At 35.3% G+C, this 102,947-nt stretch overlaps 1 protein-coding gene across 7 annotated transcripts; it reads right to left on the bottom strand.

Annotated features, from left to right (window-relative positions):
• Positions 1–2,128: 2,128 nt before the first annotated feature.
• Positions 2,129–78,667, bottom strand: OXR1 (oxidation resistance 1). Of its 7 annotated transcripts, none has more exons than XM_047842141.1 (15): positions 78,246–78,667; positions 64,066–64,148; positions 59,499–59,606; positions 58,249–58,362; positions 51,798–51,950; positions 46,455–46,639; positions 42,723–43,474; positions 38,751–38,919; positions 37,453–37,615; positions 13,337–13,417; positions 11,400–11,525; positions 10,501–10,653; positions 8,174–8,269; positions 5,931–6,004; positions 2,129–4,039 (listed from the first exon to the last, which is right to left on the bottom strand). In XM_047842141.1, the coding sequence occupies exons 1-15, from the start codon at positions 78,442–78,444 to the stop codon at positions 3,904–3,906; spliced, it is 2,592 nt and encodes an 863-aa protein (XP_047698097.1). In that variant the 5' UTR covers positions 78,445–78,667; the 3' UTR covers positions 2,129–3,903. The 7 variants fall into 7 exon arrangements, with proteins under 7 accessions (XP_047698097.1, XP_047698102.1, XP_047698101.1 ...); XM_047842146.1 differs by having other exon boundaries at positions 78,346–78,564; XM_047842145.1 differs by lacking the exon at positions 78,246–78,667 and adding an exon at positions 77,934–78,039.
• Positions 78,668–102,947: the final 24,280 nt, after the last annotated feature.

The following is a 102,947-nucleotide window of genomic DNA, read 5'->3' as shown; positions in this document are numbered from 1 at the left end:
TATATCCAATATTTTCAATGGTATTACAAATGGTAATATTTTAATTTTCATTTTCTAATTGTTGGTTGTATATGAAAAATGAAAGGTTTTTATATTGAACTTAGTAACCTTGCTTAAATCAACTAATGAATTCAAATGGTTTGATCTTTTTGGAATTTTCCATGCCCACAATGATGTCATACACAAATGACATTTAAAGTTCTTCCTTCCCAATCCTCATGCCTCTTCTCTTTGTTGCTTTTTCACTGGTTGAAACTTCCAGAACAATGTTGAATACAAGCGGTGATAGCAGTTATCATTGTCAGGTTTCCTATCTCTGGGAGGAAACTTTTAAAAAATCACCATTACAGATCATGCTTCCTGTACATTTTCCAAAAATAATCTTATCAGATTAAGGAAGAGCCCCTCTTTCCCAGTTCACCAAGTTTTAATCACAGACTGGCACTGAAATTAATCAAAAGCTTCGTTTCTATGGAGATGGTCATGAGACTTTTTTTTCTATAAATGTGGTAAATTGGTGTTTTAAAATGTTAACTGCTCTTGCTTTCCTGGAATAAACTTGATTTGGTTATATTATTCTTTTATATATGGCTGATTTTGATCTGTGGTTATTTTATGTAGGATTTTATATGTGTTCAAATGAGACTGTTTTATAACTATTTTCTTGTAAGGATTGTAAAGTTTTGGTATCAAGGTCACACCGGTCTCAAAAGGCAGTATCAGAAAGTCTCTCTTTTCTCAATACCTTGGGAAGAGTTCATCTAATACTGACACTTTTTTTCCCCCTTAAATACTTACAAGAATTACCCAGTGGAACCATATGGGCATAGGGCATGGTTTTTCTTTTGTGGGTTTTTTTTTTTTTTTTAAATTAACAGATTCAATTTCTGCAATACAAAACCTGTGTTTCTTCTTGGGTCAGGTTTAGCAAACTGTTTTCCAAAATGTTTTTAATCTACACTGTCAAGTTTACTGATACAAAGTTGTCCACAGTATGCTCTCTCTTTGAAGTCTAGAGGCTTTAAATTCTTAACAATGGTACTTTTTTCTCATCTTGCTAGAGGTTTATTAGTCTTATTCTCAGATTTTGTCTTATATACTTGTTTAAATTTTATTGAGTTCTGCTATCTTTAGTTTGTCCTCCCTTCTATTTTCATTAGGTTTAATTTCTTGTTCTTCTAGCTTCTAGAGATGGAAGGAAGCTTTGAGTCTTGTCTTCTGCCTATCCCTTAATATTACTATAGCCCCAAAAATTTATCTCAAGAATTCTCTCCAGTCAGTCTATAATCTCCAAGGGTGTTTTATTCATACATTATGGCTTCAACATACCTGTATGTCGTTGATTTTAAAATCTTTTTATGAGAACCAAATGTTACCACTCCCCATCAGCTCTCTGATTTCTCATAACCAATCTAAGTTCCCTGTCTGCTGCTTCTTTCTCTTCTTTGTACATCACTCCTATCAATGGATGATATGCCCAGTTGCTGTAAGTAAAATACCTGAGAGCTAGCCTTACCTCTTTCTGACATACAATGACAAAATCATGTTAACACTAATTCCTAGATCCACACCTTTTTTTTTTTTCCCATGCATCCTTCTTGATTGCCATTGCTATAATTCTTATTCAGGCCTCATCATTTTTTCTCTGGACTTTGTAACAGGCTTATTGGTCTCCTTGTCTCTAGTTTTTCTCTCTACGAATCTAATTTTCAGAGACCTTTCTAAAGTGTAAACTTGATTGGTGTCATTCCTCCACTCATATTTTCTTAGTTGCTCCTATGAGATAAAAAAACAAAATCTAAATTCTTGGAGTTGCACACAACAGAACTCTTTATGGCATTAGTCTTACCTTGCTATGCACTCCCCACCAAAAGAGAAAACATAATTTAAAAATATCAAATGACTTACACTTCTTCACATGTCAAGTGCCCTCTCACTTCTTCATTTTTTAAACTATGCTGTTCTCTCTACTAAATGCATCCTTCTATCACTATTACCATCACCACTGTCACTACCACCACCCCAAGCTGCTAGAAGCAGGTTTTACACATGAACCACAGCAGTATGTTTAATCAAAGATTCCTTAGATATGAAAGCAACTTGATTATTCAATAAATCCAAACTCGAATTTGTATTTATGTATTTAATTTTATTTGGTATACACCACTATGACCTTATTATAATTGAAATCCAATACAGGATTTTCTTTTTTTAAATGATTAGTCAACTCCACAAAGACAATAATACTGCTGTGGAAGACCAAGGGAGAAAACGATATATTTATTTACAATTCTCTATATTGTAAACATTTAATCTATATACTGTTACTAACTTATGAGAGAGCTTTACATACACAAGGAAATGATGCCAACATTTCTATTCATATTCAGCGATAGCATATTAAATAGATCAGATTTTCTTTCCCATTAGTATTATGCTTTCTTTAGATAATTATCTAAACTTTCAAAAGATCTAAATATATTCAAGTCCTATACAACTAAAACTACTAAAGCCAACATATTTGGCTTATAATTTCCTTTTTAGAATAATTTAAAGTGCTATAAGCAACCTGGCAATCGACACTTTCTATAAGAACAAAACTACCTTTAAACATTAATTTACAAGATAATATACAAGGTTTATCTGGAATAGCTGAAATTTCAGCACAAGGTCACTGTCACATGTATAACAGCAGGATTTTTTTTTTTTTTTTGCATTACATGAAGCTTTGAAATTAACTGATGAATGACTGCCACAATGGCATATTATTGGTTTCCTACAAAAGAGGATAAGAACTACTAGTATATTCTATCTTTTTTTTTTTTTGAGGTCACTTGACAGTAAATTTGCATATTCAACAAGTCTACTGAGTTACAATATTGTCTACTATAATCATTGCCCTTTTATAACAGCAAATGCTAATGGTAGTTAATAACATATACCACTCAAAAAAACACACTTTTTTTTCCATTTGAACAAGAACCTATATTTTGGGAGGTGGTGTGCAACAAGGCTAAAACAATGGAACTATAAAACAGTATATCTGACACAATATGTTGAAGGAATATGCATCTGTTTCATAGTTTTTGTACTTATAATGCCCTGCTAAGCTACAAATATGCAAATAGTATATTTTCTTGCTTGATATATTAAATCCAGTAGAATCATCAAGTTCTCATTCTCCTTTGTATTTTATAACTTTTCATCAGATAATTCAATCATGAAAGCATATGCCCAAACCTGCAGATCATGTGCATTGTGGTCTATCACAACCAGAATTCTCCTCAAATTTCATTTTTATTAAAATGAAATTGAGAATACCTGCAAAATTAATAAAGAGAATGCTGTAGTAGTGTGAATTAAAATTAGAACTCAGTGGTTTATGGAATATGCATAATTTTGGCATGTGTTCTTTTTTCCTTCATAAGGATGACTAAGTTGAGCATGTCCAAAAGTCACCTGTGCCAACGTCACAGATATATCTCACAGCATTATCTAATCTTCATTCTCTCAATGCTCCAATTAGACTCCTCTAGTAAAACAATCAACATAGTTTTAAAAACAATAAACCAAAATAGGTCCAAAAAAAAGCACCATCCTATTAGGAGACTGAGATAACACGGATGGTAGATGAAGTGGTCACTATGATCAAAATGCTGCCAAAATTCTGACAAAACCCAAGCTGTTATACTGTGTGGACCCACATCACGGTCTAAACCTGAAAAACCCTGGGACAGAAACATGATTTTATAAATAAATTCCAAAATTATAGCTGTAATAAATGGTGATACAATTAATTTTAAAGCACGAGTGACATGTTACGTTGTATTGCTTCTTGAACTTTCCAAACAATGCTTGTCCATGTCAGGTTTGGGCCAATATCCTGCTAAGACAGCATTACATTTATTCAAAAGCCCAGATTTCAATGTCTTGAATAAAGAAATCTTCCTTCTTAGAAAGTGTATGATTCCCAAATGTTTTACAAGAATGGCTTCTTCCATGGTAAAGATCTCCATCAAGCCAAAGGGCAAATTCTCCCCTGCAATATATAAAAGAAAATAGTTTTAACAATAATCTCTTAATACTTATGCCCTAAGTTATACAATAATTACCGCAGAGGTTGTAAAATAATAATTTAAATGAGACGTTTCAATATTCAACAACTCTAAGACCATTAATTTCTTAAAACACTTTCATACTCCTTTCCACACTGGTACAAGGCAATTTTGTTTTGTTCACATCCTATTATAAAGTCACTTACTATACAGATCAAGTAATAAAATGAATCCTCTAAAATTAACTTCACATAGAATCAGCTTTTTAAGACACGAGCCTCTCTTTCTTTGCCTGGTACTATGCGTTTCTCTTTGCTATATAGTTTTAATGTATTTGACAGAAGTTAAATATTTAACATGAATACTCCCTATCATCTAACATAAAATGTGTGGTTAATGTTGAGAGTTCAGTCTCCAATTCACAGCTGAGGAAACTTTAGACTTGAGTTTGCTCAAGGTCCCATGGGTAATATATGTTGAAACCAGCATCTAAATCAGGTCAGTCTAACTCCAAAGCCTGCATTTAAGTCCACCATGTCATGATTTAGATTTCTTTGGGGCTCCTGTTTGAAATTCTGGTGTACCAAGTCCCTGTAGCTCCAGGTTTCTGAGCCTGTACTCTCCTTCTCTAAAGAGTGTAAACTTGTCTTAATTTGTTACCAAATGACTCAGTGTTTAGTTTAGCTTGTTGTAATCATGTGGAATAATCAAAATCAGGTTCTAGCAAAAATCTAATGATATTATGTTATTTTCAAAGATTGGAGGCACCCTTAGCAGCTTTAAAATATCAGCTATTTGCTTGTAAGGCCTTCCTGGAGAGCTAACTGAATCACATTAAGACTACCCTTTGGGGTGGGGCTGAATGACTGCCTGCACTCAACCAAAAAAAAAAAAAGGTGCAACTGGAACATATAAACATACGTTGATGCAACAACTAAAAATAACATGGTTTTTAGTTACCTGGTTATGTCCTTCAGAGAAGGCTATGATAACCATGGTTATTTTTTAATCACTGAAATCCTGTCTTCCAAATACCTATCTATAGGGAAGTTGTAAGAGAATTTATTTGAACCACTCAGGATAATGAATATTCTTACAGGCTAACAAGATTCTGCAGCCTGAATAAATTATTATTATATATTCTCAGCTGTGCAAAACAAATAAATAGTACTTTATGTTTGGGAATTAATTAGCATACTTTATGTCTGATCCTGAAGGACAGAGAGAAATACCAAAGGAAGGAGCTGGCGTTTGCCACTAAGCACTATCCTAAAAGTCTAGGCCTGGAGGAAGAGCAAGCTACCTTCAAAAACACTGTAAAGACTGAATGAAGGTGGGATCCCAGAATAAGTAAACAGAAGTTCTCACAGTGCTTGCTACGCAAAAGAATCAAATCAAATAACTGACTGACTCATACTGTTAAAAACAAAACGAGTAAGAAAACAAATCCTGAAAATCTGGGGGAATTTCACAAATCTTTTGTAGGAGAACAAATTTCTACTATTCTCTGACGTATTAATCCAAATAGTCTCCAGGGTAGAAGAAAACATTTGGAACTTTTCTTATACATTGGGAGAAACAACATACCATCATGTTTTTTTTGTTTTCGTTTTTTAATTTGAGAAAGTCTAAGGTATTTCACTTTCAAATACCAAGGAGGGAATCAACTAAACAGCATTTTAAACTGAATAAACAAATATTTTATCAAGAGCTTCAAATACTACTTAAGCACCTTCTTGTAAATATATTTTCTTAGTCATAATATACAGACTATGCTCTAATGCCAAAACGTTCCAAAGATAATGGATTTGATAAATAACATAAATGAATAAAGTTTCTTTAAAAATCTCATGGTAAAATGTTCACAAGACTTACCCTCCACCACCAAAAGCTAGTGAATCCATGTCTCCTTTGATAAAAAACATATTATCTCCTGTCCACTTAAAGACCTACATAAATAAAAAGAAAGATTTAAATATGTGGATGAAAATGGTGACTATACAGAGTTAGTTCTCCTAAACCCCAAATAATTAACAAAGCCTAGACTGACAGTAAGAAGAATAATAACAAGAACAGAAAATTGGGCAGAAGGGCCCGGTGCTTTGGGCTTCAGTGTTCATAGGACTAAATTTAAAAGCACATAATCTTCATTTCTAATTCCTCAAATCATATTATCTCTTTACCCATACTTCTCTTTTCTATGTGTCCATCAAGAATCGGATGGTTATCGAAAAAAGCTGAAGTAGAAAAATCAGTTAAGAAAAACTGATTAAGATGCCATTAACTTGTTTTAAAATTTATTTTGAGAGAGACAGCAAGCAAGCATGGGCAGGGGAGTAGCAAAGAGGAAGAATCCAAAGCAGGCTCTGTGCTATCAGTGCAGAGCCTGACTTGAGGCTCAATCTCATGAATCGAACTATGAGATCACAACCTAAGCCAAAATCAAGCGTTGGGAGACTTAACCGACTGAGTCATCCTAGCGTCCTTAGATGCCATTAACTTTTATTTAAACATTAAAACAAATGTACATTAATTTGATAATACTATGATACAAGGCCAAGGTCTTTTCTTTGGATACAGATTTGCCTACCATCACTCTTATATAAGCCCATTACATATGTTTATGATTTCTAGTTTCAATTTTATTTATTTACTTTGAGAGAGAGCATGTGAGGGAGGGGAAGAGAGAGAGACGGGGAGAGAGAGAATCCCAAGCAGGCTCCAAGCTGTCAGTGTGGAGCCTGACGTGGGGCTCGATTCCATGAACCATGAGATTATGACCTAAGTCAAAATCAAGAGTCAGACGCTTAACAGACTGAGCCTCCCAGTTGCCTCTCTAGTTTCAATTTTTTTTAAGAGCTGTAAGAACATAAAAACACTTAAGAAATCTGAGGGGAAAATTTCCAGATATCGATATTCTTAAATATTTTTTAATAAATAAACTTTCATGTGACTTTTACCTAAACTTAACACAACAGCAATTTCTAGTATGTCACCTTTATCAAGTTTTTCCTAAGTATTTATTACAGTTTTCACTTTAACATTCACTTTTTCATAGTTCTATAACATCTAATTAATTATATTATTATTATCAGGTAGAAACAGCATAAAAAGATTTGAGAACAAGCATAAATGAACCTTAAAAAAATCTGTAACAACTATAAGCTTCCAGGTAGCTGTAGGCATCGGTTGGTATGACGGAATGGAAGCATGAGTTAATCACACCCTTTCTATTTTGTTCATTGTTAAAAATGTTTCTAAAGACCACTTTTTTTTTTTTTTTTTAATCAGCTGTGTTGGTTACCTTTTTCAAGATTATAATTTCATCTGTTAGGAAAGGTTTGACATGAACTTTATTTAATGACCTAAGATACTATTGTATGCAATGTTTTAAGCAGTCAACATATTCACTAAAATTCATGTATATCTTTACATTTTAGACCTTACTGGCATTGGAATGCATTCAATTTAAGTTACTCAAGCCATAATAATGAAAAAGAAGTCATGTAATCACTTTTGATTTAAAATCAAATTATATTTTAAGTTTTTAATACATACACCATGAAACTTAGTCATTTAGAAGTTCCTAAGAATTTCACAACGGAAATTCAGAATAGTAACAATGATGTATATACATAGTCCTTACTGAGACTATGATGTGTGTTGGGCACTATGCCAAGTGTTGTATGTATGACTCTCATTAAATTTTCAAACCATCCTGTTACATTTTATGATCCCCATTCTTTTTTTTTTTTTTTTTTTTTTATTTTTGGGACAGAGAGAGACAGAGCATGAACGGGGGAGGGGCAGAGAGAGAGGGAGACACAGAATCGGAAACAGGCTCCAGGCTCTGAGCCATCAGCCCAGAGCCCGACGCGGGGCTCGAACTCACGGACCGCGAGATCGTGACCTGGCTGAAGTCGGACGCTTAACCGACTGCGCCACCCAGGCGCCCCTATGATCCCCATTCTATCCATAGGAAAGGTGAACCTCAAATGGTCAAAAAGTGCTGTTATATTTATTTAGTAAAAGGCAGAGATGAGAGTCAAATGCAAGTGTGTATGACTCCAAGGTGCATGTTCTTTTTATACACTGAATATTGGAATAATTGTCCTTACCTCAAACTCTGGACAGAATGTAAAAACAAAGGTCTCTCCAGTACCATAAAAGCCATCACTCACTTTAAATGGCTCAGATGCTAATGCACCAAAGACCTAAGGATTAAAAAAAGGCATGTTCAATGACACGATTATTAAATTTGTTTCATTAAGCATGATTTCATTATTTATGTTTAAGTAAAATGCAAAAAAAAAAAACCCAGAAATGTAATATAGTTTTTATCTATTTCTACTTAAAAAGGGAAACATGATCAGCTGTTACAAAATTTGCATTATTGCCAAGTACAAAGCATATCAGCTTCTCAATAGGAAATTTTTCCTAGTTTTGAAATCTTAAAAAGATGCTTATAATAACAATTAAAAAATCTTAAAAAGTGATTATCATATTTCAGGAGAACTTACATGCACAATGCATGTACAATAAGGATAACACAATTCAGTGGTATTACATACAGCACTTAGGAAAGCAAAAACCCTTCAGTACAGGTAAACATTCTGCTACTCACAAGGTATGCTACTTTTGTCTTCATCAGGCCATAAATTCCATGAAGGAAGGCCCTGGGTCTGAATTGCTTGGACCTGTAATGCTATGCTGCTCTTACACAGTACAAGACACATAGTAAAATAACCTAAAAAAAGAATGAGTGAATAGGAAACCTGGACAAGTAATTTCAGTGCTCTGGGTCTAAGTTTCCACATCATAAAATGGGAAGGTAGAGAGTTTTATGGATGATTTCTTTAAAAAAAAAAAATTTATTTTGAGAGAGAGAGAGAGATAGGTAGTACACATGTGCAAGCAGGGGAGGGGCGGAGAGAGAGGGAGAATCCCAAGCAGGATTTGCTCTGTCAGCCCTGAGCCAGACGTGGGGCTTGATCTAACAAACCACAACATAGTGACCTAAGCCGAAATCAAGAGTCGGATGCTTAACCGACTGAGCCACCCAGGCACCCATTTATAGGTGATTTCTATAGTCACTGTCTCCCCTGATAATCTTTTACAGTCTTAATTTTAAAAAAATTTGTTTTTTTACATTAATTTATTTTTAAGAGACAGAGAGAGACAGAGCATAAGTAGGGGAGGGGCAGAGAGAGAAGAACACACAGAATCCGAAGCAGGCTCCAGGATCTGAGCTGACAGCACAGAGCCTGACACGGGGTTTGAACTCACAAACTGTGAGATCATGACCTAAGCCGAAGTCAGATGCTCAACCGACTGAGCCACCTAGGCGCCCCTACAGTCTTAATTTTTAAAACAGACTTTCTTATTGAAAGGTGTACGTTATATAAACACACAGCTCAACATGGAATTGTCACAAAGCAAAGTCCCATTTAACTTCTTTATTTAGACCAAAAAACAGAACATAAGCACTTCACAAGGTGTGTTTGTGCCTCCTGTGCGGTACCACCCCCATTGCCCAAAGGAAGCTACTAGCCTGAATACCACAGATTTGTTTGGTCCATTTATGAACTTTCTTTAAATGGAATAATAAGAACATTACTCTTTAGTGTCTGATTCTTAACTCATTATGTTTGTGATACTCATCTATGCTACGGCAGGTAGTAATCGTTCATTTTCATGCTGCAATTACCTTTCATTGGGTGTATAACTTTGGGGAAGTTGATGAAATTCTTTTAGTCATAGTTAACTTTTCTTTAAAACTGTGATGATACAAGTATCAATCTCCTAGGGCTCTGATGACTAAGCAAGACAATGCATATCAAGTGATTAATCAAGTGTGCATAAAAGCACAATTAAGGGGTCAGTAGTAGTGCCTTGTTTTTTAAATTAATATTGCTATTTCATCCTCTCATTGTTCTCCAATCCTAGTAATTGACCCCTTGCTATTTCAGGAACAAACCAGTATTTCTCTTGCTTATCTATGGTCTTGTTCTTGGTATCATCCTCACACAATTATCTTCAATTTTCAAAAGTTTACCTATGCTTCAAGAAGACTGTGTCAATTTTCACCCTTTCCACAAACTTCATTCTTATCTTGTCCAAATAGATATGAACGACCCTTACTCTACACACTCCTTTTGCTTTCTCTAGGTTCTTACTACACGTGGCATCATATTTTGCTTGTCCAAGGAGACACTGGTATACTTACATGTTCTTTTCTACCAGACTATAATCCCTTTAACTATTCGTGCTCATATCTATCCTCTGTAGCACTCAGCAATGCCTTGTAGATTAGAAGTATTCAATAATTATCAGTTAAACTCAATAAAATGTACTAATAAAAGTTATTTTTATAAAAAAATATTAAAAGTTACTATTATCATAATCTTTTAAAGGGTAAGGTGTCTACGTAGTGACTTTTTCATACCTGCCCATCACTGTCTTTAATCACCATCAGCACTGGGGTGTCTAAACCTGTCATTGTTCGATAAAGGGTCTTCAAGCTTGTGCCATGCTTCCCGGTGCCATAAACAAGGGTCCATGGATAGCCAATTGTTCTTGGTGGAAGATGCTTGGTAAGCTTTGAAAATTAAAACATTAACATTTAACTTGCTAACTAATTGTCAATGTTCAGAATACTAATGCTGGCTGCAATTTCATGGTACTTCATAAAAAGTAGGCTACAAAAATAAACAGTATATTCTCAAAGATTCAGAGATGCTTGAAGTATAACTATGTATTTCTCAGCATGAAATATTAACTGTCGCCAGGAACGGACAAGGATTAGAAGAGAGACAAGAAACAGGGATTACTTATTGTTTGTGCCCTCTGTATTAAAAAAAAAAGTTCTAAATGGACTATTAGCTTAATTATTAATAACCTCTCAAATAACGGGCTCTAGAGACAGACTATTGGAGATAGAAATCAAACTTCAACATTTTATAGCTGTGTGACTCTGGCCAAGTTACTAAATCTCTTTATGCTTACATGTCTTCACGTATAAAATGTACACAGTAAGAGTATCCAACCTGTATAGGTGCTGCAAACAATTATAGGAGATAATCACAGAAAGCAATTAACTAGTGCACAATCTGAAATTAAATTTTGGCTATTACAGTGTCTCATCTAAATTGCTACTGTTTATTTTAATGTCTGCTCCTAATATCTTCTATTACACTAGCTGCTATATTTTGTTTACATTTTCTTCCTGGGAAAGGAAGACTAATAGCAATAACCCTGCTTCTTTAGTTTTGAAAACAACTGAAAAGCGGCTCCTTCACTCTATAGGTATATAACCAGAAATGCACATATGTGGGTACGTCATACCTTTTCAATTTGATCTGGCAGTAAGAGTTCACTGGGATCACTTAGGTTTGGTCGAAAAGATTCAGACTCCAGCTCTGCTTTCACTGGAGCAATCTGCTTTGAACTTATGTCTTCTCTTGTAGTAATCTAAAGAAGTAAACAGCAGCAGCATGTTAATATAAAATTACAACATGCATTAAAAAATTTCTGCCTTTTGAGAAAAATAAAACTTTGCACCTTAAAAATGGGGGCTAAAACTTTAATTTAGGATTTTAGAAGGCAAAGGATGCTCCATGTAATAACAATGGCATACCCAATGTAGAAAAGGATTTTTTTTAACTATAAGCAGATATTTTCTCATCTACCCTATGATGGATAGATAATGATTAACATCCATATTTCTGTGTAAAATGAAAAGTCACATGCACACTTTAATTTTGCTACTGAAGGGCAAAAGGTAATAAGCTAGCTTGCTATTAATCTATGCTACTTAAAATAAGTGGGATTTTTTTTTCCATGGTAAACATAAAGTTTGTCAAAAGTAATTAAGGAAACTTTCTGGGTACCAAAATTTTAAAGAATAGTACAAGAAAAAATATAACTTTTTATCAGTATGTGTGAATGCATGGATTTATTCACTTCATTGACAAAGTTACCATTATTTTTAAAATTGCCTTATTTTTACTTTCTAAACACTGCTTTTTAAATCTAGTTTTACCGCACAATAAATTTACAAGTTTTTTCATAACCGTATTTTAAAATTAGATGAATTTGATGCATTACAAAAGAATATATGCTTTTGCTTGACGGACAAGATCTGATATTCTTAAAATGATAAAAATGTTGATTAACTCAAAGCAAACTGCTCTACAATTTATTCTGTTGACACTTTTTCATATTAATTTTAATATATAAAACACAGTAACATTAGAAAATAAAAGATATAAAACATAATTATTACTGATGAAAATTTTAAATTGAAAACAGAATTCTTTTGGAGCAGATAACTAAAATGCAGCAATGCACAGCGACTGTGATTCCATTAAGAATGAAATCTTGCTAAATTATTTTGTTCCTTTTAGATTTCTTACCAAACCTAAATAGCGTATATTTTCAACCAATACATGTTCTAGCACTGTATTTTTTGATGAGAAGTTAAATTATATTAAATCTTTCACATCATCATGTTTTACCCTTATTTTAATGATGATGTGAAAAGTTTTAAAAAATCCAAAGCAGGATGAGAAGCATTAAAAGAAAAAAAACTCAGTAGTTCTAGCACAGCCATGAAAGTATATTTCATTAAGAAGAAAGCACACAATAATACACAAAACTGAAAAATGAGTTCAATTGTATCACTCTCTTGTTTATAAAAAAAATCACAAAGATTAATTCATGGAACTTTAAAAAATTTATCTAGTTCTGATGCCAAGAGTATACTATTCCAAAGTATTTGTAATACCAACCAGCAGTTCTTCAAGAAAAACAATTTATCTCATTAAAATATTTGATGTGGGGTTGATACAACTGAAATAGACTTGAGGAAGAGAAAATATTTAAGCCTTGCTATTCACTAAAGGTTTTTAAATTTTCCAATAGTACCTCATCTTTCAGATTCTGTTTAGTAAAGATTCAATCTCAAACCCAAAACATTCTTCCAATGTTAAAACTAAATGAACACTCCTCATTGCTCTAAGAAACACACAGTAGTAAGAACAGTTCTACAGTGACAGAAAATTCCTCTGAATGTTTTTAAAGTGAAAAGATGACAGAAAAGATAATCCTAAAGCTCTTCAAGACACAACTATACTCTTTAATACAAAAAGGAATTTTCTGATGGGTTATTTTAGTGCTGCAGTCAAAACAAATCCTTTAAAAATGGGATTTGCCCTGATGAAAGACACTAATAACAGGGAGTGTTCAATCTCCGGAGGGGTTTAAACTACTGAATGGGGCACCTGGAGACGTCTGCAGAGTGTGCGCAGTTCTTCAGTATTTAGAGCATCGATCCTGCGGTGATACTCAGCCACTGACACTACCTGAATATGGAGACAGGAAGACAATAATTCCACTGACAGTTGAGAAAAATAGCCAAAACAAAACAAAACAAAAAAAAATGGAGAAATTTAAATGGAGAAAGAGAATTATAATCAGGGTTTCTTTCCCCACTCCATGCTGAAAATCCAGAAGATTTCTGTATCAAACTACAGCGAAGTACACATGAATGGGTTTAAAACCACTACGTCCAACTGTTTCACAATATAAGAATTACGAACTGCTTCATATAGACAGAATTTGATTGAGTAAATAGAATTATAGTTGCTTATAAAGGAAACACTACAGAAAACAACATGCTTTGCTAACATCGAAGATAACATAAATCATAATGGTGGGTATCTTACAAAGAAAATGGTAACTTCAACTTTCCCCTCCAAATCAGTTTAGCTCAAACATGTATCCTAATGGTATGCTGGAAGAATTTCTTCTAGGCAAAGTAAGAAACATACTTATACTATATGATCTGTATCAGAAAAAAGGGGAGTGAGAATAAGATATGAAGTACGTTTAAAAACCTAAGGCAGTAAGAAAAATAAGATCCAGAAAGTAAAAATTAGATTTTCAAAAGTGTACCTAATCAACAGTATCTTCTCAGTCATGTCTACTTCTGTCCTTCACATGATTGTTTTCAGTTTTTGTCTTTCCTCTATAGTATTTCTTTATGGTTGGTACTGCAGAAGCTATTTGTGACTAAACCTTAATAACATTCCTACAGTCTAAATTTCTAAGAAAATCTCTTTATCTTCTATAATTGCCTAGACCAGTCTCTTGAATAATGAATTAGAAAGCCATATATGACAGATGAACATTATTACAAAAAGTTCACAAAAATGACAAGTTCTCTCTCGTTAACACAACAGATACAGCTTTCTCAGACCATTACATAATTCCCAAAACAGAAACCATAATATAGTGAACTCTGGTGGTGTCATACATATGGGCTAACTCTCCTGAGCTACAACAGATTCCTCTTGTGATCAATGTTGTTTAGCCACTGGCCCATAAAGAGTTTAGACTTCTAACCTAGGTCTTAAAAAGCTCTTATGCTAGCCAACCCAAATAAATTAGCCACCAGTACACATCAAGGTAACTCTGAAGAGTTATGTAAACCTGTGGAAAGCCATGAAAGAGATGAAAATAGTAAAAAGGAAAAGAAGCTGGACTTCTGTTTTGGCACTGTACTGACTTTTATAAAGCAACAATGTGTGCCATAAGAAACCCCAAATGGTTATGATCTCCAGCCCTGGAGGATCAGATGGATCTGGGTTCCGGCCCTTCTTTATCTATTTTTCCATAAAACATGGAAATAATAAGACCACATACAAAATAAGTCTTTTTTAATGAAATAAAAAGATAAAATAAAATGCATATATAAAGGACTGAGTAGATAGAGAACAAACTATTGGTTGATGGAGGGAGGTGGGTGAAAGTTGGGTTACATGGGTACTAAGGACGGCACTTGTCACAATGAGCACTAGGTGTTGTATGTAAGAGATGAGTCACTGAATTCTACTCCTGAAACTGACACTGCACTATATGTTACCTAAAATTTAAATTAAAATAAGAAGGAAAAAATTAAAATGAAAAATGAAAAAAAAAATAAATGCAGTATGGGATCCTGGAATAGAAAGGGGATATTAAGTGAACATCTGGTGAAATTTGAATAAAGCTTATGGTTTAGTTAAAAAAAAAATGGACAGAACTTTTAAAAGGCTCAAATTAATGGAGGGATATACTATGTCTGTGTCTAGAATACTCAATATTGTAAATATGTGATTTTCCCTACAAGTTGGTGTATTGATGTAATGCAACCTCAAGGAAATTTAAGAACATTAAAAAACATAGTAAAGGATTGAGTACAGTGCCCAGCACATAGTAAATGATAGCTATTATTATTAATATTACTTTTACTTAATCATTTTTCACCAAGCACCCTAAGGACTAAAGAATAATGTCTGAAGAGTCTCTTTATGTATGTATGTATGTATGTATGTATTTACTTACTTACTTGAAGTTTATTCTGAGAGAGGGAGAGAGGAAACAAGCAGGGAAGGGGCTGAGAGGGAGAGAGAGAATCCCAAGCAGGCTCCATACTGTCAGCAAAGAGCCTGACTCTGGGTTGGATCTCAAAAAATGTGAGATCATGACATGAGTCAGACCCAGGAGTCTGATGCTTAACCAAATGAACCATCCAGGTGCTCTTCCTTACTTATTTTTGGTTTTTATTTTTGATAGTAAATTATTTCAGTTTTGAGAGCTCAACTATCTTATATACTCTGACTACTCTGAACTTAATTTTAAATTTCAGTATTAGATATATTAAAGACCTTTCAGGGCGCCTGTGTGGCTCAGTTGGTTGTGTCCAACTTTGGCTCAGGTAATGATCTCATGGTTTGTGGGTTTGAGCGCTGCATCGGACTTTGTGTTGACAGCTCAGAGCCTGGAGCCTGCTTCAAATTCTGTCTCCCTCTCTCTCTCTGCCCCAATCCCCACTCATGCTCTCCCTCCCGCTCTGTTTCACTCTCAAAAATAAACATTAAAAATATTAAAAAAAAAAGACCTTTCAATTAAGAACAAAAAAATTTTCAATAAAGATTAAAACAAACTAGGTTCTAAAAAAAAAAAATCACTGCCTTGCTTTTATGTGGCCAGTAAAAAGGCATCTCTACAAAATATTTAATGGCGAATTATATTCTTCTTTTTCCCCCCCACAGCATTCAATCTAATCAAGTCTCCGCGCCAGGAGTTTTCAAGTTATAGGACATACCTACTCCTCTGCATTCCTTCTACTCTTCTAGTTAACACTAATTTTACACTTATTTCTTAAAGCACCTTCTTTTACCATGTCAAATACATTTCTTCAATGGAAGGAAAATTAAATTATGCTCACAAAAGGAATCACTTACAGTCTAACTGTATCAATGTCACTGAGTTAGGGTATCAGTGAGGGAAGCATGACTGCCATTCTAAGTATAAGCTTGTAACGTGGTAAAGTTAGTTTCTTTAATGTCACAAATCTACCTTTTCTGGTTCACACTTCTTTTGCAAAAAATATTTTGGGACTTATAAACTAATCACTTCCTTAATTCTAAGTATTTCCTCATGCTGTGATGAATGAAGATACATAAAACTGTCAAAAGAGTCTGTGAATTAATAAAGAAAAAAGGTTTGAAATCAAGTAAGCACAGAAACATACATCATCTCAAAATACATGAATGTAGAGATACAGATTCCTAGTATATATGATGGAACTGCAATTAGTCTTAAATTAATTTTTATCCCCTTGGTAAACCATACTCCACGTACAGAATTTATTTACCCAAAAGATTAAACCTAAGTAGAAAATGGACACATTTCTACAAAATGTCCTACATACACCCAATTATTAAGGGTGCAGAGTTGAAGAAACCAAGATCTCAATGAAAAGTGTATTCACTGTCTCACTAGAAAGTCATTTCTTGAGGAGTACAGTGGTTTGCACATACTGCTAAAACCCCCTCTATGGAAACTCAGTAGTCTGAGCTGCTCTCTGCACAAGTGCTACTCTCCAGTCTTTTCAGTCTGACAAAGGACTCTCACATAGAGAAAGTGTTTCTCTAAGCATTTATTTTCACAGAATACAAATGCAAAGACAGGATTAAGTCTGTCCATCTCTATTACAGAGGAACTAACAACAACCAGTACAGAACAAACGCTACAGCTAGAGAAAAGGTACAGCTGCTGTCAGTGCCACAAGTTCTTCTCCTAGACAAAAAGATCAATATTATGGTCTAACAGTCCTCCTTCCAGGATGTTCCAGGACTACCCCATGAGATTACCCCACAAACAAACCAAAACCTCCCTTCCTCTAACTGCCTGGCAAGCTAACAAAACCTGGTAGATAACTGTGAATGTGCTGTTTTTATTCCCTACTTTCATTCTTTGGTGAAGGGAGATAGAGTAGAAACAAATATATTACCTAATCAATGCCATTTAGACTTACTTTGGTACCCAGAAATATGTTTAACAAGGAGGAACTGTAAGTTTAGGTTACAGTAGCTAACAAAAAGGGCATACAACAGCGTTCTTGATATCATATAACCTTCTGTTCTACACATATACACAAAGTCTTTATTACAAAGTAAGACCTAGATTATGTTAAAACTTTGCTCCTTTTTGCCTTAAACCACTGCTCTCAAAGTAACATTTTATGGGACTATAATAAATAAGGTATAAAAGATGCAAATAGAGAATCATAAATTAGAAAGCCAAAAAACAGAAGAGGAAAAAAAGATGTAATACAGAATGAATTGAAAATAGAACATATTATCAAAGTTTTGATTTGAATAAATCATCTATATTTAAAGTTACTTCCTCTTACGTATATTTGCAAGTGACTCCTACTAGATTTTTTGGAAGAAGGCAGATATATTCACTGTTCTTTTAATTAAAAAGAAACCTGTTTACTACTCAAAACCATTCAATTACACTGTGTGTATGCTGTTTTAGCGTTTTGGCACAATAAATATAAGAAGTTAATGTCATATAAAAGGGAATAATCTTATTTTCTCCATGGTATATCAGGGGAAAAGAATACTCATCACATTATCTTGAAATATATAAATCCATTATTGGCAGTTGGGAGACTTCAAAACTCCTCTAATCAGTAATTTACAAATCCAGCTGGCAGAAAATCAGTAAGAACATAGTTGAACTGAAAAAAACCCCTCAATTAACTGGATCTAACTGACATATACAGACATATACAGACTACTCATCCAACAACAACAAAACAAAACACCTTCTTCTCAAACTCACATGGAACATTCATTAAGATAGACCACATTCTGGTCCATAAAACATATGTTAACAAACAGAAATCATAAAAAGTATGCTCTCAGACCACCAAAGAATTAAACTAGACATGTGTAACAGAGAAAGAGTGGGAAAATCCACAAATACTTTTAAACCACACATTAATTCATAGTCACAAAAGTCCTGGGAGAAATTTGAGATGTTTGAAGTAGATAGAAAAAAAATTCCAAAAAGTATCAACATTTTGGGATGTAATAAAGGCAGGAATTTAGAGGAAATTTTATAGCATAGAATGTATATATAAGGAAAGGACAGATCTAAAATCAACAATCAGCTTCTATCTTAGGAAACTAGAAAAAGAGCAAATTAAATCTGAAGTAGAAGAAATAAATAGTGAAAAATTAGAGCAGAAATCAATGAAATTAAAAACAGAAAATAAAGAGAGAAAAATCAATGAATCAAAAAGGCAATTCTTTGAAAAGATCAATAAAAATCGATAAACCTCTAGCTAAGCTAACTAAAATAAGTGAGAGAAAAAATATATCAGAAATGTAGAGGGGCCATCACTATTGATCCCATGGACATTAATTAGAAGGATAATAAAGGAATATTATAAATGGACTCAATACCCACAAATTTGATAACCTAGATGAAATGGACCAATTCCTTGAAAGATACCAACCACCAAAACTTACAAAAGAAAAAACAGATCAATGAAGCAGGCCTATATTTATTTCTTCAAGAAATTGGGGCGCCTGGGTGGCGCAGTCGGTTAAGCGTCCGACTTCAGCCAGGTCACGATCTCGTGGTCCGGGAGTTCGAGCCCCGCGTCAGGCTCTGGGCTGATGGCTCAGAGCCTGGAGCCTGTTTCCGATTCTGTGTCTCCCTCTCTCTCTGCCCCTCCCCTGTTCATGCTCTGTCTCTCTCTGTCCCAAAAATAAATAAACGTTGAAAAAAAAAAATTAAAAAAAAAAAAAGAAAAAAAAAAAAGAAACTGAATTAATATTACTAACCCTCCAAAACAGAAAGTATGAGGCCCAGTCCTAGCTAACTAAAATGAATTAGTTACCAGGAAACATCAAGATAACTCTATGAAAAGCTATGTAAACTTGTTGAAAGCTAGGAAAGACATAAGAATTTTAAAAAGGATAAACTGGACAGGGTTCCATTTGTGCCATTATTATTATATTGATTTTTGCAAAGCAACAATACATACACTATGGTAGCTGACTCTGTACTTAAGAAGAAACTCAAAGTAGCTATGATCTCTAGCTCTGGAGCATTTGGAGTGAATCCAGGTGGATTCACTGATAAATTCCATCATATATTTAAGGAAGAGATTACACTAATTATCTACAATTTCTTCCAGAAAATAGAGGCGGATGAAATATTTCCCAACTCATGACCTAAACATTTGAACAGACACCTCACTAAAGAAGATATACTGATGGCAAATAAGAATATGAAAAGATGCTCAATAGCATGTGTCATAAGGGGAATATAAATTAAAATAATGGGATATCACTACATACCTATTTAGAATGGCTAAAATTCAAACCACTGACATCAGATGCTGGTGAGTATGTGGAGCAACAGGAATTGTCATTCACTGTTGGTACAGTGAAAAAAGGTACTGTCACTTTGGAAAACAGTCTGGTACACTGTTACAAAACAAAACATACACTTATCATACAATCCAGCAATCATGCTTCAGGGTATTTGTCCAAATGAGTTGAAAACTTACGTTCACACAAAATCTGCAAATAAAACAGCTTTTTATCACTAGTGTCAAAACCTGGAAGTAACTAAGATGTCTTTCAATAGGTAAAAGGATGAAAACAAACTGGTACATCTAGATAATGGGATATTAAGTCAGCACTAAAAATAAATGAGCTATCAAGCCATGAGAAGGCAGTGAGGAACCTTACATTATCTTACTAACTGAAAAGCCATTCTGAAAAGTCTATATACTGTGTGATGGCAACTATATGATACTCTAGAAAAGGCAAAACGACAGAAACAGGAAAAAGATCAGTGGTTACTAAGTATTCTGGTAAAGAAGGAAAAAGAGAGGCAGTTTAGGGAACTTTTAGGGCAGTAAAACTATACTGAATCATCCTATAATGGCATATGTCATTCCACAGAATGTACAACACAAAGAATAGACCTTAAGGTGAACTGTGGACTTTGGGTGATAACAACGTATATTAGTTCACAGACTAACAAATATGCCATACCAGATGTGAATACAAGATGTGAATAACAAGAGAACTGTGTGTGTGCTGGGGGACGGAGGGGCATATGGGAACTGTCTTTCCATTCAATTATTCTGTAAACCTAAAATTGTTCCAAAAATAAAATCTATGAATTAAAAAAAAGCAAGAGAAGGATAAGCACGAAATTCAGAGAAATGGTTACCAATCTGGGGGAGACATGAGATGAGATGAAAAAAAAGACACATAGGCTGATATAACTGCATTGGTAACGCTCTGGTTCTTAAGTTGGATAGTGGGGTCACAGATACTCATTATTATGCCTCATAACTTGCATATACAATAAATATGCTTTTCAACTACTAAGTCAAATAAACAAAAATATTCTACACTGAATATACACACATATATTTTTTAATTAGGTTGCTGACTAGAACTAGGTCGATTAATAAATTTCTTGTGAAAACGTACTATAGGTGAGCAACAAAGTATAGCACAGAAAGAACACTGGATTTGGATTGAAACCTCTGCTTTAATTTCGGTTCTGCTTTTTACTAGATTTGTAACCTTGAGCAACTGCATTTAATCGCTCCATTTCTAGTCTTTTAAACAGAAATAATAGTTTAAGCACTTCAGGAGGAATAAATGATAGTATATGTAAGGCATATATAAAACAGAGACACTAAATGTACAAAATAAATGTTAATTCCCATTCCCTGATTATGTTGTGAAGATTTTGAGAGACAATACAGCTAAGAATTTAAGGGCACAGGTTAGAGCCAGAATGCCTTGACTCAAACCATAGCTCTAATCCTCACTGGTTGTAGTATGACTGCTATATGCCTCTATTTCTTAAATGGAGATGAGAGTAGCAATATTCACAATGAAGATGAAATAAAATAAATGATGTTAAGTGTTTAGAATAATAGTGTTATTAGAAGTAGAGTATGATAACTATTTTTCTCATAAACATGATTATTATCTTGAGTTAAGGTCACTGGAAGATTTTTACATTTAAAGTAGCTCTTTTTAAAATTCTAGGTATGAACTAATTCTTGCAGAGATGTAAATAATTTATTATAGGATTTTTCTCCTGTGTTTTCATACATGAAAGCATAAGTACAAAAACAATCTGTCTTGTCATATATAAGGTCTTAAATAGAAAAAAAAATGATTAAATTAATGAAGTATTGATAGAGATAAAACCATGTTGCTATATTTAATGATTTGTGACTTCAATCTGATTAAGCCTAAATTCTTGTTAAAAATAGGCTTATAACATTCAGGCAAATAATAATTTATTGACAGACACAAAAAGGCAGGATACAGCATGTGGTTACATCAAATATATAGCTTCAAATAAATGGTTAGAAATCAAAGCATAGGTTGTTTGTCAAAATAAACTCTAAAACAGCCTTAAAAAAAATAAAGACAGTAAGCATGCTTGATCAATATGGTTCTCACTGAAACTAAATGGCAAAGGTTTAACTTCATTCCATGTATCTTACAGCACATTTACCTATTAGTTATTAGTTATGTTTCTGAGCCTGAAATTAACTCATTTGTAAAATGAAAATAACCTACATCTGGTTAACATGCAGAGTTACTGTAAGGTGAAATATGATACTACATAAATGTGCATTTAGAAAATTGTTCTGGTTTACATTCAAATACATCCTGGTGAGATAAGGAATGCGAGAGTCAAGCTGTTTCTGTGTTCTATGACAGTTTAGTTCAGTGACCACTTCATACCTGTTTCCTCATCTTTAAAATGGGGAGTAATGCTGATTCTGCAAGGTTATTGTGAAGGTTAAATGAAATATTATATAAACTAGATGCAAGGGCAGAACTGAAGACCAGTGAGAAGCATGCTCTCATATCTGACAAAACCCCACATTAACTTCCTATAAGGTTAAAAACAGGAAATGGTGAGTGTGCTAATAATAATAAGTATGTGATGCACATTACAATGTCCTGTAAAATTCAAAACATCCACAATTTTGCTTGTATTTATAACAGATTAAACTGTATTAAAGTCTTAGCAAACTAATGATAAACACTTATTTGACCAATCAAAAAATACATGAAGGCTCCACTATTCTTGGTTTAAAGAAAGAAAGAAAAAAAAAAAGCTGTGTTACCTATTCTGATAAATCTGATCACAATTTTAACAAGTTTAATCATTTCAGATGGCTACATCCATCTGTGCTGATGTACTTTAAAAACAAAAATTTGAAATTAATCAACTTAAAAATAAAAAGACATAACAAAGTACTCTCAAACCCAGTAAAAGGTAACACCAGTGAAATAAGTTTGGTATTTTCACGAGCTTTACATTTATGGGTGACAGGTTGCTTTGGAGACATTTTCCAAAGTTATTCTTGGCTGTAAGTATTTATTTAGCTTTATTTAAATTACCCACAATTAAAGTAAAAATAAAATTAATATTCATAAGGCAACTTATAATCCTAAATTACCATAGAAAGAACAACTGGCAACATAAGTTTCTAACAAATAATGCACATGTATTTTTACTGAAAACGACAGGAATCTCTAGTAAGGTTGAGATTTTCTCCGTACTAGAGTATCTTTTAAAGTTTCATATTAGTTTAGCACTACTGGAAACTTTTTGGATAGCTTAAAAAAGTCTTTTCTCAAAATTACTAAAATAATAGTCTTTATACACAATATTATAAATATATGTAGTCTTCGATCCAGTCAATAAAAATTAAAGTAATTTCACTCTGATTTTCTACTCAATTTATTTTTAAGAAAAAATTCTGAATATTTTCCTACAAAGGTCAGCTTAAATTAAAAAATTAAGGCAGCAAATAAAGATTCGATAACTTCCTGTTGATGTAAAATAGGAAAACCAAAAGACTTACAAAACAAAATTACAGTTTTTATTCATTTCCTTTTTTGAAGACATTTAGGATTAGCAGAAATAAAGGCAGTTTTCTGTAATCATACAACTTTGTATTCTATAAATATTCTTAAACTTTTAGAAATAGTATAATTTTTCAGCATGTCACCATAATAAGACTAGTAAATATAGAAATTGAAATCATTGACTAAGATTTACCAGGGTATATTTATGATTAAGTGGTTGATGTCTTCTCCCTTTTTTCCCATACCAGAGACGAGACATTTCCTTTCCAGAGCAAATTAAGTTATGTCAAATCTCATAAGGAGTGTTTTAAAAAGCATTCTTCCTCTGTTAAAGATAAATTTTCAGCACAAGAGCCCTACTACAGTGACAAAAACAGTTTGCCAGAGACAAAGATTTGATTGACAAGACAGAGAGCTAATCACTAAGTAGTATCCATTGCAAAGATAGTTCTGAGTGGAGACTGTAAAGCCAGGGAGGGAAGAGAAGGTTTCCCATGTTTAAGTTTGGTTGCACTGTACCCAAATGTGGAAGAAAAAAAAAGAAAAGACCGAAAAGTTTAAAGACACAGAGCATGTATTTGCAAACACGAGTACACTAAGAAATACACTAAAAATATGTCATAAAAAAGTACTAAGTGCAGTTTCCAGAGCCCCTCCTAACGTGCACAAATGATTTTAACTAACATTTTGTTTTGCTCATACAGTCACACAATTCTATTCTTTATTTACATCTAAACAATCCAATAAAATGTCATCTTTTATGTGAGCATTTTTTTAAGCAATGAGACATCCCTCTGAGAACCATCCAACCCTATAGGCATTTCATAGAATGCCTATATAAAAATGAAGCAAATCCACAAGTAAATCCTATACAAACATTAAAGTGACCAGAAAATTCCTCTACCATTATGCAGTCAAATTTTAAACTGCATTTTCTAATACCTAATTTCTTGAAAAGGTACTTATATTTACTATACCTACATATCAGTGGTACACTCAATCTAACCAAAGAAGTGAACTTTTAAGATTAAATATTATGGTTATAAACTAAAACTACCTAGAGCTCAATTTTAACTAGAATATCAATGCCATAATAGTACACCTGAATATCTCTTCCATTTTAAACCAGGTCCTCTTCCCTTACATCGTGTGTTCACATAAAACTGTGTACACACAATGCCATCCTTCACACATGTACCACATTTCTATAGTACACACAAACACTGAACCACACCTATAGCTCAACATCTTCTTCCTCCACATTCCATGATGTGTGTGCACAGAACATAGCACACCCCACACTAAATATCCTCCTTCCCTCTCACACCAGCTTTTCCCATCTCCCCAACCAGCCCAACTACACTTACCCTAACATCTCTCTCCCACAGTCCCCTAGAGGTACTGTAACTATCTCCACACTCACCATACTACACACAGTCTCATTACACATACAGTGCACCATGGTCCTGCCTCCCCTCATATGGCACACCCCCCATACACACCAACAACATGATCTGGCAGTACTGGGCTGCCATTTTGAAAACCTATCATCACTTACAGACAAATTTTCTGAAATTAAAAACACTATATATGTACTGAAATGTAGTTTAAATACAGAATACACACCCCAAGCATAGGATAGCTTATTTTGCTGGTTATCTTGTCAACATCCACCAGTACAGCTTCTTCCTAATACAGTTTTGATTTTGCTCAAGTATCTTTTTAGTCATGTCTCTGACAAGGTTTGCTCCATATCTGGACAGGATGGATCCTTACAGATCTAAACCAGTGGCTCTCAAATTTTAGCTTGCCTCACAATCATTGATATGAAACATTTGTTAAAATACAGAATGCCAGGTTCCAAAACTAGTTTCTGATTAAGCAAACTAGAGTGGGTTCTGAGAATAGGCTGCTAATGGTCTGGGGACCATACCTTAATGAGAAAAACTAAACCACAATGAAATGTCACCTCACACCTGTTAGAATGGTTATTATCAAGAAGAAATAACAAGTGTTGGTGAGGATGTAGAGAAAAGGGAATCCCTGTGTAATATTGGTAGAAATGTAAACTTGTACAACCATTATGAAAAACAGTATGGAGATTCCTCAAAAAATTAAAAAAGTATCATATGATTCAGAAATCTTACTCCAGAGTATTTTTCCAAAGAAAACAAAAACATGAATTCAAAAATATATATTCACCTCTGTGTTCACTGCATCATTATTTACAATAGCCAAGATATGGAAACAACCTAAGTGTCTAATAATGGATGAATGGATAAAGGTGATGTGGTATATATAATATACAATGGAGTACTATTTGGCTGTAAAAAAAAAAGAATGAATCTTCCCATATACAACAACATGGATGGACCTTGAGAGCATTATGCTAAGTGAATTAAGTCAGACAGAGAAAGACAGATACTGTAGGATCTCATTTATATGTGGAATTTAAAACAACAATAAAAACCAAGTTTACATATTAACAGACAGGTGGTTGCCAGAGGCAAGGAGTTGGATGGAGGCAGGCAAAATGGGTGAAGGGGGTCAAAAGGTGTAAGCTTTCAGTTCTAAAATAAATAAATCATGAGGATGTAACATACATGGTGACTAGTTAGTAATATTGTATTGCATATTTGAAAGTTGCTAAGAAACTATGTCTTGAAGTCCCCATCACAAGAAAAAAAATTTTAACACAATAAGGTGACAAATGCTAATGTTACACTTGTTGTGATGATCATTTTGCATTACATATAAATGTCAAATCATTATGTTGTATACCTGAAACTAATATACTATATGTCAATTATATGTCAATAAAAAAACTGATTTAAGTTATTTGACTGTTTTTCAGTGTCTTGAAACCAAATATTTCCTAATAAAAACATATCTAGCAGACATAAATTGAGCTCAGTAAATCTCTTTCTTGTCCTTTTTTTCAGTGTTTAGAAAACATACGAGGTCACTTAAATACTTCTAGATATCCCAGAGATTGAAGGAGATTTTACTTTACCATTAGTGTAAAATGACAGACTACAAAATGAAGTGCTTTTAAGAATATGACAAGTTTAAACATTGAACATAATTCATAATTCAACCTGTTTTAATTCAGATATTCAACTTAATAATCTTTTTTCCTTGGGGCACCTGGGTGGCTCAGTTGGTTAAGCATCTGACTTCGGCACAGGTCATGATCTCACTGGTGATCTCATTGGGCTCTGTGCTGACAGCTCACAGACTGGAGCCTGCCTTGGATTCTGTGTTTCCCTCTCATTCTGCCCCTCCCCGACTCATGCTCTGTCTTTCTCAAAAATGAAATAAACATTAAAAAAAATTTAAATAATAATCTTTTTTCCTCTACTTTATTGGTGTTGAAATTATATCTTATTTCCTCTGAGTTGGCAGTGGTATACCAGAAACAATTATATGAAATATACTGTACCCAATATTTAAGGTAATATAAGTAATTTTAATATTTAAAATCATAAATTAGTCTCTCATTTATCCATCCTGTCTCTTCTCAACACCCATATTAAATAAAATTTTGCACTTTTAATGGAAATTTTATAACCCATAACTTTTGGTTAGTTACCAAGGGAGAATATTAACAAAGAGCAAAACAGTTCAAACTTTGCTGAGGTAGATAACATCCTAAGCTAACATTTTTATTAGTCAAAACAGACAATATTAGACATGATTGATGAGTGTCAAATGCTACTGTGAGAAAATTTATACAGTCTAGTACTGGAGATCTGCTCTATAGCATAGTGCTTACAGTAATACTGTATTGTATACCTGAAAATCTAAGAGCGTAGATTTTATGTTAAGTGTTCTTATTACAAAATAATAATAATAATAATAATAATAATAATAATAAAGAGGGTAGGAAAAAACTCTTGGAGATGATGGATATATTTATGGTACAGACTGTGGTGCTGGTTTTTATGGATACTTATGGATGTATAAGTCTCCAAACTTATCAAGCTGTACATATTAAACATGCACAGCTTTTTGTAGGTCAATCCTACCTCAATGAAATGGTTTAAAAAAAAAACTTCATGTAGTAATATTATTGAAGAAAATTTATATTAACTCATAAATTCTGTTTTAATCTAGAAAATAATACTTTAAGAACTTAATTGTCTGCAATAGATATCACATTGACAGTCCCCCAAATTCTAATTGCTTTTAATGCTTTTGATTTCTACCTTTTTGTCAGACATTTTAAATTACTTTTGGAGTTATGGTTTGTAATATTATGTGATTTGATCAACATAAAAAGTATATTTTTCTTTAATTGCCTTTATCTAAGACAAGCGACCTCTCTATTTAATGACTTAGACATAGAGAGCACTTTCACTTTGAATAAAATCAGTTCTGTATGGATTTTGCTGGGTAGGCAGAGGAATGGTTAAGAAAGTTTGTTTCATTTTATATATTGCCTCAATTTTAATTTTGGCATTACGTGTGCTTCAATTAAAAAAAATATCTTTCTGTTTAGGACACCTGGGTGGCTCAGTATGTAGGTTAAGTGTTCAACTCTTAATTTCAGCTCAGGTCATGATCTCATGGCTTGTGGAATCGAGTCCTGCACTGGACTCTCTGCTGGCAGCATGGAGACTGCTTGGATCCTCTCTCTCCCTCTTACTCTGTTCCTCCCTGCTTATGCTTTCTCTCTCTTTCAAAGATACATATTAAAAAAAAATCCTTTAAAAAATCCTTCTGCTTAATAAAGTATTGGAATACTCATTATCTGACAACTTAAGAGAGAAAATATTAACCAAACAATTTAAGTCATCTCAGAAATCAAAAAACTGAATGAAATATGTTTTTATCAATACTTTGGCAAGGGTGAGAAATGAGGACTAAACCAAAGCATATTGTTCTAATACTAATCATTACTTAAAATTTTTTTTCTGAATACTTTTTATTTTTTAAATTTACATCCAAATTAGTTAGCATATAGTGCAACAATGATTTCAGGAGTAGATTCCTTAATGCCCCTTACCCATTTAGCCCATCCGCCCTCCCACAACCCCTCCAGTAACCCTCAGTTTGTTCTCCATATTTAAGAGTCTCTTATGTTTTTTCCTCCCCCGTTTTTATATTATTTTTGTTTCCCTTCCCTTATGTTCATCTGTTTTGTCTCTTAAAGTCCTCATATGAGTGAAGTCATATATTTGTCTTTCTCTGACTAATTTCGCTTAGCATAATACCTTCCAGTTCCATCCACATAGTTGCAAATGGCAAGATTTCATTCTTTTTGATTGCCAAGTAATACTCCATTGTGTGTATATGTGTGTGTGTGTGTGTGTGTGTGTGTGTGTGTGTGTGTGTGTGTGTATACACCCCACATCTTCTTTATCCATTCATCCATTGATGGACATTGGGCTCTTTCCATACTTTGGCTATCGTTGATAGTGCTGCTATAAACATTGGGGTACATGTGCCCCTTCAAAACACCTGTATCCCTTGGATAAATACCTAGTAGTGCCAACTGCTGGGTTGTAGGGTAGTTCTATTTTTAATTTTTTGAGAACCCTCCATACTGTTTTCCAGAGTGGCTGCATCAGCTTGCATTCCCACCAACAACGCAAAAGAGAGCCTCTTTCTCTGCATCCTCGCCAACATGTTGTTGCCTGAGTTATCGATGTTAGCCATTCTGATAGGTGTAAGGTGGTATCTCACGGTATTTGTATTTCCCTGATGTTGAGCATTTTTTCATGTGTCGGTTGGCCTCTGGATTTATTTGGAAAAGTGTCTATTCATGTCTTTTGCCCATTTCTGCACTGGATTATTTGTTTTTTGGGTGTTGAGTTTGATAGGTTCTTTATAGATTTTGGATACCAACCCTTTATCTGATATGTTGTTTGCAAATACCTTCTCCCATTCTGTCGGTTGCTTTTTAGTTTTGCTGATTGTTTCCTTTGCTGTGCAGAAGCTTTTTATTTTGATGAGGTCCCAATAGTTCATTTTTGCTTTTGTTTCCCTTGCCTCCAGAGACATGTTGAGTCGGGAGTTGCTGTAACCAAAATCAAAGAGGTTTCTGCCTGCTGTCTCCTCGCGGATTTTGATAGCTTCCTGTCTTACATTGAGGTCTTTCATCCATTTTGAGTTTATTTTTGTGTATGGTGTAAGAAAGTGGTCCAGGTTCATTCTTCTGCATGTCGCTGTCCAGTTTTCCCAGCACCACTTGCTGAAGAGACTGTCTTGATTCCACTGGATATTCTTTCGTGCTTTGTCAAAGATTACTTGGCCAGGGGTGCCTGGGTGGCTCAGTCGGTTAAGCGTCTGACTTCGGCTCAGGTCACGATCTCACAGTCCGTGAGTTCGAGCCCCGCGTCGGGCTCTGGGCTGATGGCTCAGAGCCTGGAGCCTGCTTCGGATTCTGTGTCTCCTTCTCTCTCTGCCCCTCCCCCATTCATGCTCTGTCTCTCTCTGTCTCAAAAATAAATAAAAACGTTAAAAAAATTAAAAAAAAAAAGATTACTTGGCCATACATTTGTGGGTCCATTTCTGGGTTCTCTATCCTGTTCCATTGATCTGAGTGTCTGTTCTTGTGCCAGTACCATACTGCCTTGATGATTACAGCTTTGTAGTATAGCTTGAAGTCTGGGATTGTGATGCCTCCTGCTTTGGTTTTCTTTTCAAGAGTGCTTTGGCTATTCATGGTCTTTTCTGGTTCCATACAAATTTTAGGATTATTTGTTCTAGAGCTCTGTGAAGGATGCTGGTGTTATTTTGATAGGCATTGCATTGAATATGTAGATTACTTTGGGTAGTATCGACATTTTAACAGTATTTGTTCTTCCTATCCAGGAGCATGGAATCTTTTTCCATTTTTTTTGTGTCTTCAATTTCTTTCATAAGCTTTCTATAGTTTTCAGTGTATAGATTTTTCACCTCTTTGGTTAGATTTATTCCTAGGCATTTTATGGGTTTTGGTGCAATTGTAAATGGGATCGATGTAATCATTACTATTTTAAAAATGAAAAACACTATTATGCCATATAATCTTTTGGCACATAATACTAGTGAACTCATATTTTAAAATTTAATCAACAAGTATAAACCTGGGAGGTAAACTTCTAAATAAATCGATTAAAGTTAATATAATAAAGTCAATTACTTAAATGTTTTTATCATTCTAGGGGCAATCGATGTTTTAGTTAGTAGGTCTGGAGTATGAAAGATACTGAAGTAGAAGTGGTATAAAATTAACTTTAGAGATGAAAAACGGAAAAATTTTTGCCAGCTTTTATCCTAAAAAGAGTGAAAGTCAACCCAAAAGAAGTGGGACAAAAAAGCAATGTAGCTTAAAAAGCTCCACTTTTGAGACCTGTGTCATCAAGCAGCAAGACTGGCATACCCAACACGTGACACTTTGAAACCCAAAACTTTCGGAGGATTCTAAATGAGAGTCTCTTGAAGTTGGTACTTGGGGTTGAGGGTAATACCACCTGAAGGGTGCAGTCATGAGCCATGTGGTACTTGGTGACAGAATAAAATTGACTTATATTACTGTAGTATCACTTTCATTTCATGATAAGAAATTTTAAAAATTCCATTTATAATACAACAGATAAATTTAAAAGATGAATGCAAAATTCACATGAGTCTTAAAGACAGGCTTCAAAGATATTTTAAGCTTATCAGGGTAGCCACTGCATTAGACTATACTATTAGATTCTTGGGCACTTGTCAAGTACATCAAACTTCAAAAGGTATTTGATGGACAAGTTCAAGAGGTGGTGATGAATGACTCACAGTCAGGTATGTTTTTTGGTTTCCCTCTCCTTGTAGTGCCTCTGAGTACACAATATGATAAAAATCTTTTGGTGTATAAAGGGAGCTATGCCTGAAGTAATTCTGCCTGTTATTGATAAAACAAACAAACAAAACAAAGAAACAATATGCTTTTAAAAGTCAAGGCATAAAATAATTAAACCATTGCCCATAGTGAACCAAATTTATGTTTTAGGTATGCAGATGCAACAAAGTAAGAGGAATTTTTTGAAAAATATTTTATACAATGGAACTTCCATGACAGGAACATGAAAATTAAATTACAGTATGGTCAATGTAGTGTGAAAGAATGTTCCACAGTCTTAGCATTGCATATGTTTAACACAACATGTGAAGTGATGACATGGGATAGCAGAGTGGTTTTTCCCCTTCTGTTGTACAATGTCATCACCTAAGGAGCTGTACAGAATACGGACTTTGACTTGGTCTGAGGTGACCCTGAGGCAGTAAGTTTTGAAAGCTCCCCCAAATGATTAAAAGTTTCTGCCAAGACTGAGAATTTGGTATGGTGAAAAGGACTATAGGCTCTGAATTACCGATTAACTATTATGATTTGCTACAACGAGGATTTGGGCTAAGTAAGAAACAAGTTTAGAGAAATTATCTGTAAAATAAAGATGACAGTCTATGATTAGATGGGTTGCTCTAGATCTAAGACAGAATAACATTTTGATAACACTGTGGGGAACCTATCAACAAAATCTAGACTGTAGGACATCCTAGAGAAAAAAAAACTGATTTCTTAAAAATGAAAATTACAAGGAAAAAAACAAAGCACAGCAAAGAAATAGACAGAGAATCTACATTTACAGAGACTTAGGAGACATTTTAACTGACTGAAACATTTGGAGCTTAGTTGCATCCTGATTCAAAGAACAAATCATAAAAATACATTCATGTTACATATATTTTAAACATATTTATGACATTTGAAGAAATGTGAACTGGGGAAAAGGAAGGATCATAGAATAAGTCGATAAAGCACAGTGATTGGTATATGCAACTTCATTATACTATTTATCTCTATTTTTGTTTGTTTATCAAATCAAGGCACTATCATCAGTAAATAGTGCCAATAGGCATCTTTCCCCACCTTTACCTTAAGACCTTCCAATACTTTGTTGAAATGTCATTAGAATACTTCCCTTGTCAGTGAAAATCCATAAAAACAATCCCTATCAAAACCAAAAAGTAACATTTTTCACAAAACTGCAATGCACCACATAAACCATTAGCCTCACTACACATGCTCTCTACTTGTCATTGGACACTGGCAGAAACCAAGGGAAAAGAATCTACCATAAGTACCTCCTTCTCAGTTGAAAGGGAAGGTCATTAATCTGCCAATAGCAGAAGGATTCATAATTAAGAAATTTAAGACATTACAGCTGAAAAAAAACAAACTTGAGGTAAGGTGATATATGTTTTTTAATTTTTAATTTATTTATTTATTTATTTATTAGACAGAGAGAGACAGAGCATGAGCAGGGGAGGGGCAGAGAGAGAGGGAGACACAGAATCTGAAGCAGTCTCCAGGCTCTGAGCTATCAGCACAGAGCCTGACGCCGGGCTTGAACTCACAGACTGAGATCATGACCTGAGCTGAAGTCAGACGCTTAACTGACTGAGCCACCCAGGCGCCCCGGTAAGGTGATATTTTTATGCTAACTACATTTGTACTGACTAAAATAGAATAATAAAGAGTAGATGGTAAAGAATATTAATCTTTTACACACCCTGAGTCATATGCATAGATTTCTCAGGTTTTTTTTCTCCCAATAATCAGGAATCTTTGTTCTGATGGGTCATTAGAGGCTCTTACTTCTGACCACTTTAAAATTGGCTAACTCTGCTCACAGTCAATGTAGATTTCTGCTGCTCTCACCTCTCTCTGGAATTTACTATACAAATTTCTAATTCTGTACTCTTTTCTTCCTTTTCTCATCATTTCTAATTCTTAAATTCCAGTATTTTCTAATGATCTTCAATAGGACTTTCAACTTGAGGGGCACCTGGGTGGTTCAGTCAGTTGAGCGTCTGACTTCTGCTGTGCTGATAGCTCAGAGCCTGGAGCTTGCTTCAGATTTTGTGTGTCCCTTTCTCTGCCACTCCCTGGCTCACACACTGTGTCACTTTTTCTCTCTCAAAAATAAACAAACATTAGGGGCGCCTGGGTGGCTCAGTCGGTTAAGCATCCAACTTCAGCTCGGGTCATGATCTCACAGTTTGTGGGTTCGAGCCCTGCATCAGGCTCTGTGCTGACAGCCTGCTCAGAGCCTGCAGCCTGCTCCAGATTCTGTGTCTCCTTCTCTCTCTCTGCCCTTCCCCCCACTCACGTGCACATTCTCTCTCTCTCAAATATACATAAACGTAAATACTAAAATTTTTTTTTTTTTTTTAATTTTTTTTTCAATGTTTATTTATTTTTGGGACAGAGAGAGACAGAGCATGAACGGGGGAGGGGCAGAGAGAGAGGGAGACACAGAATCGGAAACAGGCTCCAGGCTCCGAGCCATCAGCCCAGAGCCTGATGCGGGGATCGAACTCACGGACCGCGAGATCGTGACCTGGCTGAAGTCGGACGCTTAACCGACTGCGCCACCCAGGCACCCCAATACTAAAATTTTTTTAAAAAAGACCTTAATTTAAGAACATTAGAAATTGAAAAAAAATAGGACTTTAAATGTGCATATTTCAGAACTGAATTTATTTCAAATATTATAGAATTTTTCTTGGTATCTTAAGTGCACATTTTAGTAATTTGGGGTGCCATAGTTTGGATTAAATTTTAACACATTTGAGAGTAATGATGAAGGTAATGTTGAATCTATAAAGAGTTAATAAACAGTGGAGACACCAGGGAAAATAATCCTGGAAGATTAAAGAATAAATATTTTCAGATTATCATAGTATATAGAGAACATTTGTTGCTGACGTGCATCAGAAGAACAAAAACAAATGGATTACACTTATAGAGATATGTTTCTTTAAACTCACTATTCAGAAAGAACTTTCTAACAGAGTTCTCCTAAAATGAAAAGTACTGCCCTTTGAGGTGATAAACTCTACCACGGAATTATGTTAAAGCAGAACAAAGAACAGTGTAAAATAGGAGAGGCTGAACTGCCAGTTAATTCTAACTTCCAGCATCCATAAATTTATGACCAATTTACTACAACTGGCATAAGAACTTATTTTAGGATGTAGACTATCATGAAAAATGAGCAAAACTTTTATATCCTATTTTAATCTATGCCCAAATTTATTCCTTAATCCAATAAACAGCAATATAAAAATAATATTGAGAATGAATTATATGCTTGCATTGTTCTTAGCTCTGAGAATACAGTCATGTGTGAAGCTGACAAAATCCTGCCATCACGGCGCTTACAATGGGAGAGGGACAGGACTCACACAGAAGAGAAGTTGGAGCAGAGTAAGTTAATCATATGCAAAAGTTTTCCCAATGTATAAATTTCTGGTTAGCAATATATTTCTGCCTAAATAGCAGTCAGGGATGATAATCTCCTAAGTATCAAGGAAGCAGAGTAAGCAGAGCAGAGTAGCTAGTTTTAATCAAACAGACTGATGTCCATGTTGGCAGCCATAATAAGTTCATCCTATATTCTAAGTCACCTATTCTCCGTTTCTAGGTAGAAAAAAGCCCCCCAACAGCACTTCACAGTTTGAAGTATTTATTTTTACCTAAGTACTCTAAAAAAAATTCCATTTGTATAATGAGAACATTTAAAATACTTATGTCATTATACATTTGTTTACCAACAGTGAACCCTAATGTAAACAATGGGCTTTGGATTAAAAAATACATACTTTTTAGGCACTTAGTAACCATCGGGCACTAGAGGAGCATAAGGTACAAGAGAAATACAATACAAGCAATATGCGATTATAAATTTTCTAGTAAATCCATTAAAAAAAGTTAAAATAACTGTTTTTTACTTAACTCAATATATCTAAAATACTGTCATTTCAACATAATCAATATAAAAATTAATGATATTTAAAATTTTTCTTTTAATTCTAGATCTTTAAAATCCAGTATATAGTTTGTATTTACAGGGAACATGTTAATTCATACTAGCCACATTCCAAAAGTGCTGAATAGCTACATGTGGGCAGTAACTATTGTATCTATAGGAATTCGTATGTTCTGCACTACAGCACCCCTCAAGTCAGACATTAAATTTTCACAGGAAATACCTAATGGTGTTTAGATTTAGATTTACTTAGATTTCATAAAACTTACAGTGGAAAATTCATTTATCCTAGTTGTTCCAAAAGTATTAAAAACTTATCCAATAGCTGAATCAAGTATCCACGTTAAAATTTAACTAAAATTAAGAAAAATTAAAAATTCAATCCCTTAGTTGCATTAGCCAGATTTCAAGTACAAAATAGCCACATAGTAAACATGTGGCTACCAGACTAGACAGTACAGGACTGTTCCTAGACAACACAGCAAAAAGTTTCTAAAATTAATTTTTTTCTCTGCCATTTACTTTTTATTTGAATTAATTCTTGCTGAAAACAAGTGAGGAGACATTTATTTCTTCTTTAGAAATTTCAACTTGCAGAATCTGCCACAAGAACTGAGGCAATTCCTTTGAATCAAAATAGTTAATAATCAAATAATCAACCAGATAGTCTATCACTTCCAAGGTTAAGTGCTCCAACTCCAATGGAGAAAAGTCCATTACCTGATTGAAAATATTGCCACCCACCTTGCCACTCAAGTTAGAAACTTCAATGTTATCTAGATGTCATTAAATACTGTCTTAACACCTAGGTAATAATACCTGCTTTAAAAACTTAATTTCATCACCTTCCACTCTACCTTCAACTGTTGCTACCATAGTATAAGTACCCATCTTTGATCATCTGTTCTATTTTAAAAGCTTCCTAAAACGAATTTTAAATACACAGAGACTATTTATGTATGTCAACACCCATGTAACTAAGCTTCACCCAGAATAAATACAGAATATTTCCAGTACTCTATAAAAGTTCCTTCTTGTCCCTAGTGACTCTCTCAACCCCCAGAAACTGGCAGTTTGATGGACTTTTGATTAGTTCTGCCTTGTTGAACTTCATGTAAATGTAATTATATAGTATATACTCTTTTATGCCTGGCTTGATTTCTTTAATTAAACACATTATCTATGAGATTCATCCATGTTGTTGCCTATGCAAGCGGATCTTTTTTATTGCTATGTTATTTGGAATTTCATGAATTTTCCAAAATTTATTTACACATTCTCCTGATAGGAGGCATTCAGGTTGTTTCCAGTTTGGGGCCTACTGTGAATAAAGCTGGTATGAAGATTAATAATGTTAGTTAAAGTATTAAAGAACCCAAAATAAATGTTCAATATATGTTACTTCTTTCCCTCCATAATATTGGAGTTACAGTACAAACTGATGCTGAACAGACTACACAAAATGAACTTAATTCAAAATCAGGTTCACATTTTAAATGAAAGACTTGCCATGTATACCTTTAATCATTATACATGTTAAGTACACACACCATAAATTCATATCACGTAAACCACAAACATTAACACCAAATGGATAACAAAATTTAATCCCACATAGTATCACATTTTAGCATCTGCTCTATAATTTCTAATGCATCAAGAAGACATTAATCCAAGCAACCACAACAGAAAAAACAGATTTTGCCACCCCATCAATCTGATAAGACAAAGCAGGTAAAACATTATATGTAATATTAAAAGATGTATTTCCAAGAGGTTACAGAAAGTTAATTAGTGTTATTCTGGCCATTTAAACAAGTTCAGTAAATCTGAGCATGTGAAATTTTTACACTTTGTAAAATTAGCCTAAGCTTAATTCCCTAGCGTTAATGTAAATTCATTTCAAAATAGTGCTTGGGAATGAACTTAGAAAGCAGTGCTAATTTGAATGAATGTGTCAAATAACTAGTGTACTTCTTCTGTGCAGGAAATAATATTAAAAGGAATCAGATCAGAAATAAATGTTTTATAAAAATTAGTAAAACAGTAATTAGTATTCTAAAATATACTCAATAAGTCATTTTATTGTTGATAAGTTGCTTCTCTAATATTTTAAATCAAAAGGAAAATAATAAATAGTAGTAAACCAAGGTCACTAATCAGATTCATTCAATAAACATGTATGCAAGGAAAATAAACCTTTAAAAATTATCCTTTTGTGCAAAGATCACTTGACTTTGCCTGTACTACTATAAAGCTATAAATTCACACGAAGTAAAAAAGATCCACAAAAAATCTGCACATGTTTCTCCTTACCTCCCATTCTCTGGCTGCAGCTTCATTCGTAGAATCCTCATTTGTTTCAGATTCTTCAAGCTTTTTTACTACTATAAATCCAGGTTCTCTGGTACATTCACCAGTATCTTCTGCATATATTTCTGGGCTCCACTGAATGAAGAAGGCATACAAGTGGTCTGTCCTGTTAGAACAAGTGACTATTAATAATAGACCTAGCATTTACAAAATGGTATTTGTTAAATATCTTCACAAAACCTGAAGACTTAAAATACAAAATATACTATGCTTTATTTAAGGAGATAACAAAGCCTAATGTCAGGAAGACATTAACTCAAAAAAATTTTACTTGGCTGTATTCTGTCAAATTGTTCTCAGAAAACTAGTAAGATTTTCCTTGGCATGTTTTTGAGTAAGCTCAGATGCTACCCATGATAATGTTTATCTTTAAAGAAACTAGTGATGGGAAGGGAAATTGAACCTGAGATCGTGACCTCATTCACATAATGACCTAATTATCTAAAACAGAAATAAACAATTTATAAATGTGGACATTACACAAAATTTTCCCAAGTCAATAAAAATTTAATGTGCTTAACTTTTAAATCATACTAGGAACACACAATGCATTCTTGGTTCAGAAACAGATGATCTAATCTTTTAAGTCTCTTTCTCCATTTTCAATTTTGTTTACCATAGAAAAACCTGCTGTTACAAAAGATAATTAAATCCCTGATAAACTTATTTGAGGATCAAACACACATTTCAAATATCTATGTTTGTGGCTATCAATTAGCAGGGATAAGAGATTATAGATCATTACCTACCTTGAGGTAAGAACCATACTATTTAATATTTTGATGAAACTTCTTGCTCTATGACATTTTAGCTACCTAAAATTCACTTTTTTTTTTTTTTTTTTGCATTAAACCACAAAGAGGAATAAAATTTAAACTGGGGTAACTTAAGGAGCACCTAGGTGGTTTGGTCTGTTAAGCATCAGACTTCGGCTCAGGTCATGATCTCAGTTCATGAGTCTGAGCTGCACACTGGGCTCCCTGCTGTCAGCACAGAGCAGCAGCACAGAGCCTACTTTGGATCCTTTGTCCCCCCCTCTCTCACTGCCCCTACCCAGCTCATGCTCTCTCAAAAAAATATATATTAAAAAAAAGGGGGGTAAATTAAAAAACACAAGATAGGAGTTAAATTATTTTTAAAAGATTTGATGTCAAGTTTTTAAAAGTACTTTTCTACTGGTGTTAAGTGATATGTAAGATAATTTTAATTCAAGCAGTCTCAATAATGTTTTTGTTTTTTACCTTTCTTGTGGCACAGCAAACCAATATTCGTGTTTCTTATCTCTCTGTGCATACTGTTGCATTGTTGCACTTGCTTGAGAAACAAATGTTTTCCTCATTGGTTTTCCAACTCTGAGACATAAGAACTTATGCAATCGATGCCTTCTCTTTTCTTTTAAAAGTGCAGAACCTAGAAATGAGATACAAACAGAATTCATTCCATTCTCATATACCATGCTTAAAAAATTCAGATAAAGTGATGTTTATCTCCAAACTTCTAACAAATATAGAATAAAATTTTAATTTACTGACACTTACTTAGATGAATTTTCTAAAGGAACTTTTATTTTCTTCCAAAGGTAAAGTGACAGGTACAACCAGACCAATGAACTAGCACCCAAGTAATGAACTGAAATTATGTCTAAGCGCATTAAGAAAAAATGTGAAAGTTTCAGCAACTCTTCTATTAAATTTTTGTGTGGAACAACCATATTAAAGTAATTATATGCACAAACATAATTTTCTGCATGTTCTCTATCAACCTTCTAGAATAATATCTAAAAATATTTGCAGAACTTTAAAAGGTTTACTTTTCATATAGTTGTAATAAACAAAAATTTACTAAAAAAAGTTTCTGAAGCTTTTACATATATATGAAAGTAAGATATAACAGTCAAAAATATGCTGGACTCAGCCATCTGGACAGTTTATTAAGCCTGAATTATCTCTAACTTCCCAAATAGAGATGCTGATGTAAGGTACACTGAGGGTCTGACACTATGAATGAATTCAGGATTTTGGACATAATGTTTCCGAAGTTGGCATACTATGGAAGAATAAGCACTTTACAGTCAGGAGAGCTGGGTACTAGTCATGGCTTTCTTCTGTACAATACTGCAAAAGGTGCATAATCTATATGAGCCCCAATATTTGCATCTGATTAAAAGAGTGAACCTTTACCATTTTCCCCACAAATATATTCCACAACTGTGTACCTATTAAATCATGCTATATTAAAAAGTCACTAAAAATTAGAAACCTGGATTATTTCCCTATGACAGAACTTCTAGCTACTTAACATCATATCCCACACCCAAAAACCCCACTAAAATGAAAGTAATCTACCACATTAGGTTAAACAGAATCCCTCACTTTATCTTTTTCAAAGGTTTCAAAATATAAGAAAACCGTAAGACACAAGGATATCAAATAAAGATATTCACACCAGCATTCTTTACAAATATCAAAGACAGGAAATAACATGAATTGTTAATAACAACTGAATGTGTTAACAATATGGAAGCTGTTAAAATATAGGGCCATTAAAAACCATATTTTCAAAAACTATAATGACTTGGGAAATTATTCATGACACAAAATATTAAGTAAACAAAGGATACAACACTATCATCCTGATTTTATATAAAAAATATCTATGTATAGATACCTACAGATATCAAAATCGTATACATGTGTATTTAAACGTGTGTGTATACACACATACACACTAAAAATCAAAAATAAATGTAACAATTGTTAACAATGAGTATTTCATTGATGAATTTCAGGTAATTTTTATCAATTTTCTAAAAATTTCCTATACTTGTCAAATGTTCTTTAATGAACATTAGTTCTGAATAAGGAAAAAGGTATTACAAAGGAACTATTCATATTCAATCTTTTATAGAATTTTATTTGAACTAATTCTTTAACATCTACTGAATACAATCTTTAGATCATTAGGATATCTAAAAAAGATGGTGCAAAGAAAATTCAGTACGTATTTTAAAAACTGAACCAAACTCTCATGTATTGCTGGCGGAAATATAAAATGTGCAGCCATTGTGAAAACAGTTTGGGCGTTCCTCAAAAAATTAAACAGAGAAATTCCATAGGATCCAGCTAATCTACTGTTGGGTATATATCCAAAAAAATGGAAAAGAGGGATCTGAGCAGATATTTGTACACTAATGTTCAGAGCAGCATTATTCACAATGGCCAAAAGGTGGAAACAACCCAAATGTACATTAACAAATGAATACATAAAAACAATGTGTTATGTATAGTTAGCCCTTGAATGAGACAAGGTTAGGGACACCAACCCCCAACACAGTCAAAAATCTGCATATAAACGTTTGACTCACCCAAAACTTAACTACTAATAGCCTACTGTTGACTGGAAGCTTTACCAATAATATAAACACTTGATTCACACAGGTTTTGTATGTTATATGTATTATATTCTGTATTCTTACAATAAAGTAAGCTGGAGAAAAGAAAATGTTAAGAAAATCCTAACGGGTACATGGGTGCATTAAGCATCTGACTTGATTTCGGCTCAGGTCATGATCTCACAGTTTGAGTTCAAGCCCTGCATCAGCTCCGCGCTGACAGTGGGGAGCTTGCTTGGGATTCATATTCCCTCTCTCTCTCTCTCTCTGTCTCTCTCTCTCTCCCTGCCCCTCCCCTGCTTGTGTGCTCTCTTTCTCAAAATAAACTTTAAAAAAAGAAAATCATGAGGTGGCTGGGTGGCTCAGTTGGTTAAGCGACTGACTTTGGCTCAGGTCATGATCTCATGGTTCCACGAGTTCGAACCCCGCATCAGGCTCTGGGCAGACAGCTCAGAGCCTGGAGCCTGCTTCAGATTCTGTGTCTCCCTCTCTCTCTGCCCCTCCCCGACTCACACACTCTCTCTCAAAAATAAATAAATATTTAAAAAAAAAGAAAAAAGAAAAGAAAATCATAAGAAAAAAATACATTTACAGTATTGTACTGTAATAAAAAAAAAAAATCATGTATAAGGGGACCTGCACAGTTCAAACCCATGTTGTTCAAGGGTCAACTGCATAATAGAGTATTATTCAGCTTTAAAAAGAAGCAAATTTTCATACATGCCACACCAAAGATAAAACTTAAAAGTCATTGTGCTAGGGGTAATAAGCCACATACAGAAGAACAAATATTGTTATGACTCCACTTATATGAGTTGCCTCATATATAGACAGAAGTTCACAGAGACAAAAAGTAGAATGGTGGTTGCCAGGAGGTGAGGGGAGGGGAGGGGAGAATGAAGAGTTACTACTTCACGGGTGCAGGATACCTTTTCTGTTTGGAAAGATGATAAAGTTCTGGAAATGGTAGCGGTGATGACTGTACAACATGAAGGTACTTAATGCCACTAAAATTTACACTTAAAAATGGTTAATACGGTAAACTTTATTTCAGCAATAAATTATTGAATTTAAGTTTTATAATTTCATATATAAATTGGATTGATTAGAATCAATATTCTGCCAGAATATCAGAAATGCTGGCTAGGTTCCCTGAAGTACACCCCATTATGTATTAAGTGGAAGCAGTGCACATTAGAAAACAACATGGTCTACTACTATAATTTTCACTAAGTAAACTACTAAAAACCAAACTGAAAGAGAAATGGCGTTTTAATTTATTATTCTTGGTGCTTTATAAAGGAAAATGTTTAATCAGACAATGATGAACTTCCAGATACTTGGAATAATTTCAGAAATAAACTTGTACGTCTAGTTGCGCTTTTTTAAAAAAGGGTACAATTACAAACTTTGGCAATTACACTATTACAATTACAAACTGCAATTACATTATTTTATGCGCAATGAAAAAGGGCCTTTTAATGAGGTAACATACCAAGAACTAAGAGAAATGGAGAAATCAAAGGTATTCCAGAACTTGTGTGCATTTTCAAGAAATTAATTGTTTAAAGATAGAACACAGTCAGGAGGGTGTACACATGGTGGAAAAGATGCTCATTATGTGTATAATCCGCCATGGGATAAGGAAAGACAAGACTAGGAACTAGACACCATATACTTACCCCTGGAGAAAAGTAGCAGTCAAGGGCCACTAGATTGTCCTTCAGAGTGGCCTATGATACAGCAGCTTTTTAGTCCGTGAGGAAGGAGGAAGATAATATGCAGTAAGATGAATTAACTTTATATATTCCTTAACACTTACCTTCTATATCAGCAGTTGCTATTTTATGCTTAATTTCTTTTTGTGACACCTGTTGAATATTTTCCCTTTGCTGCTTAGTCTGTTGCATAGTATGGGTTTTCCAGAGTTTCCGGAGTTCTTCTACCTCTGCCTCGGAGTCCAGATTTTGTTCCTTTCCTTGTTTTCCTTTGTTGACAGTTTGCTTTTGTTTAAAATCTGCTGCTTCCCCAAAAGATATACTTTCTTTTTCACCCTCTTCCTGATGTAGTGAATTCTCATTAAGAAAATCCTGGTCTGCATTTCCTTTTATACTTGTGCTTTGTTCTTTAGAGCCTGAGATCTCTTGAAAATTATCTGTAGCCTGATCTCCTTCCTTAATGGCCTTTTCAAGATTATTTAAATCTGTTTTAAGAGAAGTCCCAACTGCATTTGTAGAATGTCCAGAATCAGATTTTAAGTGATCAGTAGTAGAAGACTCTGATATGGCTGTTAAACATTCTCCACCACTTTGATTGACAGTTTGCACAGATTCTGATGACGCACCAGATGATTTATCTTGTCGAAGCTCATCTGAAGAGACAAGCTCCTCTCGTATAGGAGAGAGTTCCGATTCTGTGAACACATCTTCAGAAAGAGACTCCTCGGTGCTCCTGGGAGCAGTGCTGGCACTATCATTACCTGCATCACGGGTTCTTGAGTCTATTTCATCAGTATTACTTCTTGTCATTTTCTTTAAATGGCAGAAATCCCTTCCTGATAACTGATCTATCTCTCTGTTAATAAACAAAATTAAAAGTTATTACTTTTTAAGTTGCAGGGTTTTATTTCCCACAAACTTAACACTCAATTAGTACTAAAAAGGTTTCTCTAAAAGGGATATATCACTTAATAGCATATCAAAATTTGATTTATACTGATAGGCCAAATAATTAAGTCAAGCTTTTGCAATAATCTAAGATCTGGGAAACATCAATGTAAGATTTCCAAATTGAATTCATCTACCTGAAAAGAGGTTGAAGATGTAACTTTTGGGTGAAAATATAATTCTACACTAAAAATTATTCATTAATGGAATATGGAAAATTAGCTTAGATAAAATTTTGATTAAAATTTTACATGTCTTGATAAAGAAAAAAATACATTGATATTACCCACATGGATACATGAACACCCAGTACTTATTTATTTACATAGATATTTGTAATCTATTTGAATAGAGATTGCACTAAAATATTAGGCTCAAATGCAAAGCTGAAGACCAACTGGAATAGAACTAAGGCAGTACTTACTGGAATTCTTCAGGCTACCAGAAACCACTCTTAATTCAGAGAAAACTTGTTCATCTAAAGGTTCAGATACTAGATATGTGAATGGTTTATATTCTATTAAGACTTCCATATTTAATGGCATTTGTAGATATGAGCACTAATGTTCAAAGTTAGATAGTTTAAGTTCTAGAAGGAGGTAGTATAAACATCTATATAAAGCATGAAATAAAAGTCAGAAATTTAAAATGATGGTTAAAAGCAGTTTGTGACAAATTGAAATTATAGTAGTTCTGAGTGGAGAAACCACGAACATTTGTTTAAGAATAGAAAAAAAACCAGGAATGTAAGCTGAAACAAAAATAACTGGCTGTCTCTGGATGGTGAAGCTGGATAATACTTTTATTCTTTTTTGATATTTTTCAAATTTCATAGAAGTATGTACAATTTTTATAACTAGAATAGGTAAAATGTATTTTTTAAAAAGGTGTTAGTTGAATTACAATTCATATATCTCTCTCCCTCCCTTTTATCTGATTCACCTTAGGAGACAAAAGCATGTGATTTGTGCTATTAAAAATGTAATAGTGTCATCTACTGGTGATCCATTCAAATTGCATATATAGGGTCTTGGAACTTGGCAAAAGGCAAAATTTTGAGAAACTGTATATGAACATTTACTTAAAAAAAAATTTTTTTAATGTTTATTTATTTTTTAAGACAGAGGCAGAGCATGAACAGGGGAGGGGCAGAGAGAGAGAACAAGACACAGAATTTGAAACAGGCTCCAGGCTCTGAGCTGTCAGCACAGAGCCCGACACAGGGCTCGAACCCACAAACTGTGAGATCATGACCTGAGGTGAAGTCGGATGCTTACTAAGACCCTTAGGTAAGAGACAAAATTAATAAATGTAAGAGAATCTATGTTTGAATAAAGGCTGTAAAACCTTCGCAGTTAATATGCTAAAAGACTAAATATTTATTTCTGTCAATGATGCTGCTTCTGCTTAACACGGTTCCAGAACAATACCTTTGAAATCAACTTCCCAAGCAGAAGATGGAAGAAAATCAATCAAATCTTGTAAGTCAGTTTTGCTACACATGACATTACTCTGCAAAACTACTTGCTTTATTTATCTGATTTGCTGCCAAATAATGTTTTTAATTAATTTATAAGGCAAGAACTGAAAAGACACTTCTTTTTGGAGGAATTTTTTAAATGTTTGGACCAAATGTATCATCTTTCCAGGTGACATTCTAAATTATAAAATAGCGATCTGCAAAAAAGAGGAGCTCTACATCATCCTGGTGGAATACTTACAGATCATTCAGCATAAGAGAATCCCAAAGAATCATAATAAAAATCTCAACCGTGACTGACAATATACGCATTCATATATAATCTTGTTTTTCTTTTAACCGAATCCTTTACTCCTTTATCTTTTTCTCATCCCTCCACCCACTTCAACAATACTTACTTGCTCAAAGTGACTTTGGATGATGATCTACAAAAATAACTAAAGTAGAGGATATTCTAGGAATTATCTGCACCTCTACTGAGGAGTTTACCAAGCCACAATACTATCTATTGAATGGAAAGTATAATGGACACTTCTTGAATAAGGGATTTTATTCTACCACAGGTATCCTAACAACTCATGTACTCTGCCTCAGAAACAAAAATAATTTGCTCCTTTCCTAGCTAAGCAGTTCTGTACCACACGAGTTAATTTTAGAACAATGATCCACATCCCTGTGGGCTAATAAAGGAACATATATCTTTGGCTCAGTTAAAGTGAAGCCATTTTTAAATGGTTGACAAAGTATGTATGGAAGAATAGAGGGTGTTCTTTTGTTACATATCAATTTTCTTCCTTTCTTCTTCTCCTTCCTTTTTTGGTATACTGTCTTCTTCCCCTTTTATTTCTTATTCCTCCTTTTTATCTCTGGTCATTCCTGTGGTCAAGCATGTCACTTTCAAAGGCTGTGCTGAGTTGCAGTCTTATACCTATGTTATTTGAAGCCTACAAATCCCTTGACCGGTATATTCCAAGGTTAACTCTTTCAAGATTAACTGAGGAAGAATGATGCTCATGTGATCTCCCCCATATCCCACACTGGACTCTTCAGGCTCTTGTAAGAAAAATCTGAAAGCTACACTAGTTCACTTGTATTACCTTATATTAGTCACAGAAATAATTTAAAATTCTGTGTCTTTATAAAAAGAGCTGGTAAACACTAAATTAAATGAGGTTTATAGGTTAACTTTAAACATCCAGTTCTCTGACAAAATATACAAATATAAACCTAAAACAATTCCTAATTGTTTAAGGTGTGTTAAGAATAATCTTTTCAATACTACATATACTTTTTCATTATTGACAAAATGAAAAGCAGTTATAATAAAAAAAAATACTAAAGAGTATTCGACAAGGGCCAACTATCTAGATGTAATAAAATCACAAAAGAGAATAAATACCAATCTTACATGGGTAAAGATTCCTTTATTTTGCTATCCAAAATTTCTTTGTACATTGCAGCTGACATCACCTCTTCCATTGGACACATGATGCCATATTCCTCACAGCCATTCTCTTGAACCAAAGGGTCAGTTTTATGTGGATCAAACATTATATTATTTGGTGTAACCAGCAGCACACCACTGACTGTGCCCTAAGATGAAAAAAGACAATAACATTTAATCTTCAAAGCTTAAATTTTCACAAAGTAGTCTAGCTGTTTTTACGAATTTTCTTCTGAAGTTAGCCTTCTGTTATATATAAAAGTAGTACATTCAAGCACTATGACACTCTCATGAAAACATTTTATACGTTTTACACTAATTTACATTCTGCTTCCTGTGTTGTTCCCTCACTAGAGGTACCAAATATAGTTTCATATACACAATGCAGGTTTAATAAATTATGTGTTGATGATTCAATACAATACAAGGGAAAAATAGCATAATCTCTTTAAAATATTCTTTTAAAAAAGTCTCTGTTTCAACTTGCCTCTGTTACTGCCTAGCTATTTGACTTGGGGCATGCAAAGTTTCAGTTTCTTCATCTGTAAGAATAGGCATAGTAATCATTTTAATTTAATCATGAAAAACTATGAAATTTCAAATACATTTAATAAATAGCAATATAAATACGAAGAGTCCAACCTCTCAATTTAAAAATGAGCAAATTAAAATCCATAGGAAGCCGATCCCACTAATATCAGCTAATACTTATTGAAAGCTCTGTATGTATCACGCTTTATATAAATCATTGTCTATTTGATCTTCACAATCATAGCTATGAGATGATTATACTGATGGGAAAATTAAGGTTGTTGAGAGGCTAGACAACTTATCCTAAGTAATAAATAACATGGCTAACTGAAAAGCAAAGGAATCAAGATTAAAAATCCAGGCAGTCTGTGCTTTTTACTAAAATCCTTCCACATTCGAGTATAAACTACAGTCACTCCAAATGTGCTAAATATTCCTTAATCCCATTTTAACTCCTATCTATTACCATATTCCGTAAGTATAAAAGTGTAAAGCCAGACAGAATTCTAAAAATAAACTAAGTAGTTACTTCAAAGTTGTCTTATCTTTTCTTCTGAAGCTATTAAGGAGAAGAAAAACTCAAATCCCGCTTGATTGGTATCATATCATCCTTCGAAGTCCATATTCAGCTCTGGCTTACCTTTTTACCTTTTACCTGGCTTAACTTTAAAAACATAAAACTTAAGTTATGACAGACACTACCATTAAAAATGATCAAGTAAAAGACTAAAAGCAGAAAACTCTACCTAAAATGGTCACCCAACTGTAAGTGGAAAAAAGTTAATGCGGACGGTTCAAGATAATAAAACATACTTATTATTTGTAGTAGCTACATGCAATATTGGAAAGAAGCATATGTGTTTGCAGGCATTTTGGTGGGTTTTGGTGGCAAAAAAAGAATCGATCTAAAACTCTAAACAGCATTTGTTTTAGTTCAGACTAGGGACCACCTAAGTAGGGAGTAACTTTATATAATCCATGGCCTAATTATATTTTGAACGGTATTTTAAATAGATTCATATATATCAGTCTATATTCCTGGATCATACGCCAACAGAAGTCAAAGAGTAATGGTAAAGTATGTTGTAGGGACATTTACATTGCCACAGATAACCTACGCAATAGATAATAAAGAGTATATACAATGTAAAAATCTTAAAGATTTCCGATCTTCTATCTTCCTTACTCTATCTTGCCCTGTATAAACTTGTTATTTGAGAAGTAAAATCAAGATCAGTAAGAATTAAGGAAAGCAAACACCAAGTTTTTGGAAAAACATCAGGTCATCCTTGATTTCATAAATTTCAAGTAAGCATTAGTTTTAAATAATGGCATAATATCAGGTTCACTGGCATAACATTACACACTATCTTTCACTTTTTTTTTTTTGCAAAGACAATGATTATTAGGTATGTGACAGAAAAGGCCCAATATTAATGATTATGCTTTAATTCAGTATACCTATTAATTCTAGAATACTGCTACTCTTAGTAGTATAACTACAGAAATCATGGGTAAAGCCTCTCAAAAACTATGCTTCTACTTCTTGGATTAGAAGAGGCTTAAAGCCCTGCCTCTTAACACTAGACTGATCAACCTGGTAATGTGAATTCCCAGGAATTCACACTTATTTGCTGCTATTGAAGGATGTGCTAACATATTCTTCAAGCCTCTCTTCCTCTGACTCTAGGTGGGACTCTGAGGTATTGTGTCAGATGTTACTCCCCCAAATCAAGAGTTGGCCACGAGAAACACTACTTCAACATAAAATTCACAAAAACCTTTTGAGAAAGTAACTGCTCAAATTCATCTAACCCAAGACCAAGTTTGACATTATATTCAAGCTCATCTAACCCAAGACCAAGTTTGAAATCTTACTGAAATTCATCTAACCCAAGATCAAGTTTGAAATCATAAACTCATAGTTAAGCATTCCCCCTTCATTCTTTTTAATACTATTTCATAAATCTGGATATATTATCAGGAGCAAGAACATGTTACAGTCAGAGGTTTCAAATTAAAATATCTTCTTAATCCACATGACCTTCAGAAATTTTAATCACAGATTTCTCTTTGGTATTAACAACTGTCAATCCTTTATGTACAATTACCAGACTAATCTTCCATGGAGAAAATAAAGTCTGTCTGTAAAAGTTACCACTTACACTATAATATTTCTGTATATACTAGAAGATAAAAAACTATGATGTGGGAAACCATCCCAGCAGACTAAACGCTTGTACCCATCTTTTTTTTCAGTCTTAAGTCCACTCTAATTTAACTATTATAATTATTGTTGATAAATTTCCACAATTTTTACATAAATAACCTTTACTACAGTAAACCTATAGAAGAGCCAGCCTCCAGTAAGTGATTAGGTTCCAAGAACACCAGGCTGCAGGTTGTTCCTAACTCTGACAATGACTTTATCTTTGCTTTGATACTTGAATAAAAATGTTATTCAAATACTTACAGCTGAAATTCTGCTTCTAGTCAAGAACTAATTCTGCCTAAAACTACTAAAACCATACACACACACACACACACACACACACACACACACACACTACATGAAAGGACTATGTGCAGCTACTAGAATGCTGGGGAGTGCCATGTGAATAAGGGAAAACAAATAAGGATGAACTCTACAAATGCCGCAGCATACTGACTGGAGAGCTTCCAGGACAGAGGCAGAGAAAGGAAAGGAGAGATGAGCCCTTCCTACTGAGAATGCTTTGAAGGTCCACAGAGGTCTTCTTTCAAGTTTCTAGCTGAGCACTGAATGCTATCTATGTATATGGCAACTATCCCAGGATGAGAAAAGAAGCAACACTCAAAAGAAGCAGAGGAAACAATTCACAGAGACAACAGAGAAAGGTTCAGTTTGTGTTCTTAATAACCACAGCAAAAAACCCATGTAATTTACAGGGCCCCAGAAAACTCAGAAGGGAATTGTCTCAGTAAAGGGTAAAACTAGCTATAGTTGCTTTGGTTCTGCCCAACAAAACTTAAAACAAGTCATGATATGATCAAGCTGTTTCCAAAAGACAACTGAGTCACAGAAAACAGCACAAAAATAGGTAGGGAAATATAAAAATATCTGGCACCCAAGAAGATAAAATTTATATCTGATATCCAGTTAAAAATTACTAGGCATGTAAACAAAAAGAAAAAAGTGACTCATCACAATGAGAAAAGTCAATTAACAGAAACAAATCCAGAAGTGAGAGAGAAAACAATTCACAGAAAGACATTAAAATAACTATTATAACTATATTCCATATATTCAAGAATAAATAAGGTAGATTGTGCATGGTAGTTATGGAGAAGGAAGATATGAGAGCCAGTTTGAACTTACAGAGATGAAAAATATGCTCAAAAGAATTAAAAGCAAATTAGACATGGCAGAAAAAACATTAAGTGAACTTAAAGGTATAGCAATTAAAACTGTTCAAAAAATAGAGAAAAAGAAAAAAGAACAGAGTATCAGTGAGCTATGAGACATACCATCAAACAGCCTAAAATATGCATAATTGGAATTCCCAAAGAAGAGGAGCGGATGGAGAAAAAAAAATTGAATATGGTCCCAAATTTTCCAAATCTGATAGAAACTATAAACACACAGATTCAAGAAGCTGAATGAATCCTCAGCAAAACAAATAGAAAAATACGCCAAGGCACACCATAAACCAATTGCTCAAAATCAGTGATGAAGAGACTATTTTATTTAAAAGATTTTTTAATGTTTATTTATTTTTGAGAGAGAAACAGAGTGCGAGTGGGGGAGGGCAGAGAGAGAGGGAGACACAGAATCCGAAGCAGGCTCCAGGCTCTGAGCTCCAATCTGTCAGCACAGAGCCTGAGGCGGGGCTTGAACTCACCAACAGTGAGATCATGACCTGAACCAAAGTCGGATGCTTAACAGACTGAGCCACCCAGGCGCCCTTGAAGAGACTATTTTAAATGCAACCAAAGAAAATTATCTATGTTGTACACAACACCAAATATAAAAATTGTGTTAGAGTTCTCTTCAGAAATAGTGCAAGACAGAAAACAGGAGGTCTGAAAGAAACATCTTTAAAGTTCTGAGAGAAAAAGAAAACCATGTGTGGCTTCTAAAGTTAATAACATACTATAGTTACTTTCTAAGTAATATCTGGAGTTTATTCTCCAATTCTGTTATTTTACTATACTCCCTCTGCACACTAGAAGTTCTTTGCATACAAAAGCAGCAAGGTGTGGCAGACGAAACATTCACACTGGGTTTGAATTCAGGCCATGACAGAGAAACCTTACCTTGGACTTTAACCTTTCCTGAAAGTTTGCTTGTTTGTTTGTTTTTTTCCTGTGAAGAATGAATAGAACCACCCATTTCATAGGATTATTTTGAGTTGAGGAAATAACTGAAACATCTCATATACTTTCTGGCATACAGTAAGTATTGAATAAACAGTAGTTATCTTCTTTTTGTGTGCTATACCAAGTTTGCAAGAGTTATCACTCCAAACAGTGCCCAGAAATGGTCATTTTATATCAGCTTTTTGAAATATTCTATCAATAGCAAATTAGGGGTAATTTATTATAGTAAATTTATATCCCATTGCCTTTAACAACTGCAAAAGACCACCAGATTCTAAGTTAGTTATAAGCAAAGTCCATACAAAGTATTTCCACCAGTATCTTTTTAAAATATTCAAGCAGTTGATGTCAATAATTTAAAATGTAAATTGTCAAATCGTGATATTTCAGTAATAAAGCATGATTAAAAATTCTTACCTTGCCACTGGTAATATATTTGCAATTAATTTTAAGAAATTTCTCAGTAAATGCTTCTTCCTCCTCAGAAGTTGAAGATACAACTCGTGCAGGTCGAATACCAGTAAGAGTAGATAAGGGAGTTGCTTCTTTTGGGTGGACTACATCAGGATTCTTTAAAAAAATAAATAAAGGCACTTCAGAGAACTAAATACAAATTAGCACATTATTAAAGCCAAATGAATAGCTTTCCCTAATTCTCATCACATTTTGGAGGTTAGCTCAAAATATTCTCATTTAAAAAAAATATACAGGAAAGAACAGCACTGTTTTCACATTCAGTAAAGGTTTCTCACAGCTTAAACTTACATTTTCAATGATTTCTTAATGGGTTATATATTTATGAATCATCTGGAAAATGTAGGAAAACTACATCTCTTGTACCTTCATACCACACACACATGCATGCACGCACGCATGCACACATTCAGTTGTTCCTGAGACCATTTAATATATCCCTCAGGTGTTGGGAGCAGAGAAAAAATGGGAGTGCTTGTCTGTGATACATAGGAACTCAGTCAAAACCATTCACTGGAAGAGCCTTTTAAAATCTTAAGCTACAAAGAGTTTATCAATGCCATTCTACAAGGTATTAGTATTATAAAGTAATATTAAGTAATTAGATCACAGATTCTTAACTCTTTTAGTGCCACGGACCATTCTCATAGTGAAGCCTACCTAGGGGCCTTCTTTTCAGAATGTTTTTTTCAATGCTTAAAATATAGGACTACAAAGAAAAACAATTATACTGAAACACAATTATCAAAACATTTTTAAGACTGGATATATATTTTTAACATAACAGTTATGTATACATAATTGATACATAAATGCTTCCTTATTAAACATGAAATAATAAAACCTAGTGTCGACGCTGATAATTACAATTTTGAACTAGATGGCTATAAACAATATTTCCAATATCTATAACACTAAAGTGATTTGAAAATATCTGTGACTTGTATTGGGGACACAGGCATGCACAGTGCTACCCTACAGTTTGTTACTTATAGTCTTAATTTAAAAAATATATTTCAGTTAAAATTGTCTATATCCAAGTTCAGAGACTCCTTAGAACTCATGGTTCCTCCCAAAGTTCAACACTGTGTACAATGTAGGAAGGCTAGACAAATGTTCTTTATTCTTTGTTTTAAATACCTCCAGAGGCACTTTACACTTCCTGAATTAACGCACAGTGTCTTGTAGAACAGTTTTCATAGCAGCAAGGTTCTTCAGAAGTTTGGGCTAAAATTAGGCACTTCGTAACTAATACCCAATAGGTTTGACTTGGCCTTTTGAAAAAATAGCCTCCTCTTCAATCTCAAAGACTCTGAAATACTTGAAAAGCACTCTCAAATTTTAACATTACTTTTTCCGCTTCAATAAATGGATTTAACTCCTTAAGTCTATATGAGGATAAAATTTTAGATTCCCTTTTTGAATTTCATATCTCTCTCTTAATATGCTGGGGTGAAATCTCTACCATTTGGACAGATACTCGACATACATTTTTTGAAGGAAGATCAGCACAGAATGCTGCAAAATAACTATATTTAATATGTTATGATTACATTTTTGAAAACCTAAAATAGAATTAGATTTTAACAGCTGCATAACACTATTCAATCATTAATATACACTGACAAAGTTCTCAATCTTTTTATCTTGTGATACGAACTAATCAAATTTACACTCATTGAAAAAGGGATATTAGTAATAATATTGGATATTTATGATTATTTGTTACATTTAATGGCTATATGAGCCATTTAATCTTCAAATCATTGATATGGGTATATACTATTACCTTAATTTTAAAGGAAACTTATGGTTAACCAAGTTCAGTAACTTTCCCAATAAGTAAGATGAAGCCAATATGTAAACCCAACTTGTCAACACATGAACTAGTAAGCTTAACTGCAATACTATACACCTTCCCTTTCAAATATTCTTCTGAACAACTGATACATGTGCACCGGGCGAAAAAAGCCAATTCCAGAGCCATTGGAAAGCCCCTTGCAGGCTGGCACAAAACTATCAAGAAATTTATGGTTGTTCAGTGACTGCCAAATCCAGCTGACAACATTACCTACTATGTAACCATATCATTCACAAAAACTATAATCAAGAAACACTGTCAAATGCTTTCCTTATATGAAGATGCATCTCATTGAACATGATCTGTTAGGTTCCCTCAAAGTCTCAAATTCTGTATCTATAGCAATCCCGATTTGTCAATGCAATCCTATTAAAATGAATATATAGATTGGCTTAGTAAATGTTCAAAGTATAGCACATAAGAGTACATTTCTTTTTAAAAAAAAAAAAAGTTCAGAGGAATTGTAATTAGATCTCATAATAACTTACATACATGTACATTACCCAAATGATCAGTATCTCTATGCAGCTGGTTTTGACTGGTATTTACAGATTCTGATTCTTAATGCAGTGAGTTGGAAGCTCATCAGGGCTTTGTGAAGTTTCTTTGTGCAATTCTGTTTTAGCCACTAGGGATAGAAAGGTCCTTAAAAGTACAGAGTATAAACATCTATCTACTGAGCCTCAATCATTGCCCCAAATATTCAAATGTGCAAAAAGCAAAGCATTGCTAGACCAAGTGAACCGAAAAGGTTGACTTATGGTCATCTTTTTTTGTACAATATGATTAAATATTACACATTTTGATATTCCAGCTATAAAGTGGTAATAAAGAATATGAGCTCTGGATCAGACTACTTGGTTTGGAATCCTAACTCAGCTACTAGCTAACCGAAGGACCTTAGACACAAATTACTTAACATCTCTCCCTCAGTTTCCTTATATGTAAAATAAACACTGTTATTGGTCAGGTACCAGAAGAAGCTGGTGGCATATCAACTTGAGTTAATTTAGAGAGTTTAAAAATGGAACTATTTACAAAAGTATTATGCAGCGTATATGAACAACAGAGGCTTCCTTATCATCCATAGGCCTAAAAAGGTTAAGGGGAGAAACAGATACCTACAGAGGAATCTGTGGAAAGGGTTGTCTGATGAGATGAGAGGTTGGAGAATGCAGCCACTCTGAAGTGACCTTGTAGGGAGGGAGCTAGGAGAATAAATATGCCCCATTCTCACTCCTTTCGTCTTATCTTCTGCCAATGTTCTCGAAAAACCAAAACCAGGAAAAGCAGGTCTAGGGAGCCTGCTGATATAGTCTAAAGCCCAAAAGAGGATAGAAAAGGATGCAGAATCGGTCCAGAAGAAAAAAAAAACAAAAAACAAAAAAACCAGCCAGGCCAAGTTGAGGTTGGGAATGAATGACAATACTTACTGACACATGGTAAATTTTAGCTATTTATTTTTTATTTACACTTAACATTGGTTCCACCTCTTTCCATGTTTCTTCACCAATATGTGAAGAAAAAAAAATGTGAGAAAATTGTTTGACCCTGGAAATTCTCAAAGATAATATTTTTATGTGATAATTATTTAAAAAACCCACTGAGATCCTTTATACTAACAAAGCCAGGAACCTATCATTTTAGCTTCATTCGTAAGCCACTAAACAGCTGAACATTCAGAAAGCTACAGGTGATTATTAGAAATATAAACTCTGACAATTTCTGGGAAAAACATGTGACAATAATACTAAATGAGTTGTATCTAATAAAATGTAAGATCCTTGCTTCTAAGGGACTTAGAATGGCAGACATAAATCCAATGATTATAATACAGAGCTATAAATACTTGAAATATATAGAAAGTTACATAGGAATATTATCTTGGGAGTCAAGTAATTAACATATTTCTAGGTAAAAAAATACAGTTTATGAAACTGCCATTCAAAATAATCATTTCTAACTATTGCCTATAATCAATAGGGAAAACTTCAAGAACTCAATGTTTCTTAACTCCTTCCTGGATCCATCCTAGAGAGAAAGAACTTATTCATTATGACCAGTTATATTAGAGGATACTTTCTGGGCATCTTTGACAGCAGTTGAATCACTACAGATTAAAAGGTCATTCATATGCCTTTTTATTCTCTCCCTCTATTTCACTAGCATGGCAAAAGTGAGGAAGAGAGCATTTCACACAGGAGAAGGCCTGGCCTTGTTGCTCCCTTGAGTTTCAGCATTCTCTTCTTTCTGATCTTGTGCCTTTCAAGAAAGTCAGTTGGTAGGAAGATTCAGGTTAAGGATGAGGGACAGAAAAGGACCCCATAGACTTTTCGTCAGGCACGATGCTACAGTTGTTTCCACAATTTCGCTTTAGGCTTTGAAAAAGAAGGTAAATTAACCTAACGCTACATCTCCTTTGTTGCTGTACTCCTTGTGAGTACAACTCTTTGTAAGTCTTATGGGAAAATAGCATGGCTATGTTCAAAAACATATTCTTAGATCATTTAGTCCAACAATACCTACTCATTAGAACCTGACTTCCACATTCATCAACAGTGAAAACCAGAATATATATCTTTCATGTGACTGCATTCTAAAGTACAGTGCTGTGATATTTATATAAATAAGATATCCAACAAATACATATTTGAAAATGACTCCACTTCTCTCTCTCTCTCTCACACACACACACACACACACACACACACACACACACACACACACACACACAGTCCCTGGGCAAGGTATTCCAAGAAAGAAGTGCAACTAGTTTAACAACAGAGGTTAGAAACCAATGTCTAATAATTTGTAGGCAAATTAACATTAATAATTTGTATTTTCTTACTCATAGGTTATTTGGTATCTTAAACTGTGAGTGCAAACTGGGCAGAGAAAAAAAGGATGTCTCCTAAAGCAGGCAAGGCAACACCAAAAAATCTCCCACAGGAATTTAGGCATTTAATATACGAATAGCCTTTTATATATAACCATAATCTTTAAGCCATCATGAAAATGGGAAGTCATGATTAGTATGAATTTACAAAAAAAGGCACAAAAATATAATTATTTTCAGAGAGATTTTAATCAAAATTATTAAATACCATTTGGTCCTTTAAAATTCATTTGTAAAATGTAACTTATATAGAACATTCCTTGAAAATGTTAGGTAAATCAATCCACTATTAATTGCTAAGAATACTTAGAAGAATGATTAAATGACAAATTATTTAAATTTTTTTTAACATTTATTCATTTTTGAGAGACAGAGAGACACAGCATGATTAGGGAAGGGGCAGAGAGAGAGTGGGAGACACAGAATCTGAAGCAGGCTCCAGGTCTGAGCTGTCAGCACAGAGCCACTCAGGATGCGAGTTTATGACCTGAGCTGAAGTTGGACGCCCAACCGACTGAGCCACCCAGGCACCCCAAGATGATAAATTATTTAAAACTGTTTATTTTTTAGAGAGTGCACATGTGTCGGTGAGAGACAAAGAGAGAGTGAGAGAGAGAATCCTGAGTAGGCTCTGTGCTCACAGAGCCTGCTTTGGATGTGGGGCTCAATCTCACGAACCGTGAGAAATCAAGAGTCAGATGCTTAACTGACGGAACCACACAGCTGCCCTGATAAATTATTATTTTTTTTTTATTAAAAAAAATTTTTTTTTCAACGTTTTTATTTTATTTTTGGGACAGAGAGAGACAGAGCATGAACGGGGGAGGGGCAGAGAGAGAGGGAGACACAGAATCGGAAACAGGCTCCAGGCTCTGAGCCGTCAGCCCAGAGCCCGACGCGGGGCTCGAACTCACGGACCGCGAGATCGTGACCTGGCTGAAGTCGGACGCTTAACCGACTGCGCCACCCAGGCGCCCCGATAAATTATTTTTTAAAAGGCAGTGTGTCGGGGCGCCTGGGTGGCGCAGTCGGTTAAGCGTCCGACTTCAGCCAGGTCACGATCTCGCGGTCCGTGAGTTCGAGCCCCGCGTCGGGCTCTGGGCTGACGGCTCAGAGCCTGGAGCCTGTTTCCGATTCTGTGTCTCCCTCTCTCTCTGCCCCTCCCCCGTTCATGCTCTGTCTCTCTCTGTCCCAAAAATAAATAAACGTTGAAAAAAAAAAAAAAAGGCAGTGTGTCAAAAATAAACTCAAGTGTTCTAGGTAAATAAAAACAGTGACAGAAAACTGAAATAAAAATTAATTGGGCATGGACTTCCTATCATGAAATTGTCATGTATGTCAGGTAAAACACCTTCTTTAAATTATTATATGGCATTTATAAGAGAGAGTTGATGAATATCTTTGGACTACCACCAATAACAACAGTGAGATAATTTAAGCTGTTTGGTTTAATAAGAATGTTCCCTTTAAAACCTGTTATGTAACAAAAAAACAAAACAAAAAAACAACTGTTATGTAACAGAATAAAAAGGTAAACTCTAGTTTTAACCATAGTCAAAGTAGAATAAAAAACAATGAAGATATATATATATAGTGAGATTTCTTCATAGTTATCTTTGAAAAGTAGGGACACTTACAGTGGCCTTATCAAATTCAGCCTCGGAAGATGTTGGTGACAGAGGACTTATGGGACTTAGAGATGGAGAGCTCTCAACACTGGAGACATATTCAGGATCAGGAACATATAAAACCTGCAAGAAAACATTCAAATGAAGATTCACTCAAACTGAAATATTAACAATTGAATGGTGTTCTATAGGCAAGTACCATTAACGACCTTCACCAATAAACAGAAAATAAAAATATTCAGATTTTTTTTCAACGTTTTTTTTATTTATTTTTGGGACAGAGAGAGACAGAGCATGAACGGGGGAGGGGCAGAGAGAGAGGGAGACACAGAATCGGAAACAGGCTCCAGGCTCTGAGCCATCAGCCCAGAGCCCGACGCGGGGCTCGAACTCACGGACCGCGAGATCGTGACCTGAGCTGAAGTCGGACGCTTAACCGACTGCGCCACCCAGGCGCCCCTAAAAGTATTCAGATTTAAAGAATATTTATTACAATAATTCTAACAACACAAAAAAAGACATTTATATTCTATTTAGACAAGTTTGATAATAAATAGTGTCAAAGACAGGGTGGGGAAACAATAATTATCATATACTATGGGTGTTCCTCTTACAGGACAATTTGGTAACAGCTAACAAAATTTAAAATGCATGTATCATTTAACTCATCTATTTTACTTCTAGGACTTTACAGAAACTCCTGCATATATAAAAAAGAGCGAGATGTACAACAGTGTTCTCTACATCAATGTTTATAATAACAAAAGAGCTGAAACGGTGTAAAGTTACTGTATCTTGTTAATATGTCAATATAGTGCAACACTACCTACACATGAAAAAGTCTGAGGTGAAGCCACACTTAAATATTTTCTAAGAATCAAAGTTAAATTGAGACAAAAAGAAAAAAAGAGACAGAAAGGCTTCTGGAAGAGTATACAAACTGTAAATGTGGTTGCTTCTAGAAAAGGAAACTAGAAGTCGAAGATGGGATAACTTACCTTTAAAAATTTTTGAGTTTTTTATCATGTACATGCTATTGCTTTGAGTATTTTAGTAAGATAATTCACAATTATTTTCAATTTGTATTAAAAAAATTAATATGCATACAAATGACAATTTTCTCTTCTAGAGCCAATATGATTTGTTCAAAACATGCATAAAATTATTCCTAAAATTTCCATATTATTAACTATACTCAATGGATAATTTCTGTCTTACTACTTAATGCTTCTAAGTACCAATCATTAAAAAAAAGATACCTGTCCAGTAACAACTGCTCGGGAGAATAACTTATTTAATTGAACAAGTTCGTTGGGCGTTGTATCAAATTTCAGGGCTATACTATTCAAAGAATCCCTTGATTCAACCTGTTTAAAAGAAAAAATAAATTATTTGAATCTGTTAAAACAGAAAAGCTACAACCTGATGTTTAATACCATTAATATGTCTGTGGACCAAACTCACATTTGATTAACAAGTGGTATTTTCCATCTTTAGATATAGGATAACTTGAGAAATTTAGTGTTTTGTTAGCAGATGGTCTCAACCTATTATGATATAGTGTGTATGCTTTATCACAGTATATCATAATTATATGTGGGCCTCTACTGCAAGTAATTTCAAAATACACAATATAATTTACAAAACACGAATGATTTTTATTTCACAAAGGCTTTAAAAATGTACTATTCCTTTAAATAGTTTCTAACACATATGGAACCTAGAAACATACAAATTTTATTTTAGCCAAGAATGTTTGTATTAAACTGAAAATACTGTATCTATATGTTTATATTAAACTGAAAATATTACACCTTTATGTTTATATTCTGCCATTTAAATATGCAAATTAGATAATATTTGAACCAAAATTTAGCAATCCACTTCTAAATCATTAGTATATTTCAATGATTGACTTAGTATATTTTAAGTCATGGGATTTTGCCAATTATCCTGAAAGAAAAAGTCATTTGATCAGTCAGTATATGCCTTTGGAGTCCCCTATACATAAGGCATTGTAAGAGCTCTATAGGATAAAATTAAGCGTAACTAAGTGGTATCAGTGCACAAGGGATTTACAACATAGTTGAAAAATAAGAAAGACAAAAAAGGTTTCAAGAAAGATGAAGAGCAATTTAAATGAAACAAATATAACAGAAGTTCTGAGTATAGACAGTGCAACACATTTGCTACAAATTGTCCAAGGAAGACTTTATTAAAAAGATTTAAAAGCTAGATTTTGAAGAAGGAATAGGAATTTGAGAAGTAGAGAGAAGGAAAGAACATTCAAAGCGAAGAGAATAGGACTGACACGGTTAGGAGACAGAAAAGTACAAAACACTTTTGTGCGATACTATTTCTTCCCCCTAAACCACCCAGAGTACACTATTGAGTTTAAGATTTCAGGAAGGTGAGTTACTAGAGTTAATTCTAAAAAAGGATGAGATTGAAAGGGCACTTACAATTAGGCTGTAGAAAACTTTGAAAGTTAGAAAAAGTAGCTAGGTATATAATGTAAAAAAAAATAGCATGTATTTTTTTCTTTAATGGTTATATAAAACCAAATCTATGACAAATACATTGGATAATAAACTAGTTCTGCTTCCTTCTGTGCAAACGTTCTCATCTAGGTAATGAGATGACCTATCACTTAACCTATTGAGATGATATAGGCAGGTCTCTGTAAACAAATTATATTTTGCAGTAACATCTGTAAGTTTACAAAGTACTTTCATATAATCACATTTTATCCATACAATGATCCTTTTAGATGGGATGATGAATGTAATAAAAATCATCAATAATTATAAAGCGAAGAAGCTACATGGCCTGAGTAGCAACAGGTCTAGGACTAATGAGATAAGAGAAGAAAAACCAATTTAACACTGCAGTAAATGAGGCTGAAAGTAATAAAAAATGTAAAGGACGAGATTAAGGTTTATAAGGTTTCCAACTAAGACTCACGAAAGCGCTCATGGATTGAATGAGTTTGCAATGGTGGTGGTGGTAGTAGCAGTAGTAGCAGGTCAGGGGTGCGAATGGTAATAAGCAATTGATGTTGAATCCCAAAATTCCAACCTGGACGAATAACAAACTGAAGGGAAATGGAAACAAGAAAATGGAGCACTGGGCAAGGATGGAGAAATTGGTGAGAGGTTTCCTACAGTGCATTAAGTACAAAGTGACAGTGGGAAATACATGCATGTAGAAAGGCAGGAATAGAAAAAATTTGGGTTCTCACTCCACACAGTTTTAAATTCCTTAAGATCTCCAGGTAATGGAATCTGTAAGTGGAAAAGTGAAAAGAAACACGGGACCACTTACATTTGGAATCAAGAAGAGCAGAAATAGCCAGTAAGAGATGGAAGATACAGTCAAAATAACAGCAAGAATACCAGGGCAATGAAGCACGATGAAAGCAAAATGTAGTGCAATTAGTTTCAAGCACAGAGAGAAAAAAATGGGAGATATAATAAAAAAAAAAAAGATGGGTGACCATCTTTCAGAATTATGAATGGCATACTCCTTAGACTGAAGACACACACTGAAGTAAAAATATGTCTGAATCTAGACTTATCACAGTAGCACTGCAGAACTGTAATGGAAAAAAGGAAACTCCAAAAACAATCTTAAAACAAGACGACTGCCTAAAAATGAATAAAAAGGCAACAGAGGGACATAGGACACTGGATTACAATACGCAAAGTGTTGTGTGAGAAAAGAACTCTCAGCCTGATAATTAACAGACTGATGAACTCCCAGGAATGAGGGTGCAGTGAAGACTTTCAGACATTGTCTAATTATCCATTCCCAGATCCTCACTGAAAATAACTTAAAACGGAAAAAAATAAAATCAGAAGGAACAATGGGCAAAAAGCAACAAAGAAAAGGCCAGAGTTTGATAATTAGAAAATTATTAGTGACCTTGGAAAAGGCTCTTTCATGATAAAGGTATACAAATATTAAGTTAACTAGGAATAAAATGATAATGTATAGCATTTTCACGGTCTACTTTGGATTCCTACTTAAAGTGATTTCACAATGAAAAACAGTATGTACGTGTGTATATGCAAATATATACACACATATACATATGCATGATTTTAATTTTAAAGCTACAATGCAATGAATAATATATAATACATTTAGGGGGTTTAAAATGTATTTAAGCTATATCATAAATATTTCAGAACAAATTTTGAGAGTACATTATATTAAAAGTTTTATTTTAAGAGAAATATAGGGAGAAATACATTTTCCTAAATATAAAAATCATGTCATATATTTTATATAAAGATGCTATATGAAAATTTTATAAAACTATAACAAGAATAGAATAGAAGATAATAAAATATTAGTTTTAGAAATACATTTCTTTCTTCTAGGATATAGCATAGGGAATAAACAAAGGACTTAAAAAACAAGGGGAAAAAGTCTAAACAAAGACCTGCAAAAGGATGTTTTATAACTTTTCTGGTTAATACTTGATTATTTCCAAAAGGTCACATATAATGTTAAGACAAAATATGATTTCAAGTTTCAATTAACCTCCCTCCACAAAATAATGGTTCTTAAGTTAAATTTAACTTTGCTACAGATAACACAAGTTTTATTGAATTACAAGAAAAGAATGGTAAACTCCTAAAATTAAAAACAAACTAAACTTTCACAATTCTTCACAATCACACTATTACATGTATAGATAACATCGTATGTCTCATGCCTATAATCTTATGTCTGAATAAACACTAACAAAGACATCAAATTACATAACCCATTATTTTACTATTTGAACTTATTTTCTCCATTTCTCAATCATGCAGAGAAGGTACAAGCACACTGAAGTTTATAATATGCTTTAAGAAGAGATTCTTTCAATGGTAAAAGTACTTCTACCCTAAATACCTGGTTCTCAACTTTTTAAAAATACTTAAAGTCTCAAATCATCAATTATGCAATATATAGAAATAAAGTGTAACTCTAAGTTTTTGATAATTTCTTCAATTTTAAGGATTCATGGAAAATATTAAGATTCGAACCAAGACTGGAAGGTTTCATGATGATGCAAATACAGAAATTGTTTAAAATTTCTACTTTCTTAATACAGTTATAACATATTAGAAAAACACAAACAGTAACACAAAATTAAGGTCAGCTAAAATAATTGGCGTATAACATTATTAACATTAGCTAAATAAACAACATTTACACACAAGCCAATGAGCATTACACCACAGACTAAAGTTGACTTCTCACTTCAGTTTTCCTTGGTAACCAGAAATGTAAAAAGCTGACTGCAGGGAGATTTTGAAGGTCATTTTAAGAACACAGAAACAAGTTCCATTTCAAAGCTAAAGAAACTTAGCTATAAATCAGTGCAAATAATCATCATGTGAGAGGTTATTCTGGAAGATAAATACCAACTTATCTTTTAAGTATTCTATCTGCCCTTTTCATTATCATTAACACTGTTGGGAATATAATGAAGATCACATTTCTCAAAGAGTAAATATTTTCCTAAAGGCCTAATCTAATAAAAATTATTAGAACACAGGACCTTTGACTCCCTGTAAATTACCATCTACACTAAATTAAATTTGCTGGAATAACTGTCTTTTATCACACTTAATAAAATTTCTCTTTAAGGAAAAAAACCCCTAAAATACAATTAAGATCTTAAACATTATTATTAATAAGTTATTAAAACACGATTTTTGAAATAAGGCAATTTAACAACTTTTATCTTAGTTATTTCAGTATAAACAAAGAATGTCTTAGGTAACACTCTTACAAAGACAAATCAGCTTTTTTAAAAAAGTAACTTACAGTATACTCAATAGTTCCTTTAGGTTTCTGAAAAGACATTCGTCTCCCATCTTTCTTGTCTAAGGTCTTCTTTTGGCCAGTGTCTGAAAAAAAAATGAGGTAAAATTCCTATTAAATTTATTTTCCAGGGGCGCCTGGGTGGCTCAGTCAGTTGAGCGTCCAACTTCAGCTCAGGTCATGAACTCGCAGTCCATGAGTTCGAGCCCTGCACTGGGCTCTGTGCTGACAGCTCAGAGCCTGGAAGCTGCTTCATTCAGATTCTGTGTCTCCGTCTCTCTCTGCACCTCCCCTGCTCACACTCTTGTCTCTCTCTCTCAAAAATAAATAAACATTAAAAATAAATAAATAAATTCATTTTCCTTTCAGAGTAATGTCAAGGACTGCTAACTAGAGCTCAGTGGGCAGTTATCTTTTTTTTTTTTTTTTAATTTTTTTTTCAACGTTTATTTATTTTTGGGACAGAGAGAGACAGAGCATGAACGGGGGAGGGGCAGAGAGAGAGGGAGACACAGAATTGTAAACAGGCTCCAGGCTCTGAGCCATCAGCCCAGAGCCTGACGCGGGGCTCGAAGAATCGTGACCTGAGCTGAAGTCGCTTTTTTTTTTTTTTTTTAATTTTTTTTTCAGTGGGCAGTTATCTATTAGACTAACTACTAATACAGCTTGCTCCCTGGGATTCTCTGCTCTAAAATGCAACCAGCTGTCAAAAATGAAAATGTATTCCTCGTTGCTTGCTTTAGGAGCTGACCAGTATGAGACACTATAACTGGAAGTCAATTCAAAACATAAGCAACTGTTAGCAGAAAGGATTATCAAATTTTATTGAAAACTAAATTATGGATTTCTTTCAACCAATCTAACTTAATTACAATAAACTATATTTGAGGATATATTATTATTATTACCAAACCAAGTCTGAAAAATGTAACATTAATCCTCACAGGAGAAAACAGCTCTACTTTTACAACCATAGTTAAAGATGGAGTCTTCTCTATTGAATTAAATTACTAAATTCCTTGTCTACAGACTATAAATTAAGATACCCTTTCATATATAAACACACTTTGTGCATTTCATTTCGATAAAGTAGTATTTTTCACTTTGCTTATCAAGACACTTCACTTGAACATGTCATTATTACCAAGATTATGGTATCTGTTTCAGTTTAAATTTTGCATTAGTGCTAACCTTCTCATCCATAGTTCATGTAACAATCATTACATTGAAATGATAAAATACCACTCTTACCTAAGTAATTTAAAATGATTAAAATCAATCTCTAAAGAACAAAAAACTCAAAACTGAAAAAGATAGTGAATGGCAAAATGCTATAATATTCACCATCAACATTCTACAAGATTAAAATGATAGTTTGCAAAAATTAGTTCTACCCAAACCCAAACAATCTAGAAAGTGTCTATTTGTTTTCCCTCTATCCAATCTTAGTTCAATTCTGACCATACTAGAGTTTGTTTATAGGTACCTAAGTAGCTCAGTTGGGCAAATGGTTCTAATAAAGCATTAATAATAAAAACGGTAAGTCCGAATCCCAAAAAAGCGCAGTTTCACAATGCCTGAAAAAGCTCTCCTAAAACCTTTCTGATCACCTAGGCTAACCCAAGTGTCTTTTATTAATCCCATAGCATATGTATGTCTCCTCCATAGCACCTGGCACAGTTTTAAATTTCAATCTCTTTTTAATCCCTTATACTAAATGGTAACCTACACAATACTGAGCTTTTGTTCCACAATGCCTCCTCAGTGCCTAACAAAGGGCCTGACATGGCAAACCTCCAGTGTGAATGAACTACAACTTAAACTGTACCTTGAACTACCCCAATTCTCATAAAGTCATTAATTTCCCATAAAGAAAAACAGACAAAGAGTTATGGCTCATATATTACACCCCTAGGAGGGAATGTATTTTATATATACATATATATGTATATATTGCATATTATACATACATACAGTTTGTGAGTTCAAGCCCTGCGTCTGGCTCTGTGCTGACCGCTCGGAGCCTGGAGCCTGCTTCAGATTCTGTTGTGTATCCCTCTCTCTCTCTGCCCCTCCCCTGCTTGTGCTCTATCTCTGTCTCTCAAAAATAAACATTAAAAAAAATTTTTAAAAAAAAATAAACATACAAAATCATATTCAATCTAACTCATAACTAGAGAAATGTAAATTTAACCTACACTGAGATACCATTTCTCACCTATCAGACTGGTTAAAATTCAGAAGCCTGACCACACATTGTAGAAAAAGCAGCATTCTTGTATATTTATGGCAGGAATGTAAAATGAGAGGCTTCTGGGTGGCTCAACTGGTTAAGCGTCCGACTCTTAGGTCTTGGCTCAGGTCATGGTCTTGTGGTCATGAGATGGAGCCCCACATGGGGCTCTGTGCTGATAGTGTGAAGCCTGCTTGGGATTCTCCCTCTCTCTGCCCCTGCTCTGCTCGTGCTCACTTTCCCTCTCAAAATAAATAAAACATCCAATTAAAAAAAAATGAGTGCAAAATGATATAATGCTTATGAAAAAGTGTATTATTTTTGCTTATTCTATTTTTTCTCTGCTGAATAACATATTTAAATTTCATTTTTCTTATAATGAAATATTAATCTATCTTAAATGTAAAACTATTTAAAAGTTTTAAATAGTAATTTCTGCTCTTTAATAAACAGTAGAGGGAGCCAAAAACATTATCTTCATTTTTCCATTTAAACTTCTTAGGCAATGCAAAGTACAATTACAGATTACTTTTAACTAATAATATATATCCATCCTTAATCAATTTTAGGAATAACCATTAATCTACATTTACTTCGCCTAATAGAAGTTTTTCAATTTGTGTTTCATAATATCCCAAGAGTTCATTAAACGTTTAATCACAATGAAGTTTACAATTGCTCTCATTTTCAAGAGTTCACCATGGAGAGCAGTTTAGAACAAGAAAACCAATGTACCAGCTTTCTATAAACTTTAAAACAAATTGAAAGTATCCACTTTAATAATTTAAATTACATATTTTTAATAATTTTTATTACAAACAGTTCTAAATTTTAATAACCAACATTAAAACATTTACTCATAAATATAAGTACCAGAGCACAACAAAACAAACTGATCATTCTCTTTTAACAATACAAAAACACAGTCACATAATAACAACAACTGAGACTTGTAAATGATCATAGTTGTTACCTAGCCCAATCTCTTGTCAGGTAACTTCATAACATACTTTTTAAAGACAGTTGCCAGCACAAAAGAATCCAGAGAGGGAGTATGGAAAGAAGAGGTCCTAGTCTTCTTCCTCACAGAAGTTATTACACTTTAGAAATATATACATAGGGGCACCTGGGTAGCTCAGTCAGTTAAGCATCTGACTTCAGTTCAGGTCATGATCTCACAGTTTGTGAGTTCGAACCCCACATCAGGCTCTATCCTGACAGCTCAGAGCCTGGAGCCTGATTCGGTATTGTTTCCCTCTCTCTCTGCCAGCACCCTCCCCCCCCAACCCCCACTCGCACATGGTCTCTCTCTCTCTCTCAAAAATAAACATTAAAAAAATTTACAAATAAGAAATATATACATATTTGTGATTTAACAATCAAAATAATAATTAACATTTATTAAGTGCTTAGTATATGCAAGCCATTGTTCTAAGTACTTCATATTTATTACCTTATCTGATTCCTCAACCTTATAAAGTAGGTATCATTTTACACCGAAGAAACTGAGGCACATTATTGGTTATTGCCATTGGGAAAATGTTACTGGCATCTAGTGGGTACAGGCCATGTACCCTGCTAAACATTGTGTGCTAAACAATGTATACCCCATTCCCCCTACAACAAAGAATTATCTTCCCAGATGTCAGCACTATTAAGGTTGAAAAATCTTCCTATATACCCAGCACCTTATATGGTGTCTGGCATACAGTAGGTGTTCAATAAAATCCTGTTACGTAAATGAATATATAAAACTTTCCCCAAGATAAAATTGTCTTGATAGAGTGAAAAAAGCAAGGGACTTAGATTTTACTCCATCATTACCAGAAGCAGACACATATATGTAATCTAGAATAAACACTCTTCTAAGCTAAATCCTACAAACTTCAATATTTTAATAGTTTGATCCAAAATATTTTATAACTTCTAATTTCTTTTGCTATTTAGAGAATGTGGTTTATTTTGCCAACCTATGACATTTTTCAGTTCTAGAATGTCCATTTTTCTTTTTTATAGTTTGTATCTTTCTACAAAATAGTCAACTAGCTCAAAATTCTCAACACAGCTGTTTTTTCAACACAGCTATTTTAAATCATAACTACAATATCCAGAGTTCCTGTGAGTCTGTTTATATTCACTGTTGTTTCTGAGATCTTGTCATGTGCCTAATTATATTTTGTGTGCTGCATACAGTTTGCAAAATTGCCTATTGACAGAATTTGACACGCAAAAAGCTGTATTTCTCCAGAAAATATTGTTTGCTTCTGTCAAACAACTGAGGATACTAGCAATGCCAGATCGTGTTACTAAAGATGTATGTGTGATGATCTGAAGCTATGCCAATATCCTATAAGAATCTACTAACTTTAGTTTTTCTATACCTAAGGTACAATGGTTTAGGGTCCTAAGCAAGAGATCACCACCATCCTTGTAGTCGGTTTTGTATTTTATCCCTGTTCCCTTATACCCTATGTTGTTAAACGCACCTTTTAATCTCCCTGTGCTATTTCTGGAATCAACACATTCCCCAGGGAAAAAGCAATCCCAAATTGGCCTCTGTCCTCACTCAGGTCCTAATCTAGTCAATATCAGTTTGCTTTCTGAAACCCTCAATAAAATTTATTTTGTTTTGGCCCTGCTTTTCAAACTGTTCTCAACAGGATAGTGTGAATTACCCAGCTTACTATTACCAGATTCAGAAGTCCCAAAAGATTTTTAAGCAGAGAACTCACAAAGCAGTACTAGAACTTTAAATTAAAGATCATTTTGGTAATAATAGGAAAGGCAAACTGGAGGAAGAAAACACCTGAAAACCAACAATGAAAATAGCATGAGATCCAGTTTTAAAGTACTAAAATATTCCCATTATAACAGAATACTATAATTTTGATAGTAGCTACTCATAAAATATGTGATAAATTCAAAAATACTGAGCTGGGAGTCAGTATTTTCAAACACAATAATACAGATATTCTAAACTACAAGAGATTTGTTGATTACAGCTTTACTAATGATTCCCTCTACAGTGAGGTAATACAGGAAAAATGAAAAAAAGCCTGTATTTTCAACATTTTACTTCTGATGACTCCTTACCCATAATCAAAACAAAAACAAATTTTAAAAATTCCTCAATTTTTCTTCAATTTTGTGAACATCCTCTTCCAGTTTTCACCCTATCTTTCTGCTTTTCATTGTTGAATTCTTGAAAATAAAAATCTACTTTCACTGTCTTTACTCCATCACCACCTACTGATTCCCTAATGCATGACAATGGCTTCTCTCTTCCCAGTTCACTAAACCTGCCTTGGCAAAGGCGAACTTCATGGCAAATTTGATAGGCTTGTTCAATTTTATTTGATATTTTGTTAAGCATTCACAAAATAACTCCTTCTCAATGTTCATCTTTCCCTTTATTTAGTCATATCTCAAATTCTTATTGGTCTCCTACCTATTAGTTGTTCCCCTTTACTGCTCCCTTTCTCCATCTAGCCAAGGATTTTTTCAGTGGTCAGCTTCTAAGTGAAAAGCTCCAATATATAAGAGCTATATACACACAGCCTCGCTATTTAAAGTTGTTTCAAGGACCAAAAGCATTGGCATCACCTGGGAGCTTATGGTGACTATGGAAATCTCAGGTGTCATTCCAGAACTACTGATTCACAATTGATCTGAATGCACAATAAATCTGAGAAGCACTGCTAATAGAGCTTTTGAGGATCCAACTGGCAGACTGAATAACCGACAGAAAAAACAGGCTTCCCTACTGGTGACAGTAAGACTAGCAATTTTCAAATCTCTGTCAAACTAACAGAATTGCTTTCTAAAGTAGTAATTGTGAAGGGTGCCTGGGTGGCTCAGTCCTTTGAGCTACTGACCCTTCATTTCTGCTCAGGTCATGATCTTGTGGTTCGTGGGTTGGAGCCCCCCCCCCCAGTCAGGTGTGGAGCCTGATTCTCTCTCTCCCCCTCTTTCTGCCCTTCCCATGCACACTCGGTCTCTCTCAAAATAAATGGATTTTTTTTTTAAAGTAGTCCTTGTGATAGACTGCGTTGTTGCTAAGCATCCCGTATTCCTCCCTGGGAAGGAATATAAAATCAGTATCCCACTGATGTCTGACATGGCCATGTGACTTGCTTTGCTCACTGAAACATGAACAGAAGTGATGGCTATTCCAGGTAAAGTGTTAAAGTGTTAAGACCCACATTATACATCTTAATTCTCTATTTCCTTTATGTCAAGACCAGGGCTGTTCCATATAGTGGCTGCTCTACCAACATGGATCCTAGAGGAAAGATGTAATTCCCAAGAGTATCACACAACACATAAGCATACACAAATCTGATTATTCCCTTTCTGCTCCTGATTAAATTATAGTGCTTGGAAAATAAGAATTCATTCATAAAAAGCAAATCACCTAGCAGGGGGAAAAACATTCTAGCTTAAGACTTCTTTATGGAAACACTATTCATTGCCAGAAAACTTAAGTTATGCCAAAATAAAAACTTTAAGAATGAGGAGGGCACGATAAAAGGACTAGTGGGGAGTACTGAACAATGTTTTAAAAATGTAACTGAAAAACTCATTGTGAATGTTACAAGTATGGAAAATGTAAAAATAATATAATGAGTAAATATTAGGAGATGAGGAAAAATATGGGAGATGAAACTGCTAATGTCATCTCAAAGGATTAAGTATATTCCAACTAGGGGTGTCTGGGTGGCTCAGTGGGTTAAGAGTCTAACTCTCGACTTCGGCTCAGGTTCATGGGTTCCATCAGGTTCTGTGCTGATTGCATGGAGCCTACCTGGGATATTTTCTCTCTCTCTCTCCCTGCCTTCTCCTGCTCGCACTCTCTGTCTCTCAAGACAAACTTTTTTTTTTTTTTAATAAGTAGATCCTGCCTAAAACTGAATTTAGAATAATACCAAGGTCTTATTAACAATTTGTAAAAATATGCTTAACTTTAGACACACCTTTTAGGAAATACTTTCTTAGGGCAAACAAATGATGCCTTTCAGTTACTCCTTCCTTCTAACCATCATTCTGTATGTACATATACACAGAATAGATCTTGACAGTAATGCCTACCCTGATATCAGTTATGTCTCTGGATGGCTAGATAGGAAGTGGCTTCTAAACTTTAACCTTTACAGTATATGACTACTTCATAGTTAGCATACATGATTTTACTAAAAAAGGAACGTGTTATGAAAGACTGGAAGCAAGTATACTAAGATCTATCTTCAGCATTTCTCTTTCAAGCATATGAGTGTGCCTTCTTTTCAGGAACTTTTCATTGTCACCTCAAATTTCCGAAGGTCTCAATCTCATCCAGATGTTGGCATACAATTTAAACATGAATCTCTTTTCTGAACCTGAATTATAAAACAGGTACATGTCCAAAGTGCTTGTGAAGAAAACAGACAAAAACAAAAACAAAAAAACTCATCAAGACTCAGTAATTTGATTGAGAAACAGGACTGAGGAAAATAGTGGTTTTTAATCCTATCTACACATTAGAATCACCTGGGAAACTTAAAACTAGTTGAAGTCCTAACCTTACAAATTTTGATTTATGATCTAGTCTTTGATTATTGTCCAATCATAGAGATCTCATGCTAAAAGTGGAGCCTTACCATCAGAATTTTTAAAAATCTACTAAGGGCATTCTAATGTGCAGTCAGGATTGAGTCCCATTGCTCTAAGAAGAGTGCTTCCCAGTGAATCTTTCTGCAATGATAGAAATAGTTTATATCTGCATTACCCAGTCTGGTAGCCACCAGCCTTGAGGCTTTGAAGTGCTGAAAATGTGGGAAGTGGGGCTGACCACTAAATTTTTAATTTCACTTAATTTAAACTACAATAGCCCCATGTGCCTGACTGCTACCATAATGGGCAATGCAGATATAGAATCTAGAATCCAAATTCCTCAATTCAGTTCCCCACTAGTCACATTTCAAGTTCTCAATAGCTACATTTGCCTAGTGGCTACCATAACAGATAACACAAATACCAAATATTTCCATCGCTGCAGAAAGTTCTATTGAGCAGCACTGCTCTAGAAAATCTAAAATCTAGAGTCTTCACTACGTAAAAATCTGTAGTTTATAATCTAGCACTTACCCCTGAGTTAAGATATACTATCTGGTAACTGCATATTTGGTTTAACTGCATTGGCCCTGTAAGAACTGCTTTTATTACTTGCATTTTGTTGTTATACCACTGAATCACACTAAAGGATGGTGTTAAAAAGCAGCTTTTTGAAATCAGAAGCTCTATTTACTGTAAAGATGGTAAGGATACTTTTTGATATATTAGAGTTCCATGAGAATTTTTTGTCATTCTATCAGGAATAGTGATATTCCTGCAATGAATGGAATTTTCAGCAATGATGGAAATGTTCTATACTTATGTTATCCATTTTATTTTTTTTTTAAATTTTTTTTTCAACGTTTATTTTTTATTTTTGGGACAGAGAGAGACAGAGCATGAACGGGCGAGGGGCAGAGAGAGAGGGAGACACAGAATCGGAAACAGGCTCCAGGCTCTGAGCCATCAGCCCAGAGCCCGACACGGGGCTCGAACTCACGGACCGCGAGATCGTGACCTGGCTGATGTCGGACGCTTAACCGACTATGTTATCCATTTTAATAGCCACTAACAAATGTGACTATTGAGCACTCAAATGTGACTAGTAAGGAACTGCACTCAGGAAGATTCTAGATTCTATTTCTGCATTATCCAATATGATAGCAGTTAGGCACATGTGGCTATTTTAAATTAAGTGAAATTAGAAATTTAGTTTGTGTTTCTCCTTCCTATCTTAGCAACAGTTTTATCTTTATTTTAGGGACACTAATTTATGTCTGATCACATTTCCCTTTTTTCACTGAATGTTAGAAAACAAAGGCAAATTTTTGGCCTTTCTCTAACACATGAATTCAAACTTAAAACATGCCCCTTTCTGGTACAATAAAATTTATCAAGAGTCTCTTAATGTAAGTTTGTTGGTGACCAAGAAGAGAGTCTTTATAAATAGAAAAAACTACTTCATTAATAACACAGTACTTTACTTTTTAATTAATGTTTGATTTACTGAAGTACAAATATAAAAACCTAGTTTTCCTTTAAGTCTTCGTCTATAAAATGCATTTTATTTGAGAATCTAGTAACTTTTAACACACTTTCCAGGTGCTTTTGATAGCTGATCAACTCCAAGAGAAAACAAACTCAATAATCCTATTATAAACTTGGGTAATTAAATATTCTCACATCCATAAACTGCATGTATAAATTTACTATATTCTATTTTAAACACTTTAATTGCCTCCAACAAGTAAACCTTCTAAGAGCTGTACGTAAATACATTAGAATAAAGTTCTAAATATAATTAACATTAAGCTCTAAATATTCTCATGGTTTCTAAATTTAGCCAAATACTTGCGCCTCTCAATTTATAAAACAATTACACAAATACTCACTTTAAATAGTATTTACAAAACTAATTTGTATTCACTTTAATAAGGCCTAATTCTCTGAAACACAATATTTTGAAGGCCAAGTACACTGATTATTCCTAAACTTAATACAAAAATACTAAAACTAAACATTTAATAAATTTTATCATTCCTATATTTACTTCTAACCTTATCATGGATAAAAGATCCCTTAAGGAAAATAGCAATTCTCTAAGTGTGGTCCTCAGAACAGCAGCACCAGCATTACTTGGTAAAGTGTTAGAAATGTGAATTATGGGGGCGCCTGGGTGGCGCAGTCGGTTAAGTGTCCGACTTCAGCCAGGTCACGATCTCGAGGTCCGGGAGTTCGAGCCCCGCGTCGGGCTCTGGGCTGATGGCTCAGAGCCTGGAGCCTGTTTCCGATTCTGTGTCTCCCTCTCTCTCTCTGCCCCTCCCCCGTTCATGCTCTGTCTCTCTCTGTCCCAAAAATAAATAAACGTTGAAAAAAAAAAATTAAAAAAAAAAGAAATGTGAATTATGGGGCCCAACCCACAAGCACTACTACTACATCAGATATTCTGGGGAAGGGGCCCCTCATTTTTGTCTTAACAAGAATTTCAGGTGATTCTGACACACACTAAAGTCTGAGAATCATTGCTTTACTATAGCCTCAAATATTCAGAGGCAGTTTTGTCCTGAAACAGGTAATACAAGACTTCCAGTGATCCCGTGAGATGAGCAGCAATTCTAAAATAGGGAAATCTACCTCATACTTGAGAAGGAAACGATATTATGAGCTCAAACTTACCATCAGTTACCATCAGAGCAGGTTGAGATTGTGTATCAAGGTGAGGTTTTTCTCTCTCCCACAGTTCCCACCTTAAGAAATGAGACTAAGTACAGACATCTAGGGTCACCCTCTTCCACTGACCAACACTGTGAGTTTTGTTTTGTTTTTTAAATAGTCACTGCAACAAGTGGCCCTCCAAATCTTTTAGAGGCACTTGGTCTTTTACGGGTTCAAGATAAACTATTATCTAACTCTTATAGATAATCTGCATCTGCAATTTCCAACCTAAAATATATCTAAGTTTTCTAACATCTTCATTGGATTTTGCTTTTTCAACTCATTTAAATTATCTATCGTAAAGAAGCTTCAATGACAATCCATCCTAGCCTTTAACTAATTTAACTTGTCTTAATTTAACATCATAGATGATAGAGCTCTATGTTCTTCTCACATTTTTTTTTCCCAAGAAAGCTATAACTCTTAGAAATATACTCAAAGATAACATTCAAATGGATTCTAGAGTCTCCATCCCTTACTTCTCTGTCTGGCTACGTTTTTCATCAGGAAAATAGGATAGCAGTACCCACCTAGCTTGCAGACTTGTTATTGTTAGGATTAAATAAAATATTCGCTAGTGGCCGCCCCAATGTTCTTGGCAGTTTTATGCTTGTTGCTGTTTCCTCCTAAAATATAAGCGTTTTAACTGCTAAAAAATGAAAATAAAATTTAAATAGGACTGAGATGTATTTAAAGTATACTGTCACCAAGTGGGAAAAGTTGACATAGCAGGGTAGTTTGTGGTAATAACTGTATCACAATAAACTGAGACTTAAACTTGATAAATCTTATTTACACTTATTTATAACCATATGATCTAGTAAAGTGAATACTTTCAAAGGCTTCATAGTATAGGCTTATGGTCATGCTCCCAAACAAGAACAATACTCAAGGTCCAAAAATTTTTCTTGAATCAAGTCATAATTGACTCTTTAGGTAAAAACAAGAATTGCAACATGTTTCTTTCAAACTGTTATTAACTATAGCAGTGGTGTGATAAGCTCCTTAATGTGTCCAACCCCAATTATGGTTTTCTTGGGGGCAACTATATAATGTTGGGAGTCAGAAAACACTAAAAGCTAGTAAGAGCAAAGGCAGCCACCTAGGAAAGGAGTAAAGGCATCAGTAACACTAACAGTCCAGTAAGTGGTTTGTTTACAGAAAAGAGTAAAATCAAGAATTTTCAACCAAAATTTTATCTAGTTCATCCTTAATATGTCAACAGGAATGCTATTTTACCAACATAGCTGATTTTATCAACTGAACACGAAATGGGGCAAGATCACTAACAACAAACGGGGTCCCGAAGTACATCCAATCTACAAGGGGTCTGTACAAGAAATACTGCTATAGTACATAGGAGACTTTAAAGAACTGAACGAAGGGTGAGAGACAAAAGGAACCTTAGGCAGCTGTTATAAACATCTGAAATAAAGGCAATCACAAACAGTAAGGGCAAAAGAAAACCTTCAGACTGACACTCATTCTGACACACACACACACACACACACACACACACACACACACACACACAGAAAATAAAACACCCTATATCCAAACTTCATTGGGAGTAGGCAGCTGCAAAAAAAGAGAGTTCTCATTTTAAGCAAGGCTAAGCTTAAAGTAAATAAAGCTAATAAAGCTAATAAATAAAGTAAGTAAAGCTAATAAGTTTATTAGAAACTAATAAAGCACAACCTATTTTTTTTTTTTTTTTTACCTGTATATACATGTGTTGCCTCTCAAAAGGAGTCAATCTAGGGAACTAAACTTACTCTAAAAATGATGGTCAAATTATTCCTGGGGCACTTATTTCTTGAACCGCCTTCAGAGCCCCGTAGGCATAACTTCATAGATCCACAATGTTTTTATACCCAAATGCTATTTTCTAGCTTTACCACCAGTCATTTTCACTAGTTGTGTTCTAAATGAAAAAGAGCTCTGAAATTGAGAACCTTGAGAATCATCTCATCAGCTTCATTTACAAACAAGAAAATATAGGCCCAAAGAGATTAAGTAAAATTTACAAATTCTTTCAGCAAGTTAATGACAGGCATACCTGCCCACCTAACTGTAGTCATAACTGGGACATCACAAGGCCTCTCCAACTTGTGTCAGAGATCTGGGGGCACCATAAATATTAAACAATGTGCCATGAGTTGATAAGGCAGCTTCAATACAAGAGGAATTTTGAAACTGCAGCTCTGAAGGAGAGTGTCAGCTATAGCAGTCTGCTCAATAAATGTTTTCCAATGAATGAATCGGATATATATGTTTAGGCTCATTAAAAATACCTATCATATTCCTTCCTGCTTAAGTTCCACCACATAGTTCTGAATTCTCCATCCATCTAGAGGTTGGTCACATATCAACTGTTTTCAACCAGGCAACTAAAGGCTCATTTTCAAACATTTTAAAATTTCAGTCATCATCCTTGGTCCCACCTTTAGAATTATGCATCTGGTTAACACTCTTCAAAGCACAAATAAAGTAGCCCCTTCTGCGTTTTCTAATTCCATAAACAGGAATTCTAAAGATAGGTTATATAAAGTGAGAAAAAAATATTTAAAGGGGCCATGCTAAAATTAAGATTTTAATATTCAAGTTTCTTCCAAGCTTCACTTACACACCTATACCCACAGATCTTTAGATGTGTCCACCTTTTCACTGCTTTAAAACGAACAGCAGAATGTGGAGTGTGGATAGATTTTATACTGAGTTCCTCTGTCCACTCTAAACTCTCGAGTGTTCCTAAGTTTACTCTCCTAACAGCAAAGCGCGTATTAAAACAACAAACAAAAACAAAATACAAATAACTAGGAGAGGCTTGCCACTTTATTTATTAACTTAGAGGAGGCCAATGACACTGGGGCAAGTTAACCATACGCAATACCTCTGCAAGGAGCGCTTTTTAAAATTCCATAAGGCATCAATATTGTGCCTCCGTGACCTTTTTTTTTTTTTTTTTTCTTGAAAGAACAGCACGAAGACATTATGACGAAAGAAAACTAACCTAAGAGCGGGTACAAGTGGTCACTGGGAAGAAAAAGTTTCTAAGTTCTGCCATCTCAAGACAACACGCACGCAGCCTTTCAAAGTACAGGACACAAAAATCAACTTAGGTTCCGGTGTCGATTACGCGTTTTCTCTTCCAAAGCTATTAGAAGTGCTGAAGTGAATCCTAACAGTTGACAAATATCAAATAAAAACACTGACTCAAACCAAAACCAAGCCAGGCACGGCGTTCTTAGCCATCTCAAAGACGAAAAACACCGGCAGGGTAATTGGTGCCGTAGTCCCCTCCCAGCGGGAGGGCAAGAAGGATGGCTCGTACCCTCGAAACGCTTGGCGGGGTAAGCACAGCCGAGTCAGGTGAAGAAAGCAGGAAGAGCAGAGCAGGAAAAGCTACGACGCACACAGAAAGTCTTCCGTCCCCGGAGCGGGGCGAGTCCTTCCCTCCTCGCCCCCTCCCTGCCTCCCGCCCGGGCACACCTGCCAACGCCCGGCCGCGCGACCCCCGCCCGCTCAGTTCGCGTCCGGAGCCAGCCGGGGCCGCGCACGCCCACCCCGAGCCCTGACCGCCGCCCCCACCCTCAGCCCCCAGCCCGGGTCGGCCGCGCGGGAGGCGAAGGAAGGCTGGGCTCACCAGGTCCCTCCGGGCTGGACGGCGCCGGGGGCCGGTGGGGCGGGGACCCGCACCCGGGGTCCCCCTGGGCGGGCTCCCTCAGGTAATCCTCGAAGCGCACCTGCCGGGCTTCGCCGCCACCGCCGAAGCCCCACAGGCGGTTGGCCGTGCCCCGCAGAAGGCGCCCGCTCTTCCCCGTGAAAGTGGTCAGGTAGTCCATGCCGCCGCGGGGCAGGGGCCGAGGAGGCCGGCGGTTTCTGCGGCGGCGGCGGCAGCCACTGGGTGCGCGCCTGCCCGCCCCTGCGACCCGACCCGGGGGCGGTGGCTCCGCGCGCCTCACAGGAGGCGGGGAGGGGGAGGGGGCTGCCCCAGCTTGGCCTGGGGGCGGACCATCAGGAAATTACGCATCGGGGGGAGCAGAAGCTCACAAAAGTTTTGAAAAGTTTTTCTTGTGGCTTCCAAACGCCAAGTCAGGTAGATCTTAACTTGTGAAGTAAGTGCATTCTCACTGGACCAGACGCAGGGACGAAAAGCCCGCAGCTTTTAAGCAAGCCAGACCGGTTCTATCTGCTCCTCCACCCCCCCGCCGTTCGGCCCCAATGGAGTAGGCCTGCCCCGCCCTGCCCCGCCCCGCCCCGTCCGGACTCGACCGGACTTTCAGGACGGCTTGGGAAAGGGGAGGAGGGTGAGCCTTAGGGCCCTAGGGCTGAGCTGGGGATAGAAACGGTCAAAATGGCCCAGGGGAGACTTTGCTGAAGTTGCACAGAGTTTGGGAACGTAGGAGGGCCATGTCAAAAAGTTTGCGTGGGGGGGGGGGGGTGTAAACAGGAGGGAAACAATTCACTTGAAACTTTTGCAGCTTGTAATTGGGGGGGGGCGGGGTGGGGGTAGACAGGAAGGAGGGAAGGTTAGTTTTAACATAAAATTTCAGTCATAGTTAAAATAAAACCAACCTAGAGAAAATGCTTCTTAGGAAGCATTATGAGACCACATTCGTAGACTAAGGCATTAATAGTCACGTGTTAAGTTCGTTGTAGCTTTATGAACTGATGCTAGTTTGACATTCCATGAATCTGGTCCTTTAAAGCAAGGTAATTAAGGGCTTCAGTGTGCAACCTTATCCTCCTTTAGGCAAAGAAAGAGCAATGACTTTTGACACATTTACTACACGATTTTGTTTCCTGTGGGATCTGGTTATTCTCTTCAGTTCACATCTGTTTATATCACTTCTAGTTTTTCTCACGCATTAAATAAATAAACCCTCTTTTTTGGAATTACCAAGTTATTCATGTCTGTGAAGAAACGTTTTGAATTACTTAGGGGTTGAAGAGTTGATCATAGCAAATAATAGAGTCCAGAAAATCTTTAAGGAATTTAAGCTTTTTGTCAAACCATAAAGATGATCCTCTCCTCCCTTTTTCTAATTGATCTTTTTCCCACCATCACCATTTTCAGATTAAATTCTTACAGGAAAAACTTCACCATTCTAACAAAGTATCACCTTTATACCTGGTTAAAAATACAGAATGTTGGGGCGCCTGGGTGGCGCAGTCGGTTAAGCGTCCGACTTCAGCCAGGTCACGATCTCGCGGTCCGTGAGTTCGAGCCCTGCGTCAGGCTCTGGGCTGATGGCTCAGAGCCTGGAGCCTGTTTCCGATTCTGTGTCTCCCTCCCTCTCTCTCTGCCCCTCCCCCGTTCATGCTCTGTCTCTCTCTGTCCTAAAAATAAATAAATGTTGAAAAAAAATTAAAAAAAAATACAGAATGTTTGGGCTGTACCCCCCGAGTGTAATTCAGTGTTTGTGAGAAAGGACCCAGGAATCTGCATATCCAGCAATCATTCACGTGTTCAGAGGTGCTGCTTGGGAAAGCACTGCCTTCTGGACCTCCTATGGGACCCATGTGGTGGAACGGTAAGTGGCTCCTAGTTTTTCCGAGATTTCCATTTGATAAGGAAGCATTACCACCCTTAGCACCACTTGTAAAATCTCATTGCATTGGAATGACCTAAGTCAGAACCTAATTCTGATGAACTAAACTGAAATTCTTTTTCTAAGATATGTTTTACATCTTGAGATTTATCATTTAGTTTGTGATAATCATATCCAAAATAGTGTTTGAGTATTTTACACTTGATTAAATCTGCACTTCTACATCCAACCTTAGCAGGAACCTGTACTCTACTAGATCAAATACAGGTGTACAGGCAGTTAACCCATGAATTTTTTCTGCTTCTGTTTCATGGAAACCTAGAACTGCAGGAGAAAAAATGTATAACCGTGATGGGCTTTACAAATTTTGATTTAAACACAACTAAGCCCTAATGTCTCCAAAATCCTTTTATTCATATAGTCTATCAGCTTTTTTATTCTTCATATTTGTTGTCTGAACCATCACTATTCCCCTGAAGTTACTAAATTCATCATTACAAAATGTTACTGTGCCTTCTGTATGTAAAATCATAGGCCACCCAATATGAATACTCTCACTTTTCTTCCTTTTTTCTCTTCCATCTACAACAAGCTCATCTCCATTATTTTGCTTCAGAAGGAAGGAAGTCATTACTCCTGTACATGCTGTTCCTTCTCCAAATTAACTCTTGATCTTAGTCTGGTTTATGTTGTCTATGACTTGCCAGCCTTATTACTTCTCTCTTGTATTATTTTCTCTCTCCACTCTGGTTTCTTCGCCTTTATTCCACCAGGATCACCCACATAAATCCTTTCCATCCTTAAAAAAAAAAAAGTCTCTTTATACCATGCTTGCCTCATCCAGAAACCTTTGCCTCATTTAAAAATACCTTTATTGACATATGATTTACAAACCATATAATTCACCTGTTAAAAGTATACGATTCAACGGATGCTGTATAGTTTCACGGTTGTTAAACCATCACCAAAATCTAATTTATCAACATTTCTATCACCCCCCAAAAAGAAACCTCTTACCTATTTGCAGTCACTCCCCATTCCCACCCCAGGAGTTGATGACCACTAATCTACTATCTGTCTTTATGGATTTGCCTTTTATAGAGCTCATACATATGGAATTATATAATATCTGGTGTTTGGTGTCTGACTTCTATCACTTAGCATAATGTTTCTGAGACTTATACATGTTATAGCAAATATTAGTATTTCATTCCTTTCTATTGCAAATAATATTCCATTGATGGATATATCAAATTTTATTTATCCATAAACTGATGAGCATTTGGATTATTCTCAGTTTTGGGCTATTATGTATAATGTTGCTATAAACATCTATGCAAATTTTTTTATGGATATATCTTTCATTTCCCTATATACACAATACTGTAAGCTTAAGTTCTGTAACATGATGATTTGATACAAGTATATATTGGAAAATGATCACCATTTTCCTCCATCAATGCCCACAATTCTTTTTTATTTTTGGTGGTGAAACATTGAAGATTTATTCTCTTAGTAATACTCAAACATATAATACACTATTGTTAACTATAGTCATCATGCTGTACATTGGATCCTCAGAACTTACTCATCTTAAAATTGGAAGTTTGTACCATCTGAACACCATCTCACCATTAACTCCAACCCCCATCTCCCCATCCCCCTGCGACCACTATTCTACTCTCTCTTTCTAAGAGTTCACCTGTTTTCAATTCTACATGTGAGATCATACAGTATTTGTCTTTCTTTGACTTCTGTTTCACTTAACATAGTGCCCTCAAGATCCATCCATGTTGTTGCAAATGACAGGATTTCCTTCTTTTTAAATGACTAATATTCCTGTGTGTGTGTGTGTGTGTGTGTGTGTGTGTGTGTGTGTGTGTGTATCACATTTTCTTTATCCATTCATCCAATGATGGACATTTAGGTTTTTTCCATGTCCTGGCTATTGTGCCTAATGCTGCCCGTGAACGTGTGAGTGCAGATACCTCTTCAAGATGGTGATTTCATTTCCTTCAGATGCACACCCAGACATGAAATTGCTGGATCATATGATAGTTCTAGCTTTATTTTTTTGAGGAAACTACATACTGTTTTCCACAGTAGCTGTACTTATATTCCTACCAGTAGTGCACATGTTTCCCTTTTGTCCAACAGCCTTGCCAACACTTCGTACCTCTTATTGTTTTGACCATAGTCATTTTCACTGTTGTGAGGTGTTATCTCACTGTGCTTTTGATTTGCATTTTTCTGATTACTGATATTACACATCTTTTTGTGTACCTGTTGGCCACTTGTATGTCTTCTTTAGAAAAATGTCTGGTCAGGTGTTTGCCTGTTTTAGCATTGGATTGTTTGATTTTTTGCTCTTGATTTTTATGACTTCCTTATATATTTGGATATTAACCCCTCATCAGATAAATGGTTTGCAAAGTTTTTCTCCCATTCCTTAGGTTGGGTTTTCATTTTATTTATGGTTTCTTTGGCTGTGCAGAAGCTTCTTAGTTTGATACCCTACTGGTTTATTTTTGCTTTTGTTGCACGCACTTTTGGTATCATATCCAAAAACATCATTGCTAAGACCAATGTCAAGGAGCTTTGTTCCTGTTTCCCGCCCCCCGCCAGGAGTTTTACAGTTTTAGGTTTTACGCTTGCATCATTAGTCCATTTCTAGTCATTTTTTGTGTCTGACTTAAGGTAGGGATCCAATTTCATTCTTTTGCATATGAATATCCAGTTTTCCCAACACCATTTACTAAGGAGACTGTCCTTTGTTCATTGAGTATTCTTGGCTCCCTTATCAAATATTAGTTGACTATGTATGGGTGGTTTATTTCTGGGCTCTTGATTTTTTTTTAAGTTTATTTATTTTGAGAGAGAGCGAGTGAGTGGGAGAGGGACAGGGAGAGAGGGAGAGAGGGAATCCCAGATAGGGTTGATGCTGTCAGCACAGAGCCCTATGTGGGGCCCTACATGGGGCTCAAATCCACCAATCAAACCATGAGATCATGACCTGAGCCAAAATCAAGAGTTGGACTCTTAACTGACTATGCCACCCAGGTGCCCCCTGGGCCCTTGATTCTGTTCTGTTGATCTATGTGTCTGTTTTAATGGCAGTACTATACTGTTCTGATTACTATAGGTTTGTATATAGTTTAAAATCAGGAAGTATGATGTGTCCAGTTTTATTCTTCTTTCTCAGGATTGGCTATTTGGGGTCTTTGCAATTCCATATGAATTTTAGGATTGTTTGTTTTATTTCTATGAAAAATGCCACTGGACTTATATAGGGATTGTATTGAAAATGTAGAACACTTTAGGTGGTAAAGGAATTTTAACAATATCATTCTAATACATGAACACAGAATACCTTTCCATTTAATTGGATCTTCAATTTCTTTCCTCAATGTCTTATAGTTTTCAGAGTTGAGATCTTTCACCTTTTTGGTAAATTTATTGCTAAGTATTTTATGGTTTTTGATGCTGTTATAAATGGGATCATTTGCTTTATTTCTTTTTCAGATAGTTCATGGTTAGTCTATGAATGGAACTGCTTTTCTATATTGATTTGTATCCTGCAACTTTATGAAATTTATTAGTACTGACAGTATCTTCATGGAGTCTTTAAGATTTTCTATAAGATCATGTCATCTGCAAATAGAGACAATTTTCTTTCATATTTGATTGCCTTTTATTTCTTTGTTTTGCCTAAATGCTCTGGCTAGAACTTCCAGGATTATGTTGAAAGGAGTGGTGAGAGCAGGCACCCTTGTCTTCTTCCTGATCTTAGAGGAAAATCTTTGAGGCTTTTACCACTGAGGGTGTTGTTAGCTGTGGACTTGATATGGCCTTCATTATGTTGAAGTACATTTCTTCCATACCCAATTTATTGAGAGTTTTTGCCATGATGGGAGACTGAATTTTGTCAATTATTTTTCAGCATCTATTGTGATGATTGTGTGATTTTTATCTTTCTATTAATGTGGCATATAACATTTATTGATTTGCATATTTTAACCATTCTTGCATCTCAGGGTTAAATTCCCCTTGATCATGGTGTATGATCTTTCTAATATGCTACTGAATTTGGCTTGCTAGTATTTTGTTAAGAATTTTGCATCTCTAGTTATTAGAGATATTATCCTGTAGTTTTCTTTTCTTTTGGAGTCCTTATCTGGCTTTGGTATTAGGGTAATGCTGGCCTCATAAAATGAGTTTGGGAGTGTTCCCTCCTCTTCAATTTTTTGGAAAAGTTTAAGAACTGGTATTAATTCTTCAAATGTTTGACAGAACTCTCCGTTGAAACCATCTGGTCCTGGGCTTTTGTTTTTTGAGATGTTTTTGATTACTGATTCAGTCCCTTACTCATGTTTGGTCTGCTCAGATTTTCTACTTCATCATTCAATTTTAGTATGTTTCTAGGAATTTATCCATTTTTCCCAGGTAATCCAATTCTAGGCATATAATTGTTTCTACGGGTCTCTTAAGAACCTTCATGTTTGTGTGTTATCAGTTATAATGTCTCCTCTTTCATTTCCAAATTTACTTTTAGCTGTTTACTCTTTTTTTCTTGGTCCAGCTAAAGGTTTGTCACTTTTGAATTTGTCACTAAAGGTTTGTCTTTTCTATTGATTTTCTGGTCTCCATTTCATTTATCTGCTGTGATCTTTGTTAGTTCCTTCCAACTTTTGAACTAAGTTTGTTCTTTTCCTAGTTCCTTGTGGTATAAAATCAGGTTATTTATTTGAGATCTTTCCTTTTCCTTAAATTTTTCTATAAAATTCCCTCTTAGTACTGACTTTGCTGTTCTAATAGTTTGGGTATGTTGTGTATTCCGATTTTCTTGTTTCAAGATACTTTTTGCTTTCCCCTTTGGCCCCCACTGGTTGTTCAGGAGTGTGTTGTTCAATTTCCAAATATTTATGAATTTTCCCTCCAGTTTTCTTCCTGTTATTGATTTCTAGTTTCATAAAATTGTGGTTGGGAAAGATATTTTGTATAATTTCAACCCTTTTAAATTTGCTGAGACTTGTTTTGTGATCTATCATATGTTCTATCCTGGAGAATGTTCCATGTGCACTTGTGAAGAATGTGTATTCTGCTGCTGTTGGATGGAATGTTCTGTATATGTCTGTTAGGTCCATTTGGTTCAAAGTATAGTTTAAAACCAATATTTCCTGGTTGATTTTCTGTCTGGCTGATCCATCCATTGTTGAATGTGGGAGATCAAAGTTCCCTATTATTACTGTACTGTTATCTATTTCTCCCTTCATATCTCTTAACATTATTTATTTATTTATTTGGAGAGAGAGAGAGAGAAAGAGAGAGAGCACACACACTTGCATGAGCAGGAGAGGGGCAGAGAGAGAGCAAGAGAGAGGATCCCAAGCAGGCCCCCATGAACTGTGAGATCATGACCTAAGCTGAAATCAAAATTCAGATGCTCAACTGACTGAGCTACCCTGGCACCCCCCACATCTGTTAATATTTTTAAAAATATATTTAGACACTTCAGTATGGGTACATTTATGTTAATGATTATTATATTTTCTTTTTTTCATATTTATTTACATTTGAGAGAGGGAGGGAAAGGGGGGGGGGCATAACAGAGAGAGATGGAGACAGAATCTGAAGCAGACTCCAGGCTCTAAACTGTCAGCACAGAGCCAGACGCGGGGCTCAAACTCACAATCCATGAGATCATGACCTGAGCCAAAGTCAGATGCTTAACCAACTGAGCCACCCAGGCGCCCCAAATTATTATATTTTCTTAATGAATTGACACTTTTGTCATTTTGTCAGGACGTTGTCTCTCATTACAGTTTTTGACTTAAAGTCTATTTTGTCTACTCTAGGTATAGCTACCCTTGCTCTCTTTTGGTTTCCATTTGCAGGGAATATCCTTTTCCATCTCTTCACTTTTAGTCTATGTTGTTCCTGTAGCTAATTGAGTCTCTTGTGGGTGGCATATACTTGCATTTCATTGTTTTGTTTTTTGTTTTAAATCAGTTTAGTCACTCCATGCCTTTTGATTGGAGAATTTAAACATTTACATTTAAATTAACAGGTAAGAAGGACTCGATAAGTAAAGGCTTACTGTAGCTATCTTAGAGTTTTCTGGCTGTCACTTAGTTCCTTTGTCCCTTTCTTCCTGTCTTCCTTTGTAAATGGATAGATTTCCATAGTGGTATGCTTTTATTTCCTTCTTTTTATCTTTTGAGTATCTTACTATAGGTTTTTGCTTTGTAGTTACCATGAGTTTCACATAAAACATAACAGATTATTTTAAGTTGCTAATTTAAGTAGCATGTAAAGACTCTACACTTTTACCCCTCCCTCATTTTATTTATTTATGATACCCCAATTTTAAAATGTGAATCTAGTAATAAATTATTGTAGCCATACTTATTTTTAATACTTTTGTTCTTTAACCCTTTTATTAGGAATAAGTGATTAATACACCACTACATTACAGTATCAGAGTATTCTGAATTTAACTATATAATTATCTTTGCCAGTGTGTTTTATATTTTCATATGTTTCTGTGTTACCAGTTAATATCCTTTCACATTTCAGTTTGAAGAACTTCTTTTGGCTTTTTTTTTTTTTTTTTTAGGGCAGATTTAGTAATGAACTCCTTCAGTTTTTATTTGTTTTGGAAAGTCTTTAACTTGCCTTATTTCTCAAGGACAGGTTGTTAATTCATGGAAATAACGTGATGTGTACCTGGCAACTGTTTTCTGTGATAGAAATGTCAGCACTCAAATTTCTGATGTGATAAACAGAATCACTGATAGAATCAATAAAGTGGACTGACACTAAACAAAGAGGTTTTGTAAGTGTTAAGAAACAAAGGAATGAATTTACTATTCACTTAGTATATCTACATCTGCTAGTAAACCTAAAGCCTAACTTAGTGGATATCCAAATTGGTTCCCCCTTAGTGCATCTTTCTCCACTAAAAGGGTTTCACTAGCATTCAAACTTCCTATCATATGAGAAGCACCTGTGTCAAAATTACCACAGAAAGGAAGAGAAGGTTGTTTGGATACAACCTTGATCAAAACAATAAAAAGCATTTGATAAAGACTTAATTTAACAGAATAGGAAAGAACTTACTATTGATTAAAAACAAATTCCCCTCTAATAGATGCCAATCCTGAATATAATCATTACAAATCCTACTAAAAACCAAGTAACTTTTGCTCAATTTGAAAACTATCTAAAACGTGTTAACTACTACACTAGTCAGAAAACAAACAAACAAAAACATATGTAGGTAATCAAATCAAGCAAGGACCTAGGAATAACATCATTGAAAATTATAACTGAAACTTAAGTCACAGTAACTCACATCAACTTGCCATATAATTATTTGAGGACTATAATCAAAGATTATAATTATGTAATTTCAGCTCCAAATATTCCATACCTGGAATGTGGCAGCTTCTGACTCTTGGATCAATTTCACTTAGCTCTTTGAAAAAATGCCAAGAGATATTACCATTTATAACCAAATTTGTAGAAACTTACAAGGCTTTAAGTCTTTGGGATCAATGGCCAATCAAAATCCCCATAGAGGAATGTTATGTTATGAAGGCAAGTATTTGCAGTCTCTTTCCACTGCAGGTTTCTCTTCCTGTTTGTACTCTGTGTGAGATTGTAGTAGAGTGTTTATTTCTACAGGTGGGACTGTATGCATAGCCATGAAGTAGTCTACTCCTTGTCTCTATCTTTCTGGACTTTTCCTCTCTACCCTTGATCCACCTTTAATTCTATATTAGGTCTTTATATGTTGCTGCAGCTTCTTATTTGTGTTTATTGAATAGAATTTTGATATTTCATGTTCTTAATCCACAAAGCTGATAAGTGAAACATGTGGATAGGTAGTATGTTAAATGCTTTATTTTAATGTATTAATTTTAGTTATTAATATTAAATATTTTAAAGTTAGATAACAGTTATATTTTGGAGTGGTTTTAGGTTACAATGTATTAGAAATAACTTCCCTCTCTTTGTATTTTTTTAATGTATTAGAAGAATGTAAATGCAAAAACAAAAAGAGCAAAATAATTTGGGAGAAACCTAAACCTGTTGTTAGTTATTACTTTTATGCCAATTGGCCAAAATGCTAATTTCCAGCTTCAACTTACAGCTGCTAACTAGGAGTTTTGTTTTGTCTTTTTTTGATATTGATGGAGGAAAACTGAACCTTGGGCTCTATCAATACAAGAAAAAACAAAGTATGGCATTAAAAAGAGAACCTGCCTTTGGGGCACCTGGGTGGCTCAGTCGATTGAGCATCCGACTTTGGACTTCAGGTCATGATCTCCCTGTCTGTGAGTTCGAGCCCCGCATTGGACTCTGTGCTGACAGCTCGGAGCCTGGATCCTGCTTTGGATTCTGTGTCTCCTCCTCTCTCTGCCCCTCCCCCACTTGTGCTCTGTCTCTCTCTCTCTCTCAAAAATAAATAAACATTAAAAAAAAAAAGAGGGGGCGCCTGGGTGGCTCAGTCGGTTAAGCGGCCGACTTCAGCTCAGGTCACGATCTTGCGGTCCGTGAGTTCGAGCCCCGCGTCGGGCTCTGGGCTGATGGCTCAGAGCCTGGAGCCTGCTTCTGATTCTGTGTCTCCCTCTCTCTCTGCCCCTCCCCCGTTCATGCTCTGTCTCTGTCTCAAAAATAAATAAAAAACGTTAAAAAAAAATTAAAAAAAAAAGAGAACCTGCCTACAAGTTCATCCATCTCTCTTAAAGAAAGTGCTAGGCAGCAATGCCAAGTTCGTTCATATCAATATTCCACTTATTTCAGTGATGGTACACAAACAGCAAACTGATAAATGCTGAGCATGTTATTTGAAAGAAGAGAACCTCCTCTTCCCAAAGTGTATGGGGATTCCCTGACTCCCCATTTCCCCATCCCAAATAGCATTCGGGAGAGATGCTAATAATGCCAGGTGAACTAGCCAAAATTCTGGCAGCATATAGGAAGAGAAACCCAAACTTGGATGGTCAATCCTTAAATGATCCAGCACTGACTAGATAGGCTTTATCTTCAAAAGAATCATGCACTGGCTATTTTCTCCCATGGCAGATCTACTCTTAAATCTTGCTTTTCTCAGAAAGCAGCAGACGGCAGTGTAAGAGCCGGCTCTATACAACCAACAGCATCAACAGCAGTGGCATGCAAACCATTTATTAAGTGAGGTGACAGACTGGTTGGCTGGCCTCTTTGGTCTACCCTACTGATTTTCTGGGAGGAAATTCTTAAAACATAAAGAGAAATTTTAGAACAATGTTTTTAGGCTCTGACTGAGCTGGTCCTGCTAACACACTGCATGATATATAAACACATATATTTATGTTTGCTCTGTATGTTGTGTGACGTGAAATCCCAGCTTCTAGTTTCTCCTCTTGAATCCAACTCCAACACCTGCAGCCAGGGCAATCTTAAATCCACAGATCGAATTGTTTTTCCTCAACTTTAAAGACACCCCTTGTTCATAGCAGCAGCTTCCTGTTGATAATGAGAATCAGCTGTGAAACCTTTTTCAAAATGCAAATTTCCCAACTATATCCCCTCGTGCTGGGTTCCAGGGTTGTGGGGTGGGATTCAGGAGGCTACATTTTTTGATTATGAGCCATGTAAATTTCTTGGTTATGAGCCATGTTTGAGATTTGCTCCTCTGTAGTTCTTCCAGGTGCTTCTGCATATTTAGCTCATGAGAATCGCACATTAACTTCTAAAATAAGGCCATACATAAGACTAGTTCTGGCAAATACTGAGCAGAAGTGACGTAGGTGTTTTATCCTCACATGTGTAAAGAACACCCTCTGTCTAAAATGTAGGGAATGTTTTGCACTCCAGACTCCTCTGCCCCTGCCTCAGCAGCCAAGGATACAGCTACTAGATGGTGACGCCATCTGCAACAGCCTAGATCCCTGAGAAACTCAGTGGATCAGAACTCCTCCTCCCTAACCTCAACCTGAACTGGACATGTATGGGCAAGAAATAGATCAAGAAATAGACACTTACTACAGCAAGCCACCCAGGTCTGGAAGTTCATTTGGTAGCATAAGCTTAGCCTGCCTTGACTGATACAAGGGTATTGCAAATGCTTACTTTACATTATCTTGATCACACATGCCAAATTAATATTGGTTCCACCCACTATCTAAAAGTAGAGCATTCCTGGGGCGCCTGGGTGGCTCAGTCGGTTGAGCATCCGTCTTCAGCTCAGGTCATGATCTCGCGGTCTGCGAGTTCGAGCCCCATGTCGGGCTCTGTGCTGACAGCTCAGAGCCTGGAGCCTGTTTCAGATTCTGTGTCTCCCTCTCTCTCTGCCCCTCCACCGTTCATGCTCTGTCTCTCTGTCTCAAAAATAAATAAATGTTAAAAAAAATTTTTTTTTAAGTAGAGCATTCCTATTAAAACTTTCATACGTCTTAAATGGTGTAAAGGAAAAAAAAATTACCATTAATTTATATGGGAAAAATTTTGAGCATTCCCAGAATAACCAAAAATATAACCTCTCTGGCCTTGCTGATATCTTAGGATGCATCCTGCCAATGGATGCACAAAATAAATCAAGATAAAGCACAGATGCTCACAGACACAGTTTGAAGCTACAGCGGCTTGATGCTGAGATGCTATGTGTAGCTCCCTGGAAAGGAGCTTGGCGGGCCGCTCTCCCTGCTGGGAGATCTAGTGCCTCTGTAGAAGCTCGTGGCAAAACAAATGCTGAATGCTGTTTTCACCTTTGCCTTTTGTCCATACAAACCCTCTTTGGAATTTTTCTGGTTATTGAAAACAAGTATTAATTAATGTAGGTAGGTCTCATGTAAAGGTGAAGTGATGTAACCTGAACTTTCACAAAGCAGGGGATGCCTGTATACTGAAGATTAGCTGATTTATGTCTCTCATGTCATTTTCATATTCTGGTAAGTATTCTGAGGTTGCAAGACTATTAACTTCTTTGTCATTTCAAATATGCATGTGAGTAAGGTTTTTCTTGACATTACACAACCAAAAGCAAACAACCAAAACACAGTAAGTAGGATGCTGAGTCTCTGATGCTAGAAAGAATCCATCCATCATCTGTCATTCCCAATTTAAAACTGTAGTTTCATTTACAGCTTAATTCTCTCAAGACATGTCTTTATAATCAGAAAATATAAATTTGAACTTGTAAAATACATGTATGCTCACAAAGTGCCATTTTTATGTTTTATATATTGGTTTTATGTAAAACTTTATTAGAAAAAGCTTGAAAAGAATTGCTTTTAGAACTACAAAGCATAAGTCTCAATTGCCTTGCACATGGATGCCCTTAACATATTAATAGCAACCCTATTAGACCTGAGAGAGGCCTTGGTGTTTATCTACTTGAGCCTTTTATTTTTATTGATTTGTTAGCCAAGGCCCGGATTCATCAAGTGAGTCTCAGGGTCATACACTTGGATCAGAACACAGCCAGAAGAACCCAGGGTTTTCCTACAGAGAATGCTGCCACATAAAGTGCTCTATCTTTGGGATGAGCAATTATTTGTGACTCTCTCAATTTATCCAAACGTTTGTTGAAGTGGCATGATGTCCCATAAAGTGTTTTTCAGATGTGAAAGCTAGGGCAAACTATTGATTTATTTTTGAGATTTAGCTTTCTTATCTGTAAAATAAGAGCAAATAATGCCTATCTTATAGCTGTGCTGCGATTAGAAAGGAAATGTACAATGTTAGGCCTGCTGTTCTTTGGCCTTAAACGAATTTAGATTTATTACCTTCAGATAGCAGCCTATACTTCCAGATCAGGTATGGTCCATGGATCAAATCTGGCCTGGCACCTGTTTTTATACATTTGGTTTTATTGGGACATAGCCACACCAATTCATTTATGTTTTGTCTATGGCTGCTTTGGGGGCTATGACAGCAGAGATGACTTGGGACAGAGACCTTATGGCTCAAAAGCCTAAAATATTTACTCCCTTGCTATGTTCTGAAAAATTCTGCTGACCTGGGTTCTAGGTTGCTGAGATCATTTTGAAGCTCCTCTTGATTCTTTTATTGACAGTATCATTCCCTGTCTCTTTCACTGAGTCAGCCTCAGATTTGTCTCCATTCAGGCTGTTCATAAAAATGTTTAATGAGACATGGGGAAGGAGAGGTCGAGGCACACCACAAGACGGCCTTCATGGCTGACAATGATTACCACTCACTGGACACAGTTACCTGAAGAAGTATGAGCCCGCTAACGGATAAAATCACCTAGTTCTCATTTATCAACAATGCTGTGTATTGGTTAAATGCCATTCTAATACGTAGAAGAAGAAGAGGTACAGACCCCTCTTTTATCCCTTCTCAAGTGCTTTCAAGCTTATGTTTTCCTATATCCTTCAACTCCACTTCAAATTTAAAATTTGGATTATTCATCTAGCTATAGTTTTTTTTGGAAGATCTCCTTTTATCTGGTAGAGACTGGCTAGCTGTTATCCAACCTCATTATTCTTCTTCCTGAGCACACTACATTTCCCAGCTGTCTTTCAATCGGGTGGCCAAGGAACTAAGTTCTAGCCAATGGAAGGATCGCAAAAGTCATGCATGCTACTTCCAGGCCTGGCCCACAAGAGCATTGGTGACCCTCCAATTGGTGACTTTTCCTTTTCATAGCCTGGAACCGGATGAGCATGGAGACCTGAGAAGCCATTTATTAAAGATGGCAGAGCCACAGAGAGAAAGAACCTAGGTCCCTGAATCCATCCTTAGAGGGCAGCCACCCATCACTAAAGAACACCAATTTTGGACTTCAATGTGAAATAAATTTTTATTGTATTTAAGCCATTATATACGAATTTAGATTTTTGCTATGAAAGAGTACAATTTTAACCAATACACTTATTATTACTATTATATTACTACCAAAATATCACATCCTAACAACTCCATTTTCTGGACCAACAAGCTACAATTCATGTAAAGTGGATGTGGGTTGTCTTTCACTATATTCTCACCTGCCATGGCCTAAAAATGTCCATTTGACTGTTTTTGTTTTGAATTCTAATCGAGAAAAATAAAGCAAAACAGGCATTGCACTTGTTTTGGCTTTTCATAATTTGTTAAACAGTGCACATCTTCCTCAAAAAGGGAGCCTCACACTTCCTTCTTGTTCTCTTTTACTCTAGGACTTCCCTTTTCAACAGAATGACCCTAGTTAGCTAGTTTCTTTAGTATTTACAAAATCCCACTCCATGTTGGCCTTTCTGACACTCTGTGTACAGTTTTATGCCATCCTTTTACTTGTCCTTGGTAATATGTGCTTCCTACTTTCATCTCTTCTACGAGCTAAGCTCAGAGAACATCTTGTCAGGTCATGCTGCTTTCTCCTCATTTTGCTGTCACATTAACATTACTCATGCTTTGTTTGAACTTTTTTTGGAATGCCACCATCTTTCATGAAGGCCTTAGCTCTAGTCTTTGAAGTCAGATTAAAATGTCTTATTTGTTTATTATCTGTCTCTCCCTACTATCATTCAACAAGGACAGGGACTCCCTTTACTGCTTAGAACATGGCCTGGCACATAGTCGGCACACAGATTAATTATATTTGTTGAATGAATGAAATCATGTCCATGTTTTCTCTAAATCTGATCCTAACCCACTTTTCTACAACTTGAGAGTCAGATGTAATTAAGTCGAGCTTACTTCCTCTCTTCATTAACAAGGAATATCCATTTCCAATACTTTTCTCTCCAAGGGTGGTTCTCAGCCTTGGCTCCGCATTTAAGAATTCTTATGGAGCTTTTGAAAATCCCAATGTTCAGGCCATACTCCACATCAATAAAATCCAAATTTCTCACAGATAGGATACAAACATCATGGAGAATGCCCCGCGGGGAGATTTCAGTGTACAGCCAAGACTGAGAATCACTGCAGGGTTCCTGTTGTTTTTGTAATACAGTCTTTTCTGTTAGTGAAAATCAAGTCCAGACATTCGTGAATATTATGACAGTATCGTGTGAGGGATTGTTAGTAATAATGAGCATATATCGATTGTTTACTATGCCAGGCATCATAGTAAGAGTTTTTTCATACATTATTTCCTTTATATCTCACATCTGCTTTGCGAAGGAGGTTAATGAACACCCTCCTCCCCCTTTGCAAATACGGTTATGGGGTCAGAGAGGTTAAGGAAAACAATACTGTCATTTAGGTCAGTCAAGAGTCTCTCAGGTGTTTGCTCTTAACTTACTGATACTACAGCACAGGGGTTTTCAGTCAATTTTGCCTCCCAGAAGGATTTTTAGATTAAAATACAGGACTTCTGGTTAAATTTGAATTTCAGGAAAATGGTGAATAATTTTTTTAGTACAAGTCTATACCAAATGTTGCATCGGACATACTTAAACATTAAAAAGTTACTTGCTGTTTATCAGAAATTCAAATATGCCTGGGCATCTTCAATTTTCACTTGCTAAATCTGCAACTCTACCCCCAGGGAACATTTAGCAATGTCTGGAAATATTTTGGGTTGTCAAACTGAGGGTGTACTACTGGCATCTAGTAGGTTGAGGCCACTACTGGCCACTAGTAGGTTGATGCTGTTTAAGATCTTGTAATGCTCAAGACAGCTGCCACAACAGAGAACCATCCAGCTTCAAATGTCACTAGTGACCAGGCTGAGAAGCCCAGATCTAGTGGATGTTGGGAAAGATTAAGCACTCCCGTAACATCATCATGCCTCTAGCAACATTTATGGTCTGTCTTCAGAAAGCGTTATTTCATCCTGTATCTCGCTACAATGACATGTAAGATTCTTTTGCATTTGCACTTTGGTAAGTTGTGCATGGAGATACCATGCACCTCTTTATCTCATTACAGAGGTGGGGGCAATCTATTTCCACTTCCTGACATCTCTTTCTGTGCTTTCTCTTTCAGCCTCACTTTTTCACTCACAGCTTCCAAATCTATGCGGTCCTAGTTAAGACACCCTACGCTCTGAAGTCCTCCTTGTACCGATTTGACTTAGCTGCAATTAGCACAGAGAAATCTGGGACTCAAAGAAAGGTGTGATAAAACCCCATATGGCCAAGGGAGAAGAGAGCTGCGTGCAAAACGGTTTATTGCTAATGGAATGATGCTTCTTTAGCTGGCAAATCTGCATGTTGTGAATGCCATTAGCATGATGGCAAGTTTTTGGTAACTTCTAAAGTTGTACTACCTTGCAGATGTTTTTCCAAAACTTTAGCAAAAGAATATTGAAATGAATTTTATAAATGATTTATAAATGATTTTATAAAACATGCATATTAGCTTGTTGTGAATAAATCTAAGTATATGTGCTTTATCATATACATATTTTCTTGTCTTAGTTTGGAATGTGTAAAAAGTATGTTGGGTATTCTTTCAAGTATTATGATCAAATATAGAGTGCATTTGGTACAAAGAGTTTTGAAGTGTTTCTTAATGAATTTGAGTTTAAACATTGAATCATGGGCCAGAATTTGAATTTCAAAAGATTTAATTTGTTTTTCTCAGATGTAACTTTAATATACTCACTTTAGAGTATTTCTAAGAACTAATTTGCAAGGTAACAGTTGTCAATTTTATGCTACCAAAGGTTAGAGCTTATTTAGCAAAGTAAAGATCTCTTGCTATTCAGGCTTTTAAAATATATATACTTATTTCTATTGTTTTTAAATTGAGGATTCTTGTGCTTAAAAGACATAACGCTCACTACTTATGTCTCCAAAAAAGAAGAGACCATGACTTATCCAGAGGTCCACATATCCTTAAGGTTCCAACAAGGAGTATCTGCATCAGCAAGGGGAAAAAGATAATTACTACACAAATCTAATATACAGTGAATTGAAATACACACACACACTTGCAATGCATGTGTCATATAGTTGATATTTAAGAAATATGAATTCTTTGCACCCCTCCAAAATTTGATATTGAGTGTCTATAAGATAGATATATGTAAGTATGCATATTCCCGCCTGTGGATGTTAATGGTATAATGAGAGAAACAAAGAGAAGCAAGGAGGAACACTGCCTTCGTAAATATAATGCTTACTCTTTGATTTACCAAAGATAAACCAAAGTAGGACACTCAAGATCTTAGAGTCCCTGGCAGTGACAAATGGCAGGGAGGCTATAAAGTTTTATATACCTGCTCCCAAAGGGCTCTGTGACTATCTCAATTATATTTATCTTACCACACTAATTATTTGTTTATATGTCTGTTTAATTTGTTTCTCTGTCTCTGAAACTATTAGTACACCTGTCTACGTTAATATGACTTCGCTACTGTCTTCTAGTGCATTCCAGAAACTTCCTGAATGAGACATCAAGTTTCAACAGGAAGCATCAGGCAATAGTTCACACACGAGAATTCTCTGAACCCATTACATTAAACTCTCGTCTTATTCTACCAATTCTAAACCATCATATCATAAACTATCATATATATCATAATCATTACCCAATCTTAATCAAGTTGTTACACTGAAAGAGCTGCCTCAAACTTGAAAATCTCAAGTATACCAACAATTTATGCCCACCCTCCCAGGCACTGTTTAGGTGGTATTCTCCTTACCTCAGTACTAACTCAGCTCTGTCTTACCCAAAGTGATTTCAGTGATATTTTGGGGGGCCCACTTTTGACACCTGCACTAGATCATGAATTCCTAATAGGCTGGGCCTGTGTCTCATTAATCTTATCTACAGGTTTTTACACAGTTCCTCTGAGCAGGTAGTTCTCACAGAGTCTGTAGACCAGCAGCATCAGCATCATCTGGATGGAATCTTTTAAGAACTGCAAATTCTCAAGCTCAACCTTAGCTCCACTGAATGAAAGGGTGGGTGGCACCCAGCAATCTGTGTTTTAGTTCTCTAGGTAATTGATGTATTGTCAAGTTTAAGAACTACTGTAGATCACAACCCATAGACAGTTACAAGAAAATTACAGAAAAATGTGATGAGTGTGTCAAGGAAGGTATAGTAATTCCTACTTAAGGTAGATAAAGTACAACATGGGTTCTGGAGGAAGTGACAATTTATCAGAGACTTGAAGGATTAGAAGAATTTGGGAATAAGTAGTTAACTAAGGCTGCATAAAGTAGGATTTAAGGGTGCTAGACTGGATAACAGAAAACAGTGAAAAGAGGCTGAAGTTAAAATGTGAATGTCTACCTAATGAGTTTGGACTTCTTTCTGTTGATAGTAGGGAGTCACTGATAATATGGTGCCCTTCGGGAAAGAGTATTGTAAGGGGGAGAAAAAACCACAACACTGTGTTTTAGTGTAAAACTATTCAGTGTCTAGAGTAAACTCAGCTAGATTATCTGATTTTGGCTCCATGGAAGCTACTTTATAACTCTATAAATTGTAAAAACTGACAGCACTCCAAAATAATTCCTGTCTATAAACAAAGACATTATTGTCTATGCGAATTCTGTCCAACAGACTGAATTGGCTTTCTTTACCAGCAGTGGAAGAATGTGCCTCAATCTGCATATTTATTTCAATAATCCTGATCTATTAATATGTCTATTTGGATTCTCCTTTCAACTGGTTATAACATCTTACTGATATCAGTAACACCTTACTGATTAATGAGTTAAATACAATATTTAATGTATTCATTTTTACATCTGTCTTGATTTTACACCTTTTTTTTTCTTTGGCGGGGAACTTATCCTTAAATAGTATCTTCTTACTACCTTATTTCTCTGATAGAACTCTTTGAGATATACACACTGTACAAATGCATACATTAAAGCTCTTTCTTTTGCTGTAGTAATATTCTTTTAGAATACAAAAGGGAAGGGCACCTGGGTGGCTCAGTCGGTTGAGGGTCTGACTTCGGCTCAGATCATGATCTCGTGGTTTGTGAGTTCAAGCCCCACATTGGACTCACTGCTGTCAATGCAGAGCCTGCTTGGGATCCTCTGTCCTCTCTCTGCCCCTCCCCTGCTTGCGCTCTCTCAAAAATAAATAGACGTTTAACAAAATTTAAAAAATAAAATACAAAAGGAAATAAAATTTTTGCCATTTTTATTAATTCTTTGGACTATGAAACATTGCATCATGCTTCCTCTCAAATCCATCTACAGTCATAAGGACATTCTAGATCTTTTAAATATTGTCATATTTAAAATTTTTTTTTCAATGTTTATTTATTTTTGGGACAGAGAGAGACAGAGCATGAACGGGGGAGGGGCAGAGAGAGAGGGAGACACAGAATCGGAAACAGGCTCCAGGCTCCGAGCCATCAGCCCAGAGCCCGACGCGGGGCTCAAACTCACGGACCGCAAGATCGTGACCTGGCTGAAGTCGGACGCTTAACCGACTGAGCCACCCAGGCGCCCCAGAAAGATTGTCATATTTTAAAATAAACAATTTAACAGCAGCAGCATGGTTAGGGGAAACAACAAATTATTCTAATTACAGTTCTCTAGTGGAGGATCATAACATTGTGCTGTAGCAGAACAAACAAGCTGAGGGGTAGAAGAGTGTGTAGAACATGTTTATGGAATGGCAAACGATCACGCTTTAACTACCAGGTTTTGTTTTGTACTGACTGAGGGCTAATGAGCAACACAGAAAATTTTATGCAGAGGACGCTGCTGTGGAGGGAACACAGAGAGACACTAGGTAACTGGGCATCTATTAACAAGAAGAGGGAGAAGAAACAACTTGCATATCTACAAAATTGAAAATCCCACACATCTAACCATGCAGCTTCCTATAAACAGGGAGCCTCCCGGGAGCATAACCTAAATTAGAGAAGTTTAAGGAGCAGCACCTGAGGGTCAGCAAGTCTGATTCAGAGTCAGAACAAAATTCCCTCCACTACCCTGTTACTCATTTGTTCCTCCTAATACATACTTGTCTAGAGGAAAATCTTAGATGCTGTCAGTTATTCCATAAAAACCTAAACCAACAGATCAAAGTACCAAACTACTTGTAGTTAAAATGAGAAGGTTTCTGAAGGCAAATTCTTGCTCGTCCACTGACTCACTCTATAAACACGAGGCACCTCCTAAACTAGTCAGGCGTCGGTTGTTCATCTGTAAACACTATAATGTCTACATCTGGGGATGTTGGCTGAGTTTATTATTTAGTCTTTGAGAACCATTCTTAGGCTACTATAGGAAGAAGCCAGAAAATATAAAACATATTACCACAAATACTGCCACTTAATAAGCTGCAAAAGTGCTTGGGTTTTCTTTTTAATAGCTTGGGGAATTCTCTTTCGCTCCCTTTTCCAGAAACAAAAAATGATATGCTTTGCAGTTGGTAAGTACATAAAGTGTTTATATGATGTTGAAAGGAATGCCTTTCTATATGACAAATACATACCAGTTTAAAGGGTTTCCTATTGATCACATACATCAAAAGGCCTTAGTCTGCACTTAAGCATAGACTCTCAACAGAATGAGATCAGTACAGGACTCTATTATATGCTTGATTTGGATGAGCAAATAGCTTAACATTTTATCAGTCAACCATTAAAGTGAACTACCAGAGAGGAGGGCCACAAGGAGAGCAAATACAGGGCTAGAACAGAGGCATCATCAAATGTTCTTTCCTTTTTAAATACAATAAGGCATGAAATCTAAGATCAATGGCCCAAAGCATTCACAAAGTATAATACCTACCATAGAATCATTTTTGAGAAAAGGAGCTTGATGGATTTTTTAAGTCTTCTGGCTCTTACCAGGACCACCTAAAATTTCCCCCAGACCAATGAATTTGTCCTATTCTTAAAATACTTTGGAGGAAGCTTCTCTGGGACCCCATTAAATGATTAACCCTTCTTACTATAAGAAACTTCTTTTAGTTATTTCTAAAATTTCCAGAGCATAAAGCCCATTTCTTTTGGTATTTATTAAAAATTATGAAAAATTCTAACACTAAAAGAAGATAGAAGAAAGGCAACCCTTTGAATAAGAGAAAAGATTTGCAAATGATATATCCAATAAAGGGTTAATATCCAAAAAATATATAAAGAGCCTATACAACTCAACACATAAACACACACACACACACACACCCCAGTCTGATTTAAAAATGGGCAGAGGACCTGAAAAGACATTTTTTCCAAAGGAAACATACAGATGCCCAATAGACACATGAAAAGATGCTCAACATCACGATCAGGGAAATGCAAATTAAAACCACAGTGCAATATCACTTTAAACCCATCAGAATGGCTTAAATCAAAAACACAAAAAATAACAAGTGCTAGCAAAGATGTGGAGAAAATGAACCCTTATGTACTGTTGGTGGAAATGCAAACTGGTGCAGCCACTGTGGAAAACAGTATGGAGGTTCCACAAAAAATTAAAAATAGAATTACTATATGATCCAGTAATTCCACTACTGGGTATCTACCCAAAGAAAATGAAACCACTAATTCAAAAAGATGTACATACCCCTATATAAGTTATAGTATTATTTACAATAATTATACAATAATTATAAAATAATTATAATATATATGGAATATTTCTCACCCAAGACACACTGAAACCTTGCCATTTGAAACAACATGGATGGATCTAGAGGGTACAATGCTAAGGGAAATAAGTCAGAGAAAGACACAGAGTATATGCTTTCACCCATATGTGGAATTTAAAAACAAAACAAATGAACACACAGGAAAAAAAAAATCAGATTCGTAAATACACAGAACTGGTGGTTACCAGAGGGGAGAAAAGTGGGTGGATGAGTGAAATAGATAAATGGGATTAAGAGTATTTTTATCTTAATGAGCACTGAGAAATGTACAGAAATGCTGAATCATTATACTGTACACCTAAAATTAATGTAACACTGTATGTTAATTATACTTCAATAAAAATATAATAAAAATATAAAAGAACAGATACGAATTAACTTCACATATTTGAAGTTAATAGACAATGTTAGAATGTTAGAATTTTTTAACAATGAAAAAATGTTCTTTATACAAATTTACACGGAAACACTTTGAGATATATCTTTTGGGCGAGGATTTGAGGGTCCATTTTGCCTCTTTCACTGTTTGTAGTTTTCTACATGGGCTGAAGTCTGATGTATTTACTACCACTGAAAAGAAAATCCAAAATGCCAAAAATGTAGACAGAAGAGTAGTATGACAGGTTCAACAATTTTCAAGATTTTACCATATTTGTATCACTTATTGCTATATTCCTTGCCAAAATATTTTAAAACAAATTCCAGATATATTATTTCACCCCTACATGCAAGAGTATACATGTCTACATTTTAAACGTAAAAATATTGGACACCCATCATTAACTATTAGGTGCCATTATCATACCTAATGAAATTAGCATGCATTCCTTTGCAGATTCCATCATGTAGTCCCTATCCAGTTTCCCCAATAGGTATAAATGCCTTTTTGCTATTGGCTTGTTGAATCATGATCTAAACAAGGTCTATATACTACAATGGGTTAAGTCTCTAGTCATCTAGACCAGTGCTTCTCAAACTCTATGTGCAAATGCATCACTTAGGGATCTTAAGATTCAGTAGGGTCTAGGAAAGACCCGGGATACTGCGTATCTAATAATCTCCCAGGTGGTGGCAATGTTGCTGGAATCAAAGTGGGTCATACTTGGAGCAGCAAGATCACAGCAAAGGCTCCACTGTTTTTTGTTTGTTTTTTTCTTCCATGCCATTGGCTTGTTGCAGAAACAGGTCAGTGATCCTTGGCTATGTGTCATGGTCTGGATTTCTGTGTTTGTTTATTTGTGATATTGAATTGTGGTATTATTTAACTTGTTCCTCTTCCATTACCCTTACTTTCTGTAAATAATGTTAGCTCTAAAAACTTGAATATTAGTTCACCTTTTTGGTAACAATATCTTATGTTCTGTAATTCAAATAACTACTCAATCTGTATGAATATCATCTACTTTATGGTGACTGTTGTGTTAAATACGTGGCTCCTGAGTCAGATTTCTATGATTCAATTTCTTCATTTATCACTTACTAATTATATGACCTTGGACAAGTTACTTCCCTCCAAGCCTCAGTTTTCTCATCTGTAAAATGGGTATAATAGGGATGCCTAAGTGATTCAGTCAGTTAAGCATCCGACTTCAGCTCGGGTCATGATCTCATGGTTTGTGGGTTCCAGCGCTGCGTCAGGCTCTGTGCTGACAGCTTGGAGCCTGCTTCAGATTCTGTGTCTCCCTCTAGATCTGCCCCTCCCTCACTCACACTCTATCTCTCTCTCAAAAATAAATAAACTTTAAAATATTTTTTAAAAATGGGTATAATGATATCTGTATTATAGGGGCACTTGGGTGGTTAAGCATCGACTCTTGGTTTCAGCTCAGTCATGATCTCGTGATTTGTGGGTTAGAGCCCCATGTCTGGCTCTGTGCTGAGATTCTCTCTCTCCCTTTCTCTCTACGCCTCTCTCTCTCTCTCTCAAATTAAATAAACTTAAAACTATAATAATATCTATATTAAAGAGTAACTGTGAAAAATGTCACTTGGCATGTATTCAAGAAATGCAAGCTATTATTGCTATTAACTTTGTCATTTTTTAAGTTTAAATTAAGATATTTTGTTCCTGGGATTTTTCTCCTAAGTCCTAAAACCAACTTTTGCGCTCTTTGTTCACTTTAGGCTCTCTTATAAATTAGCTATAGTCTTTATTTTGAGCAGTGCATAGCACAAAGGAGGCTGGACTTTAACAGGGAACATATGAGTTTTCACAAAATTTGCTTACCATGTTTTAATTTTCTTTCAGATTACCATGGCTTATATAGCCTACAAAT

The sequence above is a fragment of the Prionailurus viverrinus genome, chromosome F2 (assembly GCF_022837055.1).
Source record: "Prionailurus viverrinus isolate Anna chromosome F2, UM_Priviv_1.0, whole genome shotgun sequence".
Classification (NCBI taxonomy): Eukaryota; Metazoa; Chordata; class Mammalia; order Carnivora; family Felidae; genus Prionailurus; species Prionailurus viverrinus.
Note: the sequence above shows the minus strand (reverse complement) of the source record. Positions and strands in the feature narration are given on the sequence as shown.

What these genes read in the sequence shown, in the direction of transcription:
- OXR1 (XM_047842141.1), bottom strand. Translation starts at nt 78,444, where the DNA reads ATGGACTACCTGACCACTTTCACGGGGAAGAGCGGGCGCCTTCTGCGG. An exon ending in ATAAAGGAATCTTTACCCAT is followed by an intron (nt 43,475 to 46,454) that starts GTAAGATTGGTA and finishes GTTTATTAACAG; the next exon opens with AGAGATAGATCAGTTATCAG. An exon ending in TGCCAGATCAAATTGAAAAG is followed by an intron (nt 10,654 to 11,399) that starts GTATGACGTACC and finishes TAATTTTCAAAG; the next exon opens with CTTACCAAGCATCTTCCACC.